A 144179-nucleotide genomic window follows, 5' to 3' on the forward strand; every position below is an offset into this window, starting at 1 on the left:
CAAGGTGTTTCGCGGGTCAGAACAGTTTCTGACAGTCTAGAACTTTTCTATGACAGCGAATCCTGACAGGATCAAAGAGAGGTTCGACGTGATCGCAACTTGTGAACAGTGTTAATGTAAACCCATTTACGCTTTTAGATTGAGAAATAAAACATTATAAGATCTTAGTAATAAGAATAAAAGAATACTTGCAAAATGGATGATATCACTTTTGAACAATCTGTTTAAACATTTTCAAGCACCATTTTGCAATCAACTATAGAAAAATTATGCTACGGTCACAAATTATTTTTGGTCAAAACTGAAATATTGACACTAGCAAGAGTTATTCAACACGACCATTAGATCTTCAGCAGTATTCAATATTTAGAAAAAAAACAACGACAATATTCAAACTGGTAGAAATCAAATTTTGTATATATTAACAAAAATGGAATACGATCAGAAAAAACCGTTAAAATATTTGAATAAACAGCTATCAAAGACGTGACCATTCAGACATGAACTAACAGTAATTTGAAGAGAAGTATTTTGTAATTTAAATCGAAAGTTACCAAGTACAGTATTAATTAAATGACTGTGTACAACAGTGAAGTGACACGAGGGGCCCCCTCTTGAGATTTGACATAATGTACCTATTAATACATATAGGACCCCAGTACATGTGATTTTGTACGTGGGTCTAAAACCTTTACGTAGATAAGATCTGTGTTCTCATATGTTGTCTGTATGGGTCTAAACTACATCTATAAGCAAAAGAAGACAAAAAAAAGCAAAAATATATATGTAAAAAAATCACACACACATTACAAAATAATAATTGATATTGTCCCCAAATTACAGGAAGTAACACAATATTTGGATTTTTTTTTTGGTGGAGGTTTATCATAAAATTGATACTATTTTCAGCAAATCCGGTCTCTACGGTATACGGAGAAAATCCTGTCACCTACTAATAGGGAAAATATCTTGCACTCATTCTGTTATATGTGACTAGATATTTTGCAGGTTGTTTGTTTTGTAAGGAAATTACCACTTTGTTCATTTTGTACAAGTTTTTATACAAATTCTATATGGACTCTATATTCATGTTAGAGACCACAAAAGTCCAGTTGAAGAAGATAAATCACACAAACACGTGTTCAAGAAATACTTATCGTGATTAATTGAGGGTAAATTACGCAAAATGTGTTAACATCTAAAATATAATCTGCAATTATAATTTTGTTTTAATTTTTTTTAAATTATTTTCTATAATTTTGTTTTATAGAGTAAGGAAATATACTCCGGTGAAACAAATATGAACACAATGTTCCGAAGCACGTATACACTACATAAACACCCGATAACCTGTAAAGAATGTTGAAGTGCTTTCAATGACTATTTTACAAACAAGGTTTTAATTGTTGTAACTTTCATGGTCAGTTGAGGTTTAGATATTGAATGACGACGTGATTAAAAATAAATCCAACAGATCTGACTAAACAGCCCTATAAATAGTGTTTGTTATTAAAAAAGATAAAACAAATCGACTGACTTATCCTCAATCAATAGAAATGCAAAACGAAAATAAAAAGCCGCTATAAACAGCATATAACCAGTAATTTTCGTTTTGAATACATGTTCTTAAACCGGCTTTGGATATATATTTATTACAGTAGACTAATTAGTGTTTACCGTAACATGCTTGGAAACCAAGTGATGCCATAGACGTTTATGAATGAACGATGGAATAATACAAAAAAAAAACGTTATTTCATATTTGATCTTACACTCTAAAAGTAAAGTAAAGAAACGCTTGAAAACAAGGTTAAATCGGGGGACTGTCGACGTTTGTTATGTCATTATTACATCTAGGTACAGTCAAGATTCAACTTTGGTGTTAAGTGCGGTCCGGGTATCATCAAGACAAATCTTGTTCTAAAAGTTGCTTACTGGGGAATTTGCAGATAATTTGATATATTCAAGCAATATTTAGGCAATAATGCTGCATTTTTCTAAGAAGCATTTTTCATAAATATACAGACAGGGTGTGATACATACATATTCGAATTTATAAAATTTCATTTCAAGTTTAAATCAGCAACAAGTACAACCCACAAAAAATTCTTATCCATTCAAAGTCCTTCATTTTTTTGTAATTTTGCAAGAGTTGTCGTTTTGTCTTATTTTTATCGACTAAGGCCTGAGATGGATCTCAAAAATGCAGATAAAAATATGGCAAGGACTATAGTTACGTGTTATTGTATGTAGACCAAAGCGATTGGTTTGTATTTGTCAACTTGTTCCGCATTTACCGTTGACAATGCGAAACAATTTTATAGACTTGCATTGAAGTTTGATATTTAGATTTATGTTATTTCAGCAATTTGATTGAACATAAGTAGAGATAAAATAGATACCACCAACAAAACTCAATCTTATACATGTAGAGTTTAACAGTTATGAGTAACCTGACTGACTAAGTTAACTACCGTGAAATTATTTACAAATTAGGTAGAAACGTAAAATAAAACTCCCATTCAACAAGCATTATTTTCATATTTATATTCGATAATCCATCAGACAGTTGTATCAAGTATCTATTAGTATGAAAGCTTGTTATTGATATTTTCTACCTTAATTGCAAATGGCAGAACGATATGTGGTAATACACTGTGTCAAATGAAACATTTCTTTTGGTCATGATAGGTAAATAATACGAAGATCGCACTTTGATATAATTCATGTTAACGTAATTAGCTACGCACTGAATCGAATTCCTGTATAAATGCTTCCCACTCAAACAATATCAGGTTTTAGATAAGTTACAAAATATGTTTTGATTTTTTATTAATGTATTTCAAATAATTAAATGTGTTTGATTTAAAGTAACCATTTTAACGAAAAGATAATAACAAAAGTCAAAAACAAACCCAGAGGAAAATCAAGCACATATTGCCTTTTAGTGATACTCAAATATGCTTGATGCTATTGGCAGAGTATGTCATGCTTACCATTCCGAAGAACCTAGTGTCACTCCCTGTTTTTTTGTTTTTGTGGGAGTCATAGTGCTATTGCTTTGGGTTTTATTTTTCATCTGACGTCTTGTTTTGGTTTGTTTGAAAGTGTTCAATTATTTTTCCTTAGAAACTGTTTTGTTCTATATTAAACTTTATCGCACGGTTTAATGCTTTGTGATAAAAAATTCAAGACCAAATTCTGACGGTTCAAAAAGATAATTGATAATGCCGTTTGATTATGGTCATTTTTTCGTTATCTTAATCTATTTTGTTTTCAATTTTGCATAGTTGTGCAACATTTCCAAGTTATCTACTATGTTCACAACATGATACATTTTCATAAATAAATGATTTTTCCCTTATGTCTATACAGTTTGACCCGGTGTCATGGAACTCATTATTGCTGCTTGATTATTACCGGATTATACTCACTTGCAATATGGCAGTTGCCGCTCTGGTGGAGCAGGAAATTCTTACCCTTCGAGAGCACCATATGTCGCTCCCAATGTTTGTTCATATTATTTAGTGCCTTATTCTCTATGTGACGTCTTACTTCCCTTATCTTGAGTTTTGTGTTATCTTTTTTTATTCAGTTCACTTCAATGTGTATGTAGATCGTCTCACTTTTAGGCAATGTTTTTGGATTTTGACGTATTGGAATAATCCAACCGCTGACACCTCGGCCTTTTGTGCCAATATTTATTCCAAATTTCCCATTATTTTACTTAAAAACTTATTAGGCTGTCAAACCTTTGTCAATTGTCTAGCAGCTGCATTATCGTTGCTACTTTTTTTCCGGATTATACTTATTTGCAATGAAAATGTTATCCGATAATGCAGAGGATGACTACCCTACCGATTCACCTTGTCCCTACTTCCTGTTTTTATTTGAGTCTGGGGTGCTAAGTTACTTAAGTATTTAGATCCTGCTTTTTATTTCAGTAATTTCTATTTCCTTGTTTTGTGTCTTCTTTATTTATCCAGTTTTTGTCCATGCATGTCATTCTTGGTTACCGTTCGAAAGTTTGTCCCTTTCGCCGAAGTAAACCATTTTTTTTTCATTTTTGTGTTCTACTTGTATAATGCGTTCTACAATACAATGGACATTATTACATTCAAAAGTCCTTTCAACAGTACCTGGTATAAATAACTAAATACATTAGAAGATAACGTTTTATCTTAGTTAATATCATAAATCATAGCAAACACTCAGCTACAGTGCGTTTATCTATAATACAAGATTTTTTTTGTACAAACTGCCTTTGCCGACTTTTTTGGTCCGAATGAAAGAACATCGTGTAATTGTATAAATAATTGCAATATCTCTTTTTGAAACATTTTAATCATAAATTTTTATAGCATATACAAACAATATCCTGCAGAGTTTCCTTATGATTTAAAAATATAAACATAATTTAATGCGACATTATGTGCCATTTATTTTTGGGGACGCAACCACGCCTGTAAGTATTAAAAATTTGAAAAAAAATTTCCTTAAGGTGTAAATGTTATTTAAATTTAGTCGCTGCAAGATTGAGCATATAAGTTGTACATATTTTTTTCTAAATACTTAAGTTTTGTATTGAATTGATTTTGTTGTACGAAATAGCTATGTACTGACTATAGAAATTAGATTTAAACACATATTTTTAAACTCATTTGTACCATATAGCACCCCTATCCCAGATTGTTCATTGCCCCCATACCTATTCTTCACTGAGATATTCCCATTCCCATCAGAAAAATCATCATACCATATAGAATCCCATATCAAATCTTTACATAATCAAATTAAATTTTATTTTTGAAATCCATCAATATTTAAGCTGTTATTCTTAACAAATTAAAAAAAAACATGTTTTCCGCAATTCATGTTTCAAATCATTTACATACATAGGACGTTGCTTCACTTCCTTCAAGTTAAAACCATCATCCTAGCACAATATTTATGCCGACGTGTATTTTACAAATATATTCATCTCGCCGTTGTTATTATACATCTTACCAATGTTTCTATAGTTTTTTTTGGTGAAGTCCGAGATTTAGTTCCTTTGGGTTTATAATTCAATAATTACCGTTATCTACAAATGTATAGTTGTTTAAAAAAAACACGGTTTTTAGTACACAAGGTGTCAGTGCAAACGTCCATATATATTTTTGTTGACAACAATTGGCTAGACTTGACTGACGACATAATTAGTGCGTCAATCGAAACATTTACGGTAAACATTATTAAACATATCCCGTTAATTAATATTTATTCCAACCATATTTAAAAAAAAATACCACAAATATACCCACTTTTTTGTCATTTCTAAGCACGAGGTTGAAAAATACTGCAAGCATTGGTTTGATAAATACATTTATGTACATAGTGATATTGAAACACGTAAGAGTACAATATTTTGCCACAACCTGTATTTTTTGGTTTTATGATTACGCGAAAAACTAATAAATTTAATACTTTAGGTTAGGTTTGATTTCCTGATTTATGAGATATATGTAATATTTGTTTATTTTTGTATGTTTGATTGATCAGTCCACGTAGTATCAGTTGCAAAGAAAGCAATGTTCAAATTTTACATTTACTGTACCCCTATCCCAAATTTTCCATTGTCCCCATCCCCATTCTTCACTTCTTGACAAATGTCATGGACTATAGATAAAAGTGATGTTTTACTTTAAGTTTACACATGTGTATTCTTTAAATGCTATCAGAAATTTATTTCAGTACTGTTTGCTTATTCATTACAATGTAATATAATATAAGGTTTTGCCTATTAGGGACAGAGCTATTTGTACTTTTGACTTTGTTGATAATGCACCGCCCTGTTGTTATATCGCTGATATCACGATGTATAACCGAGACCTAGTCCAGCGGATCATTTGCATTTGTGTTAAAAGTTAAAATAGTCACTCCCAATTGCATATGCTAAAATACGTCTCATGTACAATTCATTTTTCAAATCATTTTCATACGTAGGACGTTGCTTACGCTTTCTTCTAGTTAAGACACATACAATCATAATAACACAATATTTATGCCTACGTTGCTATACATCCTACCCAAGTTTCTATAGTTGTTTTTGGTGAAGTCTGAGTTTTAGTTCATATGGGTTTATAACATTCAAAGATTACCTTTATGTACAAATGATTCGTTCTGTTTGGAAACACTATATTTCGTACACAAGGTGTCAGTGCAGACGTCCGTACATTTTATTGTTGACAACAATTGCTAGGCTTGATTGACGACATGATTAGTGCGTCAATCGACACATTTATGGTGTGTATTATTTTACGTGTCCCGTTAATTAATATTTATTCCAACCATATTAAAAAAAAAGCACAAACATACCCACTTTTCTGTCATTACTATGAAGAAGGTTAAATAACTGGAAGCACTGGCTTGATAAATAAATTGAAGTACATAATGGTATTGAAGCACGTAAAAATGAAATGTTATGCCACACTATTTATTTGTTTTTTTTATGATTACTCTAAAAATCAATAAATAGTAATTAATACATTAGGTATAGTTTCCTGATTTATGAGATAGATGTAATATTTGTTGTAAAACACACACATATAGCTGTATATTTTCAGACAACTTAAGGATACAACAATTAGGTACCAGTCCATATAAAAGTCAGACAATGCCAATGGCAAAGTGATTCATGTTGACAAAAAACCCGCCAAACAATTGCATTCATTCTTTTTCAGTCTACATATGCAATATTTTCACATAACTATAAGCTTTTCTGCATTCAGGTCTGTTCTTTTTAGAAAATTATTTAATCATCTTCCACTAAATCAACCAAATTCAAGAGCGATAACACTTGCAAAGTGCAAACTTCATGTACAATCTTAATGATTTATTTCTCAAAAGCGCAGCAACAAAATGAAAAACTACAATTTGTTATGTGATCAGTAACTGTTTCTGAACAAGAAATAAAACTGAATTTGGTGGGTTTTTGACATGAATGAATCTCCTTCTGTCTGATTTGTAGAAAGAGTGCCACTTAAAACTATAAGCCATAAATTTATATATACATGTAGCAGAGATTTGAAAATATATTGTACTTTAGCGCACACATTTCTGGGTATGATATTTGAATGATATTTAATACAGTGTGAAAAAAAAACGCAATATACAACGTAAAAAAAATAAAAACATAAAAAATAAAAAATAAAAAACAAACAGATACTGAAAATTACATTATAATTTAATAATCACTACATTCTTAACCTTTGATGGTTAAAACGTTAGTAACGTTTAACGTTTTGCGTGTAAATGTATTCATTGACATTATATAGTTAACATTTTTAAAAAAAGGAAAAATAAAAAGTTTACATTAACATGATTTTTGCTAGAGTTGAATTTCATTTGTTATCGAGAATCCTATCATGAATTAGATGGCAGTTAATTGATTTCAAGGGCCTTTTGAAATGGTTAATAAAGCATTATGTAGAATTCACTTTTTAACTTATCAATGAACAATTTGTATGGTCAAATTACAAAATCTTTAAATATGTACATTTTTACCTGTGGAAGAAGGACAATTACAAGTCAGTGTTTTTTAAATGTACTGCTTGTTTTTCCCATTGGAACCTGGCCACCACATATGAATAATCTGAACACCCAAATGATTAATTAAACCGAAACTTCCAGGTACCAATTATCAAAAAAGAACCTCTTTGCATCTTGAGTAAAGTCCCATCTCGTGTACATCGATCAAAGGTTCAGAAAAACCACATTAAAGTATTGGATAAAACTTGGAATGACTAATATAAACCAAAACCACTCGGAACCAATTACTGAAAAGCGGTCGATAATATTCTAGTAGTGTCATTATTCGAGAGATATTTAGGGAAACATAATTCATTTCGTATCAAATGAATTCATATCAAAAGGAAAGGAAACCAGGTAAACGACAGAATTCTTATTTTGGAATTAAAATACCATTACGTCTTAAAATGTGGTTATTGATACAGACAATATGATGATAATATACCTAAGTCAAGTTGTTCACTCGATCAAGGATGTTTCTATTAAGTTTTTTCTTTCTCATATGTGAAAGGTAAAGCTTACAAATCAGAACATAAAGTAACTAAAATCATACATACAAAGTAACAAAAGTAAATGAGCAACTCGGACTCCACTAAAAACTGGGAGCATTGACCAGGTGTACCGGTAGGGTAAGCGTCCACTGCTTTTCTAAAAACACCCGCCGAGTTGCTCATAAAAAGTCAAGTCCGGGGTAGACACACGAGAAAAGGAAAACTATGACCCGTTGAATACATCAGTTTTCATGGTGCTGATGGATACACCATAACGATCCACGAGTTCATGATGACGACCATAAAACTTCTGTAGTGATGACTTCAATTTTGTAGCAACATAAGCCTGTTCCAGAAGCCTATTTGTTAGAGTTCTAGCGCGATACAGAAAGTCTGCGTAGTTTCGGCAAGCTCTGGCATAACGTATGAGTTGTGATATGAACACTCCATACGCAGGAGCCAAAGGGATGTTGCCACAGATGAAAGGAAAGTTAACAATTCTGAATGAAAAGTCATGTGTCGTAAGGTTGGTCAATAGTTTTCATTTACCATCGATTTCTAAGTGTAGGTCAAGATATGAGGCTGACTTCACAGAGTCTGTAGTATCCTTTATCTTAAGTTCTTTTAGGTAGATGCGATGTATCAAATCTCCGAAATTAGGATTGTTTAAAGATAATACGTCATCTATATAGCAGAATATGGACTGATGTAAATGTTTTAATCCATGTTTATTTAACCTGAAACTTTCAGGTAGTGATTATTAAAAAAAGCTATTTGCATCTTAAGTGAAATACCATCTCGTGTAATTCGAACAACGGTGCATGAAAACCACATTAAAGTCTTGGATAAAACTTGGAATGACTAATAATAATAAACCACAACCAGTTGGTACCTATTACTGAAATCGGTTAATAATATTCTATTGATGTCGCCATTCCGGAGATATTTCGCAAACAATAATTCATTTTTTATCAACAAAAAGAAAACCAGTAAAGGGCAGAATTTTTATCTCGGAATTAAAATGACGTTACCCCTTAAATACATTTATATTAGGTCAACCAATACAAGCAAATGTACTAAGGTTAGGTCTTTATTATGACTACAAATTCGTATAACTTATTACATAAATATTTCAGGAGATAATACTTACTTGCAATGAAAATGTTATCCGATAATGCAGAGGATGACTACCCTACCGATTCACCTTGTCCCTACTTCCTGTTTTTATTTGAGTCTGGGGGGCTAAGTTACTTAAGTATTTAGATCCTGCTTTTTATTTCAGTAATTTCTATTTCCTTGTTGTGTGTCTTCTTTTTTTATCCAGTTTTTGTCCATGCATGTCATTTTTGGTTACCATTCAAAAGTTTGTCCCTTTCGCCGAAGTAAAACATTTTTTTTTCATTTTTGTGTTCTACTTGTATAATGCGTTCTACAATATAAAGGACATTATTACATTCAAAAGTCCTTTCAACAGTACCTGGTATAAATAACTAAATACATTAGAAGATAACGTTTTATCTTAGTTAATATCATAAATCATAGCAAACACTCAGCTACAGTGCGTTTATCTATAATACAAGATTTTTTTTGTACAAACTGCCTTTGCCGACTTTTTTGGTCCGAATGAAAGAACATCGTGTAATTGTATAAATAATTGCAATATCTCTTTTTGAAACATTTTAATCATAAATTTTTATAGCATATACAAACAATATCCTGCAGAATTTCCTTATGATTTAAAAATATAAACATAATTTAATGCTATTCCCCATATTCAGTTAAAATCCCGACTCAAAAACATTATACATCGTTGTTTTTCCAAAGAAGATGGTACACCTAGATACAAATATATAGTTCTTGGTAGATATTCCTCATATTTTGTAAGAAATAATTCCAAATCATCTTCCAAATATACAGAAGAAGTTGTTTACAAAATGCTGGAATTTTTAATCGACAAAATATTTGTCCAGCGTGGTGGACACGTGTTTTAACAATAGTTGGGATTCCAATGGAAACAAATGGTGCTCCTCTACTTTCTGACCTATTTCGTCACTCATATGAGATTTACTTTATAGCTAATCTGATCAGAAAGAAAGCAGAGGACGCTTACCCTACTGGTGCCCCTGGTCCATGCTCCAAGTTTTCAGTGGAGTCCGAGTCGCTCATTTACTATTGGTACTCGGTATTTATAAGTTTAGTTACTTTACATTTCTGTTGTGTTTGTCTGTTTTCCATGTCTGGTCATTGTCCTTTGTCTTCTTTTGATCATCGCTATAACCTTGGTTCCCATGATTACTCTTTCAACTAAATTTGATATAACAATATCTTTGATGGTTATTTCTAGAAGTTGTAAAAATACTTGGATAATGCATTAAATTGTGTATGTTTTTTTTCCTTTTAAGCGCCGTACCTTATATACATTGTGCCTGATTTTTAAACAGAGAAATACGTGTTCCTCTATGGACACTACAGAAACGTTGATGTTAGTCTCTTATCTTTACATGTACTTTCATTTCGATAATAGAAAGAAAAATCTGTCAATTCTATTACGAGACTTAGGTTGATAATTCATTCTTTTTAATTCATTGTAAGCTAGCATAGATGTGTTAAAGTTTGATGTTGACATCTCTTGTTCAGGTTAATATAAGCGTCAAACATAAAATGAAAAATTATCAAGAACAAATGTGATACTTTACAAATTATGCGATGTTACTTTTTCATATTTTTGAAGGTCTTAATACAAAATATGAAGACGAACGCGACGTCGTAGTATAATCGAGACATTTGCTACGAAGTCTTTCCAATTAAACATTAAACATTCATTTTGTAAATTGTTTGCCACGACTCCGTTTTCATTTTTATATCTATTTCATTCACCCTGCAACATAAACGAAAGCCAATAAGGTATAGTTTGCTATTCCTCCTGTCTGGAAAAAGTCTACACCATTCTTCTAAATCTAATTTCTACGCCTCTGTCTTGCTACATGTATGTTATATAAAATTCAAGGAATATTATTAAACTTTTTCTATATACATAGATGCCCAAAGATACAGGTAAATACATGTCCAAATTTATTACCGACAATTTGTCAGAGAGTCGTTAATAACCATCGTTACGGATGTAATGTGTGACCTTGTACATCTGTACAGCTTTATCAAAGGTAAGGAAATGTTACCTGTAAAAAAAATTGATATTTCAGAATTATGTTTGAAAAGATAAGATACATGTAATGTAATTGAAAGGAATCTTAACTATATTTAATGATTCATTTTATAAAGTTTCTTTTTTTTAATTTGAATATATACGAATCATTCGTGTTGTTGTTTAACTCTATTAATTCACTGTGTCTGTTTTCAGATGTGTTAAGTTAATTTTGAAATCTTTATTAAAGTTAAGTGTTAAACATAATATGTGAAAAAAAAAATGATCAAGAACAAACCTGATACTTTACAAACCTTTGATGCAGCTTTTTATAGTATTGTGTCATAATCTTCCTTTCTTCATTCATCTCCCACGGACATGACATTTTATGAGTAGCTTGGTAGATACTTCTAGAATAGCAAAGGACGCTTACACTGCAGGTGAACCTGGCTCATGCTCATAGTGTTTAGTCGATTCCGGGTTGCTCGTTTACTTTTGTATCTTTGTAAGTGCACGTATTATATTGGTTATTATGGTATTTGCTATTTGTGTTCATTTTCCCAGTCTAGTCTTTATTTTTAAAATTTATTTTTGATCACCATTCGAATATGGTTTCCATTGATTACTTATTGTAGATCTAAGTATGTCTAGTTTATTAATTAGATCAACCACATACTGAATCCTCGAATGTTTAGTTCATAGGCAGATACACATTGTTACTCCACATCAATTGTTTATCAGCGATAGAGTGGCTGTAAGTTAATTCAAAGTATAATATAGACGTATTTACACTTGTGGACGCCGTTGACGAAAATAATACATTTTCTCGTTTTTCTCTTACTGAATTCTCCTTCAACTTAAAAATCAATGACGTCACAATTTAATTTCCATTGATGTCAAAAGGTTATTCGGAGACAAATCTGGTGTCATTCGGGTGAAAATGACAAGCGTATTGAGTTGACAACTTTGACTTCTAACGGGCTGTCGCTATCAGGCTTCATTATAGTTAGCTTGCTTTCAAATTACTGGTGCGAACCATCGTTCTCTTATTTTACCCGTTCGTCTGGTTAATCGTCTATTGCGTACCACATGTATTTGTTGTTCAAGGTGAACGAACTGTATAATGGAAAACTCCTTTGATCTATACTTATTTTAATTTCATAAAATGTCTCCTCAATTTTATTGCATGTGCCATCCGCCAAACTAGAATCATATGTTAATTAAAGACGAATTTTCCAACAATTAGTTTGATACATTGAATATTTTAGAAGTAATAACAAAAACAATGAAGATTAACAAAATAAAAAAAAACAAAAACAAAACAAAACAAAACAAAACAAATCACAAAACTAAAAAAGCAAAACAAAACAAAACCAACTCGCAATTTTGCAAGAACTTCGATCATATTGAGTACCTTAAATGCATTTGTAGCTTGGGTCATTTTTAAAACTAGATGTTGTTTTTGTTTTATTCATTTAACGTCTATGTCTTCTATTTATTAATCATTTCTAAACCCCTTATTTCGTTAAAATGTTTATCACCAATAAAGTAGCTGCCATCCCGTATTAATACATTTACATTTAGTTTGTTCATTTATCTTTTCGTCGATGTGGTATATATTTAAACATGTTTAAAAGATAAAAAAATACAACAAACCGCTTGAAAACATTTACCAATGTTTCTTTACTAAAATGACAAAAAAAAAAAAAAAACAATAGAAAAATTAGCATTTGGTCTTAATCTCTGGCGTTGAAACAAATCATAGTAAGAACTTGCATAACCAATGTTAATAGCAAGCGTGTTGGAGTTTAAAACAGTAAATTTCATTTATTTTGAGCAAAATATAATAAAACGAACTATAAGAATGTAATTGTATGTTGCGTAGTAAATATACGAGTAATATGGTGCTATCACATTTCTAGTATGTCAATAATATGACTAGGTAATTTGTAAAACGACCATTAACTATCATTCTGGTGTTGATGACGACACACAATGTGACCTTATTTAAGGTCACAGTTGACATGCAAATACAATCATAAGACCACCAAAGGAATAAATATTTACTTGTCTTCAAAACAACGTAAATTGGATTTTTTTAGATAATTGCTTAAAGAGCTTCAATTTTAATATTGTTTCAATGTGATTTTGGCTATATTGTGTGTCGACTTTAAGTGGTATTGTTTATTTCACTGAAGAAATCCGTTTGCTGCTTTGAACTTCAAAGATGTTTAAAAAAATCGGTTTAGCTATTTAAAGATACTTTGTTTTTTTAGTGTAAGTACCTTTTTTCCAATTCAACTGCATAATAAGTAAAGCAAACAAATCTCACAAATGTCTGATTATACAAAAAATATATAGTGTATCAATATATGTAAACATAACGTAATGATTTGTAGAGATTTATAGCTGATCATTCGTCAGACGTGGTCACTTAATAAGAGACAATAGCTATCTAGTTGACATATACTATGGTGTTTGTTTATTCAGCAATGTCAATAATAGAACAATAAAAGCCACTATTGACCAAATACGTTTACTGACATACACATATGAATGAAATTGTTCATTTGGAAGAATTTCATAGGTTTAAGTTAAAATGTTGAATTGAATGTCAAATTAACTTAACCGTCTTCATTGATTTCTGAGGGAATAAATTACAGTGTTACCATGATAAAATCAGCGAAAGTCTTGGTCTAACCCCTGCTAGCAGTGCTACTTAATTTTATTTCTATTGGCAGTGATTTTATGAATCTCAGGACGAGAACATGTGTCCAATCTACTATACCTGTACTAGACCAAAACGTTGAACTTTTAATCGACAACATATTTGTCGAGAGTGGTGGATGCGTTTTTTAACAAACGGTCGGCCTTCCAATGGGACCAAATTGTGTCCCTCCACTTGCTGACCTATTCCTTCACTCTTATGAGGCTGACTTTATAGCTGATCTGATCCAAAAGAAAGAATATCGTTTCGCTAGATCCTTTAATCTCAGTTTCTGCTATATAGATGACGTATTATCTTTAAACAATCCTAATTTTGAGGATTTGATACATCGCATCTACCCCAAAAAACGTGAGATAAAGGATACTTCAGACTCTGTAAAGTCAGCCTCATATCTTGACCTACACTTAGAAATCGATGGTAAAGGAAAACTATTGGCCAAACTTTACGACAAACGTGATGACTTTTCATTCAAAATTTTCAACTTTCCTTTCATCTGTGGCAACATGCCTTCAGCACCTGCGTATGGAGTGTTCATATCACAACTCATACGTTAAACTAGAGCTTGCCGAAACTATGCAGACTTTTTGTATCGTGCTACAATTCTAACAAATAGGCTTCTGGAACAGGGTTATGTTGCTACATGATTGAAGGCATAACTACAAACGTTTTATGGTCGTCATAATGAACTCGTGGATCGTTACGGTGTATCCATATGCGCCATGAATACTGATTTGTTCAACGTGTCATAGATTTCCTTTCCTCGTTCGTTCACCCCGGATTTTACTTTTTTATGAGCAACTCGGCGGGTGTTTCTGCAAAAGCAGATGACGCTTACCCTACCGGTGCACCCGGTCCATGCTCCCAGTTTTAGTGGTGTTTTGAGTGGCTCATTTGCTTTTGTTATTTATTGTTGTATGTATGAGTTAGTTACTCTATGTTCTTTGTTGTGTATCTCTGTTTTCCATGTCTGGTCTTTGTCCCTGGATGACATTCTTTTGATTACTGCTAAAACCTTGGTTCTCTTGATTACTCTTTGATATTTATTGGGATAGCTCATAGACACAACATTCCATTGGACTGTATGCATCTCCACTAGTGGAGAAGTAATGCATATAAATTTTAGTATTTTTGGTGGCTGCCGGAGGTCATACCAATAGCCCCGCGCGTAAGACAAACATGATACTTTACATCCACGAAGGTGGTTAATTGCCAATTTACATATATATGCAATTCGACCACAATGCTGAAAATAAATTTTATAAAAAGAGACTTTAATCTGGTCGTTTGGTAGTCAGTAATAACTGACATGTTCAACATTCGGTAATGTCAGTGACACGATTACCTTTGTTTGACACATAGTATCTCGCTCAACGTTATCGACTTTATCAAATAGATCAACGTCCGGAAGTTTATTTGCATTATCTGAAAAGAACAGTCTGGTACTACCAGTAAAGATGAGGTCCATAAATTTCCAAATTAATTAAAGTGAGAGAGAATATTTTATTAAAATTCAGTCCCTGTAAGAATCATGCAGTATGTGAAACATGGTATGAAAAACAAACCCATCATTTTGATATTTTAATTTGACAATTCGCACAATCAGAATGAAGGAAAACAAACAAGATTTTTCATATCATACTTGACCATTGAGTTACAATTTCATTGAAATGCACTTAAAATAAACATTTCAAGGGCAGATTACTCTGCCAAAAACCGTATTTTTCTAAGATTCTATTGCAAAATTTCTGAGCAAAGCCAGTGATTCAGTTATCAATGATGGTCTTTTCAAATAGAGAAAGTATCCTTGATTGATATTTTATTGTCAGATCGGTGTGGTTTTACATGCATGTTTCTGCTTTTTCACATTTTGCCTGATTCTTATAAACAGTTACACTTAAAAATATGTGTTGAAATTTGAACAAATTTGGGAGTTCTAACTAAAGCAAAACATTTAAAATTGGAAAGCTACTTAAATAAATAGGCTTACTTACGATTTAAGGTAAATTATGGGACCTTGTGGCTTGATGCTTTTTGTTATATAACTTTAATAGAAAAATGGTATAAGTCTGTTATAAATATCTTATATTTCAAAATACATCTATAAAGTTGTCAAGGCTGAAACGGTTAAACAGTATCCAAATAATAGAATACGTGTAAAAATATAGATTTCTTTTGTCACTTTAAGACAAAAGATAGAACCAATTTACAGAATTTTTTAGGAACTAGACTATACCAGATTTTATGAGACATAAAACGTGTTTTTCATCTAAGCATATCACTGTCCTTGATGTTATTTCTCTTTCAACGCCTATAACATTGTCTGACCAACCAAGAGATTGTCTCGTAAAATCAATTTGATTTGATTCTTTTTATTTGCTTGATTTTTTATTTTAAACATGCAATTGGCGTTTGTCCCGTCTTTTTCGTGAAATTTTGCTTTTTTGTTTAGATACTTTGTCAATTTTACCTTTTTTATTTGTACATTTTAACTTTCGTTGAACTATTGTATAAAATTACGCATGCTTAATGGGTTGAACCTAGAATTCATACATACCCTTACAAACATTAATTTTGTATGCCACTGCTTCAAATGAATTCAACCACATACCATATATTCGTAAAATGTTTAAAAAAAAAAAGCAATAAATTAATTCAAACACATACCAAATATTCGTAAAATGTTGAAAAAAGCAATAGACAATTTACAATGCTCCTGTTAAGTACAACTTTATTCAAATATACATCAAGTTATATTATCATATAATCAAAGTAAAACTATGGAATATTTCAAACTGTTTTAATTTGTATATGTTTTAAAACTTAATGCAACAACGACTTTATGGAGTTACAGAACAGAAATGCCGAACACTACGAATAAAACAAACAAACAAACAAAATAAATCATTTCAACAAACACCAAAAAAAAGCCCCCCCCCCCCACCCCCCCAAAAAAAAAAACAAAACAAAACAAAACAAACAAACAAACCAAAAGAAAATCATTTTAACAAACACCACAAAACAAAAAACACATAAAAACTAAAGCTTGCATGCTTGAAATTTTGATGTGACCATCCCGAATGAAGAAATAATTTAAGCCACTCTTTACCGAAGGAGATTCTATATGGAACAAACGGCGACATGTCTGACTTTTAAAAAGGGTTATTTATCAAAAATCATAAAATTGCAGATAACAGATAAAGTTGACTCATACTTGATAGCTATATGTAACGATAGTTGTATCTGTGTAACGAACATAGGTACATGATGATGGATTACAGGACATTTCATTACATCGCCTCGTCGTATCATTTTAGTAAACTAATAGTAAGTTGTTAAAAAAGTATCGACCCGTCTTAATACAGAAGTTGTTTCGAGGTTTTATTACTGAAGTGACTGACTAAAACCTTTCGCACTTTTAAAAGAACGAATCCTTGATTTTCTGAAAATAATTTTAAAAAAGCATATTTTTGTCTGACATCAAAATAGTTGTAATAATTACTTCGCACTATTTATTAATTAACCTTACGATCTCACTATCTTAATTTATCATATTTTAAGGAGGTAGACCTAGGGTAAGGGACATAACTCTTAAAAATCATTTGAACGTTTGTATTCAGCACTTTACATCAATCTTATGTAAGCATCTAATTAACTTGGATTCATTTTATTCTGCTATAAACGAAAGCTTAATAGTTTTGGTGAATTTAATATGATTTAAACATATCATTGATTTCAATAGTTATGTCCCCTACCCTAGTTCTACCTCCTTTAGAGAATAACAGCATGTTTATTTATTCAATTTTACATTGTTACGTACATATCGCAAAGTTATAACCTTAGTTGACTTCCCTTTAGATAGTTTTATTCATTAAGCATAATTTGCATTTTACATTGTTTTCCTAATATCAAGAAGAATACATCAGTTCTTTCCTAAAAATTCCGTAAAGCAACTTCATTTGAACTGATAATTAAAATGCATTTTAAACATTAAACGAAAAACAATTATCAAACTAAGCAATAACACTGGAATCGGATTATATCGGTCTATAACAAAGGAAGGAATTAGGTTTTAGGAAAAGGGGATAGGAATTTGGTGTTGCATGAGCTTAGATTATTATTGACGAAAGTTTTGCAAAATATACGATCCATCGGATCAAATTGATGCGGGAAAGATAACGTAAGCAAATTCAGTTAACATAAGACAACACACCCAGAGGACGCATATAACAATGTTGTTTAGATTGAACAATTAAACATTTTGTGGAAATGATTAAATTGTAAGCATTCGGAATTCAAACTAGTATTTATGCAATGAAAACAATATCATATAGGATAAGAAAAGATTTCTAAAGTGGGGTAGTATTGGAGACAAATACAGTAAAAGAAAAGCAACGGTCTACCTTTATTTAGGAAATCTATGATTCGAAAGTGTCCAAGTGTTATATCAATAGTCATCTGTTATTAAGAATGACCCAATATCAATGACTTCTTACAAAAATATAGCATCTCAGCTTAAAATACTGAACATACTAAAGGTTAACAACTTATAGAATAGATCTGCCAAACCTTTCGGGATACGTATATTGTAGTAGAAAACAAACTGTTAAACGTAACGCATTTTGAATTTTCGTGCAGTTTTGATACTTTCAAAATATTTTCGTATATTTGCGGTCACAAAAATCAAACGGATAATTATTATTAACAAAGTTTTCAAGGATAGTAAATTCCGTTTTTTCTTACTCATTTGCAAAGATATTCGGGTGGATTAACATGTCAGGCCAATCGTGGAAAATAACATCACTAACCAGCTCTAACCAGTAGCAGATTTGTACATATACAAGACGTAGAAATATAATGAGTATACATAAAGAATTAACCTTAATTTCCTTTCTTGAAATATTGCTTTTGTGTATTGAGAAACCAAACCATATTTATGAGTTTCTCTTTGAATTTGCTACAAGCATCAACTTTGACGATGAAAACCATTATATCTAATATGTTCATAAAATAACATATCCCTGAAGTCTTCAGGTGATAATATAAAACAGTTATATATGAAAATATCTACCTTAAGGAACATATCATGACTTTGTTTTTAAATAAATTATTTTTTTTTATAAATTTTTGTCCGTAAAAGTGGGTCAGATTTATACCTCTGAGAAAACGATTTAGCTATCTTGAATCCAAATTAATCCAAATGAAAAAGCTCAAATATATATATATATATATATATCCCTGCTTGTTGACAAAGAGCAATGTCTCTTTATAATCTACTTGTTGCATTCTTCATAATGATAGGTAATAACAAAATTATCGCTCTGTTAAAGTAAAAAAGGAAAGTATGTTTACGAAATGGCAATATCAAAGTAAAAACCGGAAATTGAAATCAACGGAATGGTCCTGATTTGTTACAGTAAATTCCGACAATATGGTGGGTAATACGAGATTTTATAGTGCTATAAACATTCCGCTTCCATCATAGTTAATTATTTCGGTAATTAACTGTATGAAATGGTAGCATGAAATTACCACCTGTCAAATTTGTTAACAGTACAGTAAATATATGCAATAAATTATCTTATAGAACAAAATTGTCTATCCATGTCAATGGAAATTAAAAGTGCACTATGCGTCAATATTTTTGAACCATCACTAATTATAGTAGGGACTATTTTGCAATCATCTTGTCCGTCCGTTATCCCGTCGAACTGTTTGCTAACAGATCCTTCAGCTTCTACTTGAGAGAATGCATCGATATTTGGTATGTTGCTTTCTAGAAATGACTTGTACCGTGTTTCCCCTTTTCAAGTTCGTCGCTCATTATTTACTGCATGTTAAGCGATCGACTTTGTAGTTTTTCATATGCTGCATATTCTTGGTAACACATTTTTCACCTGCTGGAGGGAATGCTTAGAGTTTTATATATACATTGCTTTCTCATAATGACTTGTACCGTGTCTCTCCTTTTCGAGTTCGTTCCTCATTTATTTTGTATTTGTATTACCTATTGACTTTATAACTTTTTAGGTGCTGCATGATGAAAATTATTGTAACAAATTTTTCAGCTAAAACTGTGTGTGTGTGTGTGTGTGTGTGTGTGTGTGTGTGGGGTGATAAGATATTTGGTATTTTGCTTTTGCACAAAGACTTGTGCTGTGTCTCTTTTTTCCAGCTTTGACTGAAATAGTTGAGAGGGGGTATTCTTGGACGACGTACCGTGCAACATCCATTATTCGATCTATTTTATATATTCCAGGGTCAATACGATTACGTTCCGACTGTCGATTTTCATATTGTACACTTGTCGTCGGGTAATCAAAATTAGAAGGGGAACAAGACATCACCAATAACTTGAGCAGAGGGAAATAAATCAAAACCTATAAAAAGAACAGACTTAAGTCAATAAAATTGTTGACAAAAGCAAAGTTGTTTTAATAGATCATAGGGAAAAGTACGTAAGCATTAACTTAAAAGAAGGCACTTAAACATGGTGTACAAGCACATGGTTTGTGTCGAACTTATATTTCAGTGGTGGCCATGTAGTTATTATGAACAACTGAGAATTTTTAGAAGGAATTCCCCATTCAACTATCTTGATAGTTTGCAGGACTGAGTACAAATTTAAAATAATTCTTCTTTTTTTCATTTAAAAGAATAACCTGAAATGATTGAAAAAAATTGACAAATTTAGTGAAAATAAACATTGTCAATGAAAAACAAAGTTGCATCACTACCACAAATATCACTATAGTGGACCTAATGAGAGATTAGATTATTACACCTCCCTCGTGCAATGTGCTATCTTCTTGCACCAGTATTCACAAATGTTCATGTAATAATCCTATAATGTTACACAAATATAAGAATTCTACATAAAACATGTAAACCTTAAAAGTATATATCTATTATATTAATAATAGATTATCTATATAGACTATATGTAAAGACCATCGCTATTTAAAATGTTTGATATCGTATCAGTATAAATGTAGGAATATCATGACAAAAACATTACAAAAAATAAATAAATAAAAACCGAATCAAACAAACAAAACAAAAAATAACAATTCATAATAAAATAAAAAAGCCCTCAGAAACCCAACCTAAAATCTAAACTACAATTGTTATTATGTCTCATTTAATAAGTATATCGTGCAGTCATTACCTCGATAGCAATATGTGCCCCAACACAATCATATGAGTTCATAGATAGTCAGATATGGTCATGATGGAATATTCTTTGGATACTTACGTGAATGAATTGGCCTTGTCAATTACCAATTTGTGCCAATAGTTGTCACTTGTCTGCTTTAAGTGTTGCTGTGTGATAATTCACTTCTAGTTTGCCCTTAGTTTATGGTTGAGTTCGAGTTGGTCATTTCATTTTGGATCTTTATACGTGTTATATGATTACTATTCAAGGGAACTTTTTTTATTCATGTTATATTGTACCTCTTATTGATTATTGTATAGTTATTTGGGGACAATATAGTCGGAAAATCTGAGTCGCATTTTTAAACTACAAAAAAGAGCTTATCCTTGATACAGAATTCCTTGCACGATCTGCGCCCTTGTTCAAACAACTAGAATGGTTGACGGTTGAAAATAGGATGATATATCACAAATGAGTTCTTATTTTTATAAGTATATGAAATGAAGCTCCATCTTATCACACAAATAAGTATATTTGATAACAACTCTTACCATTTACGGAAACACAATCAAGGGTAACTTCCTAGAACGGAAACTCAACTATACAATAGATCATTACTCTGGTTAAACTCTGTGGAACAACCTACCAACAACAATAAGAAATTTAAAATTTTTTTTTTTTTAAATCAGATTAAAATTTTATTTACTCAGCAAACAGAGTTGATGTTTTTTTTTTAATTTTTTTTGTGTGGCTGTATGTAACCCTGTATTTAAAAAAAAATGTATTATTGATTTTTTTGTATTTGTTTACTATTGAGGACCCCAGGGAAGATCAGTGTATTTACTAACTGTTTCACCCTCTTGAAATAAAGTATTATTATTATTATTATTATTATTATTATTATTATTATTATTATTATTTTTATCATTATTTCCTTTTGTTTCTTTATACGTGTTATATGACTACTCTCGTCCATGTAATATTCAGTTTATACATACAAATTAAACCGTTTCTGGTGCATAAAGGTAATCATATATCGTAGTTGTCTGATAAAAAATCAAATATGAATAATTTAGTCGAAAAGCATGAATTATTCTGAGGTGTTATTTTTACTTTTAAGTATACGTGTTATCTGTAAAAGATCATTATGGGATCATATTTCATAACCATGGGAGATTTCGTAGGTCTAGTTTGGAATTCATTAAAATATCCGACTTTAATGTACTTATTTATATCAAAAGTCTTTAATGAATATAAAACGATTTGGTCACAGTTTCAATGAAATAATATAAAATTTCAGTTGATATTGCAATAGCCTATTAAGGCATGTAGTGAATTGGGGAATTTTCAATATATAATGGAACATTTTTTTGTGTTAATTGGGACCGGATAATTGAATAATAAAAACTGCCATCCACCTCTTTCAGAATCAAATGGTTGTCCCCTAAGAAATAAGTCTAAAAATTGTATAAAGAGCAACTATGACCATTATTTCATACAACAGTTATATACAATTAAGGAGGTAGACCTAGAGTAAAGGACACGATTCTTACAAATCATTGGAACGTTTATATTCAGCATTTTACATAAATCTCATGCTAGCTTCAAAGAAACTTGGACTGATTTCATTTTGTTTCAAATGAAAGCTTGATAGGCGGCTTTGGTGAAATTGCATATGATAAAAACATATCACTGATTCCAAGAGTTGTTTACCCTTACCCTAGGTCTACCTCCTTAAGTGACAAATTGATAAAACAAATAGTGTAAAGAAAGCAAATTGAAAATAAAAGTAAAACGTTGAAATTTGCATTTAAAAAAGAACTTCATGCATAAAACTTCCGTTGATTCGATATTTTCAAACACTTTTAAACTCTTAGTTTTAAAACAAAAATGTCAAAATCTCGTTGATAATTTGCAAACAATATTTTGGTTACTACGTCATCTTATAGACATAAAATTATCACATGTACTTTAATATCCAAGTTCGTGTATTTTTGTGCACGCTTTAGGAATTTTGCAAATATATCGGACTGATATTATTGTTAAAATAAACATTCGTGACGTAACGTAAAAAAAATGGAAATAAAACCATGAGATTGGAACATCAAATTTCAATTAAATATGTTTTGTCCTCTTTTTGAAAGTGCATAATTTACTAAAGCTGTTTCAATTTTTATCATTTTTAAATTAAATGCAAATGAGTGCAACATAAGCAAGATAACATTAATTGTTATAATGTCCTCGCTGACTTTCAAACTTTCAGTTTACTTTCATTTATTAAATCATGGACGGGAGTGGTTTGTGCGACATCAAAAATATGATTTTCAAGAGAAAATAACGACCAAAGGAGTGAGTTAAACATACATGATAGAAAAAAATAGATTTATATAAGAGATACGATATTCCTATTAACGATTGAATATGTAAAAAGCTTACAAATGTAAATTAACCTTGAATCTGTCAACTGAAAATATTACCCCTAATCCAAACTTTATATGAAAGTATATTATAGATATATTTCATTAACTAATACCAAATGTAAATATTAGAAAAAGTGTCATGAATATACAGCACAGAGATTCTAATAATACCAACCTTATATTGCACAAGATATCATCTGTCTTACAATGCTTATAAAGAATCCGGGAAGGTCGAATACGTAGGTCATTCCAACGAAAACTATTAAATTATACACACTAATGTTAACAACTTATTACAGATTGTATGAAAAATATAGCATAATAAGTCACAATATTAGCAACCAACAGAATAGGTGTGACAACCGGCGATTACCCGATTTATCCATCTTTTTATGATGAACTCGGCGGCTGTTTCTATAAAAGCAGAGGATGCCTACCCTACCGATGCACCTGGTCCATACTCCCAGTTCTTTTTAGTGGAGACCGTCTTGCTCATTTACTTTTGTTACTTTGTATATATTATTTTAGTTACTTTATGTTCTTTTTCTGTTTTGCCAGTCTGGTGTTTGTCCCTGGATTACATTCCTTTGGTTTCCTCTAGAATCGTGGTTCCACTTAAATATTTCACTTATTTTTCGTGAAGATTCCTACAGTTATACAATAGAAAACGTATCTTGAAAGCAACATAATATATCGGGAAAAATGTGTTTTAATGTTTATGTTTATCAAATGTTTATTTATCCCAACACTCATGACTACATGTACATAAAGTTTTAACATTTTAAATTTATATCAAACGCAGACATGACTATAAATTAATCGATATAAATCCGATAAGAGCTTTTTTCACTGTGCTTAAGTAATTCTTTTTAACACATGTTCCCTGATTGACCCAGGCTATATTTAAAAACGTACAGTAATTATCAGGGGTAAACTGCAATTTCTATCGTGTAGGTTGGATGGGCATTGGGAATTGTAAACAAGGAGATGGTAATGGGGAATGGCTACTTTGAAGGGGAAGATATTATTAACATGTACATGTACAAGAACTAAATGAATGAAATATTGAAGAATCAAAAAATATATAATATAAGTCGAGACAATGCAATGGAAATTCTATGAAGATACAGATTCTTCTATTGAGAGTAAGGTATATTTAATGGAAAATGATGGTTTGGACAATGGGAGGGGGTAATGAACAGGGGTATAGCTGTGGTTTGAATAGGAAGTTTAAACTATTCATGAGCTGTTTTTATAAAATTGGAAAATTCTTTGATCAACAGAGGCACCAAACAATGCCTAATTCTTTCTCTCGTGTAGTGTGTAAATATACGTACAAGGTAAAATTGATAAGGTGACTATGTAGTCTAGACAAATTATATTGAAATTAAGATATTTTGCGTGCAAAAAGGACAACCTCCTCCCTTTTGAACTACTTAAAATATGATATAAGAATATCTTTGTTGGTCAGAAAATTGCAAAATGAGTATACGGTGTGTCGACTGTCATTTCTATAAGATAAGTAATTGGTTATTACTTATGAAATTACACGATATTCTTACAAGTAATTATGACTGAACGCTGTACTTATCTGAACATTGTATTTATCGTATTTCAAATAACACCATAATAAATCTGACTTCCAAATAAAGCATATAACTTTATCTTTAAATCTACAAAAAATGCAAATAATTTGATATGTGCAGTCCAAAATGATCCTTAAGGAACAGAAGCTTTGAAGGCCTAATGGTTCGGAACTTATTTTGTTCTGAAAGTCGAATGGTACGATCTGTTCAGTCGTTTAAGTGTATGTTTCAAAATCATCCACAACTAATGATATTACACATGAATATAATCAGTGAATTCAAGACAAAACCAATTATTTATCAGACAAATACCCAAAAACTGTGGATGTTCCGGAAAAATTTCTACTTTGGGACATAACATATTAGCAGATAAATCAATCAAGAGATTAAAGATTTAGCATCGGGTCAATACGTGGATGCAAGCTATATTATTGACATTATATAACGTGTACTTTTCATACATTTGGGCAGTTAATATTTATGACAGACTTTTTCATTTATCATTTACATCGAATCTGGTGACAACTGGTTTACGGTTTCTTAACTGAAATATAACGTATTCTGGATTAGAAGGAAGTACACTTTTAATAGTTATGTAGAAATACATACCGAACATAAAAAATATCTGAAATTACTTTATAATATCTTTAAGAATTATTTGTAGTAATCGATTCAAATTTCTGTTCCCTTGTCTCTCAAATCAAATGTTTCCAATTTTACGCCTATTGATCCCGATATAAATGAAAAACGTTCCCGGAACGGATTTTGCAGTTCCATTCAACATTCTTCAGTTTTTACTTTGATGCAGACTAATGGACAAAATGACATACGAAGGGACATTTATCAGAATCTTTAACATATCTAACCTGTCTTACTGCATGACTTTTACCTCTCAAATTTCTTTTCCATTATACCAAATACAAACGACTTTGGTAAAAATAACACTAAGGCATACATTTTGTGGTAAAAATAACACTAAGTTTTGTATGTATGGTGATGTTGCCAATAAAGCGGCAATCTATTGAACACTTGCTTTTTTTTCTTTCATATCACAACTGTTTATGACTTTTGTTACAACCAGGATCATTTTGGCACTGTGTACAATTATTGTATATTCTTGGACTGATTTCCAAACTTTAATTTATGCAGCGTGTATTAATAAATTATCAGCAATAAACATAATTAGTTTTGCATTGGACCATAGATAAGATGTATTTTTAGACTATGCAAAAACAAAAGCTTTAGGTAATTTACATGATAGATATAAATGACGTAAGACTTGAGACTACAGCTTAAAGCATTATATGTTTTTTATCTATCACAATTCATTTTAAGTTATATTTTCACATTTTTATTTATAACCTTGAAGGACAAATAATTTAAATACAAAAAATACCAGTTTTATATATTGTAAATTTCGATATGATGTACACGTGTTCAAAGGAGTAACTTCTCATCAGCAGCATTAAAATCAAATATGTACGAAGATCATAATCAAAATATTAGTTGTACAAGAAGTACTCACAACCAAATATATCGAAAGAGGAAGCCAAATCCATCAGCGAATGGTTCTACCATATGCAATGCAAGAAATGAAGCCTCGGTGTTTTACGTATTTTTAAATTTGGAATACTGTAAGAGTTTGTAAATAGGGTAGATAAAATGTGATATTATGCGGGGTCAGACAAGTCTGACTACTGGGTTGGTGAATACCCTCGGGGACCTCAGGTCCACAAGAACTCCAAGTACGAATCATGCAAAATGTGATTCATGGGTAAAAAGCCTACATATTTTTATTTTTGATATTTTGTTTGATTTGCCATAGTAAACAGATATTAACATTCAGTTTGTCATATAACCCGTGTTCTTAAGAGATAAAAATTATATAGAATGCACTGTAGATTTCAAAATTAAGGGAGATAACTCTGTAAATGACTTCCAAATAAAATAGAAACTATTGGATTTTCAATGTTGATTATCTCTTAAGAGCAGGCAGATTTGATTGAATAATTACACATTTAATAGTATAAACCCATAAAACAACTTATTTACTAAAATACAAATATGTAGCCTTTTTTTTTTGGGATGTATTACATTTTTCAGATTTTGCATGATTCTTACAAAGACAGTTACTTAAATGCTGATATATATTTTCTCACATTATAGGTTATTCATTCGCATTTACGTCATAATGAATATCAATTCTATAACTCTAGGATATACATATAATATCTTCTATATCAAACCATCTTTGTCATATGAGAATAACAAATATATATTAAACATGATATAATATACAAATATAAGAAAATTATAAAGTTGGGTTATATCAATAGTCAATCGTTTTATTTGAAGGGTAAAAATTTAAAATGAAATCTAGAGTGTTCGTATATTTACAGGATAAAGTAAGAGCAAAATTTAAAACTCTTTAAAGGGATCTTTAAATGTTTTATTTTTTCGGAAGTATAACCATCATGATGCAAACGCGTTTATGGGTTTAGCAAGCAACATGAATATATAAAATATGGGATTTTAATTAAACTGTTTATGTGTTGAGAATTTCTACAAAAACCGGGATTGACATCCGGTGCGCCGGAACCCAAGGGTAAGTATGTCATGCTCCGCTAGTGTCATCCGTCATATTGCAAGTGAGAGTAATCTGGTAAATGTCTAGCACCTATAATGTAACTTCTGGACACGAGTTTGGGGATATCAGAAACAAATTTCATTTTTTGCCATATCATCCATTTCAACAAAGTACCATAATGTGAATAAGGTAAATAATGCAGAATAAGTGGACAGTTATACAAACTAGACAAATTTCATTAACTATAAACAAGTTACCATAAAACATAGGACAATATCAACTTTATACGTGAAATTTGTACAAATATGATATTGAACTTGATATAGTTGAAATTAATCATGAAATCATGTGATTACTATATGTAACTGTAATGAAAAAAATACCGCATTGAATCAAATTCCCCAGCTCCTTTGACGTCATCCAAATCAAAGGAGCTACTCAACTGCAGCTAGTAAGTGTATCTCTAGATACAAAGAAAGTTTGTGAAAAGATCATAGGCTCGACAGTAACGAACCAACTTTGAATTATGTTTTCAATAGGCTAAAGATCTTGGTATATTGCTACTGAGAAAGACAAAGTTTACAAATAGGAAGTCAAAATCATCACAATTGTGAAAAAGTTTCGATTTCAAATGTCCTGTATTATTCTTTATAAACGAAACGCAGATGAAGGTGAATCAGTTGATAGATTAGATTAATTTATCCTTGAAACTACGATTGTTAAAATCGGGCTTTATACCAGTGTAGGAGCAGATCGGCCAAGAGTACCACACACTTTTGTTTCCCAAAAGTATACCGATGGTCTGTCCGAACCCATAACCCCAAAGTTCGACCTGAAATTCCAACATTTTAACATTTTCTCGTGTTTCTACGAGTTTTTAGTATTATTTACAAAAACAAAAAAATTTCGAATTTAACAAATACATCTTGGTTTCCGAAAGGTTTCGGTAATTTCAAATAAATCACTGTTTTAGTTTGCAACACGACTCCTTTAAAATATGAAATGAGTTGCGCAGCTGATACCGCAATTGTCTTGAATTGTCGCAGGCAATCCAAACGAGGTATATCTAGGTTTTACAGCGCGCTAAACCTCCCTTTTCTTTTGTGGCGTTAATATACCATTGGTGAAAAAATATCTTCCACATGCTATTGCGTAATAATCGGTAAAATCAGCACAAAAAAAATCATTCAGCATTATTTTAGAGGGAACTGAGTATTTTGCTCTAGTGCAGCGAATCAATTATAAAATATAAACATCATGTGTATGAGATAAAATGTACACTACTGCAAAGGTAAGGGAAATCTATGATCTTAATGAAAAGAAAAGCTGAGATGCAATACATCGAATTCGATAGCCGTTCATCAAATCCGGTTTATCCCAATCAGAATCATAAATCTATTTCGACTGTACTTTACACAGTCCAGTTCCCTATACGGTACCCGGAAGACGCCAACTTAAATCAATTCGGTATAGAGCTCTGGGGTATCGCAATGTGGCATAGGGCAAAAGGGCATAAAGTAGTGGAAAATGAGGCACAAAAAGAGATATCAAATGTCACATATCGACTATTAACAAAGTTCATCAGTAACAATCAATAGAAATATTTAGTGAAAATATTTATTGACTAATATTCTCCACATGTAATATGTATATTCCGAATATTTTACGCAAGGGGTGATTTTGAATATGAATGAGAAAGCGTACACGGAAAAAAGCATGTGGATAGGTCAAAAGAGTATTGAAGTCTTGGATGCTTACCCCATAGAAAAATTGTACATGTACATAATTAATATTTAAGTGACAAAAATGAAATAAAACGAAATCACAGTTAATTTGTATTGATTCAATATTTATATTAATATTTATGGATATCAAAATCGAAAAAACGATGACAATTTAATTGGTTATAGAATTTTGTTAGCTTCGATATATATTTATTTGCCGTCACAATCATGATAGCATAACTTAACAAATATGCACATTTTAACAAATACTTAAGCAGACATCAGAAAAACGAATCTTATGTTGAATTCGAAATCATTAGGAAAAAAATTGTTCGAAAAAAGGAAAACTGAAATAACCCTGCCTTTACTTGAAGATATCTATTGACATTTTTCAACCAACGCTGACATTTATATCATTCAAGCATTTCTTCAGTATTAATCCATATAAAATTTAAGAAACTGCAATTGGTACAGGCAATTCATGGTGCGATAAAAACCCACCGAGCAAAAATCGGTTTGTTTGAGAAAATTAGACTTTCGTCTCCGACTCAAATGAACCAAATCTAGAACTCTTGCACAATCGATATTATATTTACATATAAAATAGCAACATCCAAATGAAAAATTAAATCTAATTAGCTGTTTATGAATAACAAATAATAATCCATTTGGTGTGCATTCGATTTACCCTACACAAATAACCTTTTGTCTGATTGTATAAAGACTGCTTCTTGATACGTGTACATTGCTTATCATGATTGCATTTAGTAACTTTCTCTTGTAAATTACTAACTTAAATAAAGTAACAACTATTTATTTGGGCATAATTATTTTAAATCGGCACATTGTCCCTGTTCAACTTCATAAACGTACACTCTTTCTGCACTCCCATAAGATGTGAAAAAAAAACCAAACCAGCTTAACCTGCCATCGTGTGTAGGTTAATAACTAAATAGACTTACAAGATAACGTGTTAAATAGTGGTTAACATGAGCTACTATTTCAAATGATTCTGGTTACTTTTTTCAATGATGGCATTTACATATAGTTACAAAATGAAATGACAACAGATATTTATTCAGTGAAAAACATGTATGAAGTAATTATAACCAAACCTATAAATTAAAATAATATCCTTATATTTCATCATGGGAAGATAAGATGTATTATAAGTTAATGTTATCTCAACGTGTTTAATTGAGATGTAATCGTATTTTCTTAAAAAACAAAAATTCTGGCTATACTTTTTTTGTCTTTTTCCCCTTTCTTACATTGTTATTTATTTTTTAATAAGGTAAACACAGCAGGAGAATGGTACCATGAAGCCGAAAGGGTCGTACAAAAAAATTGAATGATCATAAATTTGTTAATTTGAAACAAAAATCACATGCTTTTGTTTTCTTTTCAATCGACGTTTATTTTCGATTTAAATTGTTTCATTCAGAACGTTGTTTGGGGAATTCAACACTTACTTATGATTTGTAGTGATTCAAACACTTTAAGTAGCAGCCTCAGGAAGAATCATGCAAATTCCCTAATATTTTTTTAAGTTTCCCCTAACACATAAAAAAGCCTACATCTTTTTAATAAAATCCTTTATAGGTCTATATGATGAAAAGTATAATTAGTCATTCCAATCTGTCTGCGCTTAGAAAAAAATTCAAATTGAAAGTCCAGCAGTTTCTATTGTTTTTTTAGTGTCATTTACAGAGTTATCTCCCTTAATTTTTAATTATACAGTGCATTTCTATATATATTTTGGCCCCTCGCCGGTCCGGGTGTTAAAAGAATAGACCTGAAGCAGCACTAAGTTTGTCATAAAAGGCGACTAAATAGTGCTCAGAAACCTAGCCGGGGGCTAGGCGCTCTGCCCACAGAGCAACCTGGATGTGTGCCCCAGATGGTGGAATGGGGTAACCCTTGGCGTTACATGTTGGGGTTGTCAGGCTATACTACGGAAAACCTGACCGCAAACCATAGTGGTGCACCGTGTTGGGACGTGACGTTCCTTGCACGTTAAAGAACCCTGCTGTGGTATTCGATAGGAGTAGAAACCTTTGCGCTCCGCTACAGAAGGCTAAATTGCCCGACCTTAACCATCCCTGCCTTTTTCTAGTGGCAATCTAAATTTTTCGACCCTATTATCCTTGTGTCCCATCCCTTTTTTTATTTTATCATCATTCATTTTCATTTTATCATCCATTTCATGTTCATTGTCTGGATATAGCTGAAATATTGCTGCTCGGGCCGTTAAAACCCAACAATCAATCAATCAATTTATATATTTTGAATCACTTTGTAAACAAGGGTTATATGAAAAGCCACATGTTGTTTTCTGTTTACTATAACATTTTAAACCAAATATAAAAATGAAAAAATGTAGGCTTTCCAATTATGAATCAGATTTTGCATTGTTCTTATTTGAAGTGCTTCTTAAATTGCAGGAACACGTACAATATCACTTTTTAAAATGTACGTATAGCCTAACTTTTCAGTTATCTGGAGTAATCGGTCAGTGGACAAACCGATAAACAAGAGAGGGTTGCAGGCATTTGAACCTTGGTTGAAATATTTAGCCGGTTTAAATTTGCAATCATTTTAGGGCCGTATGTACATTAAACTCGACTCATATAAATTGCTAATGTGTTTATTAAGTGAAAAATAAATGACATTTAATCAAATATAAAAAAAATAATTAACATGACAAGACACCATCTTCATTACGAGTTAAAGTAAACATATAGTTAAAGCTCTGACACGTAGTTCAGCAAAACGAGATAGTCGTCTTAAGATATTACCTAAGTGAGAACTGTTTTTTTTATGGGACTCCGAATACTTGTGGCTCGTGTTGAGATCTAGATTATTACAGATTATACTGACTGGCAATATGATAGGTGCCGCTGGCAAAGCAGAGCACGCAAACTTTTCGGTAGCACCCGATGTCACTCCAACTTCTTTTTTGAGAGTACATATTGCTAATGTTTTCTTTTTAAGTAACGTCTTGTTTTCCTTTTTTCAGTAGTTTTGGAGTAAGCAATTATAGTTGCAAGTTGAATTACAAGTATGTTCCATTGTACATGTATGTACAACCGTACGTAGCCATTTTGGTCGTTCTTGGCACATCTAACAACACTTCTGACTTATAATCGCTTTACCCACTGTTATACATACATGCATATGCAATTATAGATGCCTTTCAAAGTGTCATATCGGAACAATATCGATTAGAAGAATTTGTAATAAACCACTTTAACTACCATCATATAGAAGCAAACATTGAAAGATAGTTTTGACTTGATAATACATGAACACTATTGGATAGATAGAGTAATACCCGGGGAAATGTTTTGTATCCAATGTGGTTTGAAAGTCTTATTCTAGTTTTAGTTTTCCTTCATGAATTTCCGATGTAAAACGAATTGAAATCCAAAGACTGATCTGCATTTCATGGCTTTATTTCGGGAAATCTAAACGCTGCATTACTATGCAAAATGTTTTATTTTATGCTTTTCTTAACATTTGTATCCCGTGGAACTAGATATTTGTTATTTTTATCAGTAGTTTTTTGCTTTTAAATATTGAACCCAGTGATATGTTAATGACGAATCTCCATGCATTTGAATGGTAGACGAGGACCCATTCTCATGAAACTACGGAGTCGCGTAACGAGACTTACATACCTAATACGAACAATAAAGCAATTTATCATAATGTTAAAACTGTCAAAGTGGTAAACCAGTTCTAAGATATACGTAAAGTAAGGTCTTGTTTATTACATAGAACAATATTACATTACTGAACATTGAGGTCAAATTATTGATTTTTTAATACAAATTCGCGACCGGGCTATCAATGTTTTGTCTTTTGGTTTAAGCTTTATATATAAGATAGCAGATCTGCTCACGACGATATGTGTACAATGTGTACAGTGTAGCGCCATGTTAATTTATCTTTAACCTTAAACCTAGACTTTTAAGTCATATTTAAGTTTTTTTGCATACACATTTCGCTCGTTTGATTTTCTCCAATACACAGGAAAGACGTGGAATCTAATTGAAGATTTTTTTTCAGTTCAATACAAATTATAATGACTCTATACATACACCAAAAGCAAATCCGAAATTCATGCAGTAGTTTTTTTATAAAATGAGTAATTGATTTCATTCACTCTCTTTTATAAACAAAAAACGTTTCAAAATCCAATTGAGATCCTACGAAATTAAGTCAGATAATTAATTGTCGTTTAATGTCTCAAGAAAAATAGGTCATGCATTTCAGAACAAGAATATTTTGACCATACAAACAGATTTTTTTATTGTAACCTTCGTATATCATTAAATGTTTTCTTAATGCCTCCTGCTAAACAACATGTACATGGTGTGTTCGTTGCTCTTCTGCATATTGTCCGCCTCTTTATCCCGTAAAATGTCCTTTGTGTTCAATATAAAAATATACTTTTGCTTTCCGACCTTACCATCGACATATCTTTATTTTCAATGAGTGGTATTTATTCAGATCATTTTCGGTTGTCTTTTTTGGACGCTTCACCACTTATTTTACTTATTTTGTCTATGCGTCGGTCTGTTACAAATCGCGTACAAGGCTGTAACTTGACACAGATACATTTTTGTACATATGGTATCCAACGCCTCGTTTTTGTTGTTTTATTCTCATGTTATATATCAAAATCCTACACTAAAAGACAAACAAGTTACAATAAACGACAATTAATTATCAAAGCAATAACAGATGAATCAATAAGATGAGGTTTTTTTTTTCGCTTGAATAAATGAAAAAGGTTATTATGTGATTTCTCTTTCAAGGAAATAATCCCTAAAGAAAACCTATTGAAAAATTAACCTATCTGACACAACGCCTACCTCAACACCAGTAGAAAACACTTATTCTAGCTACAATTTAATTTTCTGCACAACAAAATTAGCAATAAGCAATAAATAAAATACTCATTCCCTTCACATAGAAAATAGAATATGACTATTCACCGATAATATTGAAACATCAAAAACTGTCAACTGATTACAGTTTGTCAAAGGGAATTGGAAACAAAAGGGGACATTTATAGAATATATGCTAAAACACCTTTTGTTTGAGTGGAAAACACATTAGCACATTATTTGTAATATGACAATCTACTTTAAGTTGTGCATAAGGGAAATTGATTAAAATAGAAATAAACAACCTAAAAAAACAATAAAAACTTTTTCACACTAATAGAAAAAAATCATCAAAGATCAAGGTTAAAACAACTTTTTCTCAGGCGTTGAACTAAAATGAGACATAAAAAGTGGTTATGCTTTGGGCAACTATTTTTAACAATGTAAGACATCCAGTATAAAAAAACTTTGTTTGCATTACTTAATCAATCTCGCGATAGAAAAATCTAAAAAACAAAAAATTAAAAATACAGAAACGACATATAGTGTTCTGGGAAGGGCTGAAAAAGACATGAAACAAATTATACTCTTCGATTAAGATTTAAATCTTGATGGTGTAAAAAAGATTTAATTAAAGAAAATCTTCGAAAACGAAAACCTTAACTTTAAATTGTTGATGTCTGAAACGAAGCCACTAGTTTATTTAATGAACCAAAAGTTAAGTAATCAGTTACAATGTAGTATCTTGGCATGACAACTTGCCGAATAGTAAAATGTAAATTCAGGTCAGAAAAGGTCAACTGTTTCTACTATAGCAACAGTTTTACACCTCAACACTGTGTGACTGATATTGCAGAAATGCTTTAGGCATATTAAATTTACGTCGAACATAATTCTGTTGTACAGGTAATGAAATCGGCTGATTTTTTTTTTCTTCATAACAGGTAATGCATAAGGAGACTGTTCACATTTCATTTAAAATGTCTTTCTAGTTTAAAAATATCTTAAGTTGCAGTCTTTATGACAGTCAGGCAGTAGACAGGTCATGCATGTCAATCACCAACTGAACTCACTTCTATTTCTAACTCAAAAACAGTTACAGATTACCTAACCTTTGTTTGTTTTTCGAACAAAAATATATATATAGATTGTTTATAAAATTTGCACTTTGTAAGATTCATTTTCTTAAAAAGGTTTTATTTAGTCAGTTGAAGTGGGCGATGAATGTATGCTTTAAAAATATGTAGATCTGAATACAGAATCGATTATCGTTATATTAAAATAAAGCATTTGTAGACTGAAAAAATCTTTGTTTGTTGTTTGTTTATTTGTTTGGTAGGTTTCTCTACAGCATGAGTGACTTTCTCATTGGCAATGTCTGCAATCAATAATTTTAATTTGTATAGATTTGAAATTGAAATTAGTTTTAAACCAATATGAGAGCAATTGATTACTCAAAATTGTGATATGAAGAGCTTTAATGGGACTCATCTAAATTTTGCTATTTTGTATCCATGCTTGCCGGCTACATCTTTAGTTATCTTTATTTTTCCTTACACAATGAGTTTTATCCTCTGATTCATTTTTTATTTGTGCAAGTGCAATACACAATCTTTATGACTTGTATTTTAAATACGAAAATCCCAATGACAAGCGCTAAAACTGGTTATGTTGTGATAACTGTTTTTAACTGAGATAAAAGTGAATCGGTGATTTTTTGTATATGTATGAATCACTTCAAGTGTTGTGGTACACGTATGAAAGTAAATTAATACATAATTTTGATAGCACAGTAATACGAAAATATCATGTAATATGCATTTAAAGAACTGTGACGAAGGAATTCAAATGAAAGACTTATTGTACTTTGGGAAGTAAATTTCGCGGTTTATGTGTGAAGATGCTAGAACATGAAATCTATAAGTGATCACAAATGTTTCAATAGAATAGAAAGAAATGACAAAATATATTTTCTGAAAATGTGTTTTTTTTCTTTATTTCTAATTTGAAATGCGTCAAAAGTGCACAACCGATTTCAAATGTCAAAACACATACATACAAACACACAAAGATGGGGCACAAATTTAACTGGACGTATGGAGTTAATCATCGCTTGCTTGAAATAATCTAACAACAATAAATGAACATTTACTCATCCTTGGCTTTTTATTTCAGCACTAATTTTGAATAAAAAATATTGTTCACATATTCAACAATAATTTTATTCTTCTTTGGATATTTGTTGATGGTAAATATGAATGCACAAAAAAGCCATAATCGAGTCCAGCGTAATCATGACATTTCCCTCAAAAAAGGATTTGCCTGTGGCTTAAGACAGTTGTATAAAAATATCAAAATCTTCACTTTCAAAGGTTACGTGAAGTAGAGCTTATCGTTTTTTGTGTATTAGAAAGGCTAATCCTTTATCTTTCGAATTCATTGTGTATGAAATAATATTCTTAACCGCTATAACCTTGGTTCCCTTGATTACTCTTTCTTAGACAATAACTAAATTGAATGTAACCTAAAATTTTGTTTCATAATTAAATTTATTTTGTGTCTACATCTATATCGTTTCTCTTTGACCATGTCTTCTGTATTTTGACCTGAATAGTTAATATATGACCTATTGACTTACATTTGCATACAAGTATGACCAGATTAAACCGTTAAAATAGGACAAGGTTTTAATATACACGTTTACAGGACGTGAAACGATTAAATTTTAAAATATACCAAAGTATCAAAATAAAAGGACGTCAAAAGCCAAGTTATCAACCCAAACATGAAATCAGGAAACGGAGACGATATCTACGATGATGCAAACAACTGAATGACAAATATTAAAACACAAGAAAGGGTTAACAAATCAGCACAGAAATAAATATGCAGAATGAATTCGGCCAAAAAAAAAAAAAAAAAAAAAACGATCCGGAAGAAATTTTAGGTACATGTTCCTATCAAGGGCATATCTGATAAACAAATTGAAATAGGAATCCAATAAGAACATTATTTGGTGCCATTACGTAATCGGAGTATCAATATGATTTGTATAGCCTTTCAATTGATGCGGTGTGAATTAAACAGAACGAGTTACCTAGGCCCATACATTTATGTTTTAATTTAAATTCCCCATTTCCAATTACCTTAACCTTATTCGTAAATATTTCTCATGTTACATGTACGTTGTGACTCCAATATTCTCCTGTATTGAACATCAATATTTCATGCTAGCTACGTTTATAAACAATTTTGGGTAATTCAAATCATATTACTCAAATCTTAATTTTCTATTATGCTTTGTACTTGATGTATAAACTGGAAAATTATACAATATTCTGTTGTTGTAACATAGATAGACTTTTACATTAACCTAAGAAAGTACACATTTTTTACTGCTTTCTTTATGCAGGGCACATTTGTAAGTGTTAGCACATTACTGAATTTTTTTTTATAAAAACCTAATAAACAAACATAAGCGTTCTTCCAATACATCATGATATTTCAGCAGACATCAGTTGAAGCGATCATGAAGTGTGCATTATGCATTTAATGCACATACTTGAGATAATTGAGATAATAATAAGTATTGGAATTAAGGATAATATTTGTTGGTATTTTCTTACCACATTTAATAATATGATATTGGTCAGCATCGTTCAAAGATAACTTTATTCTCACTTGACAAATGAAGAATTATTACGTAACAAGATACACACTATTAAATGTACTTTTACCTCATTGACAGGCAACAAATGAAGGCCATCTACCATAGTATACAAAACACTGAGTTGGTAAACCACTTTCTATTATGTAATTTTTGTTTTGACTTAAATTTCCTCAGAGTGTTTAACATGAACGGTACTAGGGACTGAGTGTCTGCGTCTATATATGTAGAATATGTATATACATGAATATACCATAGTTCTTTTGTCAGTGGCTATTTGAACTTTCAATGCAGGCGGCAGCATATGCCTTATGATTTCTCGTATATTCCCGTCGGTTTAGACGTCAGCAATATAACATCATAGGGGTACTCTTTTACGAAAGTCACATGTTGTTTCAGTGCACATCTTATTTTAAGTTTCAATACTGAACCTGAATGCAGAATATATTATGAGTATTCATGCAAATGATAAAAAAACTATCAGCCGAAGTCTTTGCAAATGAAAGTACTAGGTACAAAAGTATAAAATGTTCTTGTTTCAACAATATGTATCGACGATAGGTGCAAATAACAATAATATTGACTTTAGAAAGAATGAAACTAATTGCAGTGGTATTTGTGACATCACACATTTGCATTTTTAAGCTAGATTTCTCTTATATTTTAGCTGTAGATATCTTCTATCTGCTGTCATACTTCTGTTTTATGAAAATATTGCCCACCTTGTAAATACAGGGTTTTAAGGCAAAATATTTTTTCTTAACAAAAAATGTGGAAACATCATTTCCTCTCTCCTTTCTCCTCCCTCTAAGATTTTACCATACTTACAGGAAAATATTGTTTTCAAACTTGAATCCATCAAAAAAAAACATCTGCGAAAAAACGTATTAAACGTAAATGTTTATGTTCTAGAAAAATTAGTAGCTTGACCTTGATACGGATATATAAACACTAACACTATTAACACGTTTTGGACTAAAAATAATTTTGTTACACAAAAGTCTTCAAATCCGTCTAAGAATCAGGCAAATTGTGTATAAGGTTTGGCACATGAAGGGAAAAAACACGGAGATTTTCTTGCATTAACCATGTATTTATACCCGATAACCTCCAAAAATAACCATCAAAATGTCCGTAAAATTTGTCTTTTTAAGATATTGATAGGTCAAATTTAGTTGAAATGCACTATGGAAAAATGGCTGGAAAATTATCCAGCACATCTTCCTTATATAAGCAGTCAAAAAATATCTACGTCACAGATGCATCATGATAAATTTAATTAGATTTTCAGTTGTTTTCTAGATGTATTGAATATATTTAAGGCAAAAAAGACCAACTTGAGAAATATGATGCCGGATTCTTACACAGAATGGTACTTTAAATCAAAGGTGTTACAATAGTTTGATTGTTTGTTTGCTTGTTTTGTTTGTTCTTTATATCAAGTTCAGTTCCTTTAATATGTTCACAACACCGATCCCATATTTATATAATGTTAAACTATGGAAAATGGAAAATGAGACATCAGTTTTAGTGTGCTACAACAGTTCTTCCCAGTTTTAAGTGGTATGATTTTCGGTAGTCTCTGGGGCACGTGATAGCTTCGAGTGTGGAAGTTCATTGGTTCCATGGCCAATAGAGAAAGTGGGACGACAAGTTTGCTCGGAGTAAGAATAATGTTTCTGAGTGGAGATGGTATGCATACCTGCGGTCCATTGTTTCTGCAACCTTATAGCGAAAAGCTCCAGGTCAGCGTTTCGGAGTAGTATAAAACTGCGTCTGTTCGTTTGGTAAATCATTCTCGTCCTGTAATGCATAAACTGTCTGCCATAGAAAGTTTAACTATAATAAGTAGATCATTCAACGAATATGCTTTCAATTAACACATTGTCTTGGGTTTTTCTGAACTCAATATTTTGTCTTATTAAGAATTTAAAAAAAGGTATGTACGTGAACAAGCTTTAAAATGAAACCTCAGCACACACAAACACACACAAAACAGAACACCTTTTTGTTTGATTTTTATATTTAGTTCAACACCATTCAATGTGTATTTTCCCAACGAAATCACATACTCACAATTATACTAATACAAAGCTTACTTTACCGACCGTTGTTCTTTCAAATGTGTTATAACTGTGATATACATGTGATTTGTCCAAAGTTGGGATTTTTTCTAGTAGAAGTTTAAACTTTAAATACTATAAGTAATGACATCAAACATTTCTGACTTATCTTTTCTTGATTTTTTGCCGAATTAGATTCATCATGTATTCCCCCAATCATGGCTTTTAAGGAGGTAGACCTACGGTAAGGGACATAACTCATGAAGTTAGTGATATGTTTGTATCATATTCAAATTCACCAAAGCCTATCAAGCTTTCATTTGACACAGAATGAAATCAATGTAAGTTACTTTGATGCTTACATGACGTTGATGTAAAATGCTGAATACAAACGTTCCAATGATTTGTAAGGGTTGCTAACATAAACTAACAAAAACATACAATATATACAGCTAACAAGTGTATCTTTAGTGATTTTTCTATATTATTCTATTGATTTAAATTCTTTTAAAAGTTTGATAATAAACAAAACCCACATTGAATTGACCGTGTAGTATATAATGTATTTTAATGAACAGTACTAGCATAGGGGGGTCCCATTCTATGATATATAGGGAAATGGGGATACATGTATTTGGGTTGGAGAAATGGTTGTGGCATAGTGTATAGACGAATGGAGATTTCAAATTCGGATGTTTTTGAAATTATATTTTAATGTATTGATTTATATGAAAAATATAATAATTCCATTGGAAATAATAGTTTAAATGCTGAAGCAAGGATTCCATTCTATGGTCGGAGGGGAATGTTTCAATTGGGAGAGAATAATCAAAGGAACCAAGGTTATAGCAGTAATTAAAAGAATGCAAAAAGGGACAAAGAGCAGACATGTAAAACAGGCATACACGTAAAGTAACTAAATTCATACATACAAAGTAACAAAATTCAAATGAGGAACTCGGAGGAATTCCTTATGGACGAGTTGGGGACATTGAGTAATAGCGGGACGACATATGCTGTAAATGGAAGGTTTACATAATTTAAAGGCTGTAAATGTGAGATAATGATATAAATGGAAATATAGGATAATAGATTTGGTATTTTCCAACCACATTAAACATTTAACCACTATCATACAGATATAAGATAAAAATCTGAGTGAAACAGTTTTTGTCACTTGACTTCAATCAATAATAATGTAATAGGAACAATGTACTTCTGTCTCATTTCAATGCCACGTCTTGAGGTCTCCACCCAAAACACAAACCATAAATTCGAAAACCACTTTGTGTGACTATAATTTGTGTAAAAATAAAATATTTTGGATAATATATGAATTGTAATAAACTACAATTCGGAACATGAACATTGTGTGCACAATGAATATTCCAATAATTGAAAAAAATAACTTTTTTGTAATAGGTACAGTTTTCAATAGCTTAAGGTAAATGACATAACATCATCAAGTCAATATTTGTCAATAATACAGGCAAACTTACCAAAAATGTTGATTCAAGTAGGATGATGCATTCAGAGTGATATCTCTGGAAAACAAGAATTTTCCCCATACTTTTTAAACAGTAGAATTCACCTACAATGTAACTGTTGAAACTACGATGTCATTTGCACTATTCTTAATTTCGTAAAAAGTCAAGGAATCATTATTTAGAAAATATGACATTTTATTAATAATAGCATATTAGAGTTCGAATACAATATAATTAACATATCAAATCATATAAGTCACAGAAATACTCACTTGAAGCAGGGCTAACAAGTAATTTTACGTATTATTTTGTCTATTTTAAGTTCTTTATTGTGTGTATTTGTTTACCCTATTTTGGATTACATTCTTTTGGTTTCAGTTTCCTTGATTACCCTTCCATTGACATAATTGTAAGAACGTGATTTTGTGATTAGTAAAAAAAACAAAAACACACAGTAAATAATTTGGAACAGAATGAAACAAAATAGAAGAAAAAGGTTTGTATAGTGTTTAGGTTATACATGTATTTAATGCTTGTTCGGATATTGTTTTGGATCTAAATGACATAAACCACCGAAAAGAATGGAAAATGAAGCAGCTTTCGCAATTTTCAGTACAAAATAAGATTCCGAAAAGCACAATTTTTTTATGAGATACATACTAAAATACCAAAACATCTTAAGACGTTTAACATAAAATAAAAACAAGTAAAAACAAACTTCTGTTGCATTCTATAATACACGTCTACTTACACTGAGTTTCATATTACGTTTCAATTTACAGACATTTCCATGTAAATATCTAGTTCATTTTATAATTTATTTTGAATGCATGAATTTGTATCAAAATTACAGTTTGAACAGACCATGAACTTTCCAGAGGCAAATGTATTTCACAGATGTCATCAGTTTGAAAACTTTAATAAATTGAATGATTGAAAAACAATGTTACCCTTAAAGACAATAATTATATCATCAAATTTATCATAACAGTTGGCATTTAAAGACAAATATAAAAGAAATGGATCCAAACAAAATGTTTAAAAGTTTTAACAAATTTAAGTAGTTTCTGATTAAAACAAAAACGGAACAGTCTTGTGTTTGATTTAAGAGGTACCGATAAACATTTGTTTTCTATATGAAGCGATGCCGAAAAAGTATTAATAAAAACAGATTAAATCGATACAATATTTTTTGTGCATGTTTCTGAAATAAATACTATTTGCTAAGACACATTTCAATTTGTCTACTAGGCAAAACGTAGAATACCCTGGCCTCTTATTTCTTTGCAAAAAAAAAAAATAATAAATAAAATAAAAAAAAATATGCGCTAATGACATATTAACTGCTTTTGCACTATATTTGGATTCGTAAAATGTTTTATCTACAAAACTAATGCAAACAAACATTTGTTGTTTCAAATTTGAGATTTTTACGTATATTAATTTTCAAATTAAGTATCAATTTACAAGGACATTTCTTTGTTGATGTCTTGTTCAACCCATAATTTGTATCTAGGTACCGGTATGGTAAAGAAGATTATTACAATTCAAATGGTATTTGTTTTTTTTCACAGTTGTTATCTGCTTTATACTTGCAAAACTGAAAGTTTGAGCACAAATGTTAACAACACAAAATATCGCTATATCATCCATCCATCGTCTTGGCATTTGAGTGTAGTATCATGGAAGAATCAGGTAAAACAAATGCAAAAAAAAAAATAAAATAAAATCAACACCAATTGACAATAGTCAATGCGGACAGATAGTTGATTTAAGATCTATTGAAGACGAATTGATAGTTTGTTCTTCGAAAAAGTGTTAGAGGATGTAGACAAGCGGGTTGAGTATAATGATGTTGACAAGTGACGCATCGTCCATGTTTAGTGGGGTCCGAGTTGTTCATTTACTTATTTTGCTTAATTCGTATTATTTTGGTTACTTTATGTTTTTTTTAGAGTGTATCGGTTTTCCATGTCTGGTCCTCTCCGTGGACTACATTTTTTTTTCGATTTCAGTTTCCTTGATTGCCCTTCCATTGACATAATTGTAAGAACGTGATTTTGTGAGAGAAAAATAAAAGCACAAACATAGAGTAAATGATATGGAACTGATTGAAAACAAAAATAGAAGAAACAGGTTTGTTTTGTTTTAGGTTATTTATTTATTGCTTGTTTGTATATTGTTTGGTTCTAAATTATATAAAACACCGAAAGGGGAGGAAATGCAGCAGTTTTGCAATTTCCAGTACAAAATAGGATTCTGTAAAGTACAAAAATTCTTTTTTATGAGATACATACTCAAACACCCAAAACTTTTATGACGTTTATCCTTTAAACAAAACCAAGTAAAAAACGATTGTTCCATTCTTATGATATACGTTTACGTACAATGAGTTTCAAATTAAGTATCAATTTACAGAAATTGCTATGTAGATATCAAGTTCAGTTCATAATATGTTTTGAAAGTATGAATTTGTATCAAGGTTATAGTTGAACAAACCATGAACTTCCAAGTGGCCATTGTTTTTCACAGATTGTCATGATATTTGCCATGGAAAGACAAACATAATAGAAATGGATCAAAACAAAATGTTAAAAAAAAGTTTTGATTTGAGTAGTTCTTGATTAAAACAAAATGGTTGTGTTCGGTGTTCGATTTAAGAGGTAGCGATATTTTTTTTTCTGTACGAAGCTATGCCAAAAAATATTAATATAAACAGATTAAATCGATACAATATTCTTTTTTTGCATGTTTCTGAAATAAATAATTTTGACTAAGATACATTTCCTCCGTTTTATCCTTTTTGACTTGACTACTTTTTAGATAAAATTTTATGGGATTGAGATCTTCACTTTTATTTAATTTCAATGCTGCTGATAAGAGCTTTCTCCCTGAAACAAGTGTACAGCATATCGAAATTTGCAATATTATATGTGTATTATTCGTACTTTTGTTAGAATGACAGTACAAGGTGGAATTTATCCATCTGTAAGCTTTTGTGTAGTCATGAATACGCTTTCATTGAAAGGGCATTTATTGAAACTAGAAAATTCTTATTTTAGTGTATTCAAATGCTTACCAAAGAGAACATTAGATTTGTCTGATCCAATATTATTTCTATTGCGTTTTCCGAAATCAGTTCAAGGTAACAACATTACATTATTTAAAATTGCGTATTTTAGTGAATGAAATATAAAAATGTGCTGTTCAATATTTTATTTGATGCTAATGTTAACGTTTTTGCTAAAATTGAAGTATGTAGTTCTCAAAACGTGTAAAGTGAATTGATGAAGATCTTCGTTACTTAATTGAACATGTATATTGCATGTAACTGTACTTTATATTATCTGGCTTGAATAGGTCAGTGGACCAAACTTATCAATATTTGAAGGATAAATGTACCTATAATACTAAAACTTTGAATTGTGATATTGTGATTGATAAGTAAAGTCAATGATATTTAATCAAGTAAAAACAATTTTATATAACATCAAGTAATGCAAGTCATTGCCAATAACTATTAGGAGAAAATAGAAACTATGAACTTCAAACGAATGTGCAGGAACACCATAGTTTTATCAAAGACAAAGTCAATATGAATGAAACGAAAGATACTTGTATGCCATTAGAATATCAATATCATTTAGTTAATGTAAACGAGAGTTAAAACTTTTGTATTGGGAAAATTTCTTCGTGTCTCCATACTTCAATTTCCTCATTTCCATTTTCCAGGACTTTATTAAATTTACATGTTACAAAGTGACTTAATTGAGTTACTGTATGTATTATACATTAATAAATCATACAAATCTCGGTAATTCACAAAATATTTCTCATTCTCAATTTCCTTCTCTACTATTCTCGATGTTCTATAACCCATTGCCTACAATTCGATACCCACTATCCTTAAAATAATAAGTGTGAGTAATTATTCAGGTATTGTAACATAGACAGGACGGTATTTAAAAAAAAACACTTTCTTGCGTCATAATTAGGAAGAGTAATCAATGGAACCAAGGTTCTAGCGGGTCTGAAAAGAATGTAATCCAGGGACAAAGACCAAACATGGAAAACAGACATACATAAAAAAGAACATAAAGTTACTAAAATAATACATACAAAGTAACAAAAGTAAATGAGCAACTCGGACTCCACTAAACACTGGGGGCATGGACGAAGGTAATAACGTCTTAACTGATTTCAGTTTGCTAAACCAATAAATGTATTTTGAACAAAAACAACGCTTTAACAAAAAGTAGTATTACTTAGTATTAATTCTATATATTATGATATTGAAGAAGAACACGCATTGATTTGACCATGTAATAAGCAACATTTACATTATTGTATTTGTTAGATAATGATAGATATAGAAAACTAAAAAGGAATGAATTTGTCCTCGACAAAAATAGTCCCAGTGTTTATCTAACTTATTGTCTGTACACATTGAACATTCGTTACCTCAAACAGGATACTCGAAGAATGCTAAAATATGTCAAATAAATGTATCACATACAAAGAAAAGAAAGACGTATATACAATTTTAGTAAAGTATAAAAGTTGAGAAATGAAATCTATATTTCTTCTCATAAGTGCAAACTATCTCTTTAGTATGTCATTTATTACGGATTTTCTTTCCAAGAATAAAGCTTAAATCATTGTAAATTAGAGTAACAACAAAATAACCGAACACTAATCCGTTCAATAACATAGATATAACACAACTGTAATAACTAGTATTGCATTGTTCCTGACTTAGTACAGTCATTTCGAACGGAATAGTCGGTTAAATGATGGGTTTTATCTTTTAATTTTACATGTACATAATGAAATCAATATTATATGAATAACTACTGATAACTTTTCTAGATGCATTTGATGTGGGAAGCTTTAAGGTAATATTTGTACTTGGTGAGATATATTCTCATGTGAATATTGTCTTGTTGGAAATTAGCTCTTAAATATTTTGTACTACAACAACGTTTTTATTGCACTGCTTGGAATTAATCAACTTCCTTTAGGTACTCAGTGATTCTAACTGATAAAGGTTATGACATTTCAAATGATATGTTTTGTTTGAAATCGGTCATTTGAATATAAAATTTTCTATAAATTAATTTAACCCTTTTACAATGCTTTAGACAGGATTATGAAGTTAGAAGTATTTGATGTTTAAAAATACAGTCAAAAGTGATTAAAGAAGTGTACGAAAGTTGACATACATTCAATACGTAGTATGAATCATATGATTTAGTAAACTAATGAAGGTCATTAACATAATAATATGAGTACTTTATACCGAAATATTTATTTTTACTCAATGAAGTCATAATTTTACTTCATGAAATGAGTGTTTCTTTCCGAAAAATTGTGTTTTTCATTTACTATTCAATAATGTTACCAAATATCAAATATGATGACTTATATTGATGAGAGAGCATTACCGGGCACAGCTTGAATCAACTACTGTTGCAAATTTTAATGAAACACAAATATTCATACTAGTCTTCTGCATGAAGGGATAAACTTATATGCTAAATATAGTTCAATGCTGTATAGAGTTTTACTAAACAAAGCAACAAAATGAAAACAGAAAGCTTAAAGTCTTATAAGGAATTATGATAAAGAATATATTTTTAACTCTAAAACGTTACGGAGTTATAAAACTGGCAAGGTTAGCTGTACTTTCTCATGTCATGACAGAGATTATTTTCTTATTTATTTGGAATATTTTATCTAAAGGAATCTTGCTTTGCAATAGAAGGTAACAGTGTCCCACCTTATATAGATACAATCCACAATATTGAAACAATTTGATTACTTGATTGCTCATTTGCTTTTGTTACATTGTATGTATGATTTTAGTTACTTTATGTTCTTTGTTGTGTATGTCTGTTTTCCATGTCTGGTCGTTGTCCCTGGATTATATTCTTTTGATTACCGCTATAACCTTGGTTCCCTTGGTTACTCTTTCAAAAGTGCAGAGTTACTGGGGGCTGGCATTTTGACTTTGAACCCTTTTGTTAGAGTTATTTCCGTTTAACATCAGTATCAATCTGACGCTTGCATAATCAGGAGTCATTCAAACGCTCTAGTGGCTAAACTCATTTCAATTTGGATTACATCTTTTACCCCAGGTCTACTACCTTAAATAGTAAGTTTTATGCATGAAAGATTTTCTTTGATGTGTTGTCTTGAGCGGTACGTTTCCCGATTTATTCCCTCTTTATAATTGTGTTCATATTCGTGATTTATTTTCGACATACATGTATTATTTAGCTATTTTGTACGAAGTCAATGTGTCATTTGACGTGCGATGGTTTAGCAAGCGTTCAAAGCGTAATCAAGGGAACCAAGGTTATAGCGGTAATCAAAAGAATGTAATCCAGGGACAAAGACCAGACATGGAAAACAGACATACAAAGTAACAAAATCACATGAGCAACTCGGACTCCACTAAAAACTGGGAGCATGGACCAGGTACAGTGGTAGGGTAAGCGTCCTCTGCTTTTCTAGAAACACCCGCCGAGTTGGTCATAAAATGTCAAGTCCGGGGAAAACAAAGAAAGGGAAACCATGCCCCGTTAGTGATGACTTCAATCTTGTAGCAACATAACATTGTTCCAGAAGCCTATTTGTTAGAGTAGATAACCTTGCCCATTTTATAACTCCGTAACGTTTTAGAGTTAAAAATGTATTCTTTATTATAATGCCTTATAAGACTTCAAGCTTTAGTAAAATAAATGAACAACTGCTGGATTAGTCTGACGGACTGATATGATATTTTTTATCATGTTTTCGTAACCTTGGCACCATAATAATAGTTTCGTTCCACACGTTTCTTTACCAGGGTTAGCAAGGATGTCTTCTGTCTTTTGACTAGCTGATTTACTAGATACGTTCTTGTAGGGTCGATTATAATACTGACCTGGAATCCAGATTATTTTGTTTTCGTAACTTTACAGAGGATTTGTTTCTATTTCTGACATTTTCGACGCTGAAGTTTATAGTACATGTACGAGTAAAAGGGCATTTTGTGCTTTCTATTTACAGAGCAATTGGTATTAACGAAAAATAAATGCACCCCCTTGCCACTTTTGGAAAAAAAGCTTTTAAAAAGAAGACCGATATAACATGTTTACTACACTATTACACTAACATTAAGTTTGTAAATGCGAATTCGTAAGAAAATGGGTTTAACCTTTACGATAAAATACAGTATTAATAACGCTTTGCAGTCATTACAGTACTTTGGGCATTATTAATAGTCACGTCGACTTGAAACGTTTTAAGCCTACTCCGACTAACTTCACATTTATTTACTTTCTATTTACGTTGGTTTGTACAACAATAAATGTACTCCCTTGCTGTTTAAGGAAAACGTTCTCCAAAAGGAAAACACGATAATATGATGAAAACTACGTTACTACACTTACATTATTTTGTTTTAATTTGTAAGTAAATGGGTTTAACACCTTATGATAGCAAACAGTATTTAAACGCTTTGCAGTCATAACAAGTCCATGGACTATATTGATAGTCACGTAGAGTAAAACCTTTTTAAGCCTAATCCGAGCATGACGTTTGTAACATTTATTTAGAAAATACTCATCTTGAACACCTCAATATTCCTTGCAAATGTCATTGTGCTTGTTAAGAGGTTATACGTGCCATTAACCAGATAGGTGAAGAAATGTCGGATATTTTTAATCGTCAATATTTTGCAAAATTTATGCATAAAAATAATATGTGAATCAGCTAAGGTGTGTAAAAATATTTATGCTCATCAAACATCATTGATCTTATTACATTTCGAAACAGCACAAAATCAAATCCAAATTACTAAAGCTTGAACGCAATTCTATTATAAATCCGAAAATAAAACCAAATGTAACCATGATTAAAGGGAAACAGCATGACATATCTGATGTTATGATTAAGACAAGTTAAAATTATAATGATTACAAAAAAATACCAACCAAATATATTGTCAATTCCGATATGTTAGACACATCTTTCAAGGAGTAATCTCTCGACAATAGCATTAGAATAAAAAATGTAGGAAGATCATAATCAAAAACTTGCATATAAGAAGTACTCAAAACCACAACTATCGAAATAGGAAGCCAGAAGTTTACCGTATGCAATAAAAGGAATAAAGCCTCGGTATTTTTAGTATTTTGAAATACGTGATACTGCAAAATTTGATTGAATGACACGAAAAATGTCCTTATGGTTGGAATGATCAAACTAAATTGGTAAACGTGTTTACTGTGGCTGGCATATAACTTGTGATGATACGAGTGGAATTAATAAAACCTTTAAATTTAAAAAAAAATATAATTCCTATAAATATTGCAGTAGTATACTGAAAAAATTATTTCTTTAATTAATAAGCAGTATATTGGACAAGATAACTGTAAAACGTCGGGTAGCTCGGACAAAATGCCCGGAAAAAAGATTAAGGCAAGGATTGAAATCTATGTAGAAAAAAATGAAATTGTAGAAGAACGATGAATTACTGTTGATTTAGTCATGTGGTTGGTCATGAACATTCTGGTTTCTGTTTTTCAAATAAAGGAAGTCGGTAATGAAGCCTCTATATGTGCAGAGGAACGCATTTATTTGCTTTAATTCATGGAAAGATATGTTAACAAAGGAACGATTAGAAAAAAGGCTGTAGTTAAACAAATATTTACATCATTTAAAAAGTAAATAACAATGGTATTCATTGTTGTCACGTTGTTCTTTAGACCTATGTTAAGCTCTGATTATTCTGAAAAATAAAACCAATTGTCGTTAGGTCCATGAAAGTACCATTTACACGTCCTTCATCCCTACTTATATACATTAATCTACTTGTACGTGTTGAAATGCACAGGATCTTTTTTTATAACACAGGTTCTCATTTCTGCCACATTTCGTAATATCTATGGCTTTCAGATCATATTGAATTAGATACTAAGCGCTACTTGACAGACAGTTATTATAGGGATAAATGAAATTTGGATTGGCTCTATTTTCATTTTAGCAATACAAGATTCTGACGAATTTTTTAACCATTAAACAGGAAAAGATAGAAGTAACAAATCTAGTTGTACCAATTAAAAAAAAACAAAAAACAAAACAAAAACAAAACCTACGAAAACACAGTCGAAGGTTAATTTAACATTCAAATAATTCACAAAACGATCGATGTAAATATTTTCCACACTAAACATTTTACGCCAATTTTCAGACGATAAATTAAGCGCGCTAACAGTCCCGTACTACAACCGGAATACGGCATTGATATGCAAGATAAATCAGTTCTTTAAATAAATTGAAAAAAGCTAGTATTTACAGAACAAAAGGTGGTTTTTGAACTATTGAAGTCTTATGCACGAAGTCTAAATCACGAAGTTAAAATTGATCTGTTTGATTCTTGACATGAATGATTATTTAAGAAATGCCCAATCGGTTGTGACTGATTCGCAAAAAAACAATAGATTGTTTGATATGTATTTTTTTCATTGAATCTTAACACACATTTATGCAGTATTGGTCTGAAAATAGAATATTGTTCATGAATTGAATGCACAAAAACGTAATATATCACGTTTTGTTTTACAGTTTGTTTTTCTATTTTCCTAGTCTTTTTTCTTGAAAATGACCTTGATTGCATATACATTAGAATTTAAATGTAAAAACATAGCTCATCGAACTTGATTTCGAGATAAATAACCGTTAAGAACGGCAATATATTCAATCAATTCAGACTTTTTTTATATAAATAATGTTAAATGTTACAATGCAAATTATTATGTAAAAAAAATCTTTAAAATAATCTATATTCTTACATTACTTTAAACATTTTTAGTTAATTGAACACATATATGTCTGAATGATTTTGCAAGACGACAGAAAAGAATGTTCCATGTAATAGGTATTATCTAGCGTAAGTAACTGAAATGTTTTATTAAGCCTGCACAGCAAATGATGACCACATGTAAATAACAAATATACAATAAAGCCAGTACAAACCGTGCTCCTTTTGGATTTTGAAATCGGCTAGGTTTATACAGATGTTCGGTTTATTATTATAAAATAATACTGTGAAAGTACATAAATTCTCGGATAGCAATTTTTTTTGGATTAGAGAAAAACAGAAGCTCGTGAAGCTTGAATTCGTGGTTTTGAAGTTTTCAGTATACAGTTGGGAATCAAATTGTGTGGTTTGGGAAAGCCACGAAAATTGGTACTCTACTTTTTAGTGATTTTGTTTTGTTTTGTTTAGTGTGTTCTTATATTCTGTCGGCTGGATACACCATCAACAATTAACCATTATATTTGATAACACCACATAATTCGATACTTCTTGAGTTTTAGAAAGTTCATGGTCACGATACGCTCATAAAATGCTCAAAAATGAATGCTAAATATTTTATCACAAGATATGTATACGTGTACTTTTTTATTTAAAAAAAACGGGGTCTTTTTACACAAGTTTACAAAATCATTGATTTTAATAATTAAAAATTAATACGTTGAAAACTATATAAAATGAATTAATGTATTGATATGGTTTATATGTTTGTAATGAGGCAACACCTAGTATATGTAATCATTGTGTTCCATGAAAATAGAAAGAATATTTAACTTTTAATGTTATAAAGACTGCAGGTATGCATGCGACAATTATGGAAATAAAATATCATAAAACATCTACCTTTGCAATTAAAAACACACGCACAATACAAGATAGGATGATTCAATGTTGTACTAATTGGGAAGTTTACCATCGCGTTTTGTATTAATTTATAATAAATGATACCAATTTATCGAATTTCACGTGTGTTTTAAGATCATTTTTGTGTCGTTTTTAACTTATTAATCTTTTGCCGTCTTTCTTCATCGTTATTATTTGACTGCTTAGTTCTGTAGTTTTTTAAATGAAGCTGCTCTCTAATTTTCGCTTTTAACCAGTGATTTTCCGATTATGACGCAATAGCATGCAAATGCTATTTTATCACCACTGGTATATTCACACCGCAATGGAACAGGGAGGTTAAACGCGCTTAGAAACATAGATTTAACCAATCATTTCGTTTGAAATACCTGAACCAAGTCAGGACCTTTGCAGTACCAGCTGCTCCAGTGATGTAATGTTTATTTTGCCAGATTTACTTTGGATTTGACTTGATTACGGATCGCATTAGTATCCCATAGTTTCTTAGTAACCCTTATATGAAAGGGAGCAAACGATTACGATAAAAAATATTTTGTACTGATTTACGATTAAAATTCAATCGATTTCACCTTGATATTATCACTTGTGTTCTCTAAGTTCTGAACACGGTTTTGTATAAATTAATTGTTTACTTGAAACTTTCAGTATATCTTAATTTACTTAGAAAACTCATCAACATTTTAGGTATGTTATCGTGTTTTATACATGTAGCAGTGTTTTTATGAAATACAGTGAAGCCTGTCTGAACAGCACGCCTTTTGACTTTAAGATTGAATCGGTCTAGACAGGGGTTTGATTTATACAGGATCAAATCATGTTTTAACTGTTATAAAGGGATTACTGTCTGGTATTTGCATGTTTTCGGATTATTCAGTGTTCGGTATAGACATGTTTCGTTACATCTAAATGAGAAGTTAACAAAGATATGAAGAGCAGATAATTCTGTCAAAAACCTCGTTTTTCTAAGATTCTATTAAAATAGTTCTGAGCAAATCCAATGATGCAGAAATCAAATAATTGTCTTTTCAAATAGACAAAGTATCCTTAAGTGATATTTTTATGGTTTTGACATGCATGTTTGATTTTCACATTAAAAATGACAAATTACGATATGTCTAGAATAACGTACCTCAAACATGTCTTGTAACGTGTGTGTCTTTAGGTTAAAAATCAGTCTGAAAGTACTGTAAGGATTGATTTCCTTTTGTATCAAACATATCATGTATATATGATGAAGCTGCCGAAGTAATTACAGACAGGAATAATGGTATTGTGGTGAAAAAAAACAACATTTGTAGGCTCATAGATATCAACACTTGTTTCAACAGGCGAACAAAAAAAAAAATGAAAAGCACGCGAAACGTTACGATTCCGATTCGTAGGAAACATGTTTACGTCACACAAACGCAAACATTCCGAAAGAAACCAGACGATTTCAAAGGTTTTTTCACTTGAAATCTTCCCGAGCCATTCTTATTTAAGATAAGAAAACACAAAAAAATTATCTCATTTAACTGAAATGTAACTACAATAGCAATCGAGGCGATTCAAGATAGAGTCCAAGACAATCGATTTCTAAGCCAATCAAACTATGAGAACAAAACGTCACTAGTGTTTAGAACATTTTGTTTCCACACCGGTCAAGCGGTGTTAAAATTGAAGCAAAATTAGAGAAATAACATTTACGGTATTTCCATTTGGGGGTAAATATCGGAAATGTATGTGGTAAAACGTAACTTGTTTAATCCATTACTCTATTGAACACGAAAAGTAAATCTTCACAGATTATATCAGGTTAAAAAGTACACATCCTGAACGGATAAAATCATTTGACGTTACAACCTATTTGTAGTAATGATACATATTTTCCCAACACGTTAAAATGACTGTTTAATATCATATGGGTATTCATTCAAAATTATCGGAAATATTTACTATGACATAATATTACTAATCATGGATCTGCTTATAACGCCATTCAAGATACATAGATTTATTGGATTGTATGTCTACTTTTTATCTCTCTGTACAAATTGGCTCATAACATGTTACATGTATGAAATGTTTTTTTTTTATTGTTTTGTCTTCGGACAGTGTGCATGTTACCATTTTTTTTTCGTACGCACATAATGTTATTAAAATGACATACCAGGCTGTGTCCCTTTTCCCTTTACGCTAATCTAATTTCTATATCTACTAAAACCCTTAACCATTGTAAACATTTCAAACTCGTACTTGTTACTTACGGGTAAAATGAATGTTAACAGCAGTTCACATAAATATATGCATTCCCTTTGTACTTTAGAAAATGTTTCATTGCATTGTTCAAGTACTATCTGTGATTTTAAATACAAGACTCACGAAATGCAGTTATCTAAACGCAACAAATAATAATAAAACAAAAAAAAAATAAAATAAAAGAAGCAAACCAAATCACGATTACGAGTCAAATCTTCAAGCGTTCTTGTACATGTAACTTTAAAAAAAAGTTTCATTTTGGTTATTATGACAACCAATTGAAAATTCAATTTCTACACAATTTATTTCTATTTTGTTGCTTTGTATGTATGATTTTAGTTACTTTATGTTCTTTGTTGTGTATGTCTGTTTTCCATGTCTGGTCTTTGTCTCTGGATTACATTCTTTTGATTACAGCTATAACCTTGGTTTCTTTAATTACTCTTTCAATATAAATTAATTTTGTGATAGACGAATTGATATTCAAATTATGACGTTTAGGCGGGAGAAAGTCCGAAAATGTACTTATCGAAGTTGAATTATCTTTTTTTTTACGCAGGGAACATAAGTTAAATCACACTTATCTATTTAATAATGAGTAGTAATTCATTTTAAATTTTACCGTCAATGTATTTGTGCACTTTATCCATGCACTTTTAATATTCAACCTTTCGTGTTAAAGCAAGGCCAAGGCAACTGTCCAAAGCACTTTCCCGTATAAAGTATTGATTTATAAAGTGTTTTGCATGTTATACTTAGGCAAATGCAAATGCTTATAGTTTTCAAATATTTGTGGCTTTTGTATGTAGATGTTTTTTCTAACAATATGTAGTGTAATTATCTAATGTAATGATGTGAGTAAAGTACATGTAGACATGTACTTATAAGGTTCAAGGGTTAATTATTGTTCAAATGTAAGTTTAAGGTGTTTTTGTAATATGTTTTTAACTTTTGTTTGGTGTTGTCTAAATTTGTATTTTGTTTTTGTGTGTTTGTTTTTGTTGCTTTTTCTTGATATTCTTTTGTTTAACTTTTTGATAGGCGAATTGATAGTTAAGTTGTGAAGTTTAGGCAGAAGAAAGTCCGACAATGTACTTATCGAAGTTGAATTACCTTTTCGGTAAATTTCAAGCTCTTTTTGGTGGACGAGGTGAAGGTAAACACTCAAAACATGATTTTTATTGGAATAAGGGTCTTAGAAACTGAACATTTACTTTATCGCGTACATTTTCAGACACTTCTTTCTTTTTTTTCTTTTAGTTCCTAATTATCCTATAACTGGGCGTAAATCACTAAAAGAAGAGAAATTAATCAGTATTTTACATGTATCAACTTTACGATATGTTCAGTTTAGGTTAACTACGTATTTCCTTAAAATGAAAAATTAAAAGAAGAATAGTGTGTTATAAAATTTTAATTTTGTATCAGACGCACAGAAAAGGGGTTATTACATTTTATATTCTCAATTTTTTTCGCTATCTAGACAACATAACACCATGTAGTTTTCCTCGAGCTCCAATTGAGAACTCCCAATTTATTCTTAACTCATGACTACGGTTACATTCACCTCTCGGTTATTTTTCTTTGTTCATATCAACAATGCAAACATAGCCTATATAGATTACTATGAGAGATGGGTATTGATCCCTTACCTCTATTACATACTACAGCTAATTGAAACGCCATATCTTATTGGCTTGAAAGATATGTGATGATATAATCTTATCCAATCAGACAACAGGTTACTCACACGAAAAACGAAAAGTCAAGGTGAAGGGTACTATAAACAACGGTGAACATGTTTATATTATCACTATTACTCTTTGTACACAGAGTGATATAAATCAAATTATATTTTACTTGGTTAAAGCTGATGGTAGACATTTAACAGGTTACAACTTTCGGATCTATTTATTGTAACTTTTAACCTCAGGGCATATCAGTTTCTTACTTGTATTCGCTATTTTATAATAAACTTCGATAACATGAGAATGATGTTAAGCATGCCGAAAACTTGCTGCTGCCCGTTAGAGGCGAAAAAAAACGAAGGACTCGAAGTGAAAAGTGGAAATCTGCTCATGGTACAGTGGTGTAAAAGAAAAGAACTGAAAGTTCCTGTAATTGTAACAGTATATCAGAATTGTTTCGAACATTATGCTATCATCAACAGAGACTCAATGTACACCAACTCCGCCGTGTTTGTGAGTCTAAAACACTGTAAAGTGTACACCAATGACACAGCAAATAAAGAAATTAAAGTTGTTCCTAGTGACATTGAAGGTAGCAGCTTCACATTCCAAGTCAAGAGGACCCAAGACGTCAGTGAATGGATACATACGTTAGAACGAAAAACACCAGCTGGTTCACCACCAAGCTTTCACCGTACGCCTTTGATCCCTCATCTACATGGATCTTTAGAGGAGGTGAGCGAGGAGGAAGAAGATGCAAGTTGAACAAACATTAAAAATTTACGTGGAAAACTCCCCATGTTTTCTTTTGAAAACTTATCATTGTAACAATGAGTGTAAGTTAATATATATGAGAGGAAGACTAATGCAGTTGTATGATCTTTTCCTGTAAACATTTCAATAGATAAGTTTCGTGTTTCAAAGTTTTGACATTATTTGTGACCATTAAAGTTCACAATATTCCAGTAGTTGAATTTTGAATTTTCAACAAGTAAACGCAGCGGGTCATTGAACAATATTGAAACATACATATGTAACATATGTTTAGGACAGTTATTGACAATTCTATATACATGTAAAATTTAAATCATCACTTGATCGCCATTTATAATGCATTTACAGTACTACTGCCATGTATAAATTTGTTGCATAACTGTATAAGGTCTAATACCTTTTTGCTTTCTACAGGAAATATAATGGAAAGTAGGTAAATGAAAACACCTGCTTGACATATTTTACTTATCGTTTTATTACCTCTGTCGATTCACTATACTCTTCCATGCCTTACCTTGCAGGGACGTGCAATATTAAGAAAATGTGGTGAGTCAAAAAGATTAATTCGAAAATTTGCAGATATAACTACAGAACGTTCATGTTTTAGTAAGTGTTTTAACCTGAAATTCTGAAATTGGAATACTAAAACATGCATGTAAAGATCAATGTTTGAATTCGAACCCACAAATACATTTATTTTTATGATTTAAGGACGTCAAATTTATAAAACTCTCGACAAGCAATGGCATTTGATGGGAGTTCCCATCTATTTAAATGTTGAATATATCTTGGTCTACAAATTTATTCGAATAACCGTAATTTTGATTATTAGTTTGGGGATAAAAAGGTTCGTTTCTGTAACACTTGCAGTGATATGCACAGACATTGATTTCTCAAAAACACATTGTTATTTGTTGAAATTTGAATATGTACATGTTTTAATGTTAGAATAAAGGACGAAAACGTGCAAACGTTTTAATTGCAAAAAATATATAATGAGAAATTATACATTTACAAACATTTACAAACAAACAAGCAAATCGAAAATACAAACACCAAAATTATAACAGCTGCTAATGGACAAAAGCCCCATTTCAATATGGCAGTGAATGGATAAGTCTTCGAACAGTATGCATGTACATTAAAACCTACCTAAACCAAACCTTGAAAAAAAAACGAAAACCTGTCTACACTAAAACAGATTTTCGATTCCCTTCCTGTAAGTTAAAATGAACCTTGAACCCGAATAAACCTTTATAAATAGAACATTTCTACAGTCCAAAAGGTGCTCGCTTACGACAGGTTTCACTGTAGTTAATGAATGTGTGGGTTATACGCAGATGCTTTCCAGAAATTTTCAGATGAATATGAAATCCTTACACGGAAACACAAAGCAAAAAAATCAAATATCATGTATATACTTCCGTGAAAAATCATAACTGATTAATGAAGTATGTATGCAACGGAGATATATATTTTATCATGCTTTCCTTGTGAATATAATAGTGTGGCATTTTTTAAACCGGTATGCAAAAATGAAAAAATGATTAATAATTTTTATTCAAAACATTTGAACAAATTATATTGCACTAGTGATTATGTTTCTGGCTTTCCTTTCAAGATCAACCTTGGCGACGTTACCATACATACCGGTTTCAAGAATGAAAAAAAATGTAATGCATCCGCGTTGATTTTGCCGACAAATTCAAATTAACCATTTAAGTTTTGAACAGCTGTGTTCTCATAAGTGGTTATAAATAGATATACGAACACATAATATACAATGTGTAAAATTGTTGTTTTACATCCTGGCATAGTTTGACACTAAATAATAGACCTTGTTTTCACTCATTTCACATTTTAATCATACCTTTTCCCTTCCAGATTTTTAAAGCTTTAACCACGTAACTGTGACAAAGGCTCGTTATACATGTACATTTCTTACCATGGTTGATGGATACATGAAGAGTTGGTTCCAAATTAAAATAAGTATGAAAACTACTTCCTAAATTTCAAAAATGACCGTCGTTTCAAAATAACTACTGTTTCATGACGGAAAAGGGCAATAAAAATTTGAGAAAAAAAATTCAACCAACTTCGAATAAAAAGTATTAATTTCTTTCCTTAAGACATTAAATCAAAATGTATTCAAACAGATGGATGGAATTTTATTTTTATTAAACAAAGCTCGATTTTAGAAAACAGATAATTCATAAGTTTAATTTTCAAACATCAATCAAAAATTAAAAATAAAAAGATACATGTGAATAGTAAATAAGTAAATCAAATTTACTATGGTATGATAAATGAAATAAGAACACTAAAACTACATGTACGTATCTACAAAATATTTTCTTTCATAGAAGGTGTAAGAGTAAGTAAAAAGCAAAATAAAACACAAATTACTTATAAAACACATTTGCATTTATGCTTGTGGTTGACCTTGTTTTCTACAGAAGTTTTGTATATTTTGAAATAACCCAGTCAATAAAGTTGGTTGCTTCTCTTAGTATATGCCGTAAAATAAACTATTTATAAAAGCATTGCAACACACAAAACAACAAACAGACATACAAAACAGAGCATGTTGTGGCACTACAGGTTGATTTAATTGGGTAATTTCTTACCAACACCCATTTCCAAACCCGTTTGTCCCTTCCTCAAAAACGCATCCCATTTCTTATGAAAAATCAACATTCCTTAAGGTTTTATAGACTGCATACCATAGAACAAACAAAGGCCTTTTTAGATCTTCATCACCCAAATAAGTGAATTCGAAGACATTTTACGTATAATACAAATATAAACATTATTTAGTAGCAATCCAAATAAGAATCATGCAAAATATGATTCACGGTTGGAAAGCCTTTATATTTTTATTTTTGATATTTTGTTCAAAATGTTAAAATGAATAAAAAGTAACATGTATATTTCCATATAACCCTTGTTTTTAGGAGATACAAATTATATAGAGTGTACTTTCAAACTCCAAATTAATGGAGATAACTTTGTAACTGACGCTAAAATACAACAGAAACTATTGGATTTTAAATTGAGATTGAAATGAATGATTATACATTTGATTATATACACCCATAAAATAACTTGATAACAAAGATAAAAATGTGTAGCCTTCTATAGATTGAATCATATTGTACAGTATCTGCATGATTCTTACAAAAACTACTGCTTAAAAAGTTTCCACGCACCGCTTATTCCATCCAGAATCTCACACCTCTAACTCATTACATAACGCACATTATTTAATTAGATATATATTGAATACAGGCATCTTTTCCGTGCAGACATTTCCCTAAAAAGTTCCAATCTGAATTTGCAGTTTCAGATTTCAGTTGGTTTCCATCAACAAGTTCGCATTCACCAATGATTGCATTGAAGTTAAATCCAAAGCAGTCCTCATTCACATAACAGTTGAAACCACATTCTAAAGCAGATCCTGCTCGTAGCTTCTTAAGAAGTTGCTTTAAAACCTTACCTACCACAAAAGCGACCGCCCGGATGAGCTTAAAACAAAGAAAACAAAGGATGTGAAAATGGTTACAAAACTACTTGCTTCAAATTATATAGTGTTTTTGTTTCTAAAACTTAAAATAAGGAGTACATATGAGGGGTCAATGCGTTTGCTTGTAATGTAATTATGAGCCTTCCTTTTTCGTTTGATATCTATTATTATGTACAGATAGATGTTTGATACAGACTGCTTATAATTATAGTAGCATGCGAGAGATATCAACTTAAATCGAATTGGCAGACTAGTACATGTTATGATTGTGCCGTTCCGAAATCGAAGGTTTTTTTCTTTTATCACAAAACACTTTCTTTGGTTGTTTTTATTAAAGTCATTAACCGCTGTCCGCGATATAAAAAAATATCCAAAGCTAAAGAAATCTTGCCTTGATTTTTTTGTTTCTAAACAAACTAAAAAAAAACATATGGAATGTTAATTGTTTGCGTTTCTTTTAATATTAAGTACCAATATACTTGGTAATCTGGTTCCCTGATCAATATCATAAGCGGCCCTAGGATCGCTAAAAATATGGACTCAGGTCACCAGCGACAATATATGAGTAAATTGCCGCTTATGAAATAAAATAAAAACACAGATGAGATTATCTAAATCGACTTTGTAATTGTGCATTAATATTGAAAGATAATAAAAGCAATTTGAAAGAAATATTTTTACGTTTCTTTTTTTTTAAATTTGAATATTAGAACGTATAAAAAATAAAATAACGTCATATCCGCTCAGCCAATCAAAAGACAGAAGACGTTACTGGTGACCCGGGGTTATATTTGAGAGAACCTTTTGGAACGAAAATATTACCTGGGCAGACAGGTTATGTACTTGGTTATTTTGCATTAATTGGACTAACAAAAAACAACCTTTTTGTTTGCTTTTCACATGGAAAGGTTGCATATCTCTTTTAAGTGTAAGAATTTGTTAATATCAGGCAAAATAGGAACAATTTAGAATTATGCATGTAAAAAATCCACCGATCTGAAAAAATAAGTCCATTTATGTATGGTTTCTGGATTAAATCAAAATATTTTCAATAAAATGTTAGAAAATAAGATTTTTGACAGAGTTATTTGTCCTTGAAATGTTAATTTTCAGTGCATTTCAATAATATTATACCTCAGTTTACCTGAATGATATAGGTATTTTTCTCCTATTTCCTCGATTCTGATGGTGCAAATAGTCAAATTACACTTTCAGGATGGTGTTTTTTTTTCTTCTTACATACCCTGTTTCACCCTCTGCTTGATTCGTTCAGACACTTACACAAAAATAGTAAAAACGTTTTATCATGGACAATATTCAAAGAAAGGTTGATTCAACAAGTGTTGGGAAATAAAATCAGTCATATCAATTTTGCTGTAACCACGATAGAAGAAGGAACATTATTAGTTACTACCGGGCCCCACCCAATAAGGTTAAGAGTTATAATCACTGTTAGAACTCACAATATTGGCAATGGCAGTGTATAAGCAAATACATGTAATATAAACACTTATTATACGTCTTTGTTTTCTCAATTTGACATTTTCTTCAAATAATTCTCAGCTCAAATTTCAAACTAATCAGACACTTGAAATTGAAGATTTGGGGACAAACTCAAGCTTTGAAAAAAATATCACTTTGAGATATTTTTTCATGAAACCCAGGCCATGCATTCTTTTCGCAATTTGACATTTTCATCAAGTCATTGGGTCAATTGACTGAAATGTGATTTGAGGAATGATTAAAGGAAAATAAACATTTGAGATTGTTCATTCAACCGGGTCTTAACTTGAATTGTATGCAAATATTTTAATGGTTTATATTATGATTTAAAATCTTTTCCATTCCATATGAAAAAAAAAACGATGTAATAACACTTAGGATTTATAAAGTAGTATTTACATTCCCTTGCGTATTCCGACTCTCAGGCAAATATAGATGATGATAAAAGTAATTATCAAAGCATTATACATTTTGACATCTGATTCAGTCAGGTTATCTCTAATTTATACACTTGATACTTACGAGACATGCATAAAACATGCTTACATTTATATAGCTATTCCGTCACAATTATCGAAAAAAGAAAGTAATAAATATTAATGCATTGTAGAATTTGAGCTTTATTGCGGACTTCCTTTTCAGTTACGGTATTAGTGTTATCTTTATATCAATGAATAATGCACAACAGCAAAACATTAACAATAGTATTTAAAACATTTATTAGAATTAAATATGCCTTTTCGAATGCCTTTTAGAACAATTGCTCAATGAGAACATATATGCAGCTTCCTATATCTAGAAATAACTAGAAAAAATACACTTTTTTTAAAAGTGTTATTGCAACTAGTCACATTCTCAGTTCAGGGTCAGCCTAATGCAAAGCATTGCATGCGAGGCTAACGATAAACGATTAGTCAAACCGGATTAGGTATCCGGCAGAATGGGTCAGGGTAGTGAATTCAAAGTTTGAATAGAGTTAAAACATATCTAAAATTAAAATATACAATTCAAAAAACAAAACAAAAAATAAAACAAAAGAATTATTCACAGTTTCTAGATCCGCATCGTTGAACTATAGACAATCGTTTACCTATCTTGTCTCGCCCCTATCAGCTATTGTCCCTTTTTGAATGATTTAACAAACGTTAAAGTTCGATGCTCAGTTGTAGGCTGTTTTCTTAGTCATAGTAGAATATATCAAAGTTACATATAATCCCCCATTAAGACATTTTGTAAAGAGTAATCTCTCCTGAAATTAATATATATCACAAATAAAATTATAAGCAAAGCAAGTGTTCTCTGTAGCGTTAACAATTTCTATTAAGCCTATCATGAATTGAATATGTTGAATTTGAATTTAACATCCAGAATTTAGAAAATGATTTGCAAGAATATCGTATCATCAACATTTCATTTAGCTTCGTGCATATAGCAGAATAGAGTTATCTTTGACCTCAGCCAATTTTGATAATCTTAATAGATATAAATACACCGCTCCGAAGGAAAGGGGATATACTGTTTTACCCTTGTCCGTGTTTCCATGTGTCCGTGTTTCCCTGTCCGTTACTCTTATTTCCGGCGCACTTTTCGCCTTGACGGCTTGAAATTTTAACACATTGTTTCTGTAGGAATGCAATATAGTGGGCTCCATTTTCGGAAAGGTTCAATAACAAATTCCTGTTTACCGAGGATCTTGTTTATTGTCCTTATATAGTGATTGAACGCGGAGTATCACTAGTAAGCCATCTCTCACAGATTTCTTGTTATATGTTGGTCACCACATCCCACTGAAGTTTATTTTTAGGGGGACTAGTAACTAAAAGAATAACATATATACCTTCCGGCAAGAAATGTCAAAATTATTTTTTTACAGTCGTAAATTTGTGAGGCTGTTTACCTCTTGTTTGTGTTACATCTTGACAATTTGGTGTTTGAAAAATTGAAGCATCCAAATTCATTGGTTGAAATATTTTTGTCATCTGCAGATAATTTGTCAATGACGAGTGCTTCAACTGTAAGGCAAAGACATAACTTTAGTGAATAAGGCCAGGTTAACAACAAAACTACTAAACACTAATCTGACCCGTAATCAAGTCAATGTAAAAAATAAATCTGAAATATAGATATTACATTACCCGAACAGCTAGTACCGCAATGGTCCGGACTTGGTACAGATATTGCAAACAAAATAGTTGGTTAAATCAAGGTTTTACAGCGCGCCAAACCTCCGTCTGCCATTGCGGCGTGCATACACCGATGATGATTAAAAAGCATTTATATGCTATCGTGTCATAGTTGATAAATCAGTGTTCATATCAGCATAAAAAATAATTTACAAATGGAAATTATTACTCTTTGGTTTAGAAGAAACTGAGTATTTTTCAATCAATTACTAATATTTAAAAACGAATTGGGAAAGAGACCTTTTTGAGACGCATTTCCTCACATCATTGATTCAGAAGTTTGTTACGCAGATACTTATGTCGTTCAAGGAAATCTGAGTAGTAAGTAATTGCGGTAGCGCACGAATCAACTGTGAAATATAAACACCATATGCAGGTGATGTAGGTTTACTGCTTAACAGGAAAAGAAAATTTATTTTTATTTAAGTCGTCTCTTTTATCGTGCATCTATTTATTGAGATGGGACAACTCTTGCAAAGTGCCAATTTTGTGTACAATCTATGTAATTTTTTTTATCTCAAAAGCGCAACAACCAAATGAAAAACAAAGACTGGTTATGAGATCAGTAACTGTCTCTGAACAATAAATTAAACTGAATTCAGTGGGTTTTTGACATGCAAGATTCACCTTCTGACTGATTTTTATAAACTGGGACTATCAACAAGTTGTTCATTATCAAATATCATTCGTTGCTTTGCGTTATATATAACGAGACTGGAAATGGTGAATATATCAAAATCAACTCCACTGGGTTGACAAATGTCAGCTCATCGCCACCCATGTCTACTTTGTTCAATCATCAAGCCAGGTCAGAAATCTAACAGAAGCGTTTAAAAACTTCGATATCCCATTTCTCATAGAGTGAAAAAATAATCTTTAAACATCATTTAATCATGTACACTAGTTTCCGTGATAACTTTATCATATTTCATAACATGATTTGTTTAATTTGCAATTAACATAAGAGCACTGACCAGGCGTGATGAAAGGCATATTTATTCAACTTTTGTTTACTGTAACGAAAATATTTGGTTTGCTTTTAGAGGTTCATTGACTTATTTCATTAATGTTTCTTATTGAAGCGGTTTTTTTCGTTCTTTATTACTTTTAAAGATGAATTATGAAGGATGTGTACTTAACCTATGAAGAGATATATCAATTAAATAAGAAAAGTATTCAAGTTGTTCTTAGCTGGTCAATATTGTAGGGAAAGTTAAAGTAAAAAAATAATCACGGATTTGTAATAAAACATTTTATACATGTTTTTATGATGTGGAAGTTAAGAAATTCAAATGAAAAACATTTTTGTGATTTATTTGTATATATGTCACAACTTAGACCTATTACATATTTAAATGAAGACATTGTGATTATAAACTGACTAAGTATACAAAGCAATTATGCAAGTAAATTTTAGTGCGTAAAAGGACATCAGATCTCAAAAACATTTTACATTCGAAAAGACGAATTCACTTATAATCAAGCACAAATAATCAATGTGGCTAAAAAGTTAACGACAAAAGTTTTCACTTTTTGTTCATGTCGTTTACTGTACACTGTAAATGATGTCAAATATATATTTATAGACTATCTTAAGGAGGTAGACCTAACTCTAACAAATCATTGGAATGTTTGTATTCAGCATTTTACATCGACCTCGTGTAAGCATCAAAGTAACTTGGACCGATTTCATTCTGTTTTAAATAAAAGCTTGATATACTTTGGTAAAATCGGATATGATACAAACATATCACTGATTTCAGGAGTTGTGTCCCTTACCCTAGGTCTTCTCCTAAAATTGAAGTCAAATTGGATATGGTACAAACATATCACTAATTTCAGGAGTTATGTCACTTATCCTAGGTCTTCCCCCTAAACGTAAATTACTGTTAAGCCTGTCTAAAACAAACCCCTTATGCACTTTGAAATATGTTCGGTTTGGAATCGCATTGTTCGTTTTACACAGGCTAATAGTAAATTTGAATTGAAAATTAAGGATTTTGTTTCATCGGCGTGTAAAAGAGTTCACTGTAGTACATTTTCAATGAAGATCGTTAGTGTTTCATGTCCAAACTGAGCGATAGATCATCGCTTTTACATACCCATGATCCATTCAATTCTTATAATTGGATTTAATAAAATTGTCTTTTTTATTTCGTTATCGCTTTAGATGCAGGAGATGAAAAGATATTGCTGTACAGGTAAGGAACATTTATGATATTTAAATTAAAGTCGTCTCTTTTATCATAAATCTATTTGCTGAGATGACAACCATTGTCAAATTCGAGACGTAGGTCCAAAATAGCAAAAAAAAAAGGTGCATAACAGGCTGTTTCTGCAGTCTTCTTTATCTCGAGCTCTTTTGGATATATTGACGGTAACCTATACCAAAAGAAGAGTTATTGATGGACAAAACTCGAATTTGAAGTCTACTACTGTCAATTGCTCCAATTTGACAGTAAACTATTTGGTCGGATTACAAATATGTAGAAAGTCACTTTCCTTCGCCAAAACTCTTTCTAAAAATGTTTAAGTCGGGAATATGAAAAGGACTATTTGAATATATTGGTGATCCAGTCGTGAACTAGTTTATGGCTACCTACACCCGATGGTTGGACCCTTTCATTTCACGAGACTGTTGCAAGGTTGATAAAAGAATATCTAAACATACATTGAAGTGTCGGTGTGGTATACTTTTTTAATAGTGTCGGAGGCTTATGTACATTCTTTAATAATAAGATCACGGGTTGTACTCCATACTGTCACACTATGACTGGTATATCACAGGATGCCAAAATTGATATTTATTCCATACAAGTGAAAATATATACACAATAGATAGCATTAGCTTTTTATTTTCAAATTTTAGTTTGAGAAACAACGAATACTTCCTGAAATACAAAATGGACTATTTAGAGACATAAAATATACATTAAAAATACAATCCAGGATCTGCCATTTGCCACTTTTTCTTTACTGCGAATTATTTATTCATTGGTTTCTGCAACAACGTGAGAAAAACCTTTAAACATTTTTGTTTTCTATGAACAAATTGTATTATTTAAGACATATTATTCGATACGAACCACTATGTTTGACACTTTCCTGACCGCCTAGTTTTGGAATTACTGAATATAATCTTATCTTGGAAAATCACAAAAAGTATAGCGATATGATAACGTAAAGTGTAAATGAGTATTCCCAATTGTACACAATAGTTATTATGATCCATGGGCACGAGCTAGACCAGTATTGCTTTAAACTTAAAGCTTCAAAAACTAAGGATTCAAAAAGTGCAATGGGTAAAAAAAATGTTATGTGATGAACCTACCTTTATAAATGAAACAACGTTTAGATTTTCAAAAAGAAAAAGTTTTCGACCTTATATGTCCTACTAACCCTGAATATAAATTGATCAAAAGTTGAAATTTAACCCTAAATAATTGAGCGTAACACTGTTTTGTTTACTAGAATAAGACATTGTTTTTTATCTTGATAACATTTTTTCAAGACATTCAAGTCATGATGAGAGAATATTAGAGATATAGAGATTAGATATTACATAAGAATTGACAATACAATCGTCATTTGTAATGTTGCAACAAGATTGACGTCATCACTACAGAAGTTTTGTGATCGTCAGCATGAACTCATGCGTCATGACGATGTGTCCATCTGAACCATGAAAACTAATTTTTTATGTCATAGTTTCCATTTCTTTTTCCTCTACCCTGGGCTTGACTTTTTTATGAGCAACTTATTTGTTCATTGTTGTGTATGTTTGTTTTCCCTGTCTGTTCATTGTCCTTGGTTACATTCTTTTGTTTTCCGCTAGAATCTTGGTTCCCTTGATTACTCTTGTATTACATATTCAGATGCAAAAATATCCTTTGTAACCAATAAGTGCACATATTTTAGTTGGGGAAACAACGAATACTTCCAGAAGTACAACATGGACATAAAATATACATTAAAATACACTCCAGGATCTGCCATTTGCTGACTTATTCTGTACTGTGAATGATTGTTTCATTGGTTTCTGCAACAACGTAAGAAAAACCTTTAAACATTTTTGATTTCTATGAACAATTTATATTATTTAAGGCATGTTATTCGATACGAACCACTATGTTTGACACTTTCCTGACCGCCTAGTTTTGAAATTACTGAATATAATCTTATCTTGGAAAATCACAAAAAAATATAGTGCTAGGATAAGGTAAAGAGTAAATGAGTATTCCCAACTTTATCATATCTATCAAGTAAAGTGATTAATCATTGATCGGCTTAACATTAAAATACATTTGAAAACTTCAATGCGTGCTGCTCGACATGAACTACTCTTGTGTTCTCAAAATAAAGATTTGATAAATACATGAGTCGAGAACGACTACTCATATGGAACAAGTTGCAATAAAAAAATCACTTATTTATGAAAGTTCATAAAGCAAAAAATTTCCTTGAAATTTAACAACCACATTTTTGTTCTTATATAACTCAGTCAGAATGAATGCATGGTTAAATGCATATCTCACGGTCATATTTTTAAATTTTGATTATTTGTATCGGGCGGTAAGACGTACTTAGTAGCGGAAAGCTATAAATAAATAATCTCTTTATTCAGAAGCAGTACAGCTTACAGAAAATACATTGATCAGTATAATATATAGTAGGAGTAATATGTATATGCGTACAGCATGGAAAATTCCTCCACACATTTTCGTTAAAGGTTTGGTTTCATAAGTTTTGTCATATTACAAATCTCTTGAATAAACAAACTAAAAAATACAGAAATATTCAATTTAGATATATAATTCAAGTCACTGATCTAATTGAGTCCAGCAAGATTTTAAATTTTGTAGTCACAATTTATCAATCAATTTCACGAGACTTTTCGGTTGGAACGCAGTAATAATAATGTGTCTAAAATGAGTGACATGTTAATATGCAGGGTGTCGCGCTTTTGATTAACAAAAAATGATTTTTGATTAAACTAAAATGCCACTCAGCTAGTCGGACTAGTACAAAGAAGGGTCCGTTCTATTGATCAACGGTCCTCATCCGGAAATGCATCAGAAATGTCCTATGGTACATGAAACCACAATCAACCAATGAGACAATGTAATAGTTGAAGGGGCTTCTGACACACTACTGCATTTTTGCGAGTCTCTGTATCAACGTTAACAGATAACGTCATTGCGACAATATTTTAACAAGTAATGCAAGAGTATATTTAAAAAGCCGAAGAGGGTAAATGCGTTAGGTAAACTCAATATACCCTTTCCCGATCATATTTTTGGGGTTCTACCAAAGCTCTTCCTCGCTTACATAAATGTCACGCATGCTCATCAACTTACCTCGAAAGAGCCACTTCATCTATACTAACGCACGTCATCTACCAAACAGTTAAAAGACATTTAATCCGTGAAGTACTTTGACCATTTTGCTCTTATAAGAAGACATTTGAGTAACCTGTTTATCGAATTCCATTGCAAGTACAGTTGAATCATATTGACAACTGTTACATAATAAGATGCAATTCTTCTTTACTGTTATAGCCATCGGTGGTAAATTTGTCTCATATTCGCGAAAGATGTAAGTTAAATAATGATTTTATTAGATAAGAATTAAAGTAAACACTGTAAAGGAAGCACAGGGGCTTGCTCCCACTATCAAATATGTATCCCCACTAAAATAGATTATATACTAATGGGCTACATATATAGAGGGGGCAAGCCCCCGTGAGCAAAGTAGTGGAAAATGGCCTTTGGGCAATGTATAATAATAGAAACTATTAAAATAATAGATAGCTATGGAGATATTTACGATAACTACATATATCTGGCGACGACCTTTTTACCTTTCCAATTTTTCGATGCATTTCATCTGTGTCTGTTTTCGCTTCTGGACTTTCCCCCTTTTCAATTTTTTTCCTGTTGGCATCGCTGGAATCTTGATATTCTTTTACTGATAACCAATTATAACTACATATTACATTCGAAGATACTTCGTATGCACTTGTAAAAGTGTTTTTGTTTTGTTTTGTTTTAATTGTAATTGTCTTCTTCTAATTTTGTTCTTTTCTTTTGTAGAAGTCATTGATTAAGTTACTTTACTAATCTGACGTAATCCGTCATTCATATCCAATGAGGAAAAAGTCCTCGTAAAAATAGTACATGAAGTTCGACTGAATACTGGTACGTACGAACAGTTTGTACTTTTAAAACACATATCGGATTTTCTGTCAGGGTCACACGCTGCAAATGATGTTTGTGACAATGGTTACATAATTGTGATTTAAATTATAATGAACAACATGTTGTCTATCAATTTGTGTCGTTTTGGCGAAACAGACGAGAAAAAAACGTTTGCAATTTGCATCCATACAAGGACACAATAATAGTAGCATTACAATGATATAATTCCGTTTTTTCTGTTTCTTTTTTTTTTTTTCTTTCTTTCTTTTTTTTTTTTTTGTTTTTTGTTTTTTTTTTGTTTGTTTGTTTGTTTGTTTGTTTGTTTGTTTGTTTTTGTCATTTTATCTATATTCAATCATATTATCACAATCTATACTCAGAATTGTGATTTATATGAGACAAGATATTTTTAGGAAGATGAGGTACATAATGTACATGTAAAAACACATAATCAAAGAAAATATTGTATTTAAGTAGTTGAAACAATGCTCATTTCCTTTTCTTGATTTTTCAATTGAACATCTTTTAAGATATTTTTACCACGCGCAAAATTGTAATATAGTATTCATGACTGGTTTGCATGTCTTCTGTCAATTTCGTTAACGTGATATCGAAAAGGCGTGAATAAAAGCAAATAGGTTAAGGAACATACAATCATTTAAATTCAGTAAACAAGCAACGATTTTACCCTGATTTAATTAATTATCTTTGTTCTTATGAAAGCATTAAACTACCAGACTTGGTAGTTACTTGTTATATTCTTTATAGAATAATGGCTAAAGAGCGACAACTCGATTTTTTATATTTGATACTTACCCAACAACTCCATCGGAATGACACATGTAAAATTATGGCCAGCCCCGCATCCTCAGGCTGCAGCTGCCCCCCAAAACAACATTATAAACAGGTACAGCAAAATACTTGCCCCTATATACTCCAGCAACATAAAAGTAAGATGAAAAGAGTTACAAGGTCAAAGTACTTTTACATGATCACAACCCCCCCCCCCCCCCTGTTCAATCTACCCACTGTGAAAAAAAATAACTACAATATCAACACATTTTGTTGTTGAGTAAGTCAAAAATGACAACGGTAACGCTTCCAGGGTTTTGACAGTCAAAATATGTTTACACCAACTTTGTCAATGTCAAAATCAGTCTATTAAAACATCTAATGTCTCATTGTTATTTCATATACATGTAATCGCACAAAATGTAAGAAAAGTTATCTTATGTCTACGTCAGCGCCATACATGTTTTGATATTTTTAGAGTATCTATAAAAACGCATGCATGTTGTTGAGTAAGACAAACATATTTCAAACAACATTCCAAACTAAGAAAATAACTTTTCCTCTTTAGTGATCGTCTTTGTTTAATCAATTGCCATCTTTTTCATTTTATCACCATCAAGTGTTTTGATTGTTAATCTAGACATTTAAATGTGCATCTTGAATTTGATTCAAGTCTTGTAAGTATAACTATAATCCACTATTTGGTCAATAACTGTCATAATGTGTGGCCTTTTAGATAGGGAATTCTTACCGCAAATTATGAGCATCTTTTGGCTGTTACATTTGTAGGTTGAACTGTTTTTAACTTTTCTGCCTGGTCACACCCAATTTTCTGTTTGGAACGCAGTTTGTACTTTTTAAGAGTTTCGGTGTTCCTTAAGTGTTAAGTACATTTTCGTCTCATTCAAAAGCAAGTATGTACAGTAGCTTTTTGGTGATGTTTTGAAACATGTATTTACTTTACACCAATCATTGTTTGTTTGGTTTTTTTTTTTTTTTTCAGGCTGGTTACCTCATACAATCTCAGTATATAACCTTTTCTTTGAATGATTTGAAATTTGGTACGCATCTTCATCATGATAAGCTGTAGTGTATTTTAATTATTGCATCGCAGTTAACATCAACCTTTAGTTTGGCGGAACAATATCGCTGCTCATTTAATATATTGCTTTTAAAATACGGGAATATGGAGGCATAATGTGACAATAATGTCTGTCCATCCCTTTGTTCGTCCGTCCGTTTTTTTTCAATCGTCCGTTCGCCCATGCACACCTCTATTGCCACTTTATATTTTGAATATTTATATTTTAAATCTCTATGCTGTCTTTCATCAACTTGAATCAATTATCAAATCTATATAAAATTATTCATTCGACCGAGTTCATGCACAAATTGGTTTTCTTTTCTATTTTTTCCGCCTTTTTTTTTGGGGGGGGGGGGGGCTTTTTTTTAAAATACATCTTGACTTCACCGAAATAACACTTACATTTAAAATAATGATGACAGCCACAGATTTTTACAGAAATAAATACTAGTCATACTTGTGTATTTCAATAGAAAAGCTCAATAAAACGACGAAGCAATATAAACCTCCATCCCTACATGTACAAAAAAAATATATTTATTACTATAGCTTTAAGTACAAAATGTTCATGGCTACATAATATTATTATCAGAGCGCGTCAATAACAACATTTAGGAAAGTCATTTAAGATCTTTAACATAGTTAACATTCGGAGAAACAAAACTTGTTATTATACCTTACATAATAAATGATTCATTCTATTGGATGAAATACAAAATGTGTAATCACGTGACATATATTAATTTGGATATTTTTTGTCTTAATTACAAGAAAGGTTGAACAACTCCCAAAATGCATGCCATCATTGAATAACCCTATTATTTACCAGTGAATAACCCATCAAAAATACACGAGCAGGTGAATAACCCTTTTTTTTTGTTAGTCCTTCGTTTGTTCAGTATAATAAAACAATTAAGGCACTCTAATTCGGTAGCCCTCGGAGAAATAACCATAGTTTGGGTTGACAATTTTGGATATTCACCTCCTCAGAGGGCCGTAATTGTATAGTATATATCGATGTATTAAATTTCAAATGCCAGTTACTCAACAATTTGCGTAACTTATGATCAAAATGTCTCTCATCGACTTGTCTGATAATAGATGAGGATATGCATAAATAACACTTTAAATATGTTTAAAGAACGACAATTCTATTTCAATCTTTTAACTACAATACAGCGTGTAAAGAAAAATTATACGCTACTTTTACATGTATGTCCTTGATCAGCAATAATTTCTTATTATCCTCAGCGTTGCCTTGGATGATTCTATTATTCATCGGGCAATTGTCACAGACTGGACATAACAAGAAAACTATTTCCAATTATTCTTCAATTTATAAAAGTATATTCAATATATATTGCCAATTCTGTAGAAGATGTCAATGACCTAGGCAGTGTTTCAATGTGTATGAATGATTTTGAATAAAATACAAATGTTGATTCTCCCTAAGGCGCTCGGGGTGAATATTACAACCCTAATCTATTTATTATTTGATGGTGGATTTGGCATTCTTTTGTGATATTTTGAATGATTTTGGCCCAGAAACTGACACAAATACTATTTTAAACCAAAATAAAAAAACTGGGTGGTGGAAATCATACGTGTTCCGAGTGCATATGCCTTCTTCACCATGCGTGTGCTGTTTATGGAACAAAGTAACGTCTGGTTGGCTTGGAGTCAGTTGAACGTGTCTTAAGGGTGAAACATGCCGGCGGTAATTACTGTGAACTGGCAGAATACATAACCAGTTTAGCGTGTTGGACTAATACAAGACTGGTCAACGTTATCTGCCTTGGGACTGTAGTGAATTTCCAAATTGAATATTGTGAGCGACACGATAAGAGCTATGGTTGTAAAGAAGGTACCAGTAAGAAACCAGTCTCTGAACTGGTTCACAAACGTCATAGAACTACTAAAGGTAAAGGATTCGATTTGGTGGATTTTGGGTAAGAGAGCAGACGAGATATCAGAACCGAGTTGTGAAGACGAGATCAGAAAGAGAAATTTATAGACAAGAAAAACCAGGCGGTTCTCAGGAATTTAAGGTATAAGGCCCCCACCCCACCCCCACCCTTTCCACCCAAAGACTGAATAATATCCCACTTGTCCATTTCGGTCCTTCAAACTACAGAACTTTGAACAGCAATCAATCAATTCATTTAAATACCTTCCCATCTAAGAACAATGTAATGACTGTACATGAGTCATTAATTGGAAAAAGTCACCTATTTTTTTTAACCGCTTATGTGTTGCACGAAATGGCGACTTGTTCTTGGAGTCAAATTACGTTGTGACGTCTGCAAAATGTGGTAAAATTTTCCTATGACGTCTATGACGTTGGTCATACATGTATGTACCACTTCTAACTGAGCACATTTAAACATATTATGTACAATAAGTTTATCAGGCTAGAGTAGTAGGGAAACAACTAGTCTGTTTAGCCTTACCCTCCCTATCCTTTTTTTTCTGCCTACCCTAGCACATTTTACCACTATTTCTGTCATGAAATGTCACTTTTTTACCACAGCTCTACAGAACTTTGAAGCACGTTACAATAGAATTGAAATGAAACCGCGCTTCTTGTCGCCTTTTCTAGACATCTTGTTTGTTCCTGTCACTTCTTGACGCTTTTTGACACCTCTTGTTGCAAATTAGTGAGACCGTTGGTTATTGATGTTCATACTTCGGACTTCCTGGCTAAAGCGAGAAAAGTAAACTCTTAATGCAGCAAAAAATGTGTCTGATTTAAAAAAAAAAAAAAAAAAAAAACCATTGAAAACCATTATAGTAAAAGTTAGTAACGAAGACACGAAAATTCCAAACTTTACTTGTCAGACTGAAATTCGGCTCTTAGTGCTTTGAACCAAACTGTGACTTTATTTTGCATTAAAATACCGTTAAGAAGATTCTGTCCACAATAATTGTTATCGTTTTTTTTTTTTTTTTTTTTTTTATCTTTTTACCTTTTTTTTTTTTTTTTAATTTTTTTTTTCTTCATTGTCTTGTATCGGGGAATGCATTGCGAGGACTTGAGAATTAATATTCTATCACAAACTTACTGCATAAATAGAAAGGAATGGTGCAGCAAACATCTACATTGTACATCTAAAGGAGACAAGAATAGTCAAAGCATAAATTCCAATCACCTACTATACAGATAGAGGAACCCAAAGTAGACAAATGTCTAGAATTTGGTAGTTGTGTGTCAACTGATACATATTTCTTTTAGTTCTTTTGATTATGTTCCTTCGCTTGAATATAGCTGAAATATTGCTGCTCGGGTGGTAAACGCCAACAATCAATCAATCAATCAATCAATCAATCAATTTTGTTCCTAATTATGTTCAACTCTTATATTTACAATTATGTAATAGTGATACAATGAAATGCCGTTGATTCGTAAAAGCCCGAGCCCGAAGGCTGTATTTGATATTAAATGTGCCTAAAAACATATAGCTAGAGCCTATACATAGGCCAATGCATTTGGAATGATTTTATCTATGAATGGTTACTTTGAAAGTGTGATTAACATAATTGGGGATGCATGTGCCTTGTTTGTAGGTGGAAAATGCAAATCATAATCAAAGTGATTAAAAGGGTGTTTACGAAATTTACAGCAAAAAGCTTATTATAAAAATGAAACTATTCTATTCGTTCAACGAATCTTATAGCGTAACTGTATTATGATATTCCCTAAACAAAATTAATTGCGGTCACAATTTGTTGAATTCATGTTTTACTACACCAGGAGTTGGTCGATATGTTTACAAAAAGAGGTTCCGTGATATCATTTTCTCAAAATGTTTTTTAATTAAAGGGTTACCACTTCCAGAACACCTCTCTTTTTTTATCCGTCACTGTAAAGTATGTTTATCGGATAGTCAGAGTAGATACACGTTGGCTGTTCAGGCTTACCCTACCTATACTTTTTCCCCTGCCTACTCTAGCACATTTTATTTTTGTCATGAAATGTCGCCTGATTGGCATTTTCTTAAAAAAAAAAAGAGGAATCGTCTCAAAAGTGTAAATATAATATAGTCAGTCTAAAGAGTAATTAAAGGAATCAAGAAGAAAAAAGGAAATGAATTTATATACCTATCATATAATATAACTTTAAACAGACATATTTCTCATCTTAACACAAATTATTTCTAAGGACCAAATTTTGATGGGAATGGAATACTTAATATTCACCTCCAAGTGATGATGGAGGGGATTAAACAAAACCTGACAATGAAAAACCAATAAAATATTTTTTTTAAATCTTTTCGTTACCGTACTTAATTGGAATATTAACCTCATTCGATAATATGAGTTCTGAAGGTCATGTACGTGAAGCGCCATCGAATGACGACGACTATTTGGCGTTACAAAGCCGTTGGTTATATATTATATAATGGACATTTCTTTTCACAGTCAAGTTCATTTTCGAAATTTACTCCTTTTTCGATAAATTTGGTAAACCGATGTTATATGTGTATCTATATCTCATTTTACCACATGTATTTGATACTTGTACTTCTTGCATTATTGATTTCCGGTTTTTCCAACTTTTTTTAAAACCTTAACTGCATTGTTTAACTGTAGTTAGGTGAAACGATAAAACTGTTTCCTGGCATATTTTATTGAGAATAATTTGGGAAGTCTAACTGAAGATTTTAGAAACGGAATGCTGTATGACATATTTTTATGGTCAACTTACTAGGGGTTACTATTCTATGCAAACATCTGATAGACTACATTCAGTACCTTTTTAGAAAACCAAATGAATTAATTAAATGCCAAATTACGGAAGCCCATTAGTGCCAGCTGTTCACTTATTTCTAAGTTGTTATATCTACAAGTAAGTGAACACCTGGCACCAATGGGCTTCCGTACCAACCTGACAGAATCGAGATTCACATATATATACGTATAGTTAACGTGACAGAGTATGCTTAGTAGCTATATATGCATTTTAGTACTGGAAAGTAGGCCCGGGAAATAGATTAATTAAGCATTACTATATATAGATAACAATGATTTACCGGATGTTCCCAGTGTAAACAAATCGATAATTCACACTGTGAAATTTATTCGGTAATTTCACTCTCGCACTTTCTCCCACCAAAACTTCACAACAGGAATATCAATCCGTCTTTCACAAAATATAACATTCATATTGAAAATAGCAATGAATAATGGAGGAAATCTATATAATAAATAGAATACTTAACTGGTAATCGTGAATAACCAAAATATGATCACTCGTACCAAGAACGCATAAAGATTTAACTCGTGCGCGGAACAAGTTCCGCACACTCGTTTAATCTAGACGTTCTTCGGCACTCGTGATCATATTTTGTTATTAACTCTTTCCAATTAATTATCCTATTACTACACTCCTTGATACATTTAGGTTTCCCGCACGCACGATACCCAAACGCACGCTAAACGCCTACCAAACGCACGATAAACGAACGCTCCTATCTTGCGTTTAAACGCACGATAAACGAACGCTCCTATCTTGCGTTTAAACGCACGATAAACGAACATCGAAAAATAATAAAATTAACATATAATGAAGACAGAAAACATAAAAAAATAAAATTCATGAAATTATATAAATTAATAATAGCAAAAAAAATAAAAATAACAGTTAAATCAAGGAGGTAATCAAAGTACAAAAATAAATGAATGCTCCTATCGTGCGTTAAAATTTAAACAAACGCTCCCAGCGTGTGTTTAAACGAACGCTTCTATCGTGCGTTTAAACGAACGCAAAATGATGTGTAAACGCACGATAAACGATGCACGAACGCTAAAATGGGAAACGTGAACGTCTCAAGCAGTGTAACTATTTAATGGAGTCATGGTTTTGTATTCTTATTCCGCTAAAACAAGTGAAGTTTACATTATGAATCATCATCCTGTTCTTATTTTACGTCACCGGTCGTTTTACGTCCAGTTTTGTGTTTCAGACATTCAACCGATTTTACCCTGAATTACCAGTTCTTGATATAAATCGTTATGATAGCACGAGTCAACAATTATATTACAACCAACACGGTTCATTAGCGGTCATTGGCATTGGCAGCGAGTAGTACATTCAAAGATAAAATAGTAATTACATTCATTCGATACAAAAGGGCTATGTTAATTATATAAATAAAAATGCAAGACAAACGTATTACATGTACATGTAAAACACAGAACATGAGGCCAAAATTGCGGCCTTACTGCCTTCGCCAGGGGCAAATAACTATGGAGAGACGGAAACACTATCAGACAATATGCCTTCATATCCGTAAAGCAGAATTTTTTTCACCTTTTTGTGCTATATTGCGTACAAACCAGTTGAACTCTACACTGTACACTGTGTTTGACCCTATGCTTAAAAGTGTCAAAATTATCATTGTCTCCACAATTGCTCCAAGTGAACGGAGCTCAACATGTTGTAGTCGTATAAAGCTGAGCACTGCGAAGCTCTTTATTTATTTATACATTTTGTAATTATTGATATTCGTGATATATGATGACAGAAAATTCAGTCTTTCAGGCATGTACATGTATTTTGGAAGGCTTAAAGTCAAGTTTGATTTCGTCAGTCAGCTGTAAGTGTATACAGAGTCTCATTTCATGCACCTTAACATTTTCTCATCACTGTCATTGAAGTTCAATGAAAGGGTTACTTTTTATATATAAGAGTAATCAAGGGAACCAATATTCAAACAATAATTATACGAAAATATTCCAAGCGAAAAAAACTAGCTACACAAGGAAAATCGGCACCCACATCGACCATGAAATGAACAAAATACATGACCAATAATTAACACGTACAAATAAAACGAAGACCAACCCGGACTTCACTAAAACTAAACGGGAAAACACACCAGGTGCTTAGAAGAATAGTAATGTTGTTTATTACCAGTTTCCAGTTTCACAGTGGAAATAATTACCCAGAAATTACAACGCCCATAATTATACATTAGTTTTCATTAACTGAATAAAACAAAGAACCAATGACACAGACATGTTTTGTAAAAAAAGACATGCTAACGTTGAACACGTCTGTCTATACAATGAACGATGTAGATGTATGTAGTTCATATGTCCTTGATTTTCTAGCGCAAGGTCATTAAATTATATTTTCTTCATTTTCTGAGCTTGGTTTTCCCATCTCAGTTTTAATTCATATTAAGTTTTATGGTTTTTGAATAGATTTACATACTAACAATTTCTACAAAAGACAAAGTTTATGGGAAGTCCAATGATTTAACTCGTATCATCTTCGAGTAAACTGTTCCATCTAAGGGATAGGCAAGAAAAGGTGATACCAAAAGGCATGATCATTCAAGTTTCAAGTTTTATTAATACTTTCTGACAGGTATTACACTGTGACAAGAAGCAGATAACTAACACATTTACAATACAACAATGACAGACAAGGTAGACATTCATACAAATAAACAGTAAATTTTCATACAAATAAACAAACATTATATGAACAATATATTGACCAACATAATTACGATCGATAACTCAAAAACTGTTCATGATCAGGAAGCACGTGCTAAATTCTGAGCTCAGATACTTTATATACAAGTGGATTTAACATGTTACCAGAGACAGATGGAATCTTATTATTCTTGAATGTAAGTTATAGTAATTTCATGAGATCTTTGACAAACAATGCCAATTTTTAGCACTGTCATAATGCACAACGTCAACAGACCATATATTATTTTCTTTCGATGGTCTATTTATATAATATGCCGAAATATACTCATCACGGATTTCAGTAACTTTTGCACATTTACACAAAAACAAATAATGTAATTCGTCCCCAACTACTCTCTCTGTACACAAATGACAAAAACGTTCATCTCGTGGTACCCCAACCCATCTACCAGTCTCTACCGGTATTTTTACGCTCGAACATCTGAGTTTACAGATCAATTTTCTAAAGAAATTTGGCAGTCTCAACAAATATGGTTCAATGGACCAGCTTATCTCTTGAGTTTGAATAAAGTTGGCCCCTAATAGAAACATTCATATCACTGTACATTTCATGTCAAAATTGATGAATCAATATCTGTTTTATTACATACACAGGCAAAGTTATTTCACATGATTTTCACCTGAATTGAGCAAATAAACTAAGTGACAGAGATCACGTGAAATTCGGGTGAATGGAGCCTTCACGTGAAATTCACATGAAATGTTCACATGAAATTCGTGTTTAGTGAATTTCACATGAAAATCATGTTAATTTCATGTGAATTTCACATGAATTTCATGTGAATTTCACATGAATTTCATGTGAAGCTCGATTAACATGAATTTCACATGAAATATATTTGCCTGTATTTAACATCAAATTTACTTAAAAATGTTTGTGATTCACACACATAACTAAGGCCTAGGTTATCAAATAATGATATCATACTCAAAAGCCAGGCTATATTCACATCATTATTAGAAAACAACACATAAGCAAAATTATACAGAGAACTTGATAATTTACTTTCATTGGCTCAATAAATTTGACCAGAAACATAACATTTGTTGTTTTATAAGTATATCCAACGGAAATCTCCCCGTTTCACCGTAAACCATGTAATTAGGAGTATTTGATCTAACATCTAAGATAAGTTTAAAATAATACAAATGCAATTTTTCTATTTCCTTATTGCAATGAAACCCCAATATCTCTGATGAATACAATAGAATGGGTACTACTAATATATAAAAAAGCTTCAACTGTATATCAATTGGTAGACACAACCCTTTAGTTTTATGTATCAATGCGTACATGGCCTTTCGAGCTTGTTCAACTAAATGTTTTTGTGCTAGTGAAAATTTGCAGTTATAGTTGATTATTATCCCTAGATACGGAAACGAATCAATAACTTGAATAATAACGCCATCAAATATGAATCTATAATTTTTGTTTGATTTTCTCTTTGAGAAAACCATGATTTTTGTTTTATCCAAGTTTACAGTGATTGGTCATGACCTCAGAGAGCTAAGTGATTGGTCCAAAAAATGGCTCATGTTTTTTAATCCTGACAAAACGGAAATTATGTTGTTTTCTAATACTGAAACTCCCGAAATAAACTTGGTATTTAATGATAAAATATACCAGTTACAGATATGCATAAACATTTAGGTGTAACATTTAGTAACGATGCAAAATGGAATAATCATATTGAATATATAATCAAAAATGTATCGAAACATTTAAATGTATTACGGAAACTTAAGTATAGTTTAGGAGGAAGGAATCTTGGCGATAAATTTTCGCCTTGACGCACACCAATTTCTGAAGCAAAGAAACCAGATAACTCATTCCCAATTCTTACGTGAGATTTTATATTATCATACATGTTATATATTATTTTAAGTATTTTTCCATTTTCCCATTTTTTATCATTTTCTGCCACAGGCTACTCCGCCATTTCGTATCGAATGCTTTTCGAAAGTCCACAAATGTACAAAATACATGTAGCTTCTTTCCAGATGAAAAGTAGATTTGAATTAGTAAATATAAACAAAATAAATTATCTGTTGTGGAGTGACCTTTTCTGAAGCCTGCTTGAGAAGGAGGAATCATATCAAGTAGATCTGCTAATTTTGTTAACCTAGAATTAAGAATCGCTATAAAAAGTTTTACCATCGCTGACACCATAGTTATACCTCTATATGAATCTGGATCTGTCGGGTCACCTTTATTTTTGTAAATTGGTACCATGATTCCAACTAACCAAGATTCTGGTATTTTTCCAGAGTCCAGTATCGTATTAAATATATTTTCATAGAAAGAATTGTAACAAAATATGTACAGTACTTTTTATATATTCATTAATAACATTATCAATGCCTGGGGCTTTCGAGTTTTTAGGCCTTTCACAATAACCATTATTTCTTCATCTGATATATATCCATTGATAATATCATTAATTACATCATCATTAACATTTTCAAAATTCGGTACAAAATCATCTATAATATTCTCCTTATTTTTATTTAACTCTTCAAAATAATCATGTAAATTCTCAATTGAGATGTTGGGGGTATTGTTTTTATTACAATTACTGAAATCGTTTAGTAGCTTCCACAATCTATTCGGATCACTTCTAGCCTTCTCGCGTATTATACTCTCAGCCTTGAATTCGTAATCTCTGTATGCCATATTAACGGCTCTATGATAGTCGCTACTTGCTTATTTAAAGCACAATCGGTTCGTCTGGTTCTTATTAGCACGATAGTTTTTCTTCGCTTTATGAAAAGCTGCGCGCTTCAATTTATAATCCGCGTTGAACCAAGGTTGATCAACTTTTTTAACACTACCGACCCGTTTTCGATTTCAAACGTCCGTTCCGCCGTTCCAATAAAAATACTGTTCACTTTTTCAATGACAATATGATATCGAGCTCCGTTTGAAATTTACTATCACGAACGTCTAGTTTTTCCGCTTCGGTAAATAAATCGTCACTCGCCTCGCCGTCATTTTGTATACTATCAATAAACTGGTTTTGTTTGTCTGCTACCCAACGAATAGGTAGAACTTTAATCTTCGCTTTGTTATTTAAAGCTGTCTAAATATCAGGCAAAATGGTGACAAAATGTGGCACATGAAAAAAAAAGACAGAGATTTTATTGTATTGTCCAAGTATTCATATATCTCATAACCTTCAGAAATCAAGGGAGGTACTTAAGTTCAATGGGTAGGTACAGATGTGCGGCCCATATCGGTCTACTTTTTATGATTAGGGATATATGAAAAGGGTAGGTATTCTAGCTGTAGTATATGTGATAGGGGTTAACAATTACATATTACCTATATACACAATATATGTACACATGTTTATTGATTTGACACCAATTGATTAAATCATCATTAAATTAACAAAGTAAATAAAGATTAACACCAGATTTATTTGCAGAAAGTGATCCAATTAACCTTGACATGATGATGATGTCAAGGAATGGCTTTTAAATGATGGAGGTGAGAGCGTTTCAGTGATTTCCAGTTTTTTTCTTAATACATGTAACCAACCAATACTTGCACATGTCAAATATAAGGAGCCTACCTCTGTTTTCGTAATCCTTCCATAACGAGTGCAATTAACATTATGTACCATTATCCTATTCTTTATTGCACGCCACCTGACTGTCCATGCACTCGTACACATGTATATAAATTTGAATTGATATGATATCACGAATAAGCAATGTATTGTAATTTCGCGTGACATTAGTTTGAGTATTTATTATTAAATGTCAGAATTGGGCAGTGGGTAAAACATGGTATGAAAAAAAAATCACCATTTTGGATGTTTAATTTGACTATTGACACCATCAGAATCAAGGATAAAAGACAGAATTTTCCATATCATTCTGCAAAATTAAGTATAATTTCATTGAAATGCACTGCAAATGAACATTTCAAAAGCAGATAACTCTGTCAAAAACCTTATTTTTCTTACTTTCTATTGACAAATTTCTGAGCAAATTCAGTGAGCAGATATCATATTGTCTTTTTGAAACAGAGAGAGCATCCTTAAGTGAAATTATATTGTCCGATCGATGGGGTTTGTGATTTTTCACATTTTGCCTGATTCTTACATACATCCATACTTATTAAAGTAAGGTCATGGTCTGAAACTTAAACCAAGCGTTTAAATGACTAAGATTACATGTAATAGTTTACTCTGTTTGAGATACCTATTATTTATTTATTTATTTATTGTTGCGGCTAGTGCATATTCTAAATTATACTGAAAGAACTTATCAATTCTACTTTATAAAGTTGAGTTTTAGTATTGATACAGATAGGACTGTGCGAATGCTTTGTTAACAGTTTTCATAGCCTTTACGTGTGTTTACTAAACGAGTAATATGTTTGAGATTATTTTTGCCTTAGTTGCAGTTTTAGTATTATTTCTATGGATACGGAGCATGAAGCCAGTTAACTTTCCACCAGGACCAACTCCTTTACCGGTGATCGGTAACATGCATAATTTAGTTGGGGGAAGCAATATTCTTGAAGTGATTCGGAAACTTCGCAAACAATACGGGGATATTTTCTGTTTATCTTTGGGTAAAAACTGGACCGTCGTAGTAAATGGACGAACTAATATGAAAGAACTATTTGTCAAAAAAGGAGAAATTACGTCTGACAGACCTGACTCTATCATCATGACATTCCTTAAAGGAAAAGGTATGTAAGTGTATATTGCTCAACGTGCTAAGGGCGCGGATTCAAAGATTTTGGAAAGTATATGTGGTGAGGAGGAAAAAAAGGGGTCCGCAAAAAGGGTGTCTTGAAGCTACCATCATTTGCATATTTGTGCCTTTATAATATTTTGCACGAAATTATATTTTGTAACACAATTTTCCAACTAAATGGACAGACCTATAGAACCCATGGAACCCCCACTGGGCTAGACTGTACAGAACAATACCAAGATACATTTCATTTCTTTACACCTTCATTGTTAACGAAAGGTGAAATTGAAGTATTGTCGACAGTAGAAATTAAATTTGCACACAACTCAATGCATGGTATATGTAACAGTGGTGTAACACAAAAAAAAATGTACCGGAACGCTACTCATGTTTGGTGTTTACCTAGTAATACATGTATATTCTTTATTTTGAATCGTGCATTTAATTTAAGAGTCTGGGAATGACAATGCAAAACGTTAACTAACGATAGTTATACTGAATTTATTTTGATTAGTTTAAACTTATTTTATTAAATAATTTGCATATTTTAACATCAAGCCAAAACAATAGAATGAAACCAACAATAGCAACTTAATTACAGGATTCAGAAACAAGACTTAGTCTTATATCAATCAGTCTCTTGAAATCATAAATAATAATTATATCATTGATACATGTATATAGCATTGCTCAAGGAAGTAGTGCTATAGTACTCATAACGTGCATTTGGTGAGTTTGGTGCAAATTTATTTTGATTCGCATGCTTTTTCTCTTTTCTTTTTTTCGTTTTAAAGCACGTGCTGTTTAGGGAATTTGACATCCTTTTTTTTTCAAATACATAAATCATGTATTGCCTCATATGTTTACTATCTGCACAATGAAAATATCATATTTGTTTTTTTCCAATTTAATTCCGTACAGTTTGGTGTATAATATAATATGTACCTCTAAAAATGGCGATTTGGGGATTTGCAAAAATTGGAATTGCAAATCTAAATTAGAAAGAGTTATATTATTGTTTGTTTTTTTTTAATTTTCAAAAACAAATTGTCTTTTATTTTGAGTGATTAAAAGATACAAACCATTTACATGTATAAATACGAAAACATGCGCATGTCCCATACAGCATGCCTCCGTTGGGCCAACGTTTGCTGATGGTTGGATCGTTGGCTTTTAGTTGGCGTTGGGAAGACAACTTTGGCCCAACGTTGGCCTAATGTAGTAGTCCGTAGTTATGGAAATATTTCTTCTTGATTTATTTTTAACCAAAATGGTTTTTATTTGACAACCAAATGATTGAACACGACATTTTGAAATTTTAAATACTTCCATATCATAAAAAGGTTCTACGTTGGCCCTACTGTTTTTGAACAACCATTTCATTTTATGTTTCCCTTAAAAACTTGTTTTAGAAGCGAATTTTGCGTGAGAGTATTGTTACATTTTGATTTTTAAATCAAAACCATGATTACATAATTTGCATTATTCTACATTTGTCCAACCCAGAGCCAACAGTAAGCCAACACTGAACCAACATTGAACCAACGTCGAAACGACTTTGGTAACAAACATGTTAAAAAAGACTTAGTATTATTCTTGATGGAAAAATGTATGTCGGTCTCAAGACAGTAAAACTAGAAAGCAAATCCGGATGTATGAAAGCAAATATTGTGTCGCATCTAAACTGCGATACTAAGTTGGGCCAACGTTGGCCCAACGTTGAAACACCAAAATATATATATTTATTAGTATATTTGTTTTTTTAAAAAAAGTATTGTTGGCTCTTTTCTCGAATTCTGTTAACTGCATGTTTAATATTCATGCAACAAGTATTCGCGTTTAATATTTAGAACTTAATAACACAAAAAAAAAAAAAATTATTATGAATATCCAAATTTAATTTATGATAACAATAGTATACATGATTACCTCCCCCTTATGCAGCTTTGTAACTGAGAGCATAATACACCTTTTACAAAACAAAGGTTGTCTTTCATTTTGAACAAATGTACACATATTTTCAATGTAAATTCATTCTAAACACAAAACAGTGACAAGGTATCATCATATGTCTATTCCATGTAAAAAAAAAATTGCAAATTTTCAATATTTAGAAAACCAATGCGCGTAGTATCTGCTAATGTTATAATATATTTTCTTGTTTTAATCTTTTAAACTACAATCAGCTTGTCATTGGTATATTCTTACTTTAAAGAATGTATATGTTAAACTGAGGGGAAATGTGAGCGCTTACTTTGAAGGAGTGCACAGCATCAGCACTCTGCGACATGACCAGGAAAAGCATAATAAAATTATGTTCTAATATCTTAAGGATTAAAATCGTCTGACCATATGGTTGGGTTAACGTTTGGGATTCGTTGGGTCAATGTTGGCATTACGTTGGGCCAACGTTGGGCCAACTATTGTTTGCCTCCGTTGGGCCAACGTTGGCTCTCTTTGCACTTAGAACGTTGGGCCAACATTGGGTACCCTACGTTGGGCCAACGTAGGAATGCTGTCTGGAATATACATATGTATGTATCAAAGCGTAACTTTGAAAATGTTTCATCATGGATGTTGATTAATAATTTAATTATTTTGGATTAAGACATGGTGTTTTTTATCATAAAATATATTTGTGGTGGCTATAGAATGTAAGTTCTACATTTTTGATGCAGGCATTGTAAGTGCAAGTGGCGCCACCTGGAAACACAATAGGACATATGCAATGACTAAATTACGTGGTTTCGGATTCGGAAGGGGCAGTTTTGAAGCAAGTGTTATGGAAGAAGTAAATGAATTTGTGAGGTATGTACATGACAAAGCAGGAAACCCATTCCAATTGACAGAAATTTTGAATACAAGTGTTGCCAATGCTCTTATGGGTATCTTGACCGGGAAAAGGTTTGAATATACTGACGAAGAAATACGGCATTATGTCCACATAACAACAACAGTAGCCTCTAATCCCACCTTAACGGGTCCAGTCAACTTTATCCCATGGTTAGCAAAACTGCCATTCGATCCCTTTGGAGTTGACAAACTGCTGAAATTATTTGAAGAAATATTTGCATATTGGAGGAGAGTTATTCAGGAGCATAAGGAGGCACTGGACGAAAAAAACCTTGATAATTTTATCGATATTTATCTGCAAGAAATGACACAAGCTGAGAATTCGAACAGCGACCAGTTTGCAGGTGGGAATGCGAATTAAGTTTGATATATTATGCACGTTTATTTATATTGATATATTATATTGGAAAAGTTGTAGTTTTGCTGAAATTACAAAACAATTATAACAAATATTTGTTCACGATCTTTAGCTAGCTCCATTCACAGTTAAGCTGCAATGCTTGACATATATTGATTGCTTCTCTCGTTTGACAGTATGACGTAGTTTGATAGTTTCAAATAACTATGCCGATGCAAAATCATGCAAGTATTCCTTGTGCAATGTTTCTACTTTCAGTGGTTCCGATTTTTTTCATGCTTTACCATACTCACAGCTGAAATTGTAATGCACTGTAATATATAATCTTATAAAATTCACGGGTATAACAGGAATTTCATTCGTACCTTAAAACCAACTTCAAGTTTGATATAGATATTTTTTAATTAAAATTCTGATTTACATTCTTCCAACTTCATCGCTGAGGAAATTGGTAAATTTATGTACCATAACATGTCAAGCATGATGTCATTTTTAACGCTCATACATATAGTTTCTGCTACAAAAGAAAAATAAATCATTCTTGATTGTACATGGAAGAGCATGTACAGTTTGTAACTCCGCACAAATACTAACACTTAAACCTTTTTTTTTTGCAGAGGACCAATTGCTATGCATCATTATTGATACTTTTATTGCTGGAACAGAAACTAGTTCCACGGTTATCAAATGGTTTATTGTGTACATGATCAACCATCCCGAAGTTCAAGAGAAAATGCAGGCAGAGATATCTAAAACCGTCGGAAACGGGCGTCCCCCGTCTTTATCCGATAAGTCCAACTTGCCGTACTGCGAAGCAGTGATGTATGAAACCCTCCGACTCAGTAATGTAGGTCCATTGGCTCTACCTCATTTAGTAACTGGAGATATAGAGCATAATGGTTACTTAATTCCAAACGGTTGTGTTTTGATGCCATGCCTGGATTCAGTCTCCATTGATGAGGAAACCTTTCCAGACTGTTACTCTTTTAAACCAGATCGTTTCTTGAATGAAGATGGCAAATTTAATATAACCAATGACAACAATATACTGACTTTTTCTTTAGGTAAGATCAAAATGTAACTTTCATGAGTACTTGTTACTTTGCGTATAATCGACATATCTAGACAAATTGCGTAAAATTATGAACAACTGGCGATATGTATGCATGCACATACATAAAACGTTACCAAATGAGTTAAAAATGGAAGTCATTGCATACAAGTATAATTGAAATAATTGTTCGGGAAGTAGTATTTCAAGGAATCTCAAATAATGAGATGTTTCTCGAAAACTACACAGCGGATCAGTATTGCGTTATGCACACTTTCTTCAAACGATCTGATCATTTAAAAACCACAAACATATTTAAGTTGGCAGAAAATTTGTTGGTTGTTGTTTCAGATTTACTGTAACAATATATAGTTTAAACTTGATGTAACGATTTTGGTGATTTATCAACATGTTCCTTAGAGAGACACTGTACATGTGTAAACACAGCCAAAAAAATGCAACATAGCAGATTTTTATTAATCGAGGGTGATTAGATTAACCTATGTTTACACTTTGATTTCAATTTTCTTTTGAAAATCGTTGTTTTTAAATTGTATTGTATCTATTATACCAAAAATTTGCATCGCAAATTTGACCTAGACCATAGATGTCACAGCGGTACGAGTTCGAATCCCGCGGAGGGAACGACCATAAATTTGCATCGCAAATTTGACAGTTCTAACATCGTTAGCAATTTATCAGACCCTTCTATAAGTTTACGTTATCTTCCCTGTATCAATTTGATCCGATGGAGCAGTGTAGTGAAAAGAGTCGTCACATTCTGAGACGTTTGTCTAATATTGATTTGTTGTGACATGCATCATTAATTTGATCCTCTATCCTACATGATAATAATTTGTCAGACCTTTCTATAACGTCTCAGAATGTGACGACTCTATTCGCTACACTGCTCCATCGGATCAAATTGATACAGGGAAGATTACGTTAACTTACAGAAGGGTCTGAAAAATTCCCAACGATGTTAGAACTGTCAAATTTGCGAAGCAAATTTTTTGGATGTTTCCTCCGACTCGAACTCATACCGCTGTGTCATCTATGGCAACACCGTCTGCACTAAGTCCAACGCCCTAGACTCGGCCAGCTAGGCTATATAAAATACAGCTTTCGCTGGCCGGGTCATTCCTCCTCGTAGGATCAGTCTAGGGCTCTAACTTAGTACACGATGTATGGTAGTACGGAACAGTTCATTTAGGTGTTATTATGTAGGATAGAGGATCAAATTAATGATGCATGTCACAACAAATCAATATTATACAACGTCTCAGAATGTGACGACTCTATTCGCTACACTGCCCCATATATATAATTATTATTGTAATAGCGCACTAGAAAATGAAGCTGCCGTGGATTGGAACTCGGTACATGTAGGTGTGGCTTGTTCAAGGTCATTCTGAAAGTCGCAGGAAGTGTGTTAAGTGCGGCACTCTGCGGAACTGCTGAAAATGCAGCTTATTGTTAAAATCAGTATCAGTTGTGGACGCAGGGGAGGGTGCAGGGGTTGGCACCTTTCCTTTTTGTTAGCAAATTTGTTATTTTTGTGTGTAAAATCGAAAAAATGGCAAATAATGTTCTAGCACCCCGTTCGCTGAGGAATCCCGAGTGGCACCTTTTTTTACAAAGTGTCTGGATACGACACTGAGTATCCAAACTACATGAGAAGGATTTCAGAATTAGGGGAGATTTTGGACATCAATCAGATTATACACGTACCTACTAAAATTAAACGTCTTTTTATGTTAAATGATTTATTTTACAGGTAGAAGAGTCTGTATGGGTGAAGCCTTGGCTAAAATGGAGCTTTTTCTGTACATGACATCACTGGTACAGCGGTTTACATTCCACCCACCGGAAAATGAACCTATTCCGTCAATGGAACCGGTTTTTGCTTTTGTACAAAAGCCGAAACCTTTCCGTGTCAGAGCTTTATCAAAGTACTAAAGTCTGTACACACATTCTTTTCATAAATATAAATGACTTTGTACATGTTCTTTTTTTGTTTTAGTATTTTAGTTTCAAATAATCTTATAAATCATAAATGTTATTTTTGATTGCATTTCTTGTTTTTATTCGTTTTTTGGAAACTTCAGATTAAACAAAACAAAGTAATTGCAAATACGAATTAGTGATGTATGCGTAACGTACATATATTTACCTGGTCTATGTTTCATGAAAGTATCACACAGTTTACCCCAAAAAGCTACACTTGTATGTTTTTTCACTCACATTTTCATTTTTTAGACTTTTTAATCGAAAGGAAAAGGGGCGAAAAAGTTTCTCCTTGGCCTAAAATACAACTGGAAATTCATCATGAAGTGTTTGAATTTGGGGACTTAAATTCATCACAAATAAAAAAAACATAAAGATGCATTAAAAGGGCAGAAAACTTGTTTGGATTTTATCAAAATTCACATATTCTGTCAATTTTGTTCTTTTGGCTCATTTTCTGGTCATATTTTTGGAATAAAATGGTGTCAACACCCAAGAAACATCTTCATTTTTATTGATTACATTCATTATTCCATGTACATACATGTAGTTTATCATACAATATATGTATATACATAATAAAGTCGTTTTTTGGGTGTGGACATAGTTTTAAATTACGAAAGTTATAAATTAAATTTATATGTCCGGAAAAAAAATAAAACAAAATTAACAACTCTCAGCAGTCTCTTGTTTAAAGACGAATTTTTGTTCACGATGAAGCGAACAGAATGATATAAATGTATGTAGTTACATATTTAAAAACAATACGCCAAAACCAATACAAAAGCACTTGCAACATACACTCCCTTAACCCCGACCCCCCCCCAAAAAAAAAAAAAAAAATAAAATAAAAATAAATTAAAATAAAATAAATAATCGGGGGTAATGGCGGAAGTATAGATAAATTGCTTCGATTACGTAATCCATCACATTTTAAGAAGATAATATCTTGTTAATGTAAGAGTCTAGTTGCAATAATTCAACGCGAAATATCCTTGTAAAGGTGGAGTTACAAAGAGGTCGGATCAAACACAAGGAAGTAACTACCAGTAGTCTTGTGAAAATTGTGCACTTCCTGTTTCAAGTATGAAATTTCAGTTGCCACAAAATTTCTTTTCACACTACTAATTGATATTAGAGAGGTACCCACTTCCATCGGAACTCACGGCCATTTCCAGTACACTATGATATAATCTCGGATGCAGAAAGGGAAATTTCTTCACGAAAAATGCCGTAATTGTAGTCATATGCGAACCAAAGTAGTTCTACATACTATTACTCTTTCAATAATTTTGGCACGCAGCGAAGAGCTAAGGAAAAGATAAATCGGTAAAAAGTCAACTAGTTTACATGTCACTATAACTTTAGAATTGGATCGGTCACATTCCGGATAGATTAATCCTTCTTGTGCCACCGAGGTATTTCTTTTGTGTGACAAGAAAGGCTGATGAGTTCTCTTTTGGAGCCACTTACAATTACATTTATTGGGCCTATCCGATAAAATGCAAGGTGGCGGATTTAGTATTTATCATTTCACTTTTCCATGCATATGTAGGGATGAATCATGACTCTCCTTTCCCAATAAAAGATTGTTCTTCAAAATTATTAAGTTTTATATCCATTGAAAATGATTTCAGAATATACTGTACGGATTTTAATATCTCGTACACTATTGTTTAATTTGGGCAGAGTAAGGCCTTTGGCAATTTCACTATTATTGTCCTAATATTGCCTTTGGCTAATCCCAAACCCCATGTGGGATTGAGAAGCGTTTCCTCCACTCTGTTTCAGAGTAGGTCAACCGATGAGCGTGATTGAAATATTCCTTACGCGTACATTTTGTATGTAGTGCATTCTATTGGTAAAATAAGCATGCATATAAGTACCATCTGTCTTATGTGACCTGTGACCGCAAATTTGCTCTCCATTGCAAGATCATTTTATATACAAGTAGGTTTTACTGTACTCCGTGCTTCATCTACCACGTACGAGTCGACCGTCGCCATGCAGCTAGGGCCTTCTCTTTCGTATTTCAAATCCAGCACGCCAAAACAATAAATGAGTCCATTCCAACTAAAGGGATACGCGGAAGATTGGTGTCACTTTATTTATGAAAGAATCGTGCATGTGAATGATACGATCCATGTGATGCATATTAAATGTGCCTCTGTGGCGGCGCTCACACAATCGAAATAATTATTCGTTAAGGTAATTCCTTGTATGTTTATACTAGTGATATTTTTTTTATTTCGAATATAATGATAAAGGATAATTAAAACTTTACGTAAATTTTATATCAAAAGAGCCGTAAATCTCCGTTCAATTCAGAATCCTTTTAATTTTCTTAAAATCATTGGTTACAAGCGTAAATATAATGTTCCCGTCTTCGGCTCACTTGGGCAATACTAGATTTTATAACAGTACTTTAATTCCGAAGGCCAATATGAACTACATGTACATATCATATCGCTAGTATATTACATTCATGATTTCAGCAAGTATCTGCGTAATGTTACTCAAGACGCAATTAATACGCGTATCACATATTTTATACCGTCTGTTGAACATGTACATGAATGTAAGGATATACCTGTGATAACTCTCCACAGAGCATACAATTTTACATGTAACTACATGAACATGTATGTATTGATATACTTGTGACAACTCTCCATAGAGCATACAATTTTACATGTAATTAAATGAACATGACACTGATATACCTGTGACAACTTTCCTTAATGCATACAATTCTGCATGTAATTACATGAACATGTACATGTATGTAAGGATATACCTGTGATAACTCTCCATAGAGCATACAATTGTACAATTTTAAATGTGATTACATGAACATGTATGTATTGATATACCTGTGATAACTCTCCATAGAGCATACAACTTAACAGGTAATTACATGAACATGTATGTATCAATATACCTGCGATAACTCTTCATAGACCATACCATAACACCACATTATTCTTGTTCCCGTCCACTACAGTTATCAGAATGAATTCTACAATTTGTCTCACCATGTCCATAAGCTTAAGGTCTCAGTATCGTATTAATTTTCTCATAGACTTCTATAGTGAAGTGCATATTTTTAGGATTTTTTAAAAAATATGTAAATTGATTCAATAAAACTTTCACTTATGTAGCATTTCTAAGGACATGTGCAAAAATAATTCCCCGCAAAGAAAATAGGGTGAGTCCACGAAGATTGGACAGAAAAGTAGTCTTGAACTATAAATAGCCATTTTCCCTACTTTCACTTTCGTTTTGCACTCATCAAACCAACCTTTTCGGTGGAACATATTTATGATATTATGTTAGATTTTCTTTAAAAAAAGTTCTGCATCTTACAGTGTGATGTTTGCTCTATTTTTTACGTCATTGTTCATATCTTTTGACAAAACATTAGTTTGTAGAGAGGCAAATAGAAAATGCACTATATTTTTATAGCATCCATGTTTTGACGTACACCCGCTCAGGGATATGCAATACGATACTGGTACCTTAAAGAAGTGGTGTACCATATTTGAGACAGAGTAAGCCCCCTTTCCAGGATTTGCAATGTCATCAATGAGCCAAAATCATTGTTTTCCTAAAAAACAACAATGTAATCAAATTAGTAAGCGTATGTTTAGTTAATTAGTTAATGAATTAAGTTATACCATTATACAGTAATAAAATTTGAAGTAAATTAACAAATGTCCAATACAAAAAATAAATAAATAAATAAATGCAGTTATTATAACACAAATTCACATTTTTACCATGATTAATTGCACTCGTATTGGATTTCAAAAAGGAATTTAAGTACCATTCTGTGTAAGAATCAGGCAATGGGTGGCACATCATAATTTTCTGTTTGGTCTTTTTTGTCTTAAATATATTCAAGACATCTAGAAAACAACTGAACAGCTATTTAAATTTATCCTGAAGCATCTGTGACATAGATATTTTTTGACTGCTTATATAAGGAAAAAGTGCGGGAAAATTTTCCCACTATTTTTCCGTAGTACATTTCAACTAAATTTGATTTATCAATATTTTTAAAAGGCAAACTTTACAAACACTTTGACAGTAATTTCTTGGGGTTATGAGGTATAAATACTTGGATAATGCAATAAAATCTCTGTGTATTTTTTACATGTGCCACACCTTACACACATTTTGCCTGATTCTTAGACGGCGAAGTACTTAATAAGTAACAGAGCAAATTAAAAGAAACAACAAAAATAACCTGTTTTCATTGAGATCATCAGTATCTGTCTTTACTATATAACTTTATAAAAATGAACTAACATGTCACTTAACTACTGAACAATTGATGCAGTTCTACATTTGACTTATTCTTAAATGACATTTACAAGATCATTGACAGCAGATCCCAAAAACATTATACTTCCTTTTTGTTTTGAAATAAACTTCTTGTGCTGGATGTTGAAAATTTACTTGCTTGTGGTACATCATCCCAGGAGTAATGAAGAATTGTTTCTACTAACACTAGAGCATTACCTGATGAAATTTAATGTAATACACATGAACATATCCTTATTTTCATGATTTAATAATACAGACAATTACATGTTAAAGAAATACATAATACATAAATTATTCAGATTGTTGAGGCTACGTTTTGACTTGTTGATGAGGAAATTCTTTGGTATATTTCAATGTGTGTGTGCCTTTGTGGTAATATTTAGTCAATATACATAGTGAATAGTCCATAGTAATATATTTTCCCTTGTTTGTATAATAAATTTCAGTAATATATATAAAGTATGTGTATAGTGTACATTAATGTACTTATAGGACTTTTAAGTATATTACTAACCTCCTTTCGTTTTGTCCTCTTGCAAACCTATAAAACTCTCTCTACTTGTCTTCACTCGTAATCAGTAACAACTTCTCTATTCTCTGGCAAGTTGAACATGTGAGTTATGTTCTTGGAATACAAGTTCTTTTTTTATAAGGTTCCCCTTTCTTTGATATCCTGTTAGCATAATCTTGCCAAAGTTAACATAAATAAGTGCATGATTTGTAATAACAATATTTAAGTAGCACTCCACATAAGAATCATGCAAAATGTGATTCATGGTTGGAAAGCCTACATATTTTATTTTTGATATTTTGTTTGAAATGTCATAGTAAACTTAAAGTTACATGTGGTTTTTCATATAACCCCTGTTCATAGGAAATAAAAAAATATATAGAATGCACTGTAGATTTCAAAATTAAGGGAGATAACTCTGTAATGACACTCAAATACAATATAATCTACTGTATTTTCAATGTTGATTATATCCTAAGAGCAGGCGGACATGAATGAATAATTACATATTTCACAATATAGACCCATAAAACAACTTAATTAGAAAAATAAAAATATATAGCCTTTTTTGGGGTGTATCACATTTTTCAGATTTTGCATGATTCTTACAAAGACTGCTACTTAAACTCAAGTCATGCCACTGTCTTTGAAAAGTTCTTAAACTGATACATCTATCATGAATTTCTCTGCTACAGATTCATTTTTTTATGTACATCAATGATATGTAACTATAAGACTTGTGTTTTTTATAATCTGATAGTCTTCCTGGAAGTGGCAATGCCTTGTCAGCAACATATTTGATCATGAAAGTTTTAATTCTTTCTGTGTCAACATATTTCACAGCATGTTTCGGTAGTTTCCAAGTACTTCCATAAACTCTGGGTTTAAGGTCAACACTGTCAAAGGCTCTTGCAATAGATAGACGCTTCTTATTTTTAATGCTGTGTTTAAAACAAAATGTTTGTCTACATACCCTTTTCCTTTTAAAGTAAAATTCTTGATATGGTTTCTCTCTTTCTTTAATATATGTATCGTTTCCTCTGTGTGTTGTCCTGTAAAATCAACTAAGCTTTAATAATTATATCAAGCTCATCCGCAGTTATATCTTTGCAATTTTCCCGGAACTCAGTGACTGGATCGAAATTAATTTCAGCCCTCACGTCCTTCCCCGATTCAAATTATCAACATCATTTTCAACGATATATTCTATCTCAGATCTTCGTGTGTCTTGAACTTCAGGGCAGTCCCAAAAAATTGAAGTTTATTAAATGCATTCAATTCGTGAACCAATTCATCGTCTTGGCAATCCGAAATTTCATGCGGTACACATGCGCTCCGCTGACTAGTTATTCTCTAATTTACCGCCACTGAACTACAGTCTACTTCCGTTGATAAGATTTTTTCAAAAAGGGGTACGATTAAACAAAACTTCTGAAATTAATATCATTAATATTGCCCCCTTTTAAAATTTTAATATATTTCCAAACAGTTTAAGCGTTATTTATATTGTTAGCTCTAGCTTTATTGAGTAATTATCAAATTTTCTAATATGATGTCTTCATATCGTCAACCAGTGTATGTCGGTACAACCCCACCTTCAGCACCTGCGCACTGTCTCTTTTCATTCGCTGTCGCTTCGATACAAACACTCGTTTAAAAACTTTTTAACGACTGGGAGGTTATCTAACTGAAATCAATTACATAAATACACACATTTAACACATTCGATGACATAAATATACAAATTTATAACAGAAATGCTTATCATTGGCGTTTTTCTGGCGGCAGTTCTCATTGTCTCCTACGGCATTAGCGGCGATGTAAATCAACATTAACCCAACTACCATACAGGGAAGGTTAAAGGGAACAGCCGTTATTTTGGCTACGCATAGGGAAATTTTTGTCACAAAAAATACCGAATGTTATATTAGAAAAGAAATAATTCCGTCCGGGGGTAGATTTGTACTTGTTTTATGGGTTTGGCATTTATATTCTCATTTAACATCCTGCTGTCGCTCGATGTTAAATAATCGAATATAAATGCCGTACCCATGTTAAAATGAGTACAAATCTACCCCTCCACGAATTATTTCTTAAATTTCTGTAACAGGTGCTATTTTCCGATCATGTGACAATGGAACCTTTACGACGTCACAGTGGAAAATTAAAATTGCCACTTCTTGGCCCTTTTTGTCTGACTCGATGACATCTTTTTATGTACATACGACAGTTACAGACACATACTTTTAAGTAGAAAACCGAACATTCTATCATGGTGTATACATGTAGGTAGGGATGGGAAGTAGGGAATAGGGATATTGAATGTGGGAACGAGGAACTTAGTTATTGAGGTATAATTTATTGATGTGAAGAATGTACTAAATTTAATTAAGAATAATAATTCAGATATTGAAGATTTTAGATAGTATTTTCACGAATCTGCTATAGATATCGAAGTTACAACCTCCTTCATCAGTTGCAAATGGATACAAAAAGCAAACTTTTTACGTCTTAACCGTGTATCCATGGTTATAGACGTCAAAAATAAAATTCAGACCTCAAATGTTCCGGAGATTCAAAATTGTCTGATCTTGAACTTAATCAACATTCAATATAGGAAATTTAACCATTTTCTAGCATTTAAACCTTCTTTTTGGGTATTCCAAAACTGAATTAAAATAACTCTATAGTTCTCCCTGTACATAAAATCTTTTTTTTTCGATTTTCCTATCCTATGAACGTTTTATACCAGGATGTTTTGAATTAAAATGAATTGCTACAGGTAATCTTTCCCTTTCAGACAGATGGTTTTGTATACGCTCCTTCAGCATAGTGTTCTTTCTCTTATGTAAACAACATGTTTACAAACTTTGCAACAAATTAACTGCGTACTCTACATTTCAACAATGTAATTTTCTATCGACTCGTAACCTTTAACCTGATTTTGTTCTTATCAGTCCATGAAAAACTACACAGTTTCTGCCAAAACCTTTCGTATTTTGGCTTTGTTTTTACAAACATTTTTTTTCTAACTGTGTCAGATGTTTTTTTTTTTTTTTTTGGTTACCTACGATATCATGTAGGACACGTCTAATTGTAACGAGTGAAGGAGCAAAGGGATAGACATGAGAATCCTTTTTTTTTTCAATTTTGGTAATTTCTTAAATTTGTGTTTATGTTTTCTATATACCTTTCTTACATCTGGTATGGCTCTACTATGTGTTAATACAAATGGTACGCGTTCTTTCGTTTTGCTTTTTTATTTTTGCGGTATTGAAAAATATCATCCCTATTTAAATTGAGATTTAAAAAAAAATGAAATTCACTTTGATGATACAAATAATTGATAAAGACAATGTTATTAGGGGCATCTATTGCTTGGATTTTTATATTAGGAATGTGAATAAGTACTATTTGGAATTGACGGATGATATGCGGCGTCAATATGAAGTTTATGCAATTCAAATGCTGTGAGAAGCTAATGTAAACTTTTTAAATGTGATCCATACACATATGGGTAAATACAACTGAAGCAAATGATACACATTTTATGTTTTTTGTCTAGGTTGGCATTTGATGTTTTGTCTTCTCTTCAATTGCTTGAACGGAATTCCCAAGCAAATTTTGGCACCCCTTCTCCGTTTAACACCTATTAAACTGATACATGTACCACGCAATGCAGAGATTGTTAAACACAAATAACCCATTTTATCATTTTTGGTACATGTATCTTCGAAATGCAATTAATGTGATCTTCCGTCTGAAACTACAAAAAACCTATACAAAAGACGCATCACAGTACAGCATCTTGTACTATCAAGACATTTTTGAAACCATCAACTTTTATATTTACAGCTGTCAAAGAGGGTGCTAGCCCTATACCTGTTACTCTCGTAGTGGTATTATGTTAATGTGGATCCCGAAAACTTTGTAAGATCTTATTGACATCCTACAAAATTAGTTTCTTGATTGAATAGCAATAATACCTATGTTATTTATAGTGAGTACTCTTTATTTTGCTATTTCAAAACCTCAGTAAAAATCCAAATTTAAAGGAATTATATATCGTTATTACTCTAACAAAGACGAAAGACCATGCACCAAATGCTGTTAAATTACTTGAAGTTTTGATTGACATAAACTTTGCTTAAATTCGTTGATCTCAGCTTCCTCTATCCAGCTGACGTTTTCTCTTCGAACAATCTTAGAATCGAAGATTCCATACTAGGCATCTTCACCAAAGAGATACAGGACACTAAAAACACTAAGAAATCAGCCTCAAAACTTGAACTACTCTTACAGATTGATAAAGGAAATCATGATCAACATCCCTTGAGTACATTCGAATGGAGTTTTCATAGCTGAACTCACACGTTATGCAAGAACTTGCCGAAACTACGCGGACTTTTCGAGCCTTGCTATATTACTTACAATTACATTTTTGTAAGCCTCTTGAACAGGGTAATACTAGTACTGGCTCAGGTTAAAGGTCATCACTAAAAGAGAGTTACATGTATTGTCGTTCCCCTGACCTCGTGGATCTGACATTTCCATCTGCACAACGAGATCCGATTTGTTCATCGTGTCATAGTTTTTCCTTTTTATACTTCCGTCTAAGACGGGACGTATTATGATATACCGTCCGTCCACACTTCGGACAATAATTCAAAAACACTTTCACTAACTTTTATGAAACTTTGGTAAGTTGTTCATATCTATTAATGTAAGCTCCCTTTCGATTTCTATAAATGTCAGATTTATCGTTTCCGGGTTATGATTTTTTTTATTTAAAAGTTGAAAGATTTTTCAAGTTTTCGCACAATTACTCAAAAACACTTCCAATAACCTTTATGAAACTTTGGTGAATTGTTCGTATCTATTGAAGTAAGCTCCCTTCCGATTTGTATTAATCAAATTTTACGTTTCCGTGTTATGAAGTTTTACTCTTTAAAGAAGGCGGAAACGGCCAAGGAAATTTTATTTGTAGAAAACGGACATTATTTATGATGATCGACTTATAAATATAAAAGGTACTTGGTAACCTTGTCAGAAAGGTGTTTTTTTTTGTACAACATAGAAATGTATGCCTTGGGTGAAAATTCAAGACAACAAACTTATGATCAGTTAAACTTGAGATAGCCTTGATAGTGCCAAACTTTTTGTGTTTTTTTTAATTTTGTTTGTTTGTTGTTTTTTTTTTCTTTTTTTGAGGGGGTATTTGACAGGGCTCACAGTATTTCTAGTTGATCAAATAACTTTATTAAAAGCATAAGGACAAGTTAAAAGGGTAACGGGTATATTATGCGCAGCTCTTTATTTCTTTTGTTAAAACCCAGCAGGTGATATTTTTACATGTATAGATCAAGACAGCGGATGTTTCGAGAAAATAAGGAGATATTAAACCTACTACTGAACCTGTTCAATGATCCTTTTACTTTTTTTTTTCTGTAGATGCTTTATTCATTTACTTTTTTGTTTGTTTCTGCGTATGGAGTTTACATATTCCAACTCATACATGCACGTTATGCTACAACTTGCAGCATCTACGCAGACGTTTTATTAGGATTCTTACAATTAGGTTTCTGGAACGGGGTTGCTACATGAATGAAGCCATCACTACTGAAATGTTATGGTGGTCACCATGAACTCATTGGTGTATCCATATGCACCATGAGAACTGATTTGTTCAACATGTCATTGTTTTCTTTTCCTCTTTCCTATACCCTGGACTTGACCTTTTACGAGCAACTCGGTGGGTGTTTCTAGAAAGCCTACCTCTCCGGTGCACCTGGTCCATGCTCCAAGTTTTTAGTGGAGTCCCGAGTAGTTCATTTACTTTTGTTGGCTTGTGTGTATTATATTGGTTATATTATGTTCACTGTTGTGTGGATCTGTTTTCCATGTCTGGTATTTGTCCCTGGTTAACATTATTTTTATTTCCGCTAAAATCTTAGTTCCCTTGATTACTCTTTCTATTGTCCTTCTCTAGTCGTTATTATAAAATTATGGTCTTTTGATAACCGTTCTAATCCTGGTTTTTATTGATTTGAAATTAGGTTTATTTGTATTTTGTTCATACTGAGTCACGTTTTACTTTGTAATGTTTGATATGTTAATTAACACATCTATTTACTGTACATATTTGCGGTTTATTAATCCACATCACATTTTTTTTTCATATTTATCCCTATCCGGGTCGTTAATACATGTATTAGTTTTTTTTGGTGTGTTTTCACTTGATTGTTTTAACGTTGTTACCAAAAAATAATACAAAAGACGACGAAAGTCCATATACAGTTTATTTTATGATATCAAAATTGAAATACCCGTGTATAGTAACATGTCATGTACATTGTGTATATGTTTGTATATTATTTCTGTACAAAAGTTAAGACCTTGGAAATGCTCTGACACCGAAAAGATTTGGTTGTTGAACAGTGCCAAATAACGCTTCCATAGACGGAATAGGTTCGTCTTCCGGTGCGCAAAATGTGAATCGTTGTACCAGTGACGTCATGTACAGAAATAACTCCGTCTTAGCCAAGGCTTCCCCCATACAGACTCTTCTACCTTAGAAAAGTAAAAAAAATACATGAAACAATACTGTTTCTATATGGCATTTCCATTTGTGAGAAAACGTATGCATATTAGTCTATATAAATACACGTAACTCCTCTGCAGTATTAAATATTGACTGTATTCTTGATCTAAATTGTTGCATCTAAATATTCCTGCATGTTGATTAGAGCGTCTAAACAACAGCTTACTTCTTTCTTCCCTAAAAGTTTGATTTCTAACAAAATCAATGAGTGTTCTTTATGAAAACAGTTAATCTTTCATCGTGGACAGTAGGTTGATCTGAATACAAAATTTTACATCAAACGATTTTAAGTTGGTTCAATAGGATAAAATACTTTCTAGTAGGGAAGGTTAGATTTAAATCTATGGGAAGTATTTTTACAAAGTTATTTAATTTGTCCTACAGCTTTCTGAATGTGTCTACGAAAATAAATGCAACTTTATAAAAAAAAGCAATTCCTGCAAATAATGAATTATTCTTTTACAATCGTTCTTTCCTTACCTAGAGAAAAAGTAAGTAAGTTTTTGCCATTGTCTACATTAAAGTTGCCACATTTATCTAAGAAACGTTCTGGCTTAAACAAGTTACTGTCCGGAAAGGTTTCATCGTCAAAGGCTGCTGAATCCAGACTCGGTATTAAAAGACAACCGTTTGGAATGACATAACCATTATGCTCGATATCACCAGAAACTAAATGGGGTAGAGAGAATGGAACTAAATTCGTGAGTCGGAGGGTTTCATACATCACTGCTTCGCAATATGGCAAGTTTGGTTTATCAGATAAAGTAATCGAGCGACCATCTTCGACGGTTTTGTTTATCTCCAGCTGCATTTTTTCTTGAACGATCGGATGATTCATCAGGTACAAAATAAACCATTTAAGAACCGTGGCACTAGTTTCTATTCCACCAATAAATATATCAACAATGATGCAAAGCAACTGGTCGTCTGCAAGTAAATTTCAATTTTAGTATATATGTACATATATGCAAGGGTTGAAAAACTTTCAAATTAGTTAATCTAACTAAAATGAATCTATCAAAGTTTGTTTGCATTAACTTTCTTACTGTTCTATAGTCTTAAATTGAACCAATTGCTTACCATAGAAAGGGGCTGTTGAAATAAGCTTTGGTAATTTTGTCAATTTTCCTCAATGTTAAGGAGGTAGACTTAGGATAAGGGACAAAACTCTTACAATTCATTGGAACGTTTGTACTCAGCATTTTACTTAGTCTTATCTAAGCAACAAAGTAACTTTGACTGATTTCATTCTATTTCAAATGAGATATTAATATGCTTTGGTGAAAATGAATGTGATACAAACATATCACTATTTTCAAGAGTGAAGTCCTTACCCTAGGTCTTCCTCCTTAAGTAAGACTTTTCGCTTGAAATGCACTGTAAATAATGATTACAATTAATAGAGCAATTCAAAAATGAAAAATGGGGTAATTATTACTGACCTGAAAATGTAAATGTATTACAGTTTCGAGTTTCATTAAGTAATTATATCTTTTCTTTAAATGATAAAAATATATTATAATGAATAAAGAACATGACACTTAATTCCAACCTGCAAATTCTTCACTGTTCCCAGCTTGTGCCATTTCATTAAGATAAATATCAATAAAATTATCGAGCTTTTTCTCGTCCAATTTATTACGGCGCTCCTGAATGAAACTTTTCCAGTATGTAAATATTTCCTCAAACATATTCGATAGTTTGGCGACACCAAACGGATCAGTTGGTAGTTTAGCTAACCATGGGATAAAGTTAACAGGACCCGTTAGGGTTGGATTAGAGACAACTTTTGTTATTATTTTGACGAAATGGCTAATTTTATTGTCATTGTATTCAAATCTGTTCCCAGTCAAGATAACCATAAGTGCATTGGCAACACTTGTATTCAAAATGTCTGTCAATTGGAAAGGACATCCTGCTTTGCCATCTACATAATTCAAAAATTCGTTGACTTCTTCCATAATTCTTTCTTCAAGACCCCGTTTTCCAAATCCGAAACGTCGTAACTTAGCCATTGCAAATGTCCTATTGTGTTTCCAGGTGCCACCACTTGCACTTACTATACCTGCAGTATACGATTTATTTAATTCTAAGGTCAATCAAAAAAAAAGAAATAATATAATTTGAATGACTGATCTTAAATATGGTAGATTTATCTATGTAAAAGATCAAACGTGAATTCATTTTTTTTTCAAAGTTTCGAATGTATATGTATCGGTAAAAATAATTTTATTCTTTGAAGAGTTCCAGAAGATAAGGTTCAAACAAATATCAATTGGTAAAGACGTTACCAGAATCGTTGATGTTATATTCGCTATTTTGAATTGAAGCAGAACATTTTAGAGCTTTGCAAATAACCAAAGATTATTTGCGTAATCAAACGTTGCTAGAAGTTTTCTTTACTGTCAACAAGGAAAGGTGAGGAATTTTTTATGTTGGAAGACATTTAACATTTTGTTGACAATGTATTTTGTTTGTTTGTTTGTTGGGGTTTAACGCCCAAGCAGCAATATTTCAGCTATATTTAGGCGATGAACATGAAGTGGATGATAAAATGAACATGAAATGATGATGAAATGAAAAATGGGATGAGACACAAGGATAATGGGGTCGACAGATTTTGATTGCCACTGGGAATAGGGGGAGGTGGGTAGGGTCGGGCAATTTAGCCTCCTGTGGCGGAGCCCTATGGTTCCTACTCCGGGAGAATACCACAGTAGGGTTCCTTAACGTGCGAGGAACGTGGCATCTTTCCCAACACGGTGCAGCACTATGGTTTGCGGTCAGGTTTTCCTTATTATAGCCTGACAACCCCAGCATGTAACACACCATGGGTACCCCATTCCACCACCTGGGGCACACAACCCAGTTGCTCTGTGGGCAGAGCGCCCTTGTCCCCGGCTAGGGCTCTGAGCACCATTTAGTCGCCTTTTACGACAAGCTTAGCGCTGCTGTAGGCTTATTCTTTTGACATCCGGACCTGCACGGGGCGACAATGTATTTTAAAAGATTATATAAAAAAGTAAAGTAAAATGTTTATGAAGACATGGCCACTTGGGAAACCTTACAAGATTTGTTACTTTTTATTCTAAATTGGCGACATTTTTATTCCATATATACTTGTACATACCTTTCATTTTTAGGAATTTCATTAGCATAGTGTCAGGTCTGTCAGACACATTTTCTCCTTTTTTGACGAAAAGCTCTTTTAAGTTCGTCCGTCCATTTACAACAACAACCCAGTATTTACCAAGAGACAGACAGAAAACATCGCCATATTGCGTTCGTAGTTTTCGAATCACTTTAAGAATGTTGCTCTCTCCAGCTAAATTGTAGAGGTTTCCGATTACTGGTAAAGGTGTCGGTCCGGGTGGAAAATTTGCTGGCTTTTTGCTCTGTATCCATACAAATGTTAATATAATTGCAATAAAAGCTATGATAATCACCAGCATATTTCAGTTGAAGTAACAAGTTCAGTCAAATTGCATGTATATAAACAATCTATAGATAAATGTTAAGCTGTGTATCTGTCCTCCAAACTTGGGTCACTACTTTGCAAAGAGAGTTAAAAAGCCAGTTTAAATATCAGTGACGCTTGGTAAACTGCTAATAAAGTAGATGCAATTACCTGTTTAGTTTATGTATATCAGATGCTTTTTTTTTAATTGTAACAGCGTGATAGACGAGTTTTTGCACTGCCTGCACAGAGTCCAGCGCCTTAGACATGGATCATTAATTTGATCCTCTATCCTACATAATAACACCTAAATGAACTGTCCCGTACTACCATACATCGTGTACCAAGTTACAGCCCTAGATCAATCCTACGAGGAGGAATGACCCGGCCAACGAAAGCTATATTTTTTATATAGCCTAGCTGGCCGAGTGATCTAGGGCGCTGGACTTGGTGCAGGCGGTGTTGCCACAGATGTCATAACGATACGAGTTCGAATCCTGCGGAGGGAACGATTAAAAATTTGCATGGCAAATTTGGCAGTTCTAACATCGTTGAGAATTTTTCAGACCTTTCTAAACGTTTACATTATCTTCCCTGCATCAATTTGATCCGATGGTGAAGAGTAGCGAATAGAATCGTCACACTCTGAGACGTTGTATAAAATATAATCAAGTCTAAGCTTACACCCGAGCCTAGAATCGACGCGAGTGGCAAATTTGCGATGCAAAGTTGGTTGCTCCCTCAGCGGGATTCGAACACCTTCTCTTCTCTGTCATCTACGGCAACACCTTCTCTTCTCTGTCATCTATGGCAACACCGCCTGCACTAATCTAACGCTCTAGACCACTTGGCCAACTAGGCTATGAAATATAGCTTTCGTTAAACCAAGTGATACTTCCTCATAAGTAAATGCAGAGCCCAAACATTGGCACATGATATAACTGAATAGGAAAACCTCTGATGGTATTGGGTATAAATCTGATCAAATTGATACGAGTTCGAGTCCAGCGGAGGGAACGACCAAAAATGTGCTTCGTTAATTTGACAGTTCTTACATTGTCGGGAAGTTTTTGATCCTTCTATAAGTTTACATCATCTTCTCTGTATCAATTTGATCCGATGGAGCAGTTAACATACTACTTATATTTGAATAGTTAAGGTCTTTTAGCATGGAAATTTAAGTTTTTTAGTACACAAAAGCTTTTCCGATCTATTAAATTTTATGCTGGGTATAAACCTTAATAAGTCGGAAAATCTTTTGTGTACTAAAAAAAGTGAACATGTTTCAAGATATGTTAACTTATGTTTGAATAGTTAAAGTCCTTTAGAATGGAAATTCAAATCCGCTTCAAACGAATGAAATATCATACTATACATGTCAGTAATCAGACCTGATGATTTGCGATTGAAGATAACAAAAGTTGATTTATTTTTTTAACACTGTCAGGTGTAATTTTAACAGTTTGTATGCAATACATATACAATTACACTTGCATCCATTGATGCACGAATAGTTAAAATGAATAACTCATAATATTTGAATGAATATTGAACCGTCCTACAGCTTTATCTGTACATCTTTTTTAAACGTTCTCAATAGCCTCATCAATGATAAGCTGGTTTGTGTTTTACAATGCTAAAACTATTTTATCTTGATTATGAACGAAATATTTGTCTGTGTTAACAATATTTTCACGTAGCGTTTGAGGGGGCTTTCTGCCTTAGCATTAAATTCTAAAATATGAAAAAAAGAAACACATAAGAATACCTTCAATGTATAAAAAAAAACATGTGTTATGTATTCTATAAGCATAGCTTTTTGCTCAACTTTTTTGATGTAAGTTTTATAACTATATTTTAGGTTCATAATTCATGATTGCTAAAGTATTTTTTGTTTACAGATAGCTATTTTTATGATTTACAGGCGCGTAGCTGAGGCCAAATTGAAGTGTAGGCAAAATTACGGCAGGGGGTCCTGGGGGGACATTTATGACTAAGGAACCCCGTCGGAATTATTTGGCATTATTGTTTTGTGAGTTTCTTTTCAAAGTAAATTATTAATCAGCCTTATTTTACTATCTTTATAAGACTTTTGGTAGATAGCAAGGATTTAGGTATCATATATACTGACCTTTTTTGTTTTGATAAACTTATTGGTTTTTGTTTACCTATCCTACAGAATAAGTAATAACTAAATGGCGATAATTAAAGTTTTTATCACACTACACTCTTCCATATATTGTATCGATTTTTTGACTTATTGTTTAACTGTGTGTTTTGATCAACTTCATTTTGTCAATCATTATATAGAAGGTTACTTTTTTTCTCTTTGTAGCTTTTTACCGACTTGTACTATTTCTGCATATCTACACAATCATGTCAATAAATGTTACTATGGACATACATGTAGTGCATGTTATTTGTGGATACTATACAAAATGGTCATCTATCTGTCAGTCACATGGCGGAATAGCAAAATGATTATAGATTGATGTCAGAAAAGCGATGCAGTAAACTTAGTACTAAAGGACAAGTCATGTTCGAAGAACAACAACAAGCGTTTGAAGGGAAATGTGAAAATCTGTGGACTAAAATTGACGACTCAATGGTGAAACTGCCATCATACAATGAACTTGGTGATATACGTAAATCTCAAAAAGAACTTGAGGCCTTTTACAAGAATTTTTGTAGGAGATCCGAACAATGCTACAGCTCTATTATCACATATAATCCAAGTTACATCTAGTTGTGAAATAACATAACGTTTCTTAAAATATGGCCAAATAACGAAATAGAATAATAATTAGTTATATAGTTATGTGATTGTATTTGTATTATTGTATTGGGATTATTATGGGAATGTTTTCTAAGGGTCAAGACAGAGTTCGTTCTCATTGTTACACCCCCGCGTCCAGTCAGTCCCAGGCTGTCGACCAGTCCCCAGCTTTATTTCGTCTATTTATTCATATTTCTCACCAGTCATTATATTCATATATTCTGCTAAGGGATATGATTGTTATGGGCTTATTTCCCCGAATTATAAGCTGTAGTAGATCCTGTCTTCCTTTCCCATCCCGTTATTATATTTTCCCCCTCGATGTCAACCATGTTTATATTTGGCAGACCGGAATTAATTGGTTAGGAGAATATAAACTTCTGTGGGAATTTCTTAACCAATCTTATTGTTTGGAGGCCCACAAGGATAAACCAATGATATCAGCCGAATTCCCACATTCCTGAAAGTGGGCCTAAAATTCCAACAAGTGGGGCAGTTATATATAAACTGTGGGCCGGCGTCCTGAAATAAATCCTGGCAGAATTATTCTGAGAGCAGTTAGTACTACTCAGCTCGATTTTGACCACTTAGCGCTACCAGGTCGCCAGGAGAACAACACCCTTGGTATGCGCCTGTATTTTTTTAGTAGTAAATATTTTTACTACGACCTGACCTTGACATAACCTATAGAACCTAGCAGCCCGTATCATATTTTGGGGGGACCTCCGTTTATACTTTAGCGTTCAGTGATAGGGTTTTAACATTATATATTTTATGTATGAAATTATTGACTCCTGAGAGGTTAATAAATGTTATTTATAAGTTGAAATTCTGTTGAGTTGTGTGTTAAGAACAAGTAAATGGAAATACCTTCAAAGGCCACGCTACTAGTGAAATACCATTTTCCTATACACTTGCGCTTGAAATATACCTACACACCCGTGAGGGCGTAACAATAGAAATTGATCAGCATAGCAACTTTTGGTCTCTTGGACTTATCGAACATGTCTTTCCGAGTAAAGACAACCTTATATGAAAAGTGCTTATAAGGACAATTAAAGATGGACAGCCACGTGTTTACGTCAAACCCATTATCCAAATAATTTGTTTGTGCTCTAATGAACTGTGAAAGGGACTTATGACTTTCATGAAAGGGTTATATGATATTTAGACATTTTCATTTTTTATTTTTTATATAGGTAGATAAAATATATTTTTGATTGATTATTTGAATATTGTGCTTATTGTTATTTTGAGTGTAGTAATATATTTGATATTAGACGGGGAGTGTGCTGTTTACATACTTATTTTATTCATAAATGTTTAAGTAGCCTTGTAATTGGTTTCATTGATTGTGATTTTTATGAAGTTATATTTAGAATTTGGTGAATTTAGATTTGTTCTCCTTTTTGACCTTAGATGCGCTCATTTACTAATCATTGTACTTGTACCTTTGACTATTTCTACACGATCATGTCAACGTCAGAATAAATATGGACATAGTGTTATTTATGAATACTATACAAAATGGTCATTTATCTGTCAGTTACCTGGCGGAATAATTGGCCCAATGTCCTTTGAAATTCAATGTTACACTTAATACCCCAAACCGTGAAGGATATAGAAATAAAAGCAGATACCAGTGGTGCAAAATAAGTAGATTTGTTGTTCTTTTTTCTAGCAATTTTGACTATATTTTTGCATCAGTAGTTATTGTGTAAAATGAGGACATTTTCGAGTACTGCCTACAAAGCCTGTACTCAATAATTTCACCAACATCTAAAAGTGCAGGTACCTCCTACTAACACCTGCAAGCCGTGGCGGTATATTTCACATCTGATACATTCTAACATAATTTTGATAGGCCGATACCACCTGAAAAAGTTCGTTATCTACGAATCAACTCAATTTCAGGATAATGTGTAATAACAACAAATATGGGGTGAATGTAAGAGGTGGGAGTCGTAAAAGGTGCCATTTTGAAATTAATTTTATAGATAAACATGAATACAGACAAAATGATCATTTTAGCATTAGCGCTATAGAGTGAATATATGACAAAATGATACTATTATGTAAACTACGTATGTTAAGTGTGACAGTCAAAACGGATACAAATGTATGACTTTGGAATGCATATATTGCCATCCATATTTCTTTGGCGGTTTGATTGATATGGTGGCAAGTTATACGCTTTAGTATTAGAAAAATTTCTTAACTTATTTTTTAGGAAACGAAACAAGAATATTTATTGAATAAATACTTATTCCAAAATATCAGATCATGTTAAAATGGATCCTCTAAAAAGGTTTATTGCACTGCAAATGATCATGTATGATAAAGTATGTTAGCTAGAAATTTACAAAAAAGACCGTACGCACAAAATCATACAATTGTAATTTTTTTTGTTAAATGACATATTGTCTACTGTCTTTCAAACACTCCTTGAGACATTTAGATCTTTCGTACGCACGATACAGGCGTCAGTTTCACAAAAAGTCGTAAGTGTAAAAGTGATCGTAAGTAATGACGTCATAATCTAAAATAGCATTGTGACGTCATGATTTACGATCAATTTCACACTTACGACTTTTTGTGAAACCGACGCCAGAATCGCACGCTAAATGCTTACCAAATGGACGATAAACGAATGCTCCTACCGTGCGTTTAAACGCGTGATAAACGAACGCTCCTAACATGCGTTTAAACGCACGATAGACGAACGAAAAATAATAATATGAACAAATAATGACGACAAAAAAATAGAAAATTGAATTAATAAAAATATATCTATTAAGAAAAGCAAATACTATAAAATAACAGTTGAATTAAGAAAATAATCAAAGTACAAAAATAGACGAATGCTTCTATCGTGCGTTAAAACAAACGCAAAACGCAAAACGATGTGTAAACGCACGATAAAAATAAGCGATGCACGAACGCTAAAATGAGAAACGTGAACGTTTTAAGGAGTGCAACTTCTTAATCTGTTTCTTGTAAAACATGTCTTTGCACTCTTTTATTTGTTAAGTATACTGTCCTTAATCCATTAGTGTTAGTGGAATTCGAGGTTTTTGATCTTTTACTCCGATTTCATTTACCTCTTTCGCAAGTTGTTCTCATTACATTTTGTTCATGTATGTGTTGATATATGTGAAAAGTCTAGTCTTTTATGTGAAATATGTGTCACAAATTTGTCCTTTTATTTTTTTTATTAAGACATCTGTCTATCAAAGTATATACGATCATAAATTGTTATACATAAAACAACACTTAGAGCCAGTCAATTTTATGGTTTCAAAGGATATTGGAAAGTATAAAACTAAGTAATTATTACATTTTAAAGGACTTTCTGTACACTCTCAATTACTATTGCCACAAGCACAAGTGATCAAGAGAATAAATCGTTTGACATTCGTTTCAGGTTTATATATTGAATATAGAACGGATTTGAATATCAAACTGAATATCAAACAGGATTTGTTTTTTACTTTTTGATATTCGTTTGACATTCGTTTCCGGGTTATATATTGAATATAGAACGGATTTGAATATCACACTCAATATCAAACAGGATTTTTTTTACTTTTCGATAGTCGTTTGACATTCGTTTCCGGGTAATATATTGAATATAGAGCGGATTTGAATATAAAACTGAATATCAAACGGGATTTCGGTATGATCAATATTCGTTTGTCATTCGTTTCCGGGTTATATTATCAGATTATCACATGCTTCACAATAAGAGTGCAAAATAAGGCTATTAAATCATACTTTTTGAGATATTTCAGTAGTGAATAGCTCAGACTTTCTTTTTTTTTTTAATTTACAAGGTCCTTTGACTTCAACCCTTTCAGTTTTTTGGTAGAACCTCCCTTGAGTGATGAAATCCTGAATCCCTGATTATGTTAATGTTGGCCTTTTCTGAGAGATATTTGGAGATACTTTTTAAAATGTTCTTATAGTTCCGGGTTCATATGGTGTACCATCACTTTTTGAAACTTTCATGAAGAACTGGGCCAATATTTTATCTAGTTCGTGAACTGGAATTTCTTCAATTTGTCGTTGTTCTGAATGTTCTTCCAGCCAACGCGATAGCACTTTCATATCACTCACAGTTTTACGTTTTCTATCAATATTCTTCATAGACTCTATATACTCCATGGTATCGTCAATCTCTATTTCCATCATACCCAGCTATTCGTTAGACGCCATATTGTACACAAATACGATAATTGCCGAGCGTTTACGGAAAGGGGTGTAATATCACTTACGAAAAGCCATATAATATCATTCCGAAGCATGTAATAACATTTTGATACCAGCTCGCTTAGACTATCTTGAAAAATATCAAATTGTTGGCCCTAAAAGTTGCTTTATTATACAGTAAGGAATAATACTTATTTTCTATAAGTATATGATAAACTGAATATAGAACAGATTTGAATAAAAAAAATGTATATCAAATAGGATTTTTTCTGTTCGATATGTGTTTGACATTCGTTTCCGGTTTATATATTGATTATAGAATAGATTTGAATATCAAACTGAATATCAGACAGTTTTGGTCTGTTCTATTTTTGTTTGACATTCGTTTCCGGGTTATGTATATAATAAAGAACAGATTTGAATATGAAACTGTATATCAAACAGGATTTTGTCTGTTCGATATTCGTTTGACATTCGTCTCCGGTTTATATATTGAATATAGAATGAATCTAAATATCAATCTGTATATCAAACAAATTCTTTTCTGTTCGATATTTGCTTGACATTCCTTCAGGTTTATATATATTGAATATAGAATGGATTTAAATATGAAACTAAATATCAAACATGATTCTTTACTGTTCGATATTCATTTGACAATAGTTTCCGGTTTATATATTAAATATAGAACAGATTTTAATGTGAAACTGTATATCAAACAGGATTTTTGTCTCTTTGATATTCGTTTGTCATTCGTTTCCGGTTTAAAATATTGATATAGAACGGATTTGAATATCAAACTGAATATTAAACGGGATTTTGGTCTGTTCAATTTTTGTTTGACATTCGTTTCCGGGTTATATATATTGAATATAGAATGGATTTGAATATCAAACTGAATATCAAACAGGATTTCTTTGTTCAACATGTCATTGTTTTCTTCTTTCCTATACCCTGGGCTTGACTTTTTTATGGACAACTCAGTTGGGCCATGCTTCCAGCTTTTAGTGGAGTCCGAGTAGTACATTTACTTTGTTACTTTGTGTATTTCATTGATTAGTTTATGTTCTCTGTGTGTGTCTATTTTCCATGTCTGGTCATTGTCGCTGGTTTCTGCTAGAATCTTGATTACCTTGATTACTCTTTCTATTTGTCTTCTCTAGCCGTTATGGTAGAGTAATGTTCTTTTGATTACTGTTCTAATTCTGGTTCCATTGATTTCAAATTAGGATTATTGGCATTTCGTTCATATTGAGTCCCGTTTTACCTTTTCATGTTTGATATGTTAATTAACACATCTATTTACTATACATATTTGCGGTTTATTAATCCAGATAACATTTTTTTTTCATATTTATACCTATCCGGGTCGCTAATACATATATTAGTTTTTTGTGTGTTTTCATTTGATTGTTTTAACGTTAAGTTACCAAACAAAAATGGAAGTCCATATATAGTTTATTTTATGATATTAAAATTGAAATACTCGTGTATAGTAACGTGTTCAAAGTCATCTACATTGTGTATATGTTTGTATATTATCTATGCACAAAAGTTAAGACCTTGGAAATGCTCTGACACTAAAAAGTTTTGGTTGTTGAACAGTGCCAAATAACGGTTCCATTGACGGAATAGGCTCGTTTTCGGGTGAGCAAAATGTAAATCGTTGTACCAGTGACAGACTCTTCTACCTTAGAAAAGTATAAAAAAGCATGAAACAATACTGTTTATATATAGCATTTCCATTTGTGAGAAAACGTATGCATATTAGTCTATATAAATACACGTAACTCCTCTGAAGTAATAAATAATGAATGCATTCTTGATCTAAATTGTTGCATCTAAATATTCCGGCATGTTGTTTAGTACATGTACGTCTGTACAATGGTTAACTTCTTTTTCCCGAAAACTTTGAATTCTTACAATATCAATGAGTGTTCTTTATGAAAACAGTTAATCTTTCATCGTGGACAATAAGTTGATCTGAATAAAACATTTTCCATCAAACGATTTCAAATTGGTTGAATAGGATAAAATACTTTCTAGTAGGAAAGGTTAGATTTATATGCAAGGGATTTTTTTCCAAAGTTATTTAATTTGTCCTACAGCTTTCTGAATGTGTCTACGAAAATAGATGCAACTATTTAAACAAAAAGCAATTCCTCCAAATAATGAATTATTCTTTTACGCCGTTCTTTATTTACCTAGAGAAAAAGTTAGTAAGATTTGCCATTGCCTACATTAAAGTTGCCACATTCATCTAAGAAACGTTCTGGCTTGAACAAGTTACTGTCCGGAAAGGTTTCATTGTCAAAGGCTGCTGAATCCAGACTCGGTATTAAAAGACAACCGTTTGGAATAACGTAACCATTATTCTCGATATCACCAGAAACTACATGGGGTACAGATAATGGAAGTAAATTAGTGAGTTGGAGGGTTTCATACATCACTGCTTTGCAATATGGCAAGTTTGGCTTATCAGATAAAGTAATTGAGCGACCATCTTCGACGATTTTGTTTATCTCCAGCTGCATTTTTTCTTGTACGACCGGATGATTCATCAGGTACAAAATAAACCATTTAAGAACCGTGGCACTAGTTTCCATTCCACCAATAAATATATCAACAATGATGCAAAGCAGCTGGTCATCTGCAAGTAAATTTCAGTTTTAGTATATATGTACATACATGCAAGGGTGTACAAACTTCCACATTTTGTTAAAACTAAGCTGAATCTATCGAATTTTGATTGCATTATATTGCATTTGGTTTTTTAATCTTAAATTGAGCCAATTTCTTACCATAGAAATGGCCTGTTGAAATACGTGTTGGTAATTTAATAATCGGTAGTTTTTTGTCCAAAATATTTTAAAAAAGGAATTGAAGGTAATGTTTTGGTGCATAGCAAACTCGGCTGTAAACAAGAAATTTGGATTTGAACTGATTAATAACATTTCCTCGATATAGAGGAGGTAGACCTAGGGTAAGGGACACAACTCTTACAAATCATTGGAACGTTTGTATTCAGCATTTTACATCAATCTCATGTAAGCAACAAAGTAACTTGGACTGATTTCATTCTGTTTCAAATGTAAACTTGATAGGCTTTGGTGAAAATGAATATGATACAAATATATCACTGATTTAAAGAGTTAAGTCCGTTATCCTAGGTCTTCATCCTTAAGGAAAAGCATTTGCATGAAATGCACTGTAAATAATAAGTACAATTACTAGGGCGATTCAAAATGAGAAATGGGGTAATTATTATTGACGTAAAATGTAAATGTATTACAATTTCGAGTTTTATTAAGTAATTCAATCCTGTTTTTAAATGATAAAAAAATATATTATCATAAATAAAGAACATGACACTTAATTCCAACCTGCAAATTCTTCACTGTTCCCAGCTTGTGCCATTTCATTAAGATAAATATCAATAAAATTATCGAGTTTCTTCTCGTCCAATTTATCCCGGTGCTTCTGAATGACACTCTTCCAGTATGTAGATATTTCCTCAAACATATTCCATAGTTTGGCGACACCAAACGGATCAGTTGGTAGTTTAGCTAACCATGGGATAAAGTTAACAGGACCGATTAGGGTCGGATTAGAGAGAACTTTCGTTATTGTTTTGTTAAATGGCTAATTTCATTGTCATTGTATTGAAATCTGTTCCCTGGCAGAATAACCATAAGTGCATTGGCAACACTCGTATTCAAAATTTCTGTCAATTGGAAAGTACATCCTGCTTTGCCATCTACATACTTCAAAAATTCGTTGACTTCTTCCATAATACTTCCTTCAAGACCCCGTTTTCCAAATCCGAAACCTCGTAACTTGACCATTGCAAATGTCCTACTATGTTTCCAGGTGGCACCACTTGCACTTACTATACCTGCAAAAAAAAAAGAAATAATATAAAGAATGATTGATCTTAAATGTGGTAGATTTATCTATGTGAAGATCAAACGTGCATGCAATTTTTTTTCAAAGTTCGGAATGTATGTATCGATGAAAATAATTTTATTCTTTGAGGAGTTCCAGAAGATAAAGCTCAAGCAAATATCAATTGGTAAAGACGTTGCCAGAATCGGAGATGTTATATTCGCTATTTTGAATTGATGCAGAACATTTTAGAGCTTTGTAATTAACAAAAGATTATTTGCGTAATCAAGCGTTACTAGAAGTTTTCGTTACTGTCAACAAAGGATGGTGAGGAATCCTTTTTTATGTTGGAAGTCATTTAACATTTTGTTGACTATTTATTTTAAAATATGTTATAATATAATAAAGTAAAAAGTTTATGAAGGCATTGTCACATGGGAATCCTTACAAGATTTACTTTTTATTCTAAATTAGCGACATTTTTATTCCATATATACTTATACATACCTTTCATTCTTAGGAATTTCATCAACATAGTGTTAGGTCTGTCAGACACTTTTCCTCCTTTTTTGACGAAAAGCTCTTTTAAGTTCGTCCGTCCATTTACAACAACAACCCAGTATTTACCAAGAGACAAAGAGAAAACATCGCCATATTGCGTTCGTAGTTTTCGAATCACTTTAAGAATATTGCTCTCTCCAACTAAATTGTGGAGGTTTCCGATTACTGGTAAAGGTGTCAGTCCGGGTGGAAAATTTGCTGGCTTTTTGCTCTGTATCCATACAAATATTAATATAATTGCAATAAAGGCTATGATAATCACCAGCATATTTCAGTTGAAGTAACAAGTTTAGTCAAATTTCGTGTGTATAAACAATATATAGGTAAATTTTAAACGGTGGATCTGTCCCCAAAAAAAAGTAAAGTACCTGTTTAAATAGATGTCAGTGAAGCTTGATTAACTGCTAATAATGTAGATGCAAATACCTGTTTAAATGTATGTGTTAGTTGCAAGCATGCTTTTTGGAATTGCAAAATTGATATCCTCGTGATTTTCACATAAAAGTATGTTAACGCTTTATTTATGATTTGACCCCGTGCAGGTCCGGGTGATAAAAGAATAGGCCTGCAGCATCGCTAATCTTGTCGTAAAAGGCGACTAAATAGTGCTCAGAACCCTAGCCGGGGGCTAGGGCACTCTGCCCACAGAGCAACTGGGATGTGTGCCCTCAGGTGGTGGAATGGGGTACCCCTGGCGTGTTACATGCTGGGGTTGTCAGGCTATAATACGGAAAACCTGACAGCAAACCATAGTGGTGCACCGTGTCGGGAAAGATGCCACATTCCTCGCACGTTAAAGAACCCTGCTGTGGTATTCGATAGGAGTAGGAACCTTTCCGCTCCACCACAGGAGGCTAAATTGCCCAACACTACCCATCCTTTCCTTTTATCTTGTGGCAATCAAATTTTTTTCGACCCTATTATCCTTGTGTCCCATCCATTTTTTCATTTCATCATCATTTCATGTTCATTTTATCCTCACTTTCATGTTCATCGCCTGAATATAGCTGAAATATTGCTGCTTGGGCGTTAAACCCCAACAATCAAATAAACAAACGAAAATGATAATTGATATTGTTTCGAAAATAAACGGTCTATATTATTTTAAACTTGGCTGTTGTCTATACTGGCCCTATGTGCTTTGAAATGCGATGTAACATATAAGACTCCAAACCATGACGGCTATGGAAATAATAGCAGATACCAATGGTGCAATATAAGCAGATTTGCTGGTTTTTTTCTAGAAATTTGGACTGTATTTTTTGCACACGTAGTTATTGTGTGAAATGAGAACAAAACATTCCCGGATACCGCCTTAAAAGCTTATTTGGAATCAGTATACTCAATAATTTCATTCACATCGAGAGGTGTAGGCACCTACGAACACCTGTAAGCCTTGGGGGTATATTCCAGATCTGATACCCTCTAGCAAAATTTTGTTAGTCCGAAACCGCGTTAAAAAAGTCATTATTTGTACAAATCAACTAATTTATTAAACTGCTTCAGTATAATACTTAATACCGTTAAATAGGGGGTGAATGTAAGAGGTGGTGGGAGGCGTAAAATGTGCCAGTTTAAAACTGAATACAGACATAATGATCTATTTAGCAACAGCACTAGAGAAGAAATTTAAATGGAATGAAAATGAAACTTATTGTGTAAACTATATACACTTTTAAGTAACAGTCAAATCGGATACAACTATATGACTTTGGAATGTATATATTGTCATCCATATTTCTTTGGCGGATCAATTGATATGGTGGACAGTTTAGTATTATAAAAATTCTTAATTAATCTTTAAGGAAACGAAACAACAAGAATTCATTTTGAATAAAAACTAATTCAAAAATATAAATTTATCTTAAACCGGATCCTCTAAAAGGGTTTATTGCAAATATGCCTATATGATAACTTACGTTAGCTAGAAATTTACAAAAAAAAAAAGACCTCACGCATAGAATCATCTGATTATGAATTTTTTCTGAAATGCCATACTGTTTACTGTCATTTATAACCTTTTATCCGTTTATTGCAAAGTATGTGTTTGCCCTCTTAGACTATTTCTTATCTCTGTTAAATATACTGTACGCTCCTCAATTCATTATTGGTAGTGGTATTCGATATTTTAATTTTTAACTCCGGTTTAATTTACCCCTTTCTCAAGTTTTTGATTTTACATTTTATTCACGTATATGTTGATGTTGAAGATAGAAAAATTATGTGAATAGTCTTTTATGTAAAATATGTGTCACAAATGTGTCCTTTTACTTTTTAATTAAGACATCTGTCCGTCAAAGTATGATTATAAAGTTATTGTTATACATAAAAGACTTTGAACCAGTTAATGTTAGTGTTTAAAAAGACATTAAAAAGCATAAAACTTTGTACTTATTACATTTTAAAGGACTTTTTGGACAGTTTCACTTATTATTGCCACAAGCACGAGTGATAAAGAGAATGATAGGTTAATGACTAAAGTTTTCATTTTCTTTGTTTTATGTCGTTTACATGCATATTTGATGTACATTGTTAATAGTGACAATTATTGTCTCTTCGGTTAATTTATATTTAATGAGGTCACACCATTTTGATAGTGTATTTTGAATAAAAAATAATATCATGCATTGCTAATTGCGATTTTGACACATTTGAATAAAAATTAAGAAAAATTATACTTAAGTCTTTATGCAATATTGAGAAATATCCGGCTTCAGTTATACAAAATATATATTATTGCCATTCGAGTTTAAATCAATAATTTCTATCCATTAGTAGGTTCCGAAATGATGTAAACATGGCAATAATTTCTAAATCTAACGTTATATAATATATGAAAGGTGATATAAATACGTATAATCTTGTTCTTCGAAACAAATATATATGTATCTGTATAATAGCTTAAACTGTTGGTGCATATGCCATCATTATTTTTTTTGTTAATTCAGATAATTGTTTTTGAATAATAAGGTCAATATTATAAAAATCAATAATCCATTCATTATTATTTCTGTAAAATAATGATAAAAACAGGAGATGGTTTGACGATGCGTAATGAAATCATATAGTATACGCACATTTTTTTTTATTTTTTCATTTTTATTTATTTATTTTTTTTTGTTCATTATACCGTATATTTAAGTTGCCTGTGCGTCGTAAGTATGATATAATTTAAGTCCCTGATAACTTGTTTCATTTGGTTCATGCACTTTATGTGACAGTTGAACAGGTTGACTTGTCAAATTTTCCATTTAAAACAAATGGGTAGTACCGTAAAACAAAATAAAAACGTGTAACTGTAGCGTTCTAGTTGAGACAAAATGATTTGTACAAGGACAAATCGCCACCTACAAACGATGTCCTATTTGACGTTGTCAGTTTTTTTTATGCGGGAAAGGTGTAAAAACATGTATTTATATGTATCTGTTCAAGAAAATGTTGATGTTTAATCCAATTTATACATGTAACACAGAAGGAAATCGAATGGCTCTGGAATTGTAAACTTTTAATGCATATAGAAACTTGTATATGAATGAGACATTAAGAGACAGATTTGAAAATATATACATATATATTTCCTTGTACCCATACATGTATAAGGGACATACATGTATATTCAAATAAAACCAAGTGTTTAAACATATAACGAAAGAGTTTGACATTTTTCAGTAGTACATTTGCCGGAATTGAGAAAAGAAAAAAAGACTTCAAACTGCATTTAAAATTAACTTAAATCGATAGCGTAGTTTTGCATCTAGTAACCTTATATTAGAGAAATTAATTGTTCGGGTGGTTGACTGTAGATAAACACTCTTATAGCAGATATGTCGTGCATTGCTCTATTAGAAAGAATTGCCAAATCATACAAACATGAGGTATAATAAGCCACCCGATCTTTACTCTACCACCTTTTTGCCGGGTGATTAGCGGTAAAACTTGAGGTATTCGGTACAATGTATGACCCAGTTATGGACGAACCTCGCCTGATGGATGGACATTTCCACGAGACGAAGCGGTTATAAGGCTCATACAAGAGTCAGTCCAAGCATTCATTGCATTATACGTTATCACTCTTATACAACGTAGTTTCAGGTTCTTCCGAGATCTGCATTTGTTGCCTGGATGGATACAGGTCATACTGATTATCTTTATCATAAAATACCTGTAGGATGCGGAAATTCATATAGGTTTTTACTCAATTTAACTAATAATATCTGCACGATATATAGTTATAAACATTTCTTATTTGGAAATTTAATTTAGGGAACACTTCCTAAAGTACAATATGAATTCGACAATGATATACTCTAATGACAGGACAAGTAAAGTAAATGAGTAATCCAAAATTCACAATAGATGAAAGTTATTATGGCTCATGGTCACGAACTAGGCCAATATTTGCTATATGCATTTACCACCTTTCATATATTATATAACGTTAGATTTAGAAATAATTGTTGTAAAAGCGAAAGCTTTAGAGAATGTGGTCACCGTGGTAATTGTGTAACATGTCATGCTAATTGACGAGTCAATTTTTTTATGAATGAATTAACGTTCAGATCAACAAACAAATATGTTTGAATTTTAAATTCTTAATTACCCTTGATACAAATTGATTAAATGTTGAAATTTTGACCTGAAGCAACAAACAGCCTATAACTCTGCTTAACAATTTAGTCATTGTCTTTTTCATCGTTTAAGATTGACATTTTCATCAATTGAATTGAATCGATTTTATTTGTTTAGTATATACATTTTATACACCATGGACGAAATACTCGGTTGAAGTGAAGCATTTTTTAATCAAACATTAAAAATGAGAATATGAGAATTTGAATCATGCATTGCATGTAAGAGATCTGTTACATAAAGAGATCCCTACTTGAATTGACAATGCATTTGTTGTTAGTATAAAAAATAGAATAACATACATTATTAATTAATTCACAATATTTGAATAGGGTTAATAATTGATTTATTATGCATAAACATGAGTAAAGAACGACAACTCGAATGAAACTAGTTGAAATGTGAAAAAATCAATCCACTCATTCTATTTTTCAATGAAAGCAGTGGTCTGTATTTTTAAAACACTCTTAATTGCTTTTTATACATATTACAATTAGAATAAATGCAAACAGCAAACATACAGGAATATATTATTGTATTTCGTTGTACAGTTTATGCTTTATTTTATTTTATTTATTATTTTTTTTTTTTGTAATCGATAAGATCTTCCTATACGTCAAAGCTGTTGCACGGAGAATTCCCCCAACATGTTGCAAAAAAAAAAAAGATGGTTACAGAATTTCTACAACATGTATTTCACTAATCTTTTTGTTTATAAAAAATACATGAATGATTTTCTTCTTGTTTAAGCTTATTTACACGGTCTCATTATAAGCAATTGACCCCGCCGATTATTCACAACTTTGAAATTCTTCGTCAAACATGTGGCATACGCAGCCTGTTTCCTCAAAGTAGAAATGAAAAATGATGCGTCCGAAAAGGGAAACATGCTAAACTTCAGGATGTTGCTTCCATGATTAAGATCATTAAATTTCTGCTCAGAATGACGGATTGGTACATAGAGACAGGAATGTTCCATTGATCGAACGTTTTTGCCCTGAAATACATTACCACTCTTTCATATTACAATGTACGCTTAACCACCGTTAATCAGTTGATGTTTCAATGTAATAATTTAGGAGAATGTGAAAATACTGCTGACAACATTGCAGTTTTTCGTCTGAAAGTGAATATGATAACGTTATGGCGACAATTATCTGTTTAACAGGTAGCACTCGAAGATATATAAAAACGAACGTTTGTCCGTAACCCCTGTTTTACAAACAAACAGCCGAGAGACATCTTATCAGTAAAGTACTTGTGCTCTATTTGTACCTATAAGAAGACATTTGAATCACCTGTTTTGACGAATACCGTTACAAGTACTATTTTAATTATAATTAAAACTGTCACATAATAAAATGTACTTCTTGATTTGCATGACAGGCATCGATTATTAATTTGTCTAGTTTTCAAAAAGGATGACATTTGACAAACAAATTCTATTTCATAAGAATAAAACATAAGAAAATGAATATAGAAGTTTCAGCCATTTTTTCATAATGGGTTAAAAATAAAAGGTACCTAGGAGGAAAAATAAAATAATGTGGTGACAATTTTACACGATGGTAGTTGTAACATGTCATAAAAAACACTTACCGGTGTAGAAATACGTCTACTTTAATATATTTTTTTAAAGAGAATGTTCAAATTTCTTTTAGTTTCACCGATGATTTAATAATGACAAGTTTTGTACAATTAGAATTAACACAGTATATTTCACATACCTAGTGGCAGATCAAGGGGGAAGTTGCAGTAGGTTAGCACCCGTCCATTTTACTAGAAAATTTGTCATTTTAGTGTGTAAAATTGACAAAAAATGGTAAATAATGTCATTGCATCCACCTTTTTCCTGAGAAACCCTGAATGACACCCCTGCTTTTCAAAACCGACAGTATATATATAATGAATTAGTATAACGTGGATTATTTAATCTTACTCTTCTCTTTCTCACGTTTAAGACGGCGAAAGTGTTGCTGTGTTAAACCATTCAGTTTTTAAAGCTATTATGTTAACATGCCAAAATTATTCTATAGTCCACGTGAATGCTCAACATGTTGCATCGGTCGTTCCGTGTTAGCGTGCTCACTTCAACTAGCGTGGGTTCGATTGCCATATCGAAACAAAGATTTTGACGTGCAAGAGGTCTTACATGTACAATTAGGTTTCTGAAACAGAGTGATGTTGCTAACCCTATCCATAGCCCTAAATGGTCATTCGTTATTGTGTATCGATCTGTACCACGAGAACCAATTCATTCGTCGTGTTATAGGTTTCTTCTTTCTTCTACACTGAACGGGAAATTCTATGGGCATCGCCGTAGATGTTAGAAAGTTGAGGACGCTATACCGTTGAAGCTGGTCTCTGCTAAGATTTTAGTGGAGTCCGGGTTACATATTTACTTTTGTGTCTATGTGTGTGTTAGTTTGGTCATTTCATGTTATTCGTTGTGTGTGTCTATTGTTCGTTTTATCCCTTAGTCGTTATCCCTTGACTACGTTATTATTTTTGCACTTGTTTTTGTGTTTGTTTTGTTTTGTCTTTATTTTGTTTTTGTTTTTGTTTATTGTGTTTGTGTAACTACCTTCCTCTATTCTTTTGAGTAGACAGTAGAAAAAGTTGTATATAAGTCATTAATTTGACCCACCTTGTCACGGTTTTACTTTACTCTGTCGTCGTCTGTAGACACAATATTTAATCAGCAACTCGGCGGTTGTTTCAAGAAAAGCAGAGAAAAGCAGAGAATGCTTACTCTTCCTGTGTACCTGGTCCATGCTTCCAGTTTTTAGATGAGTCCGGATTGGTCATTTCCTTTTGTTTCTTTGTATATGAATGTTTTGTTATTTCGTGTTTTTTGTTGAGTGTGTCTATTTTCACTGTATAGTCTATATCCGCGGAATATATCATTGCCTCCCTTGGTTACTGTTTAATAGTTCCTCTTTGATACCCAATGAAAACCACCAAAACTTGAAATAAAGTATGTGTTAACAATGTACATATACATGCAGTACAAGACCGAATATCTCCACATACTAGTAGTTTGCACTTTTATGAAACAGACTGGATTTTGTCAGGGTTGCGCGTTGTAAATCATGTTTGTGACATTTGTTGCATAATAAATTTAATAATTATGATTTACAATGAGCAACTATATTGTCTATCAATTTGTTTCGTGTTTACAAAAATATGAGAAAAACAAATGGCTTAAATAAGAGATGCATGTTGTTTTTCTCTTTTTCATTACAATGTGTGTAGTTGTGACTATTAGATAGGGGGATATTAGAAAGATAGCTACAAAATGAATTTGAGAAAGTGTAAAAGTGAATATTTTCTTTTAGCTGATTTTTCATGTTTTTTCTTTGATCCACCCTTACATATACATTGCGCATAATTGTTTCAGAGTATTCTTCTAAATATCGAATTTCAGCACAAAAAAACTAAGGAGTGGCTATAACGGTTACTTTAAAAGTAGGTAAATTACAGATCTAGACACATTAATTTTGTAATACAAATTTACAGGACCACGTTAATTGGCTCAATTAGAAAAGTTAAGGATCGCCATTAGAAGAAACATACTGTTCACGTTATTTATCCATGTGTGTGGATGTTAGTTACATGTATTGCAGAACACGTATATCAAATGAATCAATTCGTCTCATGCTGTATACATGTATATCATTAAAAAAATATTAGGTGAAAATGAATAACATATGTCGTTCAAAGAGCAACTACTCCATTAGTAATTCAAATACGTTCGAAGAGCGACAACTCCAGAAGTAATTCTATCAGTCAACCTATATCATAACTTAATGGGACCAAGCGGCGTCCAATGGATCCGCTTGTGTTTTAGTTTATCAATATTTTCATTTGTCCTTTGTTTAACAATAAGCAACATAACGCAAATTTACTACTGCACATATCATAAGAATAAATTTGATTGATACATATATTAGTGCAAAAAGTTTAGATACTCTATTACTTGAAGTATATTAGGCTTTTTGCACTCAATCATTCTTGCACTTAATATATTTAATACATTAATTATGAATACATGTTTAAAGTACAAAATTATTGCATATTAATGGTCATGGGTTTTATTTTATTATTTTGACAATTTAAATAACAATAATAATGATAAAAAACAATTATATTAAATGTGTAATTAATGTAAACGAACGTCGCGGTTAGATGCCTGGAGTTTCAAAACAAATTAATTTTTTGAAAAAAAATAATTTGTAAGAGATTGCAATGAATTAGACAATGTTTTTTTTTTTATGTATATGGAAGTTATTTAACTTTTTTGTATTTTTCAAAGTGCATGTTCCAGGATATCATTGCCTCTGTGGTTCGGAGGGGGCTTGGTCATCTCGTGTGCAGTTGAAGGGTGTGTATTGTTCGAATCCCGACGTAGTAACACTAAAGACGTTACTGCATGTATCGATAGGTGGTCCTGGTGTACGCCGATCCCTCCCCTGAATTTATCATGCCGTTTTTTCGAATCCGAATTTGTTTGATTCGTTAGACCCCAGTATCTTTTTATTTATCAAAAATAAAAACAACATTTCATATGATTGAGGTTGCTTGTATAGTTACATGTGTGTGCTTACTAATAGTGTACATTTAGGCGTTTCGTTCATTTTCAAGTAAAATCAAGGAGAAAGAATATGTCTTTGATAAGAACATATCAATACTGGAAGAAAACTAGACGTCAGTAGATTTATTTTTATCAAAATTGAGTTTTACTTATCTATCATACGCATGTATACAATGTACATGTACACCTATACCAGAGAAACACCACTCATTCGGAAGGTATGAAACCCTACCTAGATACTTTTACCGACAATATTCACATGTGTATAATTGACTTTATTCGTTTGTTCTTAGTTACACGTACCGGTAAAATCTATATAAAGCATACATGCATTTTGTATCACAAGAATATTTTAAAACTTAGGTATAATAATGTTATAAGCTGTTTGACACCCAGAACTGGTACAAAACTTTTACAGTGGTTTCTCAGAGATAAATCAGCAGATCTTATGCTTTACAGCATTTTGGAAGTACATAATATATATTTGTATTCTGGATCGGTTAAAATTGAGAAGGGAAACTTTTTTCATTTACAAGTAAAGAGATCAACCTTAGACCGACATAGATTGAAGACTGTTGTGGATGCCCTTTGCAGCACTAGGGGATAACAAGAACAGACAGACAGGCAAAGGAAGCAAAACGCGCAGTTGACTGAATCAAATTAAAGTAATGCAACGTCACCTTGTCAACATCATTTAGTCACAACATCATAGAATACATATAAGAATTAAAACAATGATTTCCATTTACAAATGTCTGTATTTTCATTATAATCCACCATGTTCATCTACATGTAAGTATATGTAGTTCATATATATATATATGCGCCAATAGTGCATTTTGTATATATTCTAAATGTCACAAAAACATTTTATCAGCTTCGGCATATCCAAAAGGATTCTGATGGTTCGTCCGTACATCAGTCCGAATGTTCGTTGTTTAGCCCAATATGGTCTTTTAGTTCATTGGTCTACGGGATCATTTATCCGAAGTTTCGTTAGTCCAGGCGTTTGATTGCCTGAAGCTTAAATTAAACTATTTACAGTATAAGTTTATCATCACATTCATGTAAGCTCTGTACTTTCAGGTTCTGTATTTTTTCAATTTATCTTAAAGTTTTATATCATACATGTACATATACAACATGTATCTTAACAGTTAACACTGTGATATAGTTCTTTGAAAAAAAAAACTGTGGATCTCCTCGTTGATTAACAAGCACATGATTACGATTTTGAAATATGTGGCTACATGTACATATATAGTATTAAAACAACTACATGTATATCATCCGAAGGAATAATTACAAAAACTGTCTCTTTTTAATGTATGAAATTTGCAATGAATTGTTTAGAACTCCATACTTTGAATTATAACACATCTTCAACTCTGCAAGAAACATAGAGTACAGTTCTTTTATTAAGCATCTCCTTGCTGAACACATTTTTATCTTTTCAAATGAAGCATACGTTCTTGACAATAAGGTGCACTCGAATGATTCATATCTCCTCATCCTCTAATACCGGCGGCATCGTGGGAGATTTTGGAATTATGGGAGATGATGGTGGCGTGAAAGACTGAATACCACTATCGTGTATTGCAGTACACGTCGGCGTTAAAGCATTCAACCAATTGCGAATTTCTTCACTATCTGGAATTTCAAACGTGACCTTTATACCTTCTAAATTGTCCGGAACTACTTTGATATCATCTCCTTCACCTTGAAAAACTTGACAGTTCTTCAAACAGATATACGTCGCAGTGCTCGGCACTTTTTCGTTTTTGTACACGACGGCATAATGTTCAAACAATGTTTTATAAACTCGAACAAACACCGCTGTTTTCTTTGTCCTACCATGAGAAATGCTATCCTGGCTCATGAGTAAATTTCCACATTTTATTTCTAAACCTTCGTAATTTTGTTGGAATGGTATAGTTCGTAATCCGCAACACGAGTTATCCCTTTTCCTTGCAAACATCATAAAAAGATAAATTTCCTTTTTTGATACATTGTGAACACATTCACGTAAATAATCATCCTACGCATTAGACTAAGAGCATCCATATGATTTACAATATTAACAATAATTCACAAGTTCATACATTCTTTTATATACTACGGAAAAACGTCCTTGTTAAAATAACACATGTTCGTTGTATATTTTCAATGTTATTTGCAACCTTTCTGACATTTCGTCCAAGTGATAGACATTGTATAATTGACTAATTCGTAAAAAACATGATTTTACGAAGAAAACATTTGGCTAATTGGCAAAGACGATATTTTACGTAGGTTTAGAATGTTCCGATTTTCCACCGAAAACAGGATATTCAATGTTAATTGGCAAATTAAAATGTTTGATATACATGTAAATACATACATTTGTTTACAAATGAATGACATTCATTTTAAGAGGGCGTTGTACCTGAGTGAAACACAACATACGTTTGTATAATGATCGTGTCTAGTTGTTTTATTACTCTCCGTTTCATATTGAATTGAAAGGAAATTGAATGCTTCTTACTGTTTTGAGAAAATACTAGTCTAGCAAGCACACAAAGCAGTCTTGAATACAAGTAAACAGAAATGAAGGGGGAACAAAACCTGATATATATACATGTATGTACCTATTTCCCAACAATTGGATTAATAGAGAGTTAAAGTGAATAATTTTTTCTATACATGTAGTTGATACATGTACATGTACTTCAAAGATTTATGAAACGGTAAATATCATTCTAATATGTAAAGCTCACATTGCCAAGTTAAATGGAAACAATGTTCTTCAATGCATAAAACATCCATGTACTAGCGTTAAATAATTTTTAAAAAGGGGGGGAAGGGTTGTATACCTCAACAAAAATGTACACTTATATACTAACGAGAAACATAATATCAAATTGTAAAAATATATGCATAGGGCACTATAAACTTTTTCACTCCATTGAAATAATGTTAACTATTTTAAGTATATGTGTGTATGGCCTTGACAGTTCTCTTTACATCCGGTCGTTGACATCCGCAGTTGATCAAATATGGTTGTGGATATGATTTGATAGACGTATTTACATCACGTTTTTTTGTAACAAAGTACTTGGATCAATATAGCTGATACATACCAGGAAATATGACAATTTTTCCTTATTTCCCTTCTGTAGGTCTATTCAAGGAAAAACATGCTGAAATCATGCATCTGTTTCAGAAAGCATGTGCCATTTATAAAAGTTACCTAATATTGAGACTTACTATTCAAATTACGTATAATAAAGAGTAAATGAAATTAAACGTTTCCAAATTATTAAGCTAGTGTGTACAATTCTTAAGTTACGTGACGTTTGTGAAAAAAAAATAGTCAATAATCTATTTGCCAAAGATGTTCTATTTTTAATCAAAGATGAAAGAAAAGGTGGCATACGATTGTTTGAAAGTACTTGAAACAGGGACTTTATTTCTAATATACACTGCCTGCTTGAAAGATTGGGTGATGATCATTATTGAGGATGCATCATATTTTGTAGGTAGTCAGTGACACTAAAGTTGGAAAAAGTGATAAAAATGTAGTTGTTTTAAAAATTTTATATCGGTAATAATCTCGGAATTATTTTAAATACATAAATTATTCCTTTATCGAATATTATCTACTGTCGATCAATGTAGCTGTCCCTGGTTCACAACCAGATGATGTATATATGCACCTGTGTTTATTTTTCTACATCAGTGCTTCATCCAGATACTTACAAATAAAAAAAATACCAATCATGCATATTGCAAATTGATTTTGATAATTTTACTGACAAAAAGAGGATCCGGGCTATCATTGTTCATTTGGGACGAATTTGGTACAAAAACGACCAATCTTTTAAATAAAAGGGTTTATCACTTTTGGAACACTGCCTATCGGATCCACCACTGAATACACCATATTTCATTTCGCATTTACAAAACCCTTATATTTATTGATACAAAAAATGTTTCTGTACGCTTGTTGTATGACAGGTCCATTGTTCACTGTTCATAAAGTATAGTAATCAAGTGTCACTACATGTATTTTTAAGAGGAGGCTGTTAACGTTTGTCCTTTTTTGTGTTTTTTCTTTTGTTTTTGTTGTTGTGGGCGGCTAATGTCTGTTTGTATGAAAATGTAATACGGAATAGTTATCTGGAAAAACCGAAACTCGAGTTCTTCTGGTTGAGTACAAGTCATGTACGTACAAGTGTAACTTCCTCCATTGACGACTTAGTGGCGGGCTAAAGCCAAAAGTTAGATATAACCCCTATTATATCTGCACCTAATCCTCATTGAACTACATGTATCTTATTTTATTCTTTTTGCATTATTGACTTCGGTTTTTTTCCAAACTTTTCTAAAACATGAACTGCCATTTTTATGTTTGCCGACGTATTTAATTGAAATTAATTTGGGAAATCCAAGATTTCATAAGGGAATGACTCCATGACCTATCTTCTGACTTTACAGTAGCTTACTCATCTATGTAAACATCGGAATATTATGTTTTGTGCTTTTTTTAGAAAACTAATTACAGAATCTTCATGCCAATCTAAAAGAATAGATTTACACATAGACCTCGTTACACAGTATAGGTAGAAACTAGTCCCTGAAATGTTGTCTTTGGAACTGGGATAATACGTCATTAACACGGTACAAAAAGAGGCCTAGCACTAAGATCTCGATTAATACGAACACATACATGTATTATGTATAATCTTGTTTTAATTAGTTACCGCGTAAAATACATGTACTCTGTTTTTTTTAATTGTTGACACGGATTTTTTAAGTAGATAACATGGAACCAGCCTTTCCTGTCGCGTCTGCTGCTACAATGTACGCGGGTCCTTCTTGTGGTTTCAAAACGCAAATTGGAATCTACTCCAGACCTCTTCTAATTTTTATTTTTCTACACTTGACATGTTCTTGACGGATGATAGACAATCCTCAGATAAATCTACTCACCAGTTTAGTGCAAAGAAATGGAATCTTATCTGAATGATTGTACACTTCTTCAAACGTTCATCATCCGTTAATTGTTTAAGCGTTTCGGATGCGTTCACACCGTTTTGGGTTCATGCGTTTAAACACACGATATATGCACGCATAAAAAAAATGCAGGATAGAAGCGTTCGTTTTCAAGCACGATAAAAATAATATCCTGACTTACAAAACCTTTATAACAAAAGTCTATTTTATCAATGGATGTCTTCAATTTGAGTGCACTATTCAGAAAAAAGGGTAAAATCATAATCATTTAGTACACGTCGGTGTAAGGACTAGGCAGATGGTAATACAACTAGATTTTTATTTTCTAAGTAACTAATCGCTAAAATGCATTCTTCTTTCAAAAATGTTTGAACTAGCGTAGTGAAGAAACGTAATTTGTAACAGGTTATAGCAGTTCTAATTAAAAATTTATAGATTATAATTAGCAAAAATGTCACAATGAGTTGTCGTTATTATGGGACCTGTTGGATTTTCCGTCGATCTGTTCTTTTATTTTGGTTAAATTATCCAGGTTCCAGTAATAGTAGTACACGTGAACAGGCATGATATGATCCTCTGCAGCATTACTAAAAATAATACTCAAGGCATCATGCATGTATATATGTTATGTTGTGTATTCAAGAGGACGGGTCCAAAGATTTTGAAAGGGTAGTCCCAGGAAAAAGTAGTTATTAGGCTATTAATTGCTTCTTTTTTCCTTTACTTGTCAACAAAAACAAACAAAAAGGAGGGTTCAAACTCCTGGACCCCATGAATATTCTACTGTTCAGTGTTGGTACGTAATCTTTAGATTGAAGATTCGAAACGTTACACTGTACATCATTGTACTGCTTCCCAGGTAGCACGAACCTATCATACGATAGTTGTGTGAATATTGTGATCATGTTTATGAATACGTAAGCTGATATTTTGCATTGAATCTGACCAGGACATTTATTTTGAAACTTTGCAAGTTATTTTTAGAATTTATAACATGACATGTCCTGCATGTATGGGAAGCCAAATTGACAGAAACTTAGAAATATTTACACTACACATATTGTCAAAACTGGGTTCATAATATTGAACATGTTCTGTTAGTTTTGAATATTACGATGTTTTGGCATATTTATGTTTGTAAAGTGGTTTTTTTTTTTTTTTTTTTTTTTTTGCTTTATTTATAGTAAACTTTTACCCTCTCCGGAGGGTTTGGATCGAGTTTATTAAGTTCACAGTTTTATTATATAATGCCTATTACTTTCAATTAATTTTTTTATAAGAAATACACATGATCTCTCTCTTTTGCTGGGTATAAGGATTACAAAAGAAGCTCGTACCTAATGATTTAATGTTCCCAATAAAACAAGATGATTATTTTTTTCAAGGTAAGTTTTATACAGTGATGGGAATCTGATTGGACCATGACAACTGATCATGGCATTTGTTAGTCTTTTAGTGTATCTGTTCTTTCATTTGACAGCAATATGCAATCATCGTTTTACGTAAATCAGTAGCAGATCCAGAAACTCCGAAAAAGTGGGGTGATATGACTTTTGAGGGGGCTTACTATTGTCAGTATCATTAATTTTCTATAAAATCAATTTTTTTTCAAATATGAGGGGGCCCTGGGCCCCTCTTGGATCCACCTCTGTTTTTGCTGAACTTCAATGAAGTTTTATAGAACACATGTATGAAGTTCGGTTCCTTTGAAATCCACTTCCTGTTTGAAGAGCACATATATTATAAAGGCGTGCATAGCTCTGCTCACCACAATTTCTGCTTAAAACTCAATTCACGGTTTTTCAAAGTGCAAATAACATCTTGATAGAAAACAACGTTTGAATTATAACTACTATAGGTATGTATATCGTGACGTTACCATTAATCAACTACATCTTCTTTTTCAGGAAACCAAAGGACGGAAATGGACGCCGCTTGAGATGCCTGAAGATGAATAAGTGAACTGACAAAACCGATCTTTGAAATTTCGTTTAGTCTGTTGCTACCTCTACAAAATATAGAGAACTCTACAAATTTCTTATCTCATGTTAAACATGTTGTATGTGTATGCAGTGTTTGCATTAAAATATTCAGAATGAATGTTTTGAAAGAGTAATCAAGGGAACCAAGGTTATACAGGTAATCAAAAGAATGTAATCCAGGGACGAAGACCAGACATGGAAAACAGACATATACAACAAAGAACATAAAGTAACTGAAATCATACATATAAAGTAACAAAAGCAAATGAGCAAATGAGGACTCCACTAAAAACTGGGAGCATGGACCAGATGCACATATAGAGTAAGCGTTCTCTGCTATTCTAGAAACACCCGCCGAATTTAGGAAATATTTGCATATTGGAATGGTGTCATTCAGGAAGATACATTTGACGAAAGCAACCTTGATAGCAATTTGCTATAATAATTATACAACCAGTACGGCTTTTGCATGACTTTAAAGTAGATGAATGCAAGTAAAAGATCAAACAACTACTTGGTTAAGCTCGATCTGTAAGAGTTTGTTTTCTTTTAAATCTCAAACAGAGCGTTTAATCGGCTGAGGCTTCATGTAATATATCAATTATCTATTTATTTATTTACAAGTTTGACCGCTCATATAAATAAACGAAATATCTCTTAGTTAAGAAAGTTATTCAATATAACTTTTTTCGAATCGTCTTTCGGTATTTTTTTATATTTGGTTATCAACTTAAAAGCCAACGCAGCAGTAAGATTAATATGTACTAGAACGTGTATTCCTAATATATTTTTAAACTATCAATTTTAATCATACTTTTCTCACGTTATCGTATCAAAAGTTATAATTTCCCGCGTTACAGCTTATAGATGAAACTGTTTGTATTTAGTGATCGAATATACCCAATAGTATACTGGTCACGTGACATGTACGGTCTTGCCTCCTTTACACCAGACGTTTCATATGATTTTAGCCCCGTGTGGGTCCGGCTGTCAAAAGAATAGGTCTACAGCAGCGCTAACTTTGTTGTAAAAAGCGACTAAATACGACCCAGAACCCTGGTCAGAGGCTAGGGCGCTCTGTCGACAGAGCAACTGGGTTGTGTACCCCAGGTGGTGAATGGGTTACCCTTGGCATGCTACATGCCTGGGTCGTCAAGCAATAATACGGAAAACATGACCACTAACCACAGTAGTGCAACGTGTCGGGAAAGATGCTACGTTCCTTGCACTTTAAAGAACCCTACTGTGTTACCTTTGCGTTCCGCCACAGGAGGCTAAATTGCTCGAACGGGACCCTGCCTCCTCTCTCAATTATAAGTCCGTTTAGTTTTATTATTATTGTCTTGTTGAAGGGACCAAAATAGATCACTGCCCTAAAAATATTTCGTTTAAATTTCAGTTTGATTTTAATTTTTTCCCTTACGAAAATTCCTGGTTTATTTTGTTTTCACTCAATTTTTTCTAAATGCCTTGAAATATTGATCTGAAGTTTGGTATGCTGGATTTTATTGATGAGTTACATACTGAGGTTGAGTTCTGTTCTGCTTTGTTAATGTTTGATGGATTACTGATTGTACTGCAGGCGGAGGCATTAGCTTAGCATGGCAACCCTTACTATAAATAGATCATACTATTAGACAGAGGTAAAATTGCAGAATTTTGCAAATAACTCAAAAAACAGTTGGGTTAAGCCAGAATCAGGTAGGGTGAAGTTGTTCAGCATGGTGATACCTATGTCGAAATTTCCGGAACGATCCGTAGACAGATTTTTGTTGTAGATTCAAGTTTAGTTTTGCTTGAATGTTCCTAACAATCTCTGTGTTGTGACTTTTGCTACGACAAAACATATGTCTAATGCTACGAAAAGAATACCATAGAAGTCAAATTAAAGATTTTTTTAAAATAGAGTTTAGCTGAATTCTGATAGGGTAACATTAATCAGCATAGTGAGACAGACCTGTGCCCAATTTTTCATATAAGGATCTGTTGACTGCTCTTAGTCTCATACATATATCCATGGAAGAGCCAAAGCGATTATGAGAGATTCATTTGATAATTTGAAAACCAGGTAGATAACTATAAAGATGTTCTTTATTGACCAAATGATTCAAATAAATTAAAAGTAGTTTAATATATTATCGTAGTATCGTATTAGAAAAGGTCAGAACGGGAATTTTAACTACCAGAATGTAGACCGGGACTGGCTTTGCATCTTCTGGCCTTTACATCCTTTCGACACACAATCTTAAACAGCAAGAAAGTGACCGATGTTCTTATATTGACGACTGAATCGACTAAATAGGACTAGTCAGAACTAATAGACTGGAAACAGTTAGTCTGAACGAATTATTGTCAAGTTTGTTTAAACTGACACCTTAACTGGAGTACTAATGAAAATAATGAAAACATAGTAGATGGATACATTTTGTAGATGAATTGATTTCACATATTTACATGTAACCCAAACGGAACTTTAAAATATGGGTTTAGTCTTTGTTAGAGCACATCACCTAAGTTGATATACCCACCATCGTTGAAAACGGATATCTTTTGTTCTAAAATTTTAATAATCAAGTAATTATTCGGCAGATTCATCCAATGTAAAGTAACGTTTATCGTTATACAATTATTCAAAAGTGATGAATGGGGGAGGGGGGGGTGGATGTGAAATAAGGATGGGGATGGTGATGGGGATTTTGAATGGGGAGAATGGGAAACAAAATTGTTTTTATATATATTTGTTGAAATGTAGGAATATACTTCAATTAACAAAAGTGTTGAAGAATTTAAAAATATAATATTTAATTTGATGATATAAATATTTGATTAGAAATAGGGTATGTAAGTCTCGTCATGTCACCCCGTGATTTCACGAGAATGGGTCCTAATCTACCATTCAAAAGCATGGAGATTTGTCATTTAGAGAGCGTTGAGTTCAGTGTTAAGGGCAATACATCTTTTTGTATAAAATACCGGTAAAAATGACAAATATCTATTTCTACATGATAAAGGTATTAAGAAAAAACCTAAACTTGAAGGTTTTACATTAAAATAACGTGTTTCGAGTAAAATGCAGTTCGGTCTTCGGTTTTCAATACGTTCTACATCGGAAATTCCGGTAAAGAAAATGAAACTAGAACGAGACTTACATACCCTATACGCAAAGAAGATCGTATGGGTAGGTGGATATTTTTCTTTGATGTCTATACATCTCTTCAGTTTTGTTTGCTACTACATTGCCAAATAATACCAAATTATAATATTATAATGTATACAAATGATAGTCATATAATTATAATCATATAGTGACTTATAAAGACTGAGTTGCATTGAAAAAGTAACCGAGCTCTGCCTCGGTCCAAGTCTAGAACAACGGCGAAGGACTTAAAGACTGCTTACAGTTAGTCTGAAATCATCATTGTCAAGATTGTTCAAACTGAGATATTCGTTTGTGACCTGAAGTGTTGTAAGAATCTGTTAAAATAGGAAAATCCAAATAAACATGCATGTCAAAACCCCACCAATCTTACAATATAATTTCACTCTAGGATGCTTACTCTATAACAAAAGGACCGTGTGACTGGATTTTCTAAAAAAAAAAATCAATAGAATGTTGGAAAAATGAAGTATTTGACAAGGCTATATATCCTTGAAATGTTCATTGTCAGTGTATTTTAATAAAAGTTTAACTTAATGGCCCAGTATGATATGGAACATATTGTCTGTTTTCCTCGATTATAATGGTGCAAATAGTCAAATAACACCATCAGAATGATGTTTTTTTTCATACCATATTTCACCCAATGTCTGAAATCTACAGGGACTGACACTTAATTGGAGTTCTAATGCAAAATAATGAGGTACCGCTAAAGGAGTTTTATTGCTGTGAAGGAGGGTTTCATACATTACTGCTTCGCAATATTTCAACTTTGGTTAATCAGAAAAAGCTGGAGGACGTCCATTTCCGATTGCTTTAGCTAACTCTTCATGCATGTTTTCTTGAACGTCAGGATTATTGAACAGGTACAAAATAAACCATTTGATAACTGTGGAACTAGTTTTAATTCCAGCGATAAATATGTCCATATAATAATTGAAAGCAACTGGTCTTCTGCAAGTAAACTTTCAGTTTTAGTGTATATACATATAAATATGTAAGGATCTAAAAATTTCCCGACGATGAACTAAATGCAACTTACTAAACCACAATGCAAATATTTGGTTGTTTTGTTGTTGTTTTTTAAACTTAAATCTACCTACTTTCTCCACCATAAAAATTGACTTTTGTAAAAATATTTTGTAATTTTGCCATACATTTTTTTTCTGACAAAATGCTTAAATGTCAATCATACTTGCTTACAGGAAACTTGGATTTGAGCACTAATAGAGAGTATCAAATTACTTTATCTAAATGTGGTCGTAGAGTATATCAAAATACTACCTGATCAAACCCCCTCTCGTTTTAACTGGTAATGTATTGTAAAATTTAAATTGTACGAATGAAATATAGATTAAGTGTTTACTTACTAGAAATGTTAGTAAGATTCGGTATTTCCATCAACAATTTCAACTGTAGATATAACAATAAAAATGAATAGCATGTCACTAAATTCCTACCTGCAAAGAGCTGCCAATTGTTCATAGCTTTTGCCATCTCGTGAAGATTAATATCAAATAATAATTTATCAAGGTTGCTTTCGTCAAATGTATCTTCCTGAATGACACCATTCCAATATGCAAATATTTCCTAAATTCGGCGGGTGTTTCTAGAATAGCAGAGGACGCTTACTCTATATGTGCACCTGATCCATGCTCCAAGTTTTTAGTGGAGCCCGAGTTGCTCATTTGCATTTGTTACTTTGTAAGTATGATTTTAGTTACTTTATTTTCTTTGGTGTGTATGTCTGTTTTCCATGTCTGGTCTTTGTCCCTGGATTACATTCTTTTGAATACCGCTATAACCTTGGTTCCCTTGGTTACTCTTTGATTACCGCTATAACCTTGGTTCCATTGATTACTCTTTCAAACATATTAAACAGTTTGTCAACACTGAATTGATCAAATGGTAGTTTGGATAACCATGGAATGTAGTTAGCACGACTGGTGAAGGTAGAATTTGATACCATATTTTAGAATATTTCTATTAAGGGCATCGGCATCCTGCTTTATTGTAAAAAATCCTCGAAAATTCATTAACTTTCTCCATAATACTTCCTTCAAAACTCTGCTTTCACAAATCCAAAACTACGTAGCTTAGTCATTGCAAATGTTCTATTGTGTTTCAAGGTGGTTCCACTTGTACTTAGTATACCTAAAATAAACAGAATTATATGTTTACATATACATTCTCAAGTCAACCTAATTATTTTTGTTTTTCAATGTAAGAGCAATATATAACATTATCTAGTTCTAATTGTTCTTGATCCTTTAAATCTAAAATAGCAACTCTACATTCTTATGTCAATACAATAAAACGCACATTTTCGACAGGAAAAGCAAACGCGCCACAGTCAACACTTTCACACCCCGATCAACATCAAAAATGAAACTATCAATGCTTTAATTAAAACTTTATTTTGGCATTGCCACTTCGGAAAATATACTATAAAGATTATCTTATTTAAATTCATCCATATTTTTGGATATATTTTAGATAACCTTTCAAACGTTTCTATAATTTCATGGGCATGGAATCAGGTCTGCCACACACAACTTATCTCTTTTTCACAAAGAGATCTTTCAAGTTAGATCGTCCATTCAATACAACAATCCAGTGTTTAAGTGTTTACCAAGACAAATACAGAAACACCGCCATATATCTTTCGAAGATTTCGAAATAATTCAAGAATATTGCTCTCCCTAGCAAAAATGTTGAGGTTTCCTATTACTGGAATTGGAGTCGGTCCAGGTGGAAAATTTACTGGCTTCCTGCTTTGCATACGTAGAAAAGAAAATAGAATTCCAATGAAAGCACAAATGACCACCAACATATTTGTGTTAAAATGACCACTCATGAGGATCTTGACAAACTATGAAGAGTATATATATTCTATAATTGAGGCTACTGATTTACATATCGTTTACAAAATTTAAGGGTTTTTGTAGGTGATTTATTGAACCACGACAGAGTTCAGTTGTACATGGGAACCTATATATAAACCATTTCAAACGCTTAAACGCTTACATGTACCTTGTATTTTATCATTAAAAGTTGTACATTGTCGTAAGGGGTAACCTCGCTGTGGCGATTAAATTTCTCCAGCGTCACTTAACCTTTTTGACATATAGACATAACACAATGATAACGTACATGATGATTATGTAAGGGGCAACGGACCCCCACCCCACGCGAGATGAAAATGTCAGCTCAAGATCAACGAAGTAAAAACACTCAAGGTATGTTGAGGCTAGTCCTAAACAACAATATACACAGGTATAAGGAAAAATGGTTCATATAGTGTCCAACAACATAAAGGAAAACTGAATGTGAAAATGAAACAAAACATGCAGAGACCAGAAATTCTTGACAAAGACAAAAGATGCGGCGGGGTTAAAAACATTGACGCAATCCTAACACCTCCCCCTTGTTACAATTTGGCTTCTGTTAAAATAATATTACACAATAAACATACCTAAATTTCAGATCAAACAGGCCTGTGTCTCTTGTTAAAACTGGAATTAAGAAACCAATAACAAGTTACTAAAGTCACAAACAAATGACCACTTGCAGTAACCTGACAAACCAGTTTAAACATACCAAAAAACTATGTCCTCGTTTTATGCTATATCGAATCCAATTTTTCTCATGTTGATTTGAGAACTACGCATATCATAAGTCATACAATAATGACACAACAAATGTCATGTTAATAACTGATATAAAGTATAGTGTGTTAGTATCTACGGAAAAAAACTTTGAGCTTATCAATTTTAATACTTCAAGATATGCTTTCTTTAACGAATTTACAACATCATTAATATGTACAAGGAAAAGTTCATGCGAACCAAGACCCATTAAAACAAAGTATTTTGATAAAGAAATACCATGAAAAAGTAAATTTTGCTTATCAATAATCTGATTGTAGAATGAGGAAAGACCCGGCCAGCGAAAGCAATATTTTCATATCGCCTAGCAGACCAAGTCTAGGGCGCTGAATTTTGTGTAGGCGGTGTTGCCATAGATGCCATGGTGATACGAGTTCGAGTCCTGCAGAGGTTCTAACATCGTTGTAAAATTTTCAGACCCTTCTATGCTAATGTTATCTTCCCTTTATCCATCTGATCCTATGGAGCAGCGTTGCGAATAGAGTGGTCATATTCTTAGACATATTATAATATTGATTTGTTGTGACATCTATCGTTAATTTGATCCTCTATCCTACACAATAACACCTAGATGAGTTGTTCCGTTCTACAGTACATTGTGTAGTAAGTTACAGCTTTATCCTACGAGGAGGAATGACCCGGCTAGCGGAAGCTATATTTTATATATAGCCTACCATTACTTATTACGTAAGAAGTATTTTTCAACAAACAACTAATTTCTTAAATAAAAATTTGTAAGAGCCCTTTTTAGACGCATTTCCTCATAATCGTAAATCAGGAGTCTGTTACGCAGATATTTATGGCGATCAAGGAAATCTGAATAGTTAGTTGCTCTTGCGTAGCGAATTAATTACAAAATATAAAGCCATATGCAGGAGATGGAGGGATATAACTCACAGGTAAGAAAACATATGATAATAAATTTTAGTTGTCTTCTTTATCGTGAATATTTTGTGCTGAGATGACCACTGTTGTCAAATTCGAGATGTGCATTGTAGGTTGAAAGAAAGATGCAGAACAAACTTTTTTCGGTAGTCTCCTTAATCTCAAGCTCTGGCGGTTATATTGACGATAACTGTTTACCAAAAAAAGGGTTGTTGAGGGACAATTCGTCATCAATATATCTGTAACTTTTTATGTTTTACAGGATTCTGAAGAAATTCAGTCTCCTATGAATATATAAAACAAATCGGCTAAGAGTAATCAAGGGAACCATGGTTATAGCGGTAATCAAAAGAATGTAATCCAGGGACAAAGACCAGACATGGAAAAAAAAGAGGAGCACAGTAAGTGCCCATTGGAATGCCAACTTGTTGAAAAATAGCTCTTCAAATGTGACGAATATGTTACAAATGAGGAAATCATGTATATCGCAAACTTACTTTTCTGTGTAGCACACTTTCTCGTCTGTAATATTAAGAAAAAATATGTGGATGTGTAACTAGGAACCACATAATTTTTGATAACAACAAACGATTTACGAATAAGTCCTTTCAAACGATATTTTAGTTTCACTTGTTATAACGTAGTGAAGAAAGTTGATAAGTTAAAAATTTGTAGAGAACTTATTTCCGAAATGCTGCGGGAATTAAGGTTGTGAAGTAAATATTAAGAATTTTATTAATGCAAATAAGATAGTAGGTGTTATTGTAACTAGCTTGCTGTCCATCTTTCACTGTAGACAACATCTTTGTAAGATGAATTGACATCTCCTTCGTGGAGCAAGATGAAGATCCTGCAGCTATATGCTTTTCTTTGTATGGATTTTATGAAGTTTAGGATTCCAATACAAGTAAAATAAATCCTCACATTTTATTTGGATGTTGAGAGAAGACATGAAGGGCGTAGGATTGTTAAAGATTTCATCAGAAACCTTGTGTGTGCTTTTAGACATATCATTCATACACCCAAGCAAAAGCACACACAATAAGAAAACACACATTGTATATGTTTTTTGATATCGTGAAAATCATGAAAATAGTTTCAAAGGAGAAAGACAATATTTGATGCCAAGGACTCAAAGACGTCCCTTTTTTAGGATGACCGTACTTCTGTTTGTTCGTAAAATCTTGTATTTGCTCCACATTTAAGAAATATGCAAAGCGAACAATCTAAAAGATATTAACTTAGTTGATTAAAACTGCATATTATTGTTCATATTACGTTTGGTTACATCTGGACAAATAGGTTTCAGTCATTGCATTAAAAGGTAGAATAACACTATTTTTCCCATAGGCAACAATAGTGAAACGTATGAAAAATTTACCCATTTAAGATAGAAGACGGAGCTTTCTTTCCTTTTTCCAATCAATACACGTAAAAAAACATGTTAATCAAATATTTCAGTTGTTTAGGGATGATATAAAACGTCTAAAACCAATGTTTAGGACTTACGAGTAAGATCGTGAAATATCGTAGAGTTAAGTTAATAGTAAACAAATCGACAATTTGCACAAATTTTGTTATCCTGTTGAGCATTTGATGTCTACTTTATCCTCGAATTTTCAAACACTCATTTCTCGAATTGTCTTTAAAATATAAAATGTGTCATGAACTGATCCAAGTATACAATAAAAAGAATAAAGATATCAAATAATGTGAGAATGTAATAATCTACATGAATTGTGCATAAAATCGAATAACCTTTCCTTTTATACCTATAAATTGACCGTCAACAATTTTTAGCATCTTTTATTAATCCTATACCTAGGTTATTACTTTTAGGGAAACATGGCCATCCTTAAAATAACCACAAAAATAAATAAACAGTAAATGTGAAATCTAAAATAACGACCGCAAGATCGGCGACAATAGTTGAAATATAATAAATTATTGATAACTTTCGAATATTGGCATATATATGATCACAACTGCCAATACAATACAAAATACAAAAGTTCTTTAATACGGGATATACCCGTTCAATATGAATTTAGCCGTTCAATTCGGCTTTTACCCGTCCAATACGTCATATTGGATGGGTTAATATACATATTGGATCAGTGTATTGATCCTTGTATCAATCCAATATGGCTAGCCTCGGACCAATAAGTGAGCCAATATGGAAAACGTTACGCAATTCCAGGGTAACAGAACGATGACACTCCTTCAAAATAAACTAAAAGGCAAAATTCGACGCGAAGACAAATTAATGACCAACGTTGACATACGGGGGAAAGAGTCATCAATGGAAGAGTAATCAAGGGAACCAAGGTTATAGCGGTAATCAAAAGAATGTAATCCTGGGACAAAGACCAGATATGGAAAACAGACATATACAACAAAGAACATTAAGTAACTCAAATCATACATACAAAGTAACAAAATCAAATGTGCAACTCGGACTCCACTAAAAACTGGGAGCATGGACCAGGTGCACCGGTAGGGTAAGCGTCCTCTGCTTTTCTGAAAATACCCGCCGAGTTGCTCATAAAAGTCAATTCAGGGGTAGACAAACGAAGAAAGGAAAACTATGTCCCGTTGAATAAATCAGTTTTCATGGTGCTGATGGATAAACCATAAAGATCCACGAGTTCATGATGACGACCATAAAACTTCTGTAGTGATGACTTCAATCTTGTAGCAACATAACCCCGTTCCAGAAACCTATTTGTTAGAGTTCTAGCGCGATACAAAAAGTCTGCGTAGTTTCGGCAAGCTCTGGCATAACGTATGAGTTGTGATATGAACAACCAAGGTTATAGCGGTAATCAAAAGAATGTAACCCAGGGAAAAAGACTAGACATGGAGAACTGACATACACAACACAAAACTAAAATCATACATACAAAGTAACAAAGGCAGTTCCGGCTCCACTAAAACCTGAAGCATGAATCACTTCCACAGGTAGGGTAACGTCCGCATAAGGTGAAATCATTAATTTCTAACCAAGTGTCGTTATGCAAGCACAGCAGACAAAAATCCAAAATCGTGAAAATCACATCAAGGCAACAAAAAGTTATCAAAATATGCTAAATTTGTTGACAATTTTGGATTTGATCTTAATTTGATCTTAAATTTGATCTCACAGGGCAACAGATCGTGCGATAATAAACAACACAGGGCAAAAGTTACGAGAACGATTGAAAATAAATAAAACATTTATCGCAGTAAA

The 144179-nt window shown here is 32.2% G+C and overlaps 5 protein-coding genes and 1 pseudogene across 7 annotated transcripts; 1 reads left to right on the top strand and 5 right to left on the bottom strand.

Moving 5' to 3' along the window:
- Positions 1-57902: 57902 nt before the first annotated feature.
- On the bottom strand, positions 57903-83401 carry LOC148605062 (uncharacterized). 3 transcript variants are annotated; one of them, XM_088548150.1, is made up of 4 exons: positions 71164-71345; positions 70011-70117; positions 69508-69545; positions 57903-60465 (listed from the first exon to the last, which is right to left on the bottom strand). In XM_088548150.1, exons 1-4 carry the CDS (start codon positions 71174-71176, stop codon positions 60438-60440), a joined length of 186 nt encoding a protein of 61 aa, XP_088404276.1. In that variant the 5' UTR covers positions 71177-71345; the 3' UTR covers positions 57903-60437. The 3 variants fall into 3 exon arrangements, 2 of the variants coding, with proteins under 2 accessions (XP_088404276.1, XP_088404277.1); XM_088548151.1 differs by lacking the exon at positions 57903-60465 and adding an exon at positions 65502-68189; XR_015915819.1 differs by lacking the exons at positions 57903-60465; positions 69508-69545; positions 70011-70117; positions 71164-71345 and adding exons at positions 74313-74923; positions 75286-75331; positions 83305-83401.
- Positions 83402-83916: 515 nt separating this feature from the next.
- On the top strand, positions 83917-90778 carry LOC148605063 (cytochrome P450 2U1-like). Its single transcript, XM_088548149.1, has 4 exons — positions 83917-84434; positions 87121-87639; positions 88271-88717; positions 90482-90778. The coding sequence occupies exons 1-4, from the start codon at positions 84113-84115 to the stop codon at positions 90661-90663; spliced, it is 1470 nt and encodes a 489-aa protein (XP_088404275.1). The 5' UTR covers positions 83917-84112; the 3' UTR covers positions 90664-90778.
- An 11054-nt stretch (positions 90779-101832) lies between these two features.
- LOC148605064 (cytochrome P450 2J4-like) lies at positions 101833-105805 on the bottom strand. The gene is made up of 4 exons (XM_088550612.1): positions 105283-105805; positions 103705-104217; positions 102633-103079; positions 101833-102121 (listed from the first exon to the last, which is right to left on the bottom strand). Exons 1-4 carry the CDS (start codon positions 105602-105604, stop codon positions 101940-101942), a joined length of 1464 nt encoding a protein of 487 aa, XP_088406738.1. The 5' UTR covers positions 105605-105805; the 3' UTR covers positions 101833-101939.
- Positions 105806-114810: 9005 nt separating this feature from the next.
- LOC148605065 (cytochrome P450 2C3 pseudogene) lies at positions 114811-116116 on the bottom strand (annotated as a pseudogene).
- On the bottom strand, positions 116112-117363 carry LOC148605066 (cytochrome P450 2J4-like). The gene is made up of 2 exons (XM_088549196.1): positions 116987-117363; positions 116112-116489 (listed from the first exon to the last, which is right to left on the bottom strand). Exons 1-2 carry the CDS (start codon positions 117306-117308, stop codon positions 116218-116220), a joined length of 594 nt encoding a protein of 197 aa, XP_088405322.1. The 5' UTR covers positions 117309-117363; the 3' UTR covers positions 116112-116217.
- Positions 117364-127001: 9638 nt separating this feature from the next.
- LOC148605067 (uncharacterized) lies at positions 127002-128493 on the bottom strand. Its single transcript, XM_088549963.1, has one exon. It carries the CDS (start codon positions 128242-128244, stop codon positions 127762-127764), a length of 483 nt encoding a protein of 160 aa, XP_088406089.1. The 5' UTR covers positions 128245-128493; the 3' UTR covers positions 127002-127761.
- Positions 128494-144179: the final 15686 nt, after the last annotated feature.

The sequence above is a fragment of the Perna viridis genome, chromosome 10 (genome assembly GCF_037379345.1).
Source record: "Perna viridis isolate PV_CMFRI_1.1 ecotype Kerala chromosome 10, ASM3737934v1, whole genome shotgun sequence".
Lineage (NCBI taxonomy): Eukaryota > Metazoa > Mollusca > Bivalvia > Mytilida > Mytilidae > Perna > Perna viridis.

Bases quoted from the DNA above. Each gene is read 5' to 3' on its own strand.
- LOC148605062 (XM_088548150.1), bottom strand. The intron at 69,546-70,010 runs GTAAAAAGGTCG...ACTGTTTGGTAG, and splicing joins TGCATCGAAAAATTGGAAAG to ATGACGTGCGTTAGTATAGA. The intron at 60,466-69,507 runs GTAAGTTGATGA...CTTTGTTTTAAG, and splicing joins GATGAAGTGGCTCTTTCGAG to CTCATCCGGGCGGTCGCTTT.
- LOC148605063 (XM_088548149.1), top strand. From the start codon at position 84,113: ATGTTTGAGATTATTTTTGCCTTAGTTGCAGTTTTAGTATTATTTCTA. The intron at 87,640-88,270 runs GTGGGAATGCGA...TTTTTTTTGCAG, and splicing joins GAACAGCGACCAGTTTGCAG to AGGACCAATTGCTATGCATC. The intron at 88,718-90,481 runs GTAAGATCAAAA...TTTATTTTACAG, and splicing joins TATACTGACTTTTTCTTTAG to GTAGAAGAGTCTGTATGGGT.
- LOC148605064 (XM_088550612.1), bottom strand. From the start codon at position 105,604: ATGCTGGTGATTATCATAGCTTTTATTGCAATTATATTAACATTTGTA. The intron at 103,080-103,704 runs GTTGGAATTAAG...ATTTACTTGCAG, and splicing joins GAACAGTGAAGAATTTGCAG to ACGACCAGTTGCTTTGCATC. The intron at 102,122-102,632 runs GTAAGGAAAGAA...TACTTTTCTAAG, and splicing joins CTTACTTACTTTTTCTCTAG to GTAGAAGAGTCTGTATGGGG.
- LOC148605066 (XM_088549196.1), bottom strand. From the start codon at position 117,308: ATGCTGGTGATTATCATAGCCTTTATTGCAATTATATTAATATTTGTA. The intron at 116,490-116,986 runs GTATGTATAAGT...TTTTTTTTGCAG, and splicing joins GAAATTCCTAAGAATGAAAG to GTATAGTAAGTGCAAGTGGT.
- LOC148605067 (XM_088549963.1), bottom strand. From the start codon at position 128,244: ATGATGTTTGCAAGGAAAAGGGATAACTCGTGTTGCGGATTACGAACT.